Source organism: Trachypithecus francoisi, unplaced genomic scaffold (genome assembly GCF_009764315.1).
Source record: "Trachypithecus francoisi isolate TF-2019V2 unplaced genomic scaffold, Tfra_2.0 Lachesis_group21, whole genome shotgun sequence".
NCBI classification, from domain to species: domain Eukaryota; kingdom Metazoa; phylum Chordata; class Mammalia; order Primates; family Cercopithecidae; genus Trachypithecus; species Trachypithecus francoisi.
In genome coordinates, this window is record NW_022681467.1 from 18,708,246 (window position 1) to 18,852,424 (window position 144,179).

Sequence of the window (144,179 nt, forward strand, 5' to 3'; positions counted from 1 at the left end):
GGAAAGTTTATAGCTCTAAGTGCCTTCATCAAGAAGTTAGAAAGATTTCAAATTAACAGACTAGCTCTACACCTAAAGGAACTAGAAAAAAAGAGAATGAACTAGCCTCAAATCTAGCAGAAGAAAAGAAGAACTAAATTAGAGAAGAGTTTAATGAAATTGAGATGCAAAAATACAAACAAACATCAATGAAACCAAGAGTTGGTTGTTCAAAAAAATAAAATAAAATACAATAAAGCAAATTTAAAAAAAGATTGATAGACTATTAGCTAGACCAACAAAGAAAAAGAGAAGATCCAAATAAGCATAACCAGAAATAACAGAGGCAATATTACAACTACAGAGATACAAAATACAAAAATACAGAGATACAAAAGATCCTCAGAGACTACTATGAACAACTCTGGGATACAAATTAGAAAATCTAAAGGAAATGGATAAATTTGTGAAAGTGCACAATTTCCTGAGATTGAATTAGGAAGATATTGAAACCCTGAGCAGACCAATATCAACTTCGGAAACTGAATGAGTAATAAATAACATACCAAGAAAAAAAAAAAAGACCTGAACCAGATGGTTTCACAGCCAAATTCTGCCAGATGTGCAAAGAAGAACTGATACCAATCCTACTGAAACTATTCAAAAAAAATTGAGGAGGGGCTCCTCACTCATTGTATGAAGCCACAGTCAGCCTGATACCAAAATCTGGCAGAGACACAACAGAAAGAAAAAAAAGCTTCAGGCCAATATTGCTGATGAACATAGATGTGAAAATTCTCAACAAAATATTAGCAAAGTATACCCAACAGCACATCAAAAAGTTCATACACCACAATCAAGTAGGAAATACATGCAAAATCAATAAATGTGATTCACCACATAAATACAATTAAAAGCAAAATCTATATGATTATCTCCACAGATGCAGAAAAACATGAGATAAAATGTAACATCTCTTTATGACAAAAACCCTTAACAGATTGGGTATTGAAGGAACATACCTCAAAATAATAACAGCCATCTATGACAAACACACAGCCAACATTATACTGAATGGGCAAAAGTTCAAACCATTCCCCATGAAAACTGGAACAAGACAAAGATTCTGCACTCTCACCTTGTCTATTTAACATAGCATTGGAAGTCCTAGCCTTAGGAATCAAACAAGAGAAAAAAACTAAAAGGCATCCAAATAGGAAAAGAAGTAGTCAAGCTATCTCTGTTCACTGATGATATAATTCTATGCCTAGAAAATCCTATAAGCTGTGTCAAAAGACTCCTAGAACTCACAAGTGACTTCAGCAAGGTTTCAGGATACAAAATCAATGTATAAAAATAAGTCACATTTCTACACATCAACAATGTCCAGGATGACAGTGAAAGCAAGAACACAATTCAACTTACAATAGCCACAAAAGAAATGAAATACCTAGTAACACAGCTAATCAGGGAGGTGAAATTGCTCTACAAGGAAACTATAAACCCTGCTGAAGGAAATCAAAGATGACCCAAATAAATGGAAAAACATTCCATGCTCATGGATTGGAAGAATTAATATCATAAAAACAGCCATACTGCCAAAAGCAATCTACAAATTCAACACTATTCCTATCAAACTACCAATGTCATGCTTCACAGAATTAGAAAAAACAACAGCAATAACAACAACAAAAAGAACTAAAATTCACATGGAATCAAAAAAGAGCTCAAATAGCCAAAGCAATCGTAAGCAAAAAGAACGAAGCTGGACGCATCACACCACTCAACTTCAAACTATACTATAAAGCTACAGTAATCAAAATAATATGGTACTAGTACAAAAACAGACACATAGACCAATGGAACAGACAAAAAAACTCAGAAACATGCCACATACCTACAACCATTTGACCCTTGGCAAGGCTGACAAAAACAAGCAATGGGGAAAGGACTCTCTATTCAATAAATTGTCCTGGGATAGCTGGCCAGTCATATGCCAAAGACTGAAGCTGGACCCCTTTCACCATATACAGAAATTAACTAAACATGGATCACAGATTTAAATGTAAGACCTCAAACTATAAAATGACTAGAAGACAACCTAGGAAACACTCTTCTTGACATTGGCCCTGGCAAGGAATTTTTGGCTAAGTTCCCAAATCAATTTCAATAAAAACAAAAATAGTAAAGTGGGACCTAATTAAACTAAAAAGCTTCTGCACAGCAAAAGAAACTATTAACAGGGTAAACAGACAGCCTACAGAATGAGAGAAGATATTTGCAAATTATGCATCCAATAAAGGCCTAATATCCAGAATTTATAGGGGATATAAACAAATCAACAAGCAAGAAACAAATAACCTCATTAAAAAATGGGCAAAGGATACGAGCAGACACTTCTCAAAAGAAGATAGACAAGCAGCCAAGAAACATAAAAAAATTATCAGCATCACTAATCATCAGAAAAATGCAAATCAAAATCACAATGAATACCATTGTTATACCAGTCAGAATGGCTATTATTAAAAGGTCAAAAAAAACCAACAGATGTTGGAGAGTCTGTGAAGAAAAGAGAATGTTTATACATTGTTGGTGGGAATGTAAATTAGTACAGCCACTGTGGAAAGCAGTCTGGAGATTTCTCAAAGGACTTAGATAGAGCTACCATTCAACCCAGAAATATCATTACTGGTATACACCCAAGGGAAAATAAATCATTCCACCAAAAGGACACATACACTCATATGTTCACTGCTGCGGTATTCACAATAGCAAATACATGGAATCAACCCAGGTGCTCTTCAATGGTAGATTGGATAAAGAAAATGTGGTACATATATACCATGGAATGCTGTACAGCCGTAAAAAAGAACGGAGCAATGTCCTTCACAGCAACATGGAGATGGTTGGAGGCCATAATCCTAAGTGAATTAATCCAGGAGTAGAACACCAAATACTGCATGTTCTCACTTAGAAGTGGAAGCTAAACATTGAGTACACATGGACATAAATATGAGAACAACAGACACTGCAGGCTACTACAGTGGGGAGGGAGGGAAGGGAGCATGGACTGAAAAACTACTTATGGAGTACTGTGATCACTACCTACGTGACAGGATTTGTACCCCAAACCTCAGCATCATGCAATATCCCATATGTAACCAAGTTGCGTATGTAACCCAGTATCTAAGATAAAAGTTGAAATTATAAAAATGAATAAGCCTCTTAAGAAAAAAATCCCCCTTCACATTCCATCTAGCATAAACCATGGTCCTCAAACAATATTGGGCATCATATCACCTGGAAGGCTTGTTACAGCACAAATAGCTGTAGAGTCTCTGATTCAGTAGGACTAGGATGACGCCTGGAATTTGCATTTCTAATAATTTCCTAGGTGATACTGATGCTGCTGGTTCAAAGCCACACTTGGAGAACCACTGGCCCTTATGTGTCTTCTTTAGTTTCACCAGGACTTGACCTGATAAAGAATATTAGATTGCCTCTTCATTCTAATTACATTAGTTGCAGGATGCTAATTGTTTTAATAAATGCTAAATTTGTACATAAATATGCAAATAAAAGGTCATGCTTTAATCTTTAAATTTTGAATCAGTTATAAGCCATAATTAAGATCCCTTTGACTACATTTTCATAATAATTTTGTTAACTATGAGACTGAGTTATTTAGAACTTGCTTATCCTATTAGCAGATTTTCCACTTCCTAATAGCAATTTTAATATGTCATTTTATCTGTCATTACACTGATGCAAAAAGTCAGCATTTGTGAACTTTGAGAATAAACCTATGTACTATAAAATTCAATGTCAATTTTAATAGCATATGACCCTTTGATTAATTTAAACCCTTTATTTTTTATATACTATATCTATCATTACAGCTGGGAAAGACCTAATGGCTTATATTTTTGATTCTGGTTTCATTCCCAGTTTGCCCAATAGGCTGCTATGGAGTCTGCATCTTTCTTTTCTTGTTGCTTTGTCAGTAGGAAAAATAGATTTAATCCATATCCTCTCTCATGCTCCTTTTGGTGACCCACGGCATGGGAATTTCATATAACAGGTGACTATGCTTTGTGTTCACTCTGTGGCCACAGGTCAAAACTAAGTCACAGATTACATACTGAACCCCTTAGTATTGTTCTTCATCTTAGATGATTTTCCTTCTCCAAAATAAATTCAAAGGGTACTTACCCACTGTAAGATATGACTTTACACCCTATCCTTTCTACCATATAAAGCCTCCTGAAGTATGGGATAAGGCAGTTTTCAAAAAGGTCTGATTATATACATCTACATTATTTATGAAAGGCACTTCTCTTGAGGGTGTAGAAAATAAATTGGACTAATTGCAAATCTAGCAAAGAAATACTCAAAGGGAGGCCGGGCACGGTGGCTCATGCCTGTGATCCCAGCACTTTGGGAGGCCGAGGCAGGCAGATCGCCAGGTCAGGAGATCGAGACCATCCTGGCTAACAGAGTGAAACCCTGTCTCTACTAAAAATACAAAAAAATTAGCCAGGCATGGTGGCGGGCGCCTGTAGTCCCAGCTACTTGGGAGACTGAGGCAGGAGAATGGCATGAACTCGGTAGGCAGAGTTTGAAGTGAGCCGAGATAGCACCACTGCACTCCAGCCTGGGCGACAGAGCGAGATTCTGTCTCAAAAAAAAAAAAAAAAAAAAAAAAAAAAAAAAAAAAAGAAATACTCCAAGGGATTAACTTACTTGAAGAAAAATGGCAGTGGCCTTCCAGAAGCCCAAGAATCCCTTTGTCCAATTTCTTGTACATTAGGGAATTGTCCTTATATAATTGACATTAAACAAATGTCTTTTGGAAAAATGTGTTGGTAAAGTATATTGAGAAGATGAGGGTGAGTAATATTAATGAAATACAGTTTACCATTGAACAATATGGGGGTTAGAGGTACAGACCCACTGTGTATAACTTTTAGCTCCCCCAAAACTTAACAACTAGTAGCCTACTCTTGACTGGAAGCCTTACCAATAACAAAATCAACTTACACATACTTTGTATGTTACACGTGTTATGTACTGTATTCTCACACTAAAGCAAGCTAGAGAAAAGAAAATGTTATTAAGAAAATCATAAGGAAGGGAAAATATATTTACTATTCATAAAGTGTAAGTGGAACATCAAAACTCTTCATCCTTGTCATCTTCACATTGTGTAGAATGAGGAGCCAGAGGAAGAAAAGAAGTTGTTTTTGCCATCTCAGAGGTGGAAGAATCTAAGGAAAATCTACGTGTAAGTGGACTCTTTTTTTTGTTCAAAGGTCAACTGTGCCTACTGTATGCCAAGTGTTTCACCAACGAGATATCCTTTGTCCTCACAGTCACTCCTCAGGGTAGGGATGAATATTTCTCTTTGTCTTGGTTTGAGTTTCACCAAAAGGAGACCGAGAGGCAAGCATTCAAACACAAGGAGTTTATCTGGGAGGTGAAGGAAGCACTAATGAGGAGCAGGAAAGTCTGATTGGAAGGGAAGGAAGCCAGGTAGGGCGCGGTGGCTCATGCCTGTAATCCCAGCACTTTGGGAGGTCGAGGCAGGTATATCATGAGGTCAAGAGATGGAGACCATCCCAGCCAAAATGATGAAATCCCATCCCTACTAAAAACACAAAAATCAGCTTGGTGTGGTGGCATGTACCTGTAATCCTAGCTACTCTGGAGGCTGAGGCAGGAGAATCGCTTGAACCTGGGAGGCAGAGGTTGCAGTGAGCCAAGATCACACCACTGCACTCCAGTGTGATGACAGAGCGAGACTCCATCTCAAAAAAAAAAAAGGAAGGTAGCCAACACAGCATAGATTATGTAGATTATCAACCAGCTCACACTGTGGGCAAATGAAACCCGCAATGTAAAGGATAAGCCTAGAAGTAATCCCACCAGAAGAATGAGAAATTTGGGGTATTTAATGCACCCACTTTCTTGGGCTTGTGGTTGAGGGCTGTTCCACAGGGCATGGAACTATACTACTTGGCAGGCTATGTTTATGAAAAACAGGCTCCAAGTTCAAGAGCAAGTTCTCCTACAGGTGTAGGTGGTTGGAATTTAGATAGTGAATAACTGGCAACAGCTTTAAGTGGAGGCTCCTAGATTGAAACTCAAGTCTAACTGTAGTTACAATCATTGCTTTCTTGAGCACGTCTTACTAATGTGAATCTTCCCCAGGTGTTCCATGATTGAGTGACGTTGTAGATTGAGACCACAGGTCTTTTGGAATAGCACTTCCCTATACCCTCTCCAGAGCAAGATAAGACTCTAAGAATTAGTGGTAGGCCAGGTGCAGTGGCTCACACCTGCAATCCCAGCACTCTGGGAGGCCGAGGCAGTTGGATCACCTGAAGTCAGGAGTTTGAGACTAGCCTGGCCAACATAGTGAAACCCCATCTTTACTAAATAAAAATACAAAAATTAGCCGGGTGAACCTGGGAGGTAGAGGCTGCAGTGAGCCAAGATCACACCACTGCACTCCAGACAGGAAGACAGAGACTCCGTCTCAAAAAAAAAAAAAAAAAAGAATTAATGGGAAACCTAAATGCTCATTAAGAGACAAATGGGTAAGGAAAATGTATAGATATATACACAGTGAAATATTATTCAGCCTTGTAAGAGAAGGGGATCCTGTCATTTGCAGGAGAACCCAGAGAACATTACGCTAAGTGAAATAAGCCAGGCACAAAAGGGAAACTATTGCATTATTGCACTTATAGGTGGTATTTTTTTTTTTTTTTTTTTTTTTTTGAGACGGAGTCTCGCTCTGTCGCCCAGGCTGGAGTGCAGTGGCCGGATCTCAGCTCACTGCAAGCTCCGTCTCCCGGGTTCACGCCATTCTCCTGCCTCAGCCTCCCGAGTAGCTGGGACTACAGGCGCCCGCCACCTCGCCCGGCTAGTTTTTTTGTATTTTTTAGTAGAGACGAGGTTTCACTGTGTTAGCCAGGATGGTCTCGATCTCCCGACCTCGTGATCCGCCCGTCTCGGCCTCCCAAAGTGCTGGGATTAACAGGCTTGAGCCACCGCGCCCGGCCATGTGGCATTTTGTTTTTAAAAAGACTTCAAATGCCCAGAGCTAGAGAATGAGAGAGTGAATACCACTAGTGGGAAGCAGGGAAGAGGAAATGGGGTGATACAGGTCAAAGGATACAAAATAGCAGACATGTAGGATGCATGAGTCTACAACAGGGTCCCTAACTTTTTGGCACCAGGGACCAGTTTTGTGGAATACAGTTTTTCCACAGGCGGTGGGGGTAGGTGGATGGTTTTGGAATGAAAGTGTTCCACCTCAGATCATCAGGCATTAGATTCTTATAAGGAGTGACGTAACCTAGATCCCTCGCATGTGCAGTTCACAATAGGAGGCGGAGCTCAGGCCGTAATGCTTGCTCACCGACTGCTCACCTCCTGCTGTGCGGCTTGGTTCCTAACAGGCCACGGACGGGTACCAGTCTGTGGGGGGGTTTGGGACCCCTGGTCTAGAGAGCTAATGTGCAACATGAGGACTAAAGTTAATAAAATTGTATCATAGTAGGAATTTTTTAATACTTTTTTTTTAAAAATTATTTATTTATTTATTTTATTATACTTTAAATTCTAGGGTACATGTGCATAACGTGCAGGTTTGTTACATATGTATACTTGTGCCATGTTAATGACGAGTTGATGGGTGCTGACGAGTTGATGGGTGCAGCACATCAACATAGTAGGAATTTTAGTTAAATAAGTCGATTTTAGCTGTTCTTGTCATACACACAAAAAAGTAAATACATGAGATGATATATTATATTTGCCTCCCTATTGTAACCATTTTTCTATGTGTATGTATCTCATAACATCATGTTGTAAACCTGAAATATATAGAATGAGTAAAAAAATTAGCTGTAAATTTGGCCTTAATGTTCCATGTTAAAGCCAAATGTTTATGTTTGTAATCAGCTAAATATTCTATTGTACAGAAGTCCTGAATTGCATGGATGCACTGTATTTCATGGATGCCTCATTCTGATCATAAGTTCTTGTTTATATGATTTGTACATGATCCAAATGTGGAAAGAAAATGAGTGGGCAGCCCATTCTGGGTATCAAGCAAACAGCACAGGCACAGACCATGTGTAAGAAGCAGCCTTAGGCAAAACTGAACCAAGAGTGGTTTCATACAGGTATTCCTCTAAGTCTTTAAGTTTTTGCTTATTCCTTTGCCCTTTTTAATGTGATAGATAACTAATCACCTTCTGCTGCCTCCCCAACCTCAACGTCGGTGTTCTTTGGCAGATAGTGACTTCGGTGTTCTTTGGAAGATAGCCTACAGATGAAATTTCAAAGGCTAAGCGTATAATGTTTGCTCACTAAATGTAAGCAACAGAGAACTAAATCTGAACTTTGGCAAAAGTCTATTAATAATTGACAACAGAACAGTGAGGATGTAGAAAGCAATACATTAAAAAAAAAAAAAAAGCTCCATCTGGGATAACAATAACCTGTGAAAATGCTCCCCCGGCTAATTTGTATCAATGATTATGAACAACATGCTAAATCAGTACTTCCAAAGTCTATATATGACTATTATAGGTCTGGAGCAAATGATGAAGAAACTTTGGCTGATAATATTGCAGCATTTTCCAGGTAAGAAAATTTATTTTTTTAAATCGTGTTTTAAAATTACACGAAGACTGTACCAAAATAAGATCTCCTAGTTTTACGTTGGTGGTGGGAAATTATTTGTTCAGATTTATGCTTGGTAGAGAGGGGAAAGTTCTTGGGGCTGTAAGAAATCTTGGGCCTTTAAATTGTTAAAAAATATTCCAAGCCTGTGAATCTTGAACAACTGACTGCAAGAGCCAACCCTATGTTAACTTCACTTGGAAGTATGATAACACTTTAACTACATATAAAAATAGCGATAAATTCGAATGACTTTTCTTTTTCTTAGTATGACAGTAAGTGCTTATGTTCATGGTGTAGGAAACAGCATTCAATGCCAGATAACCATCTTATCCGGATGAACCAGATTGGATTGTTGGCTGAAATGTTCTTTTCCTGCTGGCTTTTCGTGTTATCATTCATTTTGATTACTGTTGTCTAAACTTTCACTTTAGATTTCAATTTGTCTATGTAGCATTAATCTTTCAACCTCGCTGTTTCATCTCTCCTTCAAAGCACTTCATCTCTTTTCCCAAAGGTTTTTTTTTTTTTTTTTTTTTTTGGAGTTATAAAAAATGGTTTATTTGCTGGAGCAAGACAGGGGAGCCTTCACTCCACTCCACTCAGTCTCATCCATCTAACATTATGGCTCTTAGTAAAGGCACTCAGTATTGTGGGTACTCATTGATGGTGATAAATTAAAGACAAAAAGGCAGAAAATATGCAGTGGGGAGGCAATCAGCTTTCCTCCCTGATTTCTTCTTTAGTCTACAACAAAATCACTCAAAATCAGTTTTCTATATTTAAATTAGGAGAAATAAAATCATCCTGGCCAAGATGACCTCTGGTATCCATCACTGATTCACCCACAAATTCATCTAGAGACTGAAAATGGTGATGGGGTGAAGGACAGGGCCTCTCCCCAACTCTTTCAAGCCTTGACTTTGTCTCAAGTTTTGCCTGGAACCCAAATGAGCTCAACAAATGCCAGGGAAGTCAGGGGAAGGGAAGTTGACTGAGAGTAGAGGGGCTTAAAATTCTGCACCATTATTTACTATTTTGGACTCATTTAAAAGTTTCTGCTCTTGGAAGATGCCCCTTCTTGGGCCAACGTTAACTCTGTCCACCAAAATTTGCCTGTGAGTGGTCTCTTGAAAACACCTTAACCCAAATAGGTTATTACAACCAAGGAAATTTCAGACCCTTGACAGATGTATATGGTTAGTGTCTCAGCATTGCTAGGCCTCCAGTGCTCAAGTGATTATTTCCATGTATACACAGCCTTCCTCACTACTTAATTCCCTTTGTCCCATGCTAGCTAATTAACTAGGGCTAATTAGGAGTCTCCATGAGCTACACTGTGTAATACATACTGAGGAAAAAGCAGTGAGCCAGACAAAGTTCCTGTCCATAGGAGCTTACATTCCACTGGATGCCTATCAACCTCCATTATACTGTTGGATTGAATTGATGCAAAATGGGCCCCAAATAGTTGGCCAAGTGGAGGTCTCAGAGAGGATGCAAAGGGGTGCCCCAAAGCAGAGGGATCACCTATGCAACCCTATAAATTGTAGAAACTTCGGGAGACATAGAAACTTTGGTGACTTCTAAGTTGTGAACTGGAAAAGCGCCTCATGCCTTATGTGCATTACATGGTATTCCAGTGAGTATTCCCATCCTATGTGTGTACTGAGTAACTTAGGGATAGGACACAGACAATGAAAATGAATTTGCAGTGCCACCTTTTCCATGAACCTTGATCATTCTCTTTTGTTCAGCTTTAAATAAAAAAAAAAAGTATTGATCAACTTTCTTTGGAGGACAGCTGATACTATTTTATTATCAACTACTTGAGTTTTTATTGCAACACATTTTAGGGGTTGTTACCTAGCTAATATCTCAATTCCTCTTTCGCTTTGTGACTCGCTAGGTGACCCTTGATTCTTCACACTGCGTCATGTAGCTGGTCACGTGACACCAAGAATAGAATTTCTGCCAGGGTTGTGGAGACTTTGAGTTGGTGGCATGAAGGAAAACAACCTGAAATTTCACATTCTGATTCTAATGAAAAGTGCAAAACAATCAAACCTCAGATAACCCGTTGTGATGCAAGGTCAGAGTATTTCAAACACATTTACAAAATTTATACACCTCCCTGTCTCACAAGTACAACAAAAGGTCATTTACAGTGACAGCTTTTATTTCTCTGTACTCAGCTCTGATAACCACATTTTGGAGTTCTGGGGACATGGGTCACTCATGTCACCCAACAGTTGCTTGGAGATATTTTTGGGTAAGACTTGAGACTTTAATATTACTGTGGCAATAGAAAAAAAAATGTTAAAAAGGACAAATAAATGGAACCACCCAGAAGAACAAAATTTCTTATTGCAGTTATAACAAAACAGGGCAAATGTCAAGTTGCTACATTTTGCATGGCTGGAATTGATTGGGATTAATTCAAGGAAGAACAGTAATTTGTTTCTCCTACACATTAATTCAAAGTAGCCTTCTCAACAATGGTCTTCACATTTGTCATAGCTTTTTTTTCTGAAATTATCACTGATGGAAGACAATTCAACAATTTGGACACTTGGAAGCCCTCATGATTTCAGAAAAGGAAACTCTTTTCTGCTGCGTCACCTATTGATACTGAAGATTGCGTCATTTTCTTTTAAACAACAGATAGGTAAAAGTGATGTAATTCTCTCACTTTAATATTTGAGAAGTAATATAAACTTACCAGTGACATTGTGTTCTCATAGGCATAAATGTCACAAAATCATTTATCTAGTATCCACAACAGGTGAATAAGGTGTTTTTGCTTTATATATTTTAACTGCTTAGAGTAAAAAATTAATGTGGAGAAAATCAGAATGCAATATTATAGTATTACGCAACTTATAAAACATGAACCCACAATGTTTAGTTGGTGTGATTCAGAAATAGCATACAGTTATAAAGCTGGGTGAGGCATGGGTGTCTTCCTTCAACAGGGCAGCTACTTTGTGAGGAGTGTGTATGTCATTTGATTTTTTATAAGTTAAATTTGAAGCCCTTGTTAGATGTGAGGGGTGGGCCAAAATTCCTGTGAACAGATTCTCATCTTTACCCCACTTCCTTTACTCTGGCATCTCATTTTCTATCCTTTGAAAACGGTTTATTATTCAATTGGTTCAACTGTTTGCCAGTTGAGCCAATTCTTTTTCCAAAGTGGAGGTCCAGGAGAACACAGTCCGAGAATGTGGTGAGGTGTTATTTTATGTATGATTGTGGGAAAGTTACTTAAATTTGGGGTGGGGTTGGGCAAGGCTTGAAAAGCTGGTGAGCTATCTGACATAGTTGCTGTTATTACTATTTGAAAAATATCAAAACATGGAGGACTCTTTAGATAACATGCATGTTTCCATTCCATTGATTTTATCTAATTTTACGTAGGAATTACGTTTTGTGCATTGGTTGACAAACCTCTGTAACATCCTCAGAACAGAAAATACTGTTTAAGGGAAAGTAAGAGCCCACAGTTATTAAAGTGACTGCGCCACCAAGTGGACAAGCGTAAAGCCACTGTCTGGAGATGGAAGGATTTAGCCTTGCTTTATAAATGGGAATTTGACCTTTAAAAATGTCCCTTTTGACACATACACACACACACACACACACACACACACACGCACAGCTGCTGCCCTGCAGCGTTGTGTGTTCTTGTCATAAAGCTTTCATTGTTTCTCTAGCTCTAAGTAAATATTAATGCCTTCCAAGGCTGGCTTGCCAATGGCTGCTATTAAGATCGTTTTCTCTCATTCTAATAACACACTTAGAGATGATTGGTAATAAAAACTCTCTTCAAGGCTTCTGCTTTTCCCCCTTCAAAATGGAGATCAAAGAATCATGCTGTGAGGGTCTGTCAAGAAGAAAAGACTTTCAGCAACAGAGCATGTGGTGTGACATAAAATAATGACAATTATGATGTTCAAAGGAATAGCATAGAAATCACACAGTAAAACTTCTTTATTATGCTTTTTCAGGGACTGGATGTTTTTACTTTATTATGTGGGGAAGGGTTAAATTACAGACCCTTAGCTATTCCACAAAGCACTATAAGGCAGAATTTCTTCTTCGGCTACAGGAAGTACACTTCAGTTAAGGGCTTTTTCTTTTTCTTCTTCTTCTTCTTTTTTTTTGTTTTCAAGTTACTGCATTACTATATCATACTTCACTATATTTACTAAAAAGTCACGCTGCTTCTGGAAGCAGAGTTAAATCTAGGTAATACTAGATGAATGCTGGTTAGAAATATATGTGTGCCTGAACAACATGTTTATTATACTGGTGCATATTAGAAATAGGGCTGTATTTTCTTCAATTTTAATCAGCAGTAATGAGGAGAATAATAAATCAAAACAAATAGTAGATATATGTTTTAATAGGAGGAAAGAGAACTAGTTCTCCTGTAAATCTTACTGGTGAATTTTTGGTTGCTGGTTTATTGGTAATTTTCATTCCAACGCAGAAGAAGCACAGAAACAGTCCTTTAAAATAATTTTCAGGAGTCAAAAACTTTTCAACCCCCAAATTTCAGTTTTTGTCAAATAATATTTTTGAGAAAAGTGTTAAGTTAAACTAATAAAAAAACCTTCCCTCTTCATTAGACTTTAATGAATACAGCATATAGCTCAACAATTTTGAAGAAATCAAATTATAATTTTAAAAGTAATTGCCTGAAGCTGCTGTTGATCACATAAAGAGGAGACAAACTAGACATAGCATATCTTCTTAAACTCTAATCTAAACTCTATGCATTTGTATACTATCTTGATTTTCAAGATTGGGGAAGTGTAATGAAAACTACGTTCACACAAGAACCTGTATGTGAATGTTTGTAGTGGCTTTATTTAGAATTTTGCCCCAAACTGGAGGTATTCCAAATGTCTTTTAGCTTGGGAATGATTGAACAAATGATGGTGCCCCTGTACAATGGAATACTATTCATCAACCAAAAGGAACAAACTATTGATACATAGAACAACATGAGAAAATCTCTAATGCATTATGTTAAGTGAAAGAAGCCAAACTCAAAAGGCGACATACTGTATGATTTTGTTTACATGATATTCTTGCAAAGCAAAATTATCGGGACAAAAACAAAATACGTCTGTGGTTGTCAGGGGATTGAATTGGGGAGAGTTTCACTACAAAAGAAAATGGAGACATTTTTGGGAATGATTGAACTTTTCTAGATCTTGATTGTGATGGCAGTTACACCATGCATTTGTATGCATTTGTCAAAATTCACAAAAGTACAGACTAAAATGAGTGAATACTATTATATATTAATTATACTTTAATAAATAATTGCTTGGGAAATTAATTACCCTCTAATTGTTAACTTTCTATCCTAACAGTAAAATTGCCTCTTTTCCATTAACTTTGTAAAGTCATTTGCTTGTTGGGAAAAAATCCAATCATATTTTTTCTTTTTAACTAAAATGTAATGTCAAAGTTTTGGTTATATTTTTGAAACTCTAAAGCCTTTTATGTTATTTATTTATTTTTTAATTCTAGATGGAAGCTGTATCCAAGGATGCTCCGGAATGTTGCTGAAACAGATCTGTCGACTTCTGTTTTAGGACAGAGGGTCAGCATGCCAATATGCGTGGGGGCCACGGCCATGCAGCGCATGGCTCATGTGGATGGCGAGCTTGCCACTGTGCGAGGTAGGAGGAAGACTGTCACCACAGGGAGAGAAGGGGGCTAACGTTTATCAACTTCCTTCTCTGAATGCACCAAGCAAACGTGTTCCTTGATGTTTTTACACTCAGAAACATTAAGCTCATAAACTCTATCATCAAAATGCTTGTTCTTACATGTCCTGATCCTCTTCTTTCCAGCTGTGTGACTGGGCAAGATACTCGCTCTCTGCATTGGTTTCCTTGGCAATGGGGACAAAAACTGTACCTGCCTCATTGGGTTATGGTGAGGATTGAATGAGTTCAGGTATACAAAGTTCTGGCTCAGTAACTGTTGGTTATATTGTGGGTATTAATAACACTGTCTCAGGAAATGGATCTCTGACAAGTGGACTTGCCCAAGGTCATAGCTAGGTAGTTACAGAATTGGAATTCAGCCCTGTGGCTACCGTATCTCAAAACCCTCCTGCTTCCCCCAAATCAAAGTTGTTCTCACAGCCAAAGAGTACATGGAGCAATGTGGTTGGTTATGTTTTCTTCCATGATTTTGGATCATGATTCTTTGTTATGGATGAGTTATATTCCCAATAGAGCAGTTCCAGCTGCCTTAGGAGGGAGTGATGAGAAAATCAAATAAGATGTAAAGAAATCTCTTATTAGGGCTAATTTATTAATTTCCAGTTCTCTAGCAACTGTGAACATTTGAAAGGCTGTGGAGAGTAAAAATTCTCCCCAAATTCTGCTTCAGAAACTCATACAAAAGTTGGAAATGAATTCTTTTGATGCTAAGCAAGGCAGAAAATGAATACGACTATATAATATTTTAAAACATTTTAGTTTTAAGAATTAAGGATCTTGTGAATTCACATCCCTTCTTGAAATGTCTGACATAAAATTCTGTCAGGGATATCAGAATGGCACAATGAGGTTTTGCTGAACAGACTTAGCAGCTTTCTTAATTCTAGGACCACACACAAATAAGTGGCTTTGGGGCCCCAGTCTTTTGTCTATGGTAATCCTGAAACATAAGTAGAGAGAAGAAAAAAAAAAGGAAAATACTAAATGGGTAAATATCTATACAAAATCAAGATAATAAAGGCCCTTTCAGGCTTGAAGCTATAGGCAACAACCTTAGAACAAAAGAAAACAAATGAACACTAAAAAACTAAGACTTTAGTGTTCTTAAATCTCAATGAAAATAAAAAGTAAATGGTAAACCGAAATAAATGGAAAAAAATATGAGACTGTAAAGGGTTAATGTCCTTTCCACGTAAAAAGCCCTTATATTTGAAGAAGAAAATAATATATTGCTCAAAGGGACAAAGAGAAATACATGAACAAAAGATATAAATAGGAAATTTACAAATGGAGACATAAAAGTAACCGATAAACATATGAAAAATATTCAATTTCATTAATAAGCAAAGACATGTAAATTATGACCATCTGTTTTATTTTCTGGATATCGAATTTTTATTTTAAGATCAGGCAGTATGATTAGGTTAGGGAGAAAACGTGCATTTTCAAACAGTGTTGAGAGAAGTGTAAAGTGAAATAATCTTCCTAGAAAATAATCTGGCACTGTATATCAAAGCTCTAAAAATGTAAATTCCATGTGATGCTAAAAATTCTCTTCTAGGAATTCCAAGGAAATAATTATGATTTTTGAGGAAAAAAAGCATTTCTGCAAGGATTTTCGTGCTTCTTATTTTTAGCAGGAGAATAACTAGAAAAAAATACCCAAACATCTCATAATTAGAGATAGTTTGCAAAAAATATGATGCATAAAAATGGCATCAAATTAAAAAATTATACTATAGGAAGAGTGCAATAACATAGAATGATATTTTAATTTAAAATTGTAAGAAATCAGTTGCAAACAATAGTCAGGTCCTAAAATACATTTAGTTTCAAATATCGCAATTTACAAATGTTTATTTATAAGTGATGAGATTACTCCTGACTTTATACTCTTCTGATTTTTGGCTCAATCTTATAAACTCTTCTTTGAATTATTTTGTAAGGAGGAAATTATAAAAATTAGATTTGAATGAGTAGAGATAAAGGGACAAGGGACCATGAAGAGAATGGAAATGAAGAAAGGAAGCAGAGAAGGCAAAAAGCAGAGCTCACTTAGTAAGGCACCCTGGAACCAGCAGATTATTTTTACCACATGTATTAGTTCCTTCTCACACTGATTTAAAGATACTCTTCGAGACTGGGTAATTTATTAAGGAGAGAGGTTTAACTGACTCACAGTTCTGCATGGCTGGGGAGGCCTCAGGAAACTTACCATAATGGCAGAAGGCAAAGGGGAAGGAACGACCTTCTTCCCATGGCGGCAGGAGAGAGAAGTGCAAGCAGGAAATGCCAGATACTTATAAAACCATCTGATATCATGAGAACTCACCCACTATCATGAGAACAGCATGGGGGAAACCACCCCCACGATCCAATCACCTTCCACTAGGTCTCTCCCTCAACACCTGGGATTACAATTCAAGATGAGATTTGGGTGGAGAAACAAAGCCTAACCATACCACACATGTTACTTTATTTGATATTTGACAGGTGTTTCTGTCCCCATTTTGTGGGCAAGTAGCTAGAGTTACAGAGAAAACAGTTTTTCATAGCTCATCAATGACAGATTTATTCTCCAAGTCACTTCTGATGGTTCCAAGACCAGTCTTTATTCTTGGTGGAGTTGGGCTGAGAAGAAAGAGGAGAAGAAAGCAGAAAAGAAAGCTTCTTTAGAAACTATGATTTGACAGTGTAAGTAGGACTATTTCCTTCAGAAGTAACCATAAGAGGATATTAAATGCTTATTACAGGATTATCCCCTTAGATTTATTTCACACTTATAAAGAAATTATCATGTTCCAGACACTATTTTAAGTATATTATGAGTATTATAGCATTGAAACCTCAGAGCAACCCAAATAAATAGGTCATATTATTAAACCTATTTTACACAGGAGAAACTGAGGCACACACCAGATGAATAACCTTGCCTAGGGATGCACAATTCATAAGTGATAGAGATGGGATTCAGATAGAGTTATTCTGTCTCCAGAATCTGGGCTCCTTACCACTTTGCAAGAGCTTTAATTTCAGAAAGTCCTATGAAGTGTCATGAGGAGAAGCCCATTATGATCCCCTAGAAGTAATTACAGTTTTAGGAGCATGCAAAACAGGCCCCTTGGCAGAATAAGTTACACAATAGACATTTGGATAAGGTGGATCCAGCAGAACAAAGAGAGGGTGGTGACATCGAGATCACAGAGGAATTGGAGAAGGCAATGGAAGTGTGCACATGCTGCCCTCAAAAATCTAGGATCCTCCATTGGGTTCCTATCAGGGAAGCAACATCAGAGTTTCTATTCTGTATTTGTACTAGAAACCTTTCTCCAGGGTTTCTAAGTTTTCTCCTATGTTTCAAAGACCATCTATAGGTTATTAGTCTATTTAATATTTAGGTATATCCAGAAAGCTGACAGTCATCAGCTAATAGTAGAGTGCTCGTTGGCAGGTGTGCTTTGGTTGTGGGACAGTAGGTTACTTGCAAGGAAAGAATGAATGCCTGGAGTAGATGGTGCTTGTGCTCTGGATGTATTCCCGTCTTACTTCCCATTTCCATCAGACCTACCACTTTTTGCCTGACATTATCTCTTGCAACATGAACCCATGGATAGGTGTGTTTGAAGTAGGGGAATGGGAGAGAGGGTTCCCTAGCTAATGATGTACAGCAGCAGGTGGATAAATACCCCAGCTCTCTTTGATCAGGGTAATGGAAGCATTTTCTAATATGGTCACCCACTGATCCTTGGAAGGATTGAGTCACATTGTCCACAGTAGTTGCCTGCCCATGAACATACCCTCTTTTACTGGCTTTCTTCCCATTCTTCTCTCACTTCCCCATTCCTTCAATTCACTGAGATCGTTTCCAAATAAGATAGCTTGCTCTCACATCTCTGTGTAATTTTTGGCTTCTGGAAGTATGCAAACCAGGATAATAGCTAACTGAAGGCTATAGATAGCCATAGGCAAATTTAAGTAACAGTGTAAGAATATTCATACTTGGCAGAGATTTATTTATGAAAACTGAGAAAATTTACATGGAATTATGAAGTTATTATTGGATTTATTCCATCATTCCCAGAAAGAATATGGAAATCCTCTCAAGCAAATCAATCCTTGGGAATATGGTGAAATCTATGGAACTTGTTGTGGAGATTTTTTTTTGGTTACCCTCCTAAATATCTGGCCCCTAAGCATTCCTGTCTCCAAGGACTTAGACCCTAGCAAGGAGGAGAAGTTGGGGCCAGGTTCAGAAAACAGGGGTTATCGATCTCTCTGGAGAAGTGTCCCCCTCAGCATGGTCAGTGAGAGTAAGTGAAACCCATTGGTGTCCACAGGCAATGGTCTGGCCTGAGTAATTAGAATGGGCCTCCAGAAAGTTCTGGGAATTGCTATGGTGCCATAGTCTCATTTTCCCAGTTGACTCTCCAGATTTATTCAGAGTTCAACTTCAAGGGCCTTTCTGCCCTTCCTCTCACAACTGTAGGGCACATCCACCTTATTAACTGGGACTGAGGACTAAATTTGACTCTTTTTTTTTTTTTTTTTTGGAGACAGAGTCTTGCTCTATCACCAGGCTGGAGTGCAGTGGTGCTATCTCGGCTCACTGCAACCTTTGGGTCCCAGGTTCAAGCGATTCCCCTGCCTCAGTCTCCTGGGTAGCTGAGACTACAGGTGCGCACCACCACGGCTGGCTAATTTTTTTGTATTTTAGTGAAGACAGGGTTTCACCATGTTGGCCAGGATAATCTTGATCTCCTGACCTCAAGATCTGCCTCCCAAAGTGCTGGGATTACACGCGTGAGCCACCGCACCTGGCCTGAACTCTACTCTTTTACACTGCTGCATGGTTGTAGAGTGACCAAAGAAGCTATACATTTTTCATTTTCAAAATGATGATGAATACAAGGTTACCAAATAAAACACAGAAGGCCCATTATGTTTGAATTTCAGATAAACAACAAATCGTAGATGTCCTGTATGTTTGCTCAATCAGAGCTCTCACCTGCAGGAATTCTTGTGAGGATTCATGAAATCAATGCTAGAAATGCTTATATACTATCTTTATTTGCCCCTCAGAGCCCAAAGTCCCCAAAATCTTTATCTTTCACACACAAAAACTCACTTTCAGTAAAGAATATTCCATTTACATCTTAGTGGAAATAAAAATTGTTCTTTTTCTTTGCTAAAAATATTTTTATTTTAAGCTTTATGCAGAAACCTTGGGAAAAAAGGGTACCTTTCGGAGCCAGGCTTGTAATGTAAATGTCCAAAAAAAGATGAAACTGAAACAAACAAACAAACACACAAATAAACGAAACAACAGTGCAAGGTCCTGGGTGGAGACTGCAGCGAATCTGAGATTTCATGTTCTATCAGAAGGGGGCAGCCACATCTTAGCTCTTGATGACCCAAGGGAGCAGGGATGTGGGGCTGCCAAATCTTCCAAAATTTTAAGAGAAGCCAGAAATCTTGATTTCTATGTACAATCTCCTGGTTTTTAAATGTGGGCAAATAAATCAAAATTCCCTAAAACACTGTTTGGGGCAACAATGTGTGGGCCAAAGTAAATACTTTTGTGGGCTACAAGTGTCCCCTGGGCTGTCCATCTGGGACATCTGATTTATGTGGAAATTTACCACGAACTAGTTTTACTTCTGTGGCAGGTCATTTTCACTCTCTAGGATTACGTTTCTTCATTGATAAAGTGAGCTACTTGAGCAAGACCAGTGGTTTGAATGCCACGTCCCAAGGAGGCTGGGGTTGTTCCCAGGGATCTTACAGAACTTAGGTGTGACACTGAGCATGCAGCTACTTGTGTTGCATTTTGGCGTTCAAAAGAAAAGTTCTTTAAGTAGTTCTGCTGGTAAGACAAAAAAAAAAAAAAAAAGAAAGAAAGAAAGAAAAAGAAAAAAAGAAACACACACAAGAAAAAACGTTCACAACACAAATCTCCAAAAACAAAAACCCAGAAAATTGGCGTAGAAGTGGAGGATGATCTTTGCAATATTTTCAGTATACAAATAAATGATTTTGATCCCATTTAAAATTTCATCAAATGCAAAAAGAGAGACAATTGAAAGTATAGAGCTACCTTTTCTAACACTTCTGAAATTTACACTTTATGTCAGCCCTTGAGGTTTTAGATGCACTTTATGTCAGGCCACTTCTTTCCACAGAACTGTGTCAGCCCTGGAGGGTTTAGATGAGGCAGTGAGCATTTGAGTGCATTTGATGTCCATTTCTCAAAGTATATTCTTGGCCTATAGAAGAGGAACAAGATATGTAACTATCTCTGACCGTTGCTAAAAACATAAACATGTATTTAATAAATGTTGCATAAACTCCGAAAGTGATACTTCAAAGTCTTGTGAAAAATGATGATCACCAGCATTTATAGAGCAATTAGTATGTGCCACGCAATTTGACTTTATTGTTTATTCATCTATCCTTACCACCATCTTAAAATGTGTGAGTGCAAAACCCTAAGAAACTTTCTCCAACTCCTGTGGATGTGGAAATCAAGGCTTAGAAAGGTTAAATGCCTTGCTCCAGTTATTAATCACTTAGGCAGTGCTACCTATAACATCCTGCTCCGTTACTGGTATTTTCAAATGTCATTAACTATAGCAAGAATCCTAAGGCAAGCACCATGCTATCATCTTAAAATATTTGTTGCAAACATCCTATATTTTATTGTTTTATCTTTTTAACTTTGAATAGATAAAGCAAGCCACAGAAAGTGAAATTAATTAGGAAATACTCGCTTTTTGCAAAATTTGGGAGCATAAACAATGGGTCATGAAGTACAATCGAACAAAAAATAAAATTCTAAGAAGTCTTTTAAAGTGGAAGAAAAATATCTGAAAAATACTGAATGGAGGGCAGTTTTTCATGTTCTGTGTTATGAATAAAAAATTTGATTCAATAGACTACTTAATCAACCTTTTAATAGTTGTAAATCTCATAATATTTAAGCTGTTTTATAAGTGCTTCTACTTATAATGGCACATCCATTTGAAACTCTAGCAGATAATTTTTATTTATGTTTTTGAAATTTTTTCTTTATATTCTTTAAAGAAGAATACAAAATTATTTCTATGAATATTTAACATATTGAAGGAAATAGCAATAATAAACATAAATGCTAACACATATAAAATAGGTAGCATCATTAGGCTAAATTTTTGTCTTCCAGGATAAGTAGATCATCTCTGAAATCTCTGACTTCTCAAATATCCAATTAATAAAATGCTTACTATACCACTTGGTGCTTTAAGAACATTATCATGGAAACCTCTCAGGTTTTATGCACAGTAGCTGTAATAATATTTTCCTTCATCTTTCATGGAGCTGCTTGAGATGGTTTTTTCTCTCTTTAAACATGAGAAATCAAAAAGAAAGAGAAAAAATGATTAAATATTCATTTATCCTTTTGCTTCTGACTTGTCATGTGGGCAAGTGCCACATGAGGGAGTGCTGGGACCTCATATCAAGAAAAATTAAAACCTACCTAATGCGTTCCAGGAATGCTCAGCATATTAGCAAATTCTTATTAAACTGTCAAAAAAAAAAAAAAAAAGGGGGGGGTTTAAAAGAAATTCCAGCCCCTGGATGCAATTAGAGGCTACCACACAGGATTTGATGGGCCATAAAACCATTAAATCTAAACACTTTTTTTTTTGAGCCTAAAAGGCCAGAACATTCCAAAGTGAAGTTTTGGGACTCAGCTATGACTTGACCACCTATTAAGATGCAGGTGGAACAGATTGCAGAGTAATACAAAGAGCCACACAGACCCCAAATGACTGCATTAGGGTGTAGGTGAGAGTTTTAGCTGTTGAATTTTCTGGATTTTCCAAGATTAAGTGATCAACCTTAACATTGAGTGAAAGACCATTCAACAGGAAAAATTGTCATTTCCTTTGCTCCAAACCCAAACGAAGTATTTTTTGAAAGCTTTATTGATTTATATATTTATGTGTTGTGCTAGGTGACTGACTAGATATATGTTTCAGCATACCTACTAGGAAAATATTCCCATTATTCTCAATTTTACCTAATCCAGGCAAAGCACTGGACTTGCTTTAAGGAAAATTTTTACTCTTTCTGAAGTGGAGTGCCTGTCATGTATCAGGTGCAATGCTTGGACTTTATGTTCTTGTGATTAATCCTTACCATAGGCCTGTGAAGTAATTCTCATTCTGTTTGACAGTGGAGAAGAAGGAAGCCCTTGACCAAGGCCTAGTGCCAGTAATGGTGATGGGGTTTGAATCTAAGTCTGTTTCACTCTAAAGTGTAACCAAATTTTATGATTTAGACTTGCTTTTCTAACAATAAAAAGTCAGTGACATGCTCTATGTGTAAGCACTCACACACACGCACACACAAACACACATCCATATTACATATGCTTATATATGTACTAAAAGATTATGGACATTTGATATATATATATATACACATATACTAAAATGTGTAATTCACTGTATTTTCATTGTATAATTCATTGTAAAATATATACTTCATTGTATAAAGTATTTTCATATAAACAGTGACTTCAGTGTTAAAATCACTTTGCAATGAAACAAGATTGTTAATTAAAACACCTATTAAAAATTAGAATCTAGCCATATTAAAGACAGTCATCAAATGGTATGATTTCTAGGATTTTGCACCAAAATTTAAGCTATTGGGTGGTTTTGTTGAGAGCATGAGATTGCTTCTTCTTGGAATTATTAATGTACCTGATGACATTAAAATGTGACAGTGAAAAGAGTCAGAGGCTCATGTGTGTATCCCAACACTGAAGTTGTTAAACACTGGGAGGCTGGTTGAAGTTGTTGTGCGCAAACTCAATACTCCTTAAAACCATTATTAAAGGGCCTATCACTGTGTTGTGGTCTCCATATGATCTGCTATTTATGCCAAGACTTGACAATTCAGTAAAATGACAGAATAATAACACAGGAATCACTACAGTAGAGTTAATGTTTTAGTCTAATGCAGAGTTCTGCTCTAGAAATACAGTGAAAACAAGGAAGGGAGAGCTAAGATGTCACTGGGACTAATTGTTCCTTGCAAATATTTTCATACAGTAAAAAAGAGATCTAGAGGTATAGTGGCAGTGTGATCACTCAAGATTATATAGCTCCAGATTCGTTCAATGGACCATGATGAAAGCACTGGAAAGATTAAGTCTGGTTTCCTGGTCTTTCTTGGCAGTGTTTAAATTGGTTCAGCTCTATAAATTGTAAATTAAGATTTGTTTGACAACTTTTAAGTATTTCAAGCATAATTGTAGTTGAAGGTTTGTTCTTCTTTTAGATCACTGACTTCAGAACTTTATTTTTCTGGTTAATCTCAATTGTAATTTTAGACATTCATAAAACAGTGTTGATTGCGTCTATACCACGGTAGATCCTCTGTGAAGATCTATATGTTGGTAGCTTCTCTGTGAAGACAGGATGACACACTCAATGGACATTATGGTGCACAGTTATACACTTCACTATGACAGGCCCTGAGTTTAGAACCACACAACTGCTTGGTACTTGGTCATTGCATATTTTCCCCATTACGTAATGACTTCCTGTGCAGATGACAAAATGCATTTTCTCAACAAAATTATTTTCAGTGCAGCTGTTTTGATGACTAAGTTTTGTAGGAGCTTTTTAATCAAATGCACCTAAGAAAACCCCAACACTTTAGGCCCTTTGAACATATTACCCTTTTTTGCTTCCTCTTTCCTCTTTTTCCTTAAAACCATAATTTTGGAAACTCGACTCTGCCTTCCCATAAAAGAGAGTTATTTTCAAAGAAATTATTTGGATCTAAAGTAACACATTGCTAATTGTTCTGTTTGAATCTAGGTATATGATTAGTCCCACATGAATTAATTTTCCAAATAATTAACTCTCATCAATAACTAATATTTTCTATTTCCCTCCATTGTTGTTTTGTGGTGGTGGTGGTGGTGGCCGTGGATGAGCATCATTCTCAAATATATTATAATTCCCTTCCTCATCAAGCCCAGCATGACAAACTTTAGTTTTGCTTGATGGTTCATCATCTTATTTCTGTGTGTAAGATTGTTGAACCTGACATTAAACATTTGGAAACTATTTTATAATTGGTAAATTGTGTTTTCTCAGCTTTCGGTAAGCGCTCTCATCTTCTTCATCTTGTACCATTTTATTTTTATTTGCCATTCACTTCCACTTCTGATCTGAGATCTAGGAAGCTGGATAAATCCCAGAGAAGTGAGCTAAAACAAACAAACAAGCAAACAAACCCAAATCATGGGATAACGGTTAAGTGTACTAAGGGGCCATCATGCGAACACAGTTTAATTCCTTGGCTTTAAAACTAGTAAGAGAAGAATGCATTAAAAAATGTGGCACATATACCTGTGTCCCTCTCCAGAGGGTGCCAGCAGAGAAGAAAAGTGATTTATCAGCAAGGCATGGCTGGCATTGGCAAACTATGTGACAACCACTACCAACTTCACTGCCATTGCTCCATCTTTCCCTTCCATTTTCAATGAGCCCCAACTTTGCTCAGGACATCACACATATTCTACTAATTTGGATGAGTCCTTTTGAAAGAAAATATCTACCTCAAGGTTCTCAAAGGATAGTCCTTGGAACAATAGCGTCAGCAGGACTCTGGAGCTTGTTAGAAATGCAAATCTTAGGTCCCACTACAGACCTACTGAGTCAGAAACTGAATTTTGTTAACATACCTGTGTGATTCCTATACACCTCAAAGCTTGAGAAGCCCTGGTCAGAGCCTGGGATGAAAGTTCCTGTTGGTTCCAAGTCAAAGGCATGGTTCAGTTCTTCAAACATGAACAGTATCAGATGTAGATGGATATTGTTCCCTTCTGAAGACCCTCAAGGTCTTTTGAGAGCCTGTCAAGTTTAGAATCACTGCCTGAAATGAGTGAGAAGTCACAAGGAGACTCTAGATAACTGAGAGATGTGTTCACAGTAGTCTTTGATAAAAACCTGGGATGGGCAGGCTTAGTATCCAGGCCCCTAAAATTTATGTATACAATGGATTTCCTATTTTTGCTTCTTCACATCCAGATTACCCAGATCAGAAATAAATGTTTTCGTTAAGGCTTGATGTGACAAACAAACAAAACAAAACTCTGCCAAGCTCTAGAAGAACAATTGCATTTCTCAGCCACAGGGAGAACACTGCCAGTTTATGTTGTTTTCCAAAGCTATTTACCTGTCCTAGCTCATTTAAATCACTGTACATTGGAGTTTAGGATTTGTGTCAACTCCAGAGGTAGCTGCATTCATACCTGATGAGTTCTTTTTAATCTCAGCAGTTGATTATAGGTTCCATAGTATAGGAAATTTTCCAACCCTCTATTGAATGGCAGTTTAGAAAGGTCGATCTACACTTACCTTACGTCAGGTTATTGCAGACCCTTGTGGCATTTTTCCACCCTAGGACATGTGATTTAACTCTAATAGGAATCTTCATTATGGGTGGGTCTGAGATTAACTTTTATTCTGTAAAACAGAAATCATTCCACTGGCCGTAGCTCATTTTTTGAGATGGAGCAGGGGGAATGGATGATAGTAAACAAGGATATTAATCTCACTTATTTTTATATTATTATATTTATAGTTACATTGCAAATGGAAGAGTAGAGAAACCAAAAACATATACTGAGAACTTTACAATTTTTCTTCCAAGTATTATTGATTGATGTTTGGATTATGCAAGTGCTGCCAGCCCTTTAGACTCACTCTGCAGTTCCCCCCATGAAAATTTGTAAACAGATTAGGGTGGGGATAGGGAAAAGCATGTTCTTTTTGCACTTCTTGGATTATTTGTTCCAGGCTCTCCAAAGTAATGTGTACCCTGGGAATGCAGAAATTATCTCCTTAGATATTCTCTCCCTATATAGGTCCCCACAGGGAGTTCTTGGACCTGGAGAAGATTCCACTCTCCTTTAGGAGCTTTCTCCATAAAGGTATTGAGCATTGGACACTATATTGCAAGGGAAAAGAGGAATGTGTCTCTTGAGCATCAAAATCATTGTAGAAGAATCTCCATACTGGTTTTCAAAATGGCTGTACTAACTTACTTTCTTGCCATCAGTGGGTTCCCTTTTCTCCACAAGGGTTCCCTTTCCTTTGCATCCTCGCCAACACTTGTTATCATTGGTGTTTTTGATAATAACCATTCTAACAGTTGGAGGTGATACTTCGTTATGATTTTAATTTAAATTTTCCTTATGATTAATGATACTGAGCTTCTTTCATTATGTCTATTGGCCATTTATATCTCTTTTTTTGAGAAAAGTCTGTTCAGATCTTTTGCCCATTTTTATTTTCTTTTTTCAACTTTTATTTTAGAATTAGGGAGTACATGTGCGGGTTTGTTACAAAGGTATATTGCATGATGCTGAGGTTTGGAGTGCAAATGAATCCATCACCTAGGTAGTGAGCATAGTTCCCAACAGGTAGTTTTTTTCAGACCTTTTCCCCCTCCCAACCCCACTGTTGTATTCCCAGCATCTATTGTTCCCATTTTTATGACCATGTGTATCCAGTGTTCAGCTTCCATTTATAAGTGACAACATGTGGTATTTGGTTGCTACATAAATTCACTTAGGATAATGATTTCCAGCTGCATCCATGTTGGTGCAAAGGAGATGATTTTGTTCTTTTCTATGGCTACATAGTATTCCATGGTGTATATGTACCACATTTAAAAGTTCAGTCCACCATTGATGGGCACCTGGATTGATTCCATGTCTTTGCTATTGTGAATAGTGCTGTGAGGAACATGCCGGTGCATGGGTCTCTTTGGTAGAATGATTTATTGTCCTTTGGGAATATACCCAGTTAGTGGGATTGCTGGGTCAAATGGTAGAATAACTCTCAGTTCTTTGAGAAATCTCCAAACTGCTCTCCATAGTGGCTTATTTAATTTACATTCCCTACAGCAGTATATCAGCCTTCTCTTTTCTTCACAGTCTCACCAACATAGTATTTTTTGATTTTTTAACAAAAGCAATTCTGGCTGGTATGAGATGGCATATCTTATGGTTTTGATTTGCATTTCTTTGATGCTTAGAGATGATGAGCATTTTTTCATATATTTATCAGCCTCTTTTATGTCTTTGAGAAGTGTCTGCTTATGTCCTTTGCCCACTTTTTAATGGGGTTATCTGTTTTTTTCTTGTTGATTTGTTTAAGTTTCTTATAGATTCTGGATACTAGACCTTTGTTGGATGCATAGTATGCAAATATTTTCTCCAATTTTGTAGGTTGCCTGTTTGATTGTTTCTCTTCCTGTGCTTTGTACATTTTTTATTTGGGTTGTTTTCTTGCTATTGAATTGTTTGAGTTCCTTATTTTTTTGGATATTAGCATTCATTAGATATATGCTTTACAAATATTTTCTCCCAATCCCTGGGTTGTCTCTTGATTCTGTTGTTTTCTTTGCTGTGCAGAAATTTTTAGTTTCATACAATTCCTCAAAAAACTAAAAACAGAATTGCCATATGATCCAGCATTTCTACTTCTGGATATTTATTAAAAGGTGTTGAAATCAGTATGTTGAAGAGGTATCTGCACTTCTATGTTCATTATAGCATTATTCACAATAGTCAAGATATGGCGTCAACCTAAGTATCCACTGACAGATGAATGGATAAAGAATGAGGTGTGTGTACACAAAGAAATACTATTCAGCCTTTAAAAAGTGGAAAATTCTGTTATTTGTAACAACATGGATTAATCCGGAAGATACTATGCTGAGTGAAATAAGCCAGGAACAGATAGACAAATACTATACGATCTCACTTATATGTGGAATTTAAAAAGGTAGGTCTCACAGAAACAGATCATACAAAAGTGGCTACTAGAGGCTGGGAGAGGAAGGAAAAGAATGAGGAAAGTGATATATTGATCAAGGTTGTATAAAGTTTCAGTGCAACTGGAGTAATAGGTTTTAGTGATCTATCGTACAGAATGGTGATCACAGTTAATAGTAATGTATTTTATATTTTAAAATTACTGAAAGAATAGATACTTAATGTTCTCCCTACAAAAAAATGACAAGTTGGTGTATTAGTCCACTTTCACACTTCTATAAGGAACTGCCCAAGACTAAGTAATTTATAAAGAAAGAGGTTTAATGGCTCACCGTTCTGCATGGTTGGGGAGGCCACAGGAAGCTTACAATCATGGTGAAAGGGAAAGCAGGTATGTCTTACACGGTGGCAGGTAAGAGAGCCTGTGTGTGAAGTGAAGGGAGAAGAGCCCCTTATAAAACCATCAGATCTTGTGTGAGCTCACTCGCTAGCATGAAAACAGCATGGAGGAAATCACCCCTATGATCCAAACACCTTTTTCCCTCAACACATGGGGATTACAGTTCCCTCCCTCGACATGTGGGATTACAATTTGAGTAAGATTTGGGTGGGGACACAGAGCCAAACCTTACCAGTTGGTGAGGTGATGAATATGGTCATTAGCTTGTCTAAATTTGTCCACAATGTATACATAGGTCAAAACATCACATTTTACCCCATAAACATGTCCAATTACTATTTTTTCAATTAAAAATAAATCTAAATAGATTTAAAATAATTGCAAAGGAAAGCTGGCTTTGGAGAAGATTAATAAATAATGACATTAAGAAATCCAGGTCCTTGGCAAAATTAGAAAAACATACAAAGCAATCCAGGACTTATTTTTCCAAATTCATTAGGTATCCTCTCACCTAGCCCTTTACAATTGCATGGCTTCAGGGATTACACAGAAAACGCTCACAAACATTGCCCCAATAGATGATCTTGCAATACAATGAAGTGGGCAGAACAGCTGTGGCTATAGCCATTGTGCAGATAGAATGTGCTTCATGGATGACAAGACTGGGACTGTAGGACAGCCTCTCAATCCATTCTACCCTGTTATTGTTCTGAAATGGAAGTTTTATCTCCCAGCTTATGTACGTAGCCTTATTTTGATGCTTCAATATCTGAGACCTGACCAGTGTCCCTTTTAGTGATTGTATGTGTGTGTGTGTGTCATATGCAATTTCCTTATAGCAATGGCTTAATGTATAACTGTTTAATTAAAGAAAAGAAATAAATGCCAAACATACGAATAAAGTCTGAGTATATCTGTAACATTAAAAGTGTAGGTGTCTATCTTTGAAGATGTATCTTAAGGACAATGAAAAGAGTCAGTGAGTAAAAGTAAGATAAGAGAGTCCTGGGATTTCATACAAGATCAGTGTTTACTTGATGGTGTAGGCTCCTAGATATTTCGTCTTTAGGATATACCAACTATTACAAAAGTCAAGATTTTTAGATTTGGATCAACATTAGGGAACTTCATTCTGGGCAAGAGCCAGGCTTTGCCTTTATGTTAATATGACCTCAGCTGTGAGTTCCATTTTGCCAGGCATCGTAAAACTGCAACACATATCATTGGAATCTTCTGTTACAGTCTAATACATAGTCACACATTGGGAGGAAGAATAAAAGCCAACCCCTCTCCTTTGCAAAATGCAAACAGACAGTGCCTGCTTTTGAGAGCAGGGGGAGTCGGAATTTCCCTGTGGACAATGGATAAGGAGAGTAAAAGGGCTTAAAACATTCGTGCTTTCAAGCCGTAGACTAGGATAACTATAATTAGAACTTTTTGATGAAGTCTGATCGTGCTATGTCATTTATAAAATTTTGAAGCTTGTAACTTTTATCCCAAAATGAGCAGTGTGAGCTCAAAGGGTTTATCATTTGTCTCTCAGGCAAAGGTAATATTTGAACTATTTAGCAAAGGACGTTGAGCAATCGGAAGAGATACTCAGCTGCTGGTCTCTATGGCTCTAACAGGGTGGATGCCCTCCATTCTGCCAGGCGCTGATGTTTAAGTTGCTGGATTGTGAGGAAGTCTGGGGGTTCCTTGGGGAGAAAAGGAAGTGATGACACATTGAAGCACAGTGACATATTGAAGAGACTCAGGGGCTGGGGTTATTAACTTCAGAGCTGTGGCTATTTACCAATTGGAGTGTAAGTATTTTAATATTTTAACAAACATAATTGCCATTCTGGTATGTACCAACTTCATCTCAGATCTGTCCTTAAGAAATAGGCAAATTCTTTATTGCCTCTCTGAATGGTCCATATAAATTCCCAGGCTCCCTTAGCTCGTTCTAACATAAAACTATATTAAAAATAATGAATATAATTCATCAATAATTTTCCATTGTCACAGTAAATAGTCACAAGTGGACTGAGATAAGAGTGATCACTCATATTTGTTCTGGGGAGAAGGGAGCCTGCTGTTTTGCTCCTCTGTTTTCTCCTAGGACTAGTATCTTAGCTTCAAATGATAATACCTCAGCACAGACTCTGATATTTCCCGCTACATGCAGGAACATTCTCTTGGAATAATTTTGGGGACCCCAATTCAAAATTTCAGCGATGTATGATTTAATTATTGGAAAATAATCACTGAGCAGCAATAACTCCAGCAGTTACTTGTATCAAGGTAGAATCAGGAAATAGATGGTATGGACCAGACTTGCTTCTCTCTAAATATGCATACCCAAGTGATTTGGGTAAAATGTTTGTGAGGGTTGACACTTCCTGCAAGTCAGATGGTTTAAGAGAAGTTGAAATTATGTGTGTTTTGTGGCATTTCAGCAATCTGTGTGGAGTGTCTGTAGATATTTCTTATGAGTTCAAGGGAATCCTTTTGTGGATTTTGATGTTCCTGTTGGCAGAGCTGCTGCTAGACTACATGATGTCTTTGTATTAACTACAAAAACATGCCCAGTCATCTGAGTGATTCTCTTTGTCAGACTCCTTTGTGCATTCACACTCTGTACCTCCAGTATACGGAGGACCTTCCCACCGGACTCTAAGATTCCATGCCTTCCCAATGCATGGCAGTGTCTCTCATGCACATGGCAAACCTACTCTCTTGGATGTCATTGCCCTGAAATATTGAGGAAGTATATTTATCTATGCTTGGTACCAGGGAGTCATTTAGGCATGCAGGGAGTCTAGAAAGATCATTACCCTGGGAGAGTGGCGAGTTCCATGCTGAGTTCTCCTACTTTGTTGCTCATCTCTGTGTGACCTTAGGTAACATCCTCTTCAGGACATATTTTTTTTTTTTCTTTTTTCTTTTTTTTTTTGAGACAGGGAGTCTCGCTTTGTCACTCAGGCTGGAGCGCAGTGGTGTGATCTTGGCTCACTGCAACCTCTGCCTCCTGGGTTCAAGCAATCCTAGTGCTTCAGTCTCCTGAGTAACTGGGATTACAGGCATGTGCCACCACGCCCAGCTAATATTTGTATTTTCAGTAGGGACAGGGTTTTACCATGTTGATCAGGCTTGTCTTGAACTCCTGACTTCAAGTAATCTGCCTACCTTGGCCTCCCAAAGTGCTGGGATTACAGACAGGAGCCACCAAACCTGGCCAGGACATAATTTCTTTCAGGTGAATTGATTGTTAGAGTATTTTGATCCAAGCAATCAACGTCCTTTCATGTTCCTTTCAAACAGCAGTAAGTGACCTGAATTTATTTTCCACATTTCCAAATCTTAATGAAAATCAGACAATGGTCTCGATGTTCATTTGTGTTGTTACTTAATAAAATGTGGGTTTTGAACAATATTTTGCCAGTCATGAGTTCCTATAAAATAAATTCCCAAAGGCACTCTTTGGGAGAACAGACTAGTGATCTATAGACATGATGACCTCCAACTCAGATCTTCTGTAGCTAACCACGGACCTGGAGAACATGTATGAAAAACATCTTCAAAGGCATTGACAGATTAACATTTATCAAACACAAAATCCATTTTACTACATTTGAACTTAGACCTTTACTATCTAATGGCTATGGTACTATTCAAATGTTAAAGTGTGATCCAGCATCAGCCTCATCTGGTTAGAAATGCAAACTCTTGGGCCCCATCTCAGACTTACTGAACCAGAAGCTCTGTGGGTGGGACCCAGAAGTCTTTGTTTCACATGCCCTCCAGGGGACTGTCCTACTAAAGTTTGAGAATCATGGAAGCCTTTTTTTTTTTTTTTTTTGAGATGGAGTCTCGCCCTGTCGCCCAGGCTGGAGTGCAGTGGCGCGATCTCGGCTCACTGCAAGCTCCGCTGCCTCCCGGGTTCACGCCATTCTCCTGCCTCAGCCTCCCTAGAAGCTGGGACTACAGGCGCCCGCCACCAAGCCCGGCTAATTTTTTTGTATTTTTAGTAGAGACGGGGTTTCACCGTGTTCGCCAAGATGGTCTTGATCTCCTGACCTCGTGATCCGCCCGCCTCGGCCTCCCAAAGTGCTGGGATTACAGGCGTGAGCCACCGCGCCCGGCCTCGAGAATCATGGAAGCTTTTTAACTTCTCATTGTAGCTTTACAAACAGCAACTCACTGGATTCCCATCAACATCCTGTGAGTGTCACTTGGACAACTATATTTATACCCATTTGATGCATGGTGGGCACGCAGATGAGTCAAATGACTGGGAGGAATAGAGTTTTACATAATATACTTTTATATATTTATACTTTATAACAGATTTGACTCTTTTATATATTGCATATAAACATTATATCAGTTTCTCCTCCACTAAGCTGACTCTAATTTTACTACCAATTTTTGGAAGAAAGCCTACCTATCACCCGTGTTCCTTCAGGTACCCTGTAAAACTATTAGTTAGACAATTCTATTTAATTTTCCATTTGTTTGCCCATATCTTGCTACCTCTTCCCCCAAAATGTAACTGCAACTTTGCTCAAAAGGATGTGTCTACTTGGGATATCTAGCACACACATTTTATGAGATTTTAAAAGACAATGTAAATGGTAGACTATATATTTAATAAAATTTTGAAAGATAGAATTTTAAAATTAAAAAGAAAGAAAAAAATTAAACTAACCCCATAATTCTCCCATCCACCATTAGCATGTAGTTTGTTTAGATTTATCTACCAATAAGTACAATTGTACAAATTTGATATCATGTAATACATGCCATTTTGTAAACTTTTTTCTTTCCTTAATATATCTATATATTATAAACATCTTTCTATGTCTATATTATTTCATAATTGTAAAACCCAGAATTCTCCAGAGAAACAGAATCAATAGGATCTCCTTCTTGGAGTTTCTCATCTTTTTCTCTCTCTTGATAGATACAGATAGATACATACATATGTCTATCTCTCTATCTCTGTCTATCTTTATCTCTACAATACCTATCCACAGATAGATATTTTCAGGAATTGGCTCATATACTTGTAGAAGCTTGCAAGTTCAAATGCACAGAGTTGGTGGGCAAGCTAGAGATGTTGCAGCTCCAGTATGAAGGCAGGTTTCTTGCAGAATTCTTTTTTCTTAGCAGTCTTCCTTCCCCTTCCTCTTCCTCTTCCCAGTCTTCTTCCCCTTCTCCTTCCCCTTCTCCTTCTCCTTCTCCTTCTACTTCTCCTTCTCCTTCTCCTTCCCCTTCTTCTCCTTCACAGACTTATTCTTAAGGCCTTGAGCTGAATAGATAAGACCCACTCACATTATGAGGGATAATCTGCTTTACTCATAGTCTACTAATTAAAATGTTAATCTCATCTAAAAAACACCTTCGTGGCAGCATTCAGACATGTTTCACCAAATATCTGGGCACTATGGTTTAGCATATTGACACAGACAATTGATTATCATAATATTAATTATTTTTTTTTTGAGATGTAGTTTCACTCTTGTCGCCCAGGCTGCAGCGCAATGGCACGATCTCAGCTCACTGCAACCTCTGCCTCCTAGGTTCAAGCGAATCTCCTGCCTCAGCCTCCTGAGTAGCTGGGACTATAGGCGCCCACCACCACACCCGGTTAATTTGTGTTTTTTTCTTTTATTATACTTTAAGTTCTAGGGTACATGTGCACAACATGCAGATTTGTTACATATGTATACATGTGCCATGTTGGTGTGCTGCACCCATTAACTCGTCATTTACATTAGGTATATCTCCTAATGCTATCCCTCCCCCCTATCCACCCCCCCACAATAGGACCCGGTGTGTGATGCTCCCCTTCCTGTGTCCAAGTGATCTCATTGTTCGATTCCTACCTATGAGTGAGAACATGTGGTATTTGGTTTTCTGTTCTTGTGATAGTATGCTGAGAATGATGGTTTCCAGCTGCATCCATGTCCCTACAAAGGACAAGAACTCATCCTTTTTTATGGCTGCATAGTATTCCATGGTGTATATGTGCAATTTTGTATTTTTTTAGTAGAGATAGGGTTTCACCACACAGTTCAGGCTGGTCTTGAACTCCTGACCTCAGGTGATCCACCCACCTCAGCCTCCCAAAGTGCTGGGATTACAGGCATGAGCCACCGTGCCTAGCAATAATGTTAATTTTAATGGGTGTGTTCATTTCATTTTATATATGAACTACAGTTTAACCAATTCCCTAGTGCTGGGCATTCAGGTTCTTAATATTTTTTGCCTGTATTTACAGGCACCTTTGACTATTGGACTCATTTTGTTCTTCAGGAACAATATATACAAAGTGTGGAAAGAAATGTATATTTCTAATCATTGGAAAATAAACACTGAGCAGCAATAACTCCAGTAGCCATTTGTACCAGAGGAGGTAGAATCAGGAAATAGATGGTATGGACTGGACTTGCTTCTCTCTTTAAAATATTTGACTTCATATTGCCAAATTGCCCTTCTAGATGTCTTTACTCCATCCAACTGCAATTCAAAGGCTTGGATGAGCAATGCCAGGCCTGGCTTGATTATCCCCTTTCTTTCTCAGCCTGTCAGTCCCTGGGAACGGGCATGATGTTGAGTTCCTGGGCCACCTCCTCAATTGAAGAAGTGGCGGAAGCTGGTCCTGAGGCACTTCGTTGGTTGCAACTGTATATCTATAAGGACCGAGAAGTCACCAAGAAGCTAGTGCGGCGGGCAGAGAAGACGGGCTACAAGGCCATATTTGTGACAGTGGACACACCTTACCTGGGCAACCATCTTGATGATGTGCGTAACAGATTCAAGCTGCCACCACAACTCAGGTAAACATGAATATGTGGGCCCTGAACTGAGCTGAAAGGGATCTTGTCTGGGAATGATAGGGTCTGGATTCTACTGATACCATCATTGCTAAATATCTGGTTAGTCCTCAGCTAATCAAATCCCTTTTGTAGATGTCACTTTTTTGAGGTACACAATAGAAACAGAAATGGCCTCTATACTTACAAAAGTCAAATAAGTTTTCAGACCAGAGTGCATTAAGGCCTTTGGCTTTAGGAAATATGAATTGTTCTACAGATGGCAGATACTTAATTCTGCCCAAGCAACAGTTTATTATAATCATCCTGGTGCCCTATTTCTCTGTTAAAGTCAAAGAGCCACCTTTACATTTTATTTTTAATTGTACATGGAACAGCTAAGGCTAAGAAGATTAAAGAAAGAAAAAATAATGGAGATTTAAAAAAAGCCACATCTTTGATCCCTCATTGTCTACTTCTTCTTTCAGCAATATTCCTTTCACTGTGGTTTGTCCATAGGTCAAGATTCATTCATTCATTCACTCAAATCATTCATCTTAGCAAAAACAATGTATCACATAATCTGATGTTGAACTATAATGGTTTCATCAGGTCATTCATTCACCCTGTTCACAAGCAGTGAATTATTATCTCTTTCCTGGTAGTATTTTAGGATTACAATCATCTTTTTTTTTTTTTTTTTTTTTTGAGACGGAGTCCCGCTCTGTCGCCCAGGCTGGAGTGCAGTGGCCGGATCTCAGCTCACTGCAAGCTCCGCCTCCCGGGTTCACGCCATTCTCCTGCCTCAGCCTCCCGAGCAGCTGGGACCACAGGCGCCCGCCACCTCGCCCGGCTAGTTTTTTGTATTTTTTTAGTAGAGACGGGGTTTCGCCGTGTTAGCCAGGATGGTCTCGATCTCCTGACCTCGCGATCCGCCCGTCTCGGCCTCCCAAAGTGCTGGGATTACAGGCTTGAGCCACCGCGCCCGGCCTAGGATTACAATCATCTTGAGTCAAAGCTGGAAACCGAGCGGAAGTCTCTGGGAAAGACCCAAACCTCCTTAAGCTATACACCTCTTTTCCCCATCATGTTTTCCTTCCTTTAGTTTCCGCCAGAATGTGCTCTTGGATTTTTCATATGGATGTATTATGTCCCTCAGGCCTATAAGTATTTGAAAAGGGATCAAAATCTTAGTTTTAATGGAGGACATTTTTATGATGGACTCTACAGCATCCATCAGAATATGTAAGATTATGAGGAATGTCTTCCTGGGTTCCCAGATCTCATGCCACAGAGAGCCTTACTTATTCTGTCTATGTTTGAATTGTATTTGAAAAGAAAAAAAAAAAAAAAATCCTAGGGCTAGCAAGATTGAAAAGAGATAAAGGACAAAAGAAGCCACAGGTTTACTGTGTTTGCTCTTCTACAATATTCAAAAATGAAAAGATCCACAATCAAATTCATATTCGCCTGGAATTTCATATCTATTACAGTGACTGCAGAGTGTATCTCACCATGGAAGTTGGAGCACGGCCTTGTGTAAGTTTCACATAGTTTTACTGTGTATGTGCCTATGTGAGAATAAACTACTGTGCATAAAATCTTGCTGTTTAGCCATGTGTGAATTAGCTGTGTGGTGTTACCTCCCTGTTACTACCAGGCCAGTTTAGGATATTATTTCTGTATGTGGCACCAGGATTAGGCCAATGACAGGAAAAGAAAGTGCTCTCCCCGCCAAACTTGCCAATAAAACTGTTCCACATATCCCAGACTCAGGGTTACCTAAACACCCCGTGTTTAAAGAGAACAAAAACAAAAGCCTCTGACATAGTCTTATTCCTTGCCAAATTCATCAGAAAGCTGATGGATTCAAATTCCCCCAATATGAAACCCATATTTACATTATTTCTCTACTTTGATTACTTTTTTTTTTTTTTTTTTTTAAAAAGACTTTCTAAATAGTTTCCCACTATCGAGGTTTCTGACAGGAAACATTCCTCATTATTTCCCCTGGCCATTTGAAAAGGAATTTGTTCTTCCTTTTCCTCCATCTCTTAATACTACTACTACTAACAATAGTAACAACAATAATAAGTACAGTAGGGTTTTTTGTTTTGTTTTTAACTTAAGACATGCTTTCTTGCTCTGGATAGTAAAACGTGTTTCACAGAGGCATCTACTGGGGATGACACAGTTGTTAATTCTGGCTGGTACCTCTTGCTTCCTCACGACTGGGGCTACTCAGTGAGTAGCGGGAAGGTTGATTTGCTTTCCCCCCTTTTCTTTTGCTCCTGGGCTCCTTCCCAGATGACGTGAAGGGCCATGAAACAAAGACCCTTTTCAGCTGTCGGTGTGCATGGAACTGGCTGCGGCTTCCTAGCTTGTCACATCTCCGGTCTGAAGATGATCAAATAATGAGCAACACATCCAGGTTATAGGGAACACGGGAAACACCCCACAGCTGGGTGTACCCCCAGCCCCTCAGAGTGCACATTGGCGTTGTTTGTCCTAGTGGACTTCGGAGTAGGCCAGTGCCTTCTGGTCAGTTCCTCAGTGGTCCACATTCAGCTCTCAAAGGCAGAGCATGCTAATGGGAGGTCCAGGCTTCCGCCTGAGGCCACATACACCCAAAAAGCTCATCTGTTATAGCCTGATATGAAATCGGTTTCTTTCCGCAACTGACCTGACTCACAGAAGGTGAAGCCTGGCTTTTCATAAGTGAGGTTTGGCAGGCAAGGGAGGCAGGAAATCCAGAGGAGAATGAGCCTGTAAAGCATGGCTCCTTCCAGCCCTTGTTACTTCCTCTGCCCGGGTGTAGGGGAGGGTCCCGACTCCTGGCATCTGGGCCCAGCAAGAGTTCAGAGGTTTGGTAATCTCTGCTTGGTCCATATGCAAAACACATGCATGTGTATACATTATTAATGGCACGGGGGTTCCTGAAACTGAGAGGGAGTAAGGAGACTTCTCATATGCTCTTGGAAGAAGCAAGGAATGAAACTAGTTCAGTAGACTGATTCCTGAGGCTTTGGGGCAGGAACTTTTTCTTTCTCCATATCCCCACAGAGATCGTTCATTTACCCTGATTTAAGATTTGGCCCTTCAGTGCAGTGCCAAGGCAGTTTAAAGAGAAGAAAAGTAATTTCTGATCATTGACTAAGATCAAGGTAAATCATGACACTTACCCTTTCTACGATTTGTCCAGTAACATGTTTTCTTAAACCCAGAAGTGATTTATTTATTTGTTTGTTTGTTTGTTTATTTATTTATTTATTTATTTATTTTGAGACGGAGTCTCGCTCTGTCGCCCAGGCTGGAGTGCAGTGGCGCAATCTCGGCTCACTGCAAGCTCCGCCTCCCGGGTTCATGTCATTCTCCTGCCTCAGCCTCCCGAGTAGCTGGGACTATAGGCACCTGCCACCACGCTTGGCTAATTTTTTGGTATTTTTAGTAGAGACGGGGTTTCACCGTGTTAGCCAGGATGATCTCGATCTCCTGACCTCGTGATCCGCCTGCCTCGGCCTCCCAAAGTGCTGGGATTACAGGCGTGAGCCACTGCGCGGGGCGCCCAGAAGTGATTTATTGATCACAGTAGCCAGAATATATCATACTGAAATAGATTGGCCTGCCACTGTCTTCTCAGGTCTCTCATGATGAAAGTGGCCTGCCTTAAAGTAGACTCAATGTGAATAGGTCTCCATGACCTCTGCCTCACTGCCTAGCACTCACATCCTCACCCACTCTTCCACTCTGGCTTCCCTGCGTTCCTTCAATATGCCAGGCATGCTGGAACCCCGGAGCCTTTGCCCTGGCTGTTCCCTCTGCCTGTAACAGTAATTCCCAGCATCCACGCATGACTAATAGCCTGGCTTCCATTGAGTCTTGATGTTAGGAATGGATATACATGTCTCTATATTGGGAAGCCACAATAAAAACTGATGGTAGAGATGCAAATATGAGCAGAATAACAGGGTGGGGGCAGGGGCAGGGGCAGGGAGAGAGGTCAGTGGAGGACTTGGCACAATAGCCTCTTAAATGGCATAATAGCCTCTTAAATTTTTGGTTAGGAAATCATTCACATCGATAACTAGGGCAGGAAAATGAATCCCTGGAACCTGTTACTTTACGTGGCAAAATGGACTTTGCAGATGTGATTAACTTAAGGGGCTTGAGGTGGGAGGATTTTTCCTGTTTTATCTCAGTAGGCTTGATGTCATTAAAAGGGTCTTTATAACAGGGAAGGAAGCAAGAGTGTCAGAGTCAGAGAAAGAGATGAAATGACGGATGTAGAGGTTGGAATGATGTGGTCAGGAGCCAGGGAAAGCAGGGGGTATCTAGAAGCTGGAAAATACACGGGAATAGGGCTTCCCCTAGATTCTCCAGAAGAAATGTAGCCCTGTTGATAACTTGAGTTTGGTCCAGTGAGACTCATTTTAGACTTCTGACATTTGGAACTGTAATATAATGCCTTCATGTTATTCTTATTGCTGTTGTAACAAATAACCACAACACAGTTCTACTAATTTCCTCCTCAAGGTAGCTTCTCAATTTCGCCAATACTGGTTACCAAACATACTTAAAGTTTCATTTTGAGTCTCTGACAACTCACATCCCTCTTAATCTGCTTTACATTTTTCTTGACTTTGTATAGTGCTTATGTTCTGATACACTTTGTAATTTACTTATTGTAATTTACTTATTGATGATGTTTACCATGGGCAGGGATTCTCAACTGTTTTGATATTTATTGATGTATCTTAAACACTGAAAACACTGGCACGTAGTAGATGCTCAATAAGTAATTGTTGACTCAACCAACAAAATGTACTAGAGCATACAAGATTTTCCCAATGTAATATAACTAGCAAGAGGCTGAACCAGGATTTGAACTCAAAATTCATTCCCTGAACCGTCTTCTTTTTTTTTTTTTTTTTTTTTTTTTGAGACGGAGTCTCACTCTGTCGCTGGGGCTGGAGTGCAGGGGCCGGATCTCAGCTCACTGCAAGCTCCGCCTCCCGGGTTCACGCCATTCTCCTGCCTCAGCCTTCCGAGTAGCTGGGACTAAAGGGGCCTGCCACCTCGCTAGGCTAGTTATTTGTATTTTTTAGTAGAGACGGGGTTTCACAGTGTTAGCCAGGATGGTCTCGATCTCCTGACCTCGTGATCCGCCCGTCTCGGCCTCCCAAAGTGCTGGGATTACAGGCTTGAGCCACCGCGCCCGGCCCCCTGAACCATCTTCTAGCGGCCACATTGAGGAAGCAATTACCAGGGCTGTGTTCTCAACACAAGTATTCTCCTAACCACAGAATTAAAGGCTGGTGGCCCATGTATCAGTGTCTGTATTTATGAGCCCCTCTTTCAATCTCTTTCTTTTCATATTGTGTTGATACTGTAGCCTTTATTGGTCGTTTTATTTTTTCGTTTCCCAAGACAGAATTATGTGGCTTTATCTTTAATGCTGCATTATCAATACTTATAATACATAATATTATGTATTACTCAATATTCATGATTATTAGTGTTACTATTGGTTATTTAATAATGTTTAACTTACATTAGCAGTTGTTACTATTTTTATGATGCTAAATTACTAACAGCTAAAACAACTTCTATATTAAAAAGTATATTTGAGTGTCACTCAAGAGATAATGAGTACCTTACAAAGAAGAAATCTTGTTTCTTACCTTTGCGTCATTAAACAGATCAGGATTTGGAGAATTAAGCCCTAAGTAATCGTGTTATTATTTTGATTTCGCCCCTTTTTTCCTTACAAAATGGAATACTTTGGTTATCAGAAGCCACTTTAAGCATTTATATATATGTATGTCATAATCCGAATAAAAATAGCATTCATGGAGGTTTCTTTCGGAGCTCTTGGTAAAACACTCCATCGTGGGTCTCTGTCAAGATATCCAAAAACTTTTTCTTGGCTTCTGACTTTGAACAAAGTTTCAGAGTAACAACAAGGCTTCATTGTGCACTGAAATTTCTGTAAGGCAACATTCATTCAAGTGTTGATCCGCATTTCACCATCCAAGAATAACAACAGTTATTTATATAATTTTATCCATGTTTCTGTTTTTTCCTATCCATTTCACCCTTTCACCCCACCCCTGCTGAAACACTGGAGCTTGTTTGGGATGGGGGTGGGGTGCCATGCAGACTATATACACATACAGATGTTTTTCTTTTTCTTTCCCTGGTCTTGCTATGGGATAGACAGACTGGACTTTTTCTTATTAACAATATTATTTAAAAGTTTGGAATTTATTATCATTTAATCATTTGTAAGTAATGAAATAGGTCTCCATGATAAGGATATGTTTATTGACCAGCAGTTAGCTTTATTCAAATTAGGGTGACCACAGAAGACCAAGGACTATAATATAACGTACAACCCTAAGTGGTTTGATTTAAATAAAAAGGAAGTCCAGGCATTTCAGCTAAAATCCCCACCAAAGGCCAACAACTAGATGGGCATCCATATGACTCACTGAAATTTTCTATGATCTTAAATGGCCATTTGAGTCCATGAAACTATAGGACTAACTATTCAATCCTTATTGAGAAAACTTTGTTAATAGCTTGAATTGAGTTATATGGGATATGAATGTTCATATCTTTATGATAATATATGCCACCCAAGCTACATAACCAGTTATGTTAGCTAAAATACACTAAAGTGTAAAAAATCATAGTTTTCTATTAAAGGAAGTCATGATTGTGCCTAGATTCTTCTAGTATGATATACAATTTTTAAAAATTTTTTGTGACGGAGTCTCACTTTGTCGCCTAAACTGGAGTGCAGTGGCAACCTCCCCCTCCTGAGTTCAAGCGATTCTCATGCCTCAGTCTCCCAAGTAGCTGGGATTACAGGTGCCCACCACTACACTTGGCTAATTTTTTTGAAATTTCAGTAGAGACTGGGTTTCACCATGTTGTCCAGGCTGGTCTTGAACTCCTGACCTCAGGTGATCTGCCCACCTTGGCCTCCCAAAGTGCTGGGACTACAGGCATGAGCCACTGCGCCTGGCCGATATATAAATTTTTATGTGGCTCCATGATCTTCTCTACATTTAATGACAGAGCTGGTGGAGGGGAAGAAAGAGATAGGACTAAGCCAGAGATCAATATACATACTACTATACTTTGACCCAAAAAAAAGGAGATTGACTGGTAGGGGAATTAATAGTATGCAGAAGAGCAAGGTGAGTCTGGTCACTGTCATTATTCAAAAACAATGTTTCAGGAGAAGAATTTTACAACTGGATTTGGGGCTGTGGGCAGATAAGTCATAGGAATGATTCTATTGTGCATCCTGAAGTCATCCATCCAGCTAGCAGTCACAGCTGCAGGCTGAAAAGACATTGCCCCTAGAGTGGGGAACTGCCAAAGTCTAGCCAGGATGTTAGGTCAAGAGAAAAGACCTCAGGCACAGGGGAAGCCAGCTGCAGAATCTTAGAGGTGAGTTAGAGAAATACTGGGCTAAGCTGGGTCAACAAAAATAGACATACGGGAAGGAAGCAACTCAGTGGTACTTTGTCTCAGTTTGGGTTCTCCTAGATGCAGGCTGTGAGCCTGTGATTTCAGTGCAAGTGGTTTATAGGGAAGGTGAAGGGAATACTGCTAGAGGAGTAGGAAAGTGAGGCAAAGGAGGGAAGGCATTGAACAAAGGGCATAATACCAAGACAGCTACAGTTTTGGGCAACTGAAGCTTAACCCTGCTGGCAAATTCTGGGAGCTTAGGCAGAATTTATCTCAGAGTTAGTCTACCTAGGGGTGAGGGAGCTGGGGTATTTACACTTCAACATCCCTAATGCTTCCAGTCTGCTGTGTGGGTGGTGACTCAGGCCCAGGACCAAAAAAAAAAAAAAAAAAACCACTGTCAGAGAAATGAAGGTATTGATAATTGGAAAGTTCATGTCCTTGTCAAACTTGTTTTGAGTCAGCAGACCGAGAGGTTCAGAGAGAACAACCAAAAGGGGGAGGGAAAGGCAAGAGGTGACAACTTATCTGCTGGGAAACACTTCCCACTTCTCCCATGCCCACCACCACCATCAATACTGCAATAGCAGGGCAAGAAGGAGTCTACAGGGGCAACAGACAGTCATGCTAACACCTGTTACTCAGTTACAACCTCTTCTAGAATTTTCTACAAGGGCATTGGAAGGTTTCATGAGGTCAGGTGCAATAGCCAGGAGGAAACAGAGATCTGAGCAAAGAGAATATAATTAGGAATAAAGTCAAGGGACCCAGATTGGAACTCAAATACTGCTATTAACTAGTCTTAATTTGAGGCAATTCATTTTGTACTGCTGTTTTTATTTTCTATGGGAATCATAGAGTATCAATGTTACTCTCTAAGAGTCTTTTAAGGAAAAATTGTGATAATTTTGGCATACGAAACCCTTTGTAAATTATAGTGCACCATAAAAATGTTTTTAAAATTGTGATTAATTTGCATTGCTGGCTAAAAATAGTGTCAATTCTATTGTCTATACCTATAAACTGGCTTAAAAAGGGATATTTGAATATGAACACATTTTTTTCCCTTGAAACACATTTGTTTGTATACACACAGCCTAAGACGTAAAATAAAATTTACGTCACTGATTAAGACCACTAGCGTATAACATTGTCTAGAGTCCTACATTAAAATATGGAAAATATGCATGCAATTGACTTATAGATGAATGAGGAGTGAACAGTGAATTGATTTGTAAAGGGTAACATTTTTCATTGAATCATTGGAAAGATATTTCTAACTTTGGCAAATTTCTTGTTCTATGCATTTCTTATTTTAGGATGAAAAATTTTGAAACCAGTGCTTTATCATTTTCTCCTGAGGAAAATTTTGGAGACAACAGTGGACTTGCTGCATATGTGGCTAAAGCGATAGACCCATCTATCAGCTGGGAAGATATCAAATGGCTGAGAAGACTGACGTCATTGCCAATTGTTGCAAAGGGCATTTTGAGAGGTTCGTTTATTTCTCTACTTGAATTCGTACTGATTTTATGATCCTTTGTGGATATGGTCTTCATATTCTTAAAGGAAAATAACAAGGAAATATTAACATGGAAATTGAGAGAGACATTCCAACTCTCAATTCTCTCTTTTCATGTTAGTGAGTAAATATTTCTTCATTCTTAGGTAATATTCTGAAGCAGAGCTAAACTCTCATGAAGTAGAAAGTTAGCCTTTTCAAAGAATTGGGATGCCATTGCCTTATTTCAGAGCTGTTACTGAAGCATAAAGCCTGGCAAGATCTTGGTAGAACATCACGAGTTCATTGCTTTACCTGAAAGCTACAACAGCTGCTCTCAGACCAAAGAGAAACCCCAAGGAGATATTATGACAGACAGACTTGTTTTAAGAGCTTTCCCTCTTTTCCTTGTGCTCCCTCCAGTACAAATGGCTAGGACTAATTTTTGAGTGTGGTCAAACCCACATCACCTCTCTGAAGAGAATGGCTGACTAGTATGGTCAAATGCTCAATTATCAAGCCATGGGTAACAAGAAACTTAACTGTTTCCTCCAGCATCCCCATATATTCAGATCCCACAGGGAGGTACCAATGACTATAATAATTTTGGAGTGTAAATGTGTTTACCCACAAAAATGTTTTCTTGCGTTTGAAAACATTTTTTTTTAGTGTGGTTATATAGATAACTGCCAAAAACTTTTTTCTTTTTTCTTTTTTTTTAACTGAAATGTTTGAGTAAGTGACTTTGGGATGAGAGTCTGTCCGTTAATGTATGTCTATTATATGACTTTGAATCAAAACTTTTTCATAGATTTTACTTGAACGTGTCTGAGTTATGTGATCCCTATTTATAAAGTTCTACCTACTTTGACTATTTAATTTTATGTCTGAAGAAATGAGCTTATAAAAGTGAAAGAAATAAGCCCAGTGCAGCATTTAAGTAGTGGAGATATGTTTAAATCCAGATGTTCTTATTCTGTGCTCAAAAAAATTAGTTTTAAAAATCGATATATAATAGTTGTACATATGCGCAGAGCATATAGTGACGTTTCAATACCTGTAATGTATAGTAATCATATCAGGGTAATTAGCATATCCATCATCTCAAACATTATTCTGTACTTCTAAAAAAATTGTTCACTGTTTCCTACTGATCATTGTACTAGTTCAAAATTTCTGTGGATTATGCTTCAGTGAGTATGTATTGGTTTGGTTTACAGACACCTTTAAACAATGGTTTCACTTCCTTTACTTGCATCCGTGTTGTCATCCATGATTACTAGTGCTACTTACTGTGGCCGCATTCAACTGTGGGGACTAAATAATATTAACCTGAAGGTTCTGTGCCATTCATTTATGTATCCATTCATCCATTCTCTTATTCACTCACTCATTCATTCCATAAATATCATAATTACTGTGTGCTAAAATATTTTTATAAAATAAAATAATCTTAGATCCTTGGATAAAAAGACAGTCTATTCTTGTAGGAGACGGATATATAAGCAAGCATTTTGGGTGCAATAAAATGTTATATAGAAATCTGTGCAATGTAAGGGCGTGGCTTAAAAAAGAATATGGACAATAATATAAGAGTGAGTTGGAAAACACTTTTCAGAATGAAAGATGATGCTTGAATTTTGCCATGATATCAAGCCAATAGACTCTATTTCAGACTGAAGTACTGGCAGAATAAAGCAATTATGCATAACAATTTATAAAACATGTAAACCATTTAGAGAATTTAGGCTTTAAAGTGGCTGAGAACCACTGAAGTGTCTTGATCAGAGAAGCAACCTCATCAAATAAGCATTTTACAGAAATCATGCTTTGCACAATGGACCTAATGGATGGAGGTGGCAAAATTGGGTCAGGGAAGACATTTAGGAACTGTTGTTGTCCAGAAAAGAGATAATTGTAGAGATGACCTAGAGTAATGGCAGGGAGGGGACTGAGAAGGTATAATTAAATTAGAAAATTAAGACAGTTAATCACAGAGAAGGCCCAGGGGATCTGGCTTTAAAACACTAGGGAAGAATAAAATTTTAGTCTTGTTCCATAATTGTTTCAAATAAGGAACAAAGATAAGAAGGAGGTCATTTTATTTTTTAACCACCTTTACAATTTAGGATTTCCAGTGTATATCATTTTCTACAACTTTGTCCCCTAAGATATGATGCAAATCAATTGAATTAGATTTACTGTCACATGTTATCTTGAAAAATATTTTGGTTTCTAGAACTTCATTCTGTTATCACTTTAGCTAGGACCACTGCCACTACCACCACCATCACCACCACTACCACAACCTCCATTACCAGGACAACCACCACCACTGACACCACCACCACTGCTATCATCATCACCACTCCCGTCACCACCATCACCACTCCCATTACCACCATGACCACCACCACCACCACCATAACCACAACTTCCATCAACACCACCATTACCAGGAACAACCACCACCACTGCCACCATCACCACCACTACCACAACCACAACTACCATCAACACCACCATTACCAGGACAACCACCGCCACTACCACCACCACCAATCCCATTATCACCATGACCACAGCCACCATCAACACCACCATTACCAGGAACAACCACCACCACTATCACCACCACCACCACCACTACTCCCATCACCACCATGACCACCACCACGACCAGCACTATAACCACAACCACCATCAACACCACCATTACCAAGACAATCACCACCACCTCCACCACCACTATTACCACTACCACCACCACCACTCCCATCACCACCATCACCACCACTACCACCATCACCACCACCTCTCTTTTCTTCTCATCCATATGGATTTCTTGCTTGTTTCTAAATGTTTTTGTGACATTTTACACATAGTAGATAGTCCAAATATTTATTTACTGAACTTCTTGATGAAAACTATGAGTCTATCTAATTAGAGAAAGCTCAAAAAAAAAAAAAGGAGAGATGGGACATTTGACATTTAAAGGGAAATAACTTATTTATACATGTACAGTTTACATTGTCTAGTTTTCTGTAACCATTTGGTTTTCTATTTAACAAACAAGAATCATCTCTATGACAACAATTGCACCAAGTAACACATATGCTCATTTTGGATCGGAAGGGAGGGGTGGCGGGGCCAGTTCTGGGAAATCCAATTTTCTCCATTTCACAGGTCCTCATCCAGAAATCACATGGGTTGACTAAGAGTCACTCATCCTCTTTCATTTTCCTTTTTCAGAAAAGTACAGATTATATTTGCAGGAACATGAAGCCATGAACAACTGTGAAGATCTAGACCAAACATCTGACTGTCCCACCATTTTAAGAATTATATTTTAATGAATGCAAATTGGAATGGAAGATGTAATCTCTTACTGTGTGTGGTTAAACTGACCTTAGAGAACGTCAATGCAAGCTCATAACATGTACTTGAGACAGGATTTGGTCTTTGTCAGAACTCACACTAGCAAACAAATGGCTTTTTTGAGCAAAAGCATAGTGCTTTTTAGAGTTTTTTTCTTTTTCTTTTAATTTTTTTTGAATTAGGCTGTCTCACTTCCATTGTGGTTTTGTGTTTCTGAGAAACTTTTCTCTAGTCAGCTCTTCATATACAGGCATACCTCAGAGACATTGTGGATTCAGTTCCGGACCACCACGGTAAAACAAGTCACATAAATTTTTTTGTCTTCCCAGTGCATATGAAAGTTATGTTTTTGCCATACTGTAATCTATTTTGTGCAATAGCGTTATGCCTAAAAATCAATGTATATACCTTACTTAAAAAATAAGTTACTCCTAAAAAATGCTAATCATCATCTGAGCCTTCAGCGAGTTGTAGTCTTTTTGCTGGTGGAGGGTCTTTTCTCGGTGTTGATGGCTGCTGACTGAACAGGGTGGGGGTTGCTGAAGGTTTAGGGTGGCTGTGGTAACTTCTTAAAATAAGTCAAGGAAGTTTGATGCATTGATTAACTTTTCCTTTTAGGAAAGATTTATCTGTATCATGAGAAGCTATTTGATAGCATTTTACCCACAGTACAACTTTTTCAACATTGGAGTCAGTCCTCTCAAACTGCCGCTGCTTTATATGTGAAGTTTATGTAATATTCTAAATCCTTTGTTGTTATTTCAGCAATGTTCACAGCATCTTCACCGGGAGTTGATTCCATCCCAAGAACCACTTTCTTTGCTCATTGATAAGAAGAAACTCTTCATTCATTTAAGTTTTATCACATGATTGCAGCAATTTAGCCACAGCTTCAGGCTCCACATCTAATTCAGTTCTGTTACTGTTTCTGCCACATCAGCAGTGACTTTCTTCACCATACTCTTGAACTCCTCAAAGTCATCCATGAGGGCTGGAATCAACATTGTCCAAATTCCTGTTAATGTTGATATTTTGACCTCCTCCCACAAATCACAAATGTTCTTAATGGCATCTAGGATGGTGAATCCTTTCCAAAAAGTTTTCAATTAATGTTGCTCAGATTCATCAGAGGAATCATTAACTATAGTATCTATAATCTTATGAAATATATTTCTTAACTAATAAGACTTGAAAGTCAAAATTACTCCTTGATCCATGGGCTATGGAGTGGAGGTTGTATTAACAGGCATAAAAACATTAATCTTTTTGTGTTTTTCCACCAGAGCTCATGAGTCACTAGGTGCATTGTCAGTGAGCAGTGATATTTTGAAAGAAATCTTTTTTTTTTTTTCTGAGCAGCAGGTCTCGACAGTGGGCTTAACATATGTAGTAAACCATGCTGTAAACAGATGTGCTGTCATCCAGACTTTGTTGTTTTATTTATAGAGCACGGGCAGAGTAGATTTGGTAAAATTTTTGGATTATACTTTGAAGCCATGCATTGACTTCTCCTCTCTAGCTATGAAAGTCCTAGATGGCATCTTCTTCCAGTATGAGGAAGGCTTGTTTGGAAGAAGATGCCATACAGCCTGTTTCATCTACATTGAAAATATATTGTTCAACGTAGCCACCTCCATCAATTTTCCTAGCTAGATCTCCTGAATAACTTGCTGCAGCTTTTCCATCAGCATTCAGCTGCTTCATTTTGCACTTTTATGTTATGGAGATGGCTCCTTTCTTTAAACCTCAGAAATCAACTTCTGCTAGCTTCAAACTTTTTTTCTGCAGGTTCCTCACCTCTCGCAGTCTTTATAGAATTGAAGAGAGTTAGGTGTTGCTCTGGATTAGGCTTTGGTTTAAGGGAGTGTGGTGGCTGGTTTGATCATCTATCCAGACCACTCAAACTTTCTCCCTATTAGCAATAAGGCTGCTTTGCTTTCTTATCATTCCTGTGTTCATTAGCGTAGTAGCTTTAATTTCCTTGAAGAACTTTTGCTTTGCATTCACAACTTAGCTGTTTGGCACAAGGAGCCTAGCTTTTGTCCTGTCTTGGCCTTTCACATTCCTTTCTCACTAAGCTTAATAATTTCTGGTTTTTAATTTAAAGTGAGAGGTATGTGACTCTTCCTTGAGCACTTAGAAGCCATTGTAGAGTTATTAATTGGCCTGATTTCAATATTGTTGCTTCTCAGGGAATAGGGAGGCCTGAAGACAGGGAGAGAGATGAGTGAATGGCCAGTGAGTGGAGCAGTCAGAACACACATATTTATTAAGTTCCACATTTTAAAGGTGATGGTTCATGGTACTCCCAAGCAATTACAATAGTAACACCAAAGATCACTAATCACAGATCACTGCAACAGATGTAACAATAATGAAAAAGTGTGAAATAGGGTGAGAATGACCAAACTGTGACACAGGGATACAAAGCAAGCACATGCTGTTAGAAAAATAGTGCTGGTACACTTGCCTGATGCAGGGTTGCCACAACGCCACTAGAGCATTGTATATACCTTAATTAAAAATACCTTACTCCTAAAAAATGCTAATTATTATCTGAGCCTTCAGTGGGTTGTCGTCTTTTTGCTGGTGGAGGATCTTTCCTAGATGTTGATGGCTGCTAACTGATCAAGGTGGTGATTTTCAATTTCTAGAAAACTCAGTAGCTGCAAATTGCTATAAAGCAAAGTCCAATAAAACAAGGTATGCCTGTATACATTGTTCAAGATACTTTAAAAAAAACTCACTTAATGTTCCTGCATTGTGTTTAAAGTTGCTGTCATGTGTCTGGGATTTAGTTACGACTCTCCTCTAAGTCAGAACAGATTCCTAGACCAAAAGCTCCAACGGTGCGAAGGCTGAGCTCAAATCTTGAGTACTTACATTTCACTTTTATATTTTAAATTAAATATGGAAATAAAATATTAGTGAGATAGCAAACAGTGCCACTGCCCATTGATGACTGTGTTTCTCAATCAATGTACTTCATGGCAAATTCATAAATATGGAATGCCACACTCTTAAGTTCTAAGAATTAATAAAAATATCCAAGATTCATGAACATTTTGCTAAGTGGGAATATTTTGGCCCTTTCATTAAGGCAAAATTGCTTCTCTGTCTGTGTTAAAATAAAATGTAAAACTGTGGACAAGGCTGCATAAGCAGCTAATAAAAGGGCCTTATATCTGGTTATACATTTTCCTTATTGTCTTTGCTTCTCTAGAAATTCACAGTCCTATCCTCTGAGCAAATCATTCTGTCATTTCTCCATATATTCCCAATACTACCTGCAGAATATAAAAAACCACTTGAAATGATGGCAGATAACAGACTGTTACGTAAGAAACATTTAATTCAAATGGGAGGCACTTTATCATTGTAATCCCAACTAGGATGAAACTGTTATAAACACAACTCAAACAGAGTTGCTAAATGCATCCTGCAAATAAATCTTTCTTCACCTAGTCATCGTCTTAGTTTATACTCCCTACACCATCAGAGGAAAAGAGTAATAATAGTTAATATTTATCTGAGTGTTCGACATGTGTCGGGCACTTTCTAAACACACATTCAACTCATTAAATCCACAAGCTCATCATATGTGGATCGCTATCCTCATTTTGTGGCTTAGGACCATAATGCACAGAGAAGTTAACTAACTTGCCACTTACACAGCAAGCAAGCAGCAGATGTGGGATTTAAGTCCAGGTGGTCCGATGACTTAGTCTAAACAGTGAATCACTTCTTCCTCCTGTACAGGATCTGTTTACTGGTAATATTTGACTTCTCATAATGCAGGTTGTAGCTACATGGTGGCAGACATAGGAATATAAACTGGAGAACTATACATATGCTCAATTATGAGGTTTGAAAACATACCATTGTCTATGTTTTTTAAGTGTTTTTTTTTTTACATTTGACTTGAAGTTTAGTATCATGTACATAACTAGATAACCAGAGCAAACCATAGCAATTCAGAATATAATTTTACACTGTTTACTAAGGTTATTTATGACTACACCTAGGTTTTTAAAATAAATACCATGCTATGTCTATTAGGATAGGTAAGCTCATGGAAACATTGAAGATGAGCTGTGCAATATGGCAGCCACTAGCCACATGTGGCTATATAAGTTAATTAAAATGAAATAAAGGCAAAATTCCAGTTTCTTAGTCACACTGCCACATTTCAGTTGGTCAGTGGCTACATGACTAGTGGTACTGTATGATGGAAGTCCACAGATCTAGAACATTTTTATTATCACAGAAAGTTCTGTGGTAGTTCATTGAGGCCCTATCTTTAGGGAATCATTTATGAAATATGTTTGAGATGAAAATGTATTGGGCTTCTAGTTTCAAATGATGGACTGAGTACATATGAATCCTCTCGTTAAAGCCAACACCCCATTAAAATTAAAGAACGGAAATGCAAATATGTATACACTAATGACAGCAAAGCAAAGGAAGATGAGGGACAGAAACAGCAGAGAAAGTTTAGGAAACTTTTGAAAGCATGTTGATAGCAGGAAAACATACAGAAATCTGTACCTTGAAATAGGCTTTCAGGAAATCCTGGAGGACGTAGGGGTTGATTATGTAATAGAATGCTTGAGAGGTTGTAGGTATATAGTCTGCAAGGATGGCAGAGAGGGTAGTGAAGACTAAATGCAAGGGGACTGACTAAAGATCAATATAGGAAGCGATCATGCCTGCCAGCAATCCTGCTCCCAGTCTACTTCTTATGCAACAATGGACACTTGGCACTGACTTCTCAATAATAAAGTAGCTGATCCTTTCTAAAGAAATGAATGACTGGGATGAAATGTGGGTGGGTGACATATCCAATATGACATGATGCTGTCCTCATTCTGACACTTGAGGAGCTCACAGTCTAATTGCCTCTTAGTTGACATTCCCTGCGTTTTCTTACATAGAGTTCCAGCCAAGGACTTGGCAAGAATGAAACTAATTTACAAAACAGGGCAGTTCCTCAATCTTTCTTCCTTAAATATAAATGGAAAATTTAGCATCACTAGGCATATCAGAAACACCAAAACATAAAAAATCAAGATGAATCTATAGAAAAGCTTATTCCAGGAAAAAGAGATGAAACAAGAAAAGGAACTTTAAAAAATCCAAATGAGAGACTCAAAAAAGTTGAAAATATAAATAGGAAGAGTCTGCCATGAAAAGAAAATTAGAACATAAAGAAGAGTTCCCAATGATTAGAAAAATGACTTCTGATTTTTTTTTTAAAAAGGGAAAATTGAATATATAAAAGAGGTCTCAAAGATTAAAAACATGATTGCTGAAATGACTGAAAGGCTGAGCAATAAAGTCAATGACATTTCCCAAAGGGTAAAACAACAATGAGAACAATAAGATAAATAGAAAGAAAAACTTATTACATGAATGTACATGAAGACCACTTAAAAATGTACAATATCCAACTGATAGGAGTTTCAGGTAGAAAAGTAAAAGAAAGAGGCCTAGAGGAATTTATTAAAGACCAACAATTTCTGAATGCTGTTGTTGTAAGTCATTAGAGTGAGAAAACAAATCACAACTTATCACGTTGGTTATGAAATTTCAGAAAAATAATGTGTATAGATAAGCTAAACATAAAACTGTTTACTTATAAAATAATTCAAATCAGACTGGCATCAGTCCTTGCATCAGCAATGGGTACTAGAAGACAATGGACTGATGTCTTTAAGGTTCTGAGGAAAATCGTTTTTCCACCTAGATTATTATACCCAATCCAATTGTCATTCACACACAAGAGAAGCTGTTTAGGTGGTCTGTAAGTTTACCTCCCTTGGGTCCTTTTTAAGAAGGTTACAAAGGAATCTACTACAAACAAATGAGAATATAAACCAAATGAGGGCATACTCAGACTGCAAGATATTCAACTCAGCGAGAATAAGAGCAAATTCAAAACTGAAGGCAGACATTATGTCTTGTGAGTAACCACAACAGAATGGATCAGCAAGGCAGAGGGCTCCAGGGATTATCTCCAGGGGGAGAATAAGTGACCTAATAGGTCAGATCAAATAATTGAAATTTTGAAGAGCTTGATAATATTCTGAAGTCTGACAGTAAATGGAAAAAAGAAAAGAAAGGCAATTAGAAATCTAATCTAATCCTAATCACCTCCCAAAGACCCCATCTCCAAATGCCATCACATTGGTAATAAGGGCTTCAACATGAAAATTTTGAGAGGATTTAAATATTTAGTCTATAACATATAGGCTTAACAGTTTCCTATACCTATAATTTTAGAAGAAAAATATCACTATCATCATTCAAAAAAAGTAAGAATAGTTGAAAAATAGCCTTGTATAAAACAAAGTTTGGAAAATGATAGCATATAATTTAAAAAATAATTATCTTATCTTTTAAAATAATTCTTAGTCAAGTCTGCCCATTATCTCCATTGCTGAATTTGTACAGATTACCAATGACCTATATCCATTTGCTTAAATTTCCAAGGCCTGATTTTTACTACACTCTTGAACCGATTGGTTTTGCTTAGTATTGCATTTTGAATGTTAAACCTGAGAACCAGTGTTGTTTTCATGATTCTTTTAGCAAATGGTTTGTTACTAGGACATGCTAAAAATAATAGTTAGAATAATAATAGTTAGAATATAAAATATGTTCTATATTAAATGTTGCAAATAGATTTAAGGGAACAGTAATCTATTTTAAACTGAATTTTCAGAAATTAATATATTTTAAAATATGATTAGAGATTTAATATTACATTTTTTAGATCTTTCTTTCTTTCTTTCTTTTCTTTTCTTTTTTTTTTGAGATGGAGTCTTTATCTGTCTTTCGGGCTGGAGTGCAGTGGTGTGATATTGGCTCACTGCAACTTCCGCCTCCCAGGTTCAAACGATTCTCCTGCCTCAGACTCCTGAGTAGCTGGGACTACAGGCACCTGCCACCAAGCCTGGTTAATTTTTTTTTTTTTTTTTTTGTATTTTTAGTAGAGATAGGGTTTCACCATGTTGGTCAGGCTGGTCTTGAACTCCTGACCTCGTGATCCACCCGCCTTGGCCTCCCAAAGTGCTGTGATTACAGGCATGAGCCACCGTGCCTGGCCAATTTTTTATACATTTCAATGAGCAAACATATATTTAATTATAGAACAATATTACTTAAAATTGTTACTAAAGCTATTACGACTTTGTATTAAAGATTGTTTTTTGAAATAGGTTTGTCCACTGTCTGTTACATTAACAGTGCTTGCCATTTTTATGTGCTTTTTTGCTATCCAAATTGTTGAGGAATAATTTTGCTAAATGGTAAAGTGGTATAATCTTATTTATTAAAAGTACTTAGCAAAAGTACACCCTTATAAAGATAAATACATTTTATGTCAATGTATTATCTATTGATACTTTTATATATTTTACAATTAAATTGCCGCCAGTGGTAACATTTTGTTGTTCTTGGCCTAGAAAACTACCACTACTATTCTAGTGCTAACCCTAGGGTATACTTTTATGCTAAGATTATTGACCCAGGTATGCAGGTGGGAGTCAGCCTCCATTTGACTGGAATGTGGAGGCCTCTAAACCCAAGCCGCATGTTAAGTTACAGTTTCCCTAAGATGCTTGTTTTACTCTCTCCAGGTGACGATGCCAGGGAGGCTGTTAAACATGGCTTGAATGGGATCTTGGTGTCGAATCATGGGGCTCGACAACTCGATGGGGTGCCAGCCACTGTGAGTTTTGGCAAACACTGCAATTTCCTTTTGGAGTTCCCATTTCCATCACTGTGTTACTATCTCTATGTCTGCCTCGTCTTTGTGTGTAGTTTGTGTGATCAGTCAAGGTGAAATACATGCAAATATGTGAGATCTTGGATTTTAAGTTTAGTGGCACACAACTACCCAAATTAACAAATATATTTATGTTTAATTAGCCCAGTGCATTTATTTGTTACCTATGAAAGTCTCTATTAAATAATAAGACATTTGTGGGCAAGGATTATTCTGTAATTCACAAATACACCAATAAGTATGTAAACTGGAGTGTGAAAGAAAGGATTATGCCATGAATGTCCAAAGACATGAACTAGCAGAGAATTGTGGGAATTCAAAGGCTGTGGTAGAATCTGAGATCATCGGTACAACTGAGACAAGAATTCAGGAGAAGGGACATATTGGAATTTCCTGTGGGGTGGCGGTTGAAAAGCTGCAGAGAAACGGTGGCGAGTTGGGAAAAGGAGAAAAAAAGCTTAGGCCCAGGCAAGGGGAAGTGAGCTCTAAGTAGGCTAATCTGGCTGGGTTGTGAACCACCTTGGCTGCATATTGGAATCATCTGGGAACTTTAAAGACTCCTGATCTGCTCCCCAGGTCTATTTATCAGAATCTCTGGTTGGGGCTTGGGAGTGTATAGGCGCTAGTATTTTTTTAAAGCTATCAGGAGCTTCCAACATGCATCTTTGGTTTTTATGCACTGGAATAGGCAAATCAGAATCCAAAATCTAGGTATAAAAGTGAACCAACTGGCCTGAAAGGTGTGGGACTGAATGGAACTGTGTGGAAGAGCAATTAGAACCTGAAGATCCTAAAACCATGAAAACTGACAGACTCTTAGAGCAGATTTTAAGATCAGGGACTGGGAGTCCAGAAATGGATGCAAAGCCATGGAGATGGACACATTTCCTGGGGTGGATTTTATGGATCCGTGATCCAGAATGGGGGCCAGGAGCCATTGGTGGGGTGCTATCAAGCGATTCCCTTACGTGCTGTCCACTTGTGGGGATCTGGCCAAGCCTCTTGTAGATGGGGCAATGATGTTGCAGATACTTTTTGCTTCTGCTCTGGCCCCATGTGGCCCCCTCTTTGCAGTGTGATAAGCCTAAGTGTAAAATGGCAGAGTGAGATGTGCTCAGGGAATACTAAATAATCCATCTTGTTTGCAGTGTCTGATGCTGTAACCGCCCAACCGGCTCTCCTTGTCCACCGTATAGACAGAGCCGATTTATCAAGACAGGGGAATTGCAATAGAGGAAGAGTTTAATTCACACAGAGCCAGCTGTACTGGGAGCCTGGAATTTTATTATTACTAAAATCAGTCCCTCTGAAAACCTGGGGTTCAGGGTTTTTAAGGATAATTTGGTGGGGAGGGAGTCGGAAACTGGGGGAGTGCTGATTGGTCAGGTCGGAGATAAAATCACAGAGAGTCGAATTGTCCTCTTGCTCTGAGTCAGTTCTTCGTTGGAGGCCACACCACCAGATGAGCCAGTTTATCAGTCTGTGTGGTGCCAACTGATCCAGGTACAGGGTCTGCAAAATATCTCAGGCATTGATTTTCGGTTTTACAATGGTGATGCTATCCCCAGGAGCAATTTGGGGAGGTTCAGAATCTTGCAGCCTACAGCTGCATGACTCCTAAACCACAATTTCTATTCTTGTGACTAATTTGTTAGTCCTGCAAAGGCAACCTAGTCACCAGGCAGGAAGGGAGTTTGCTTTGGGAAAGGGCTGTTATCATCTTTGTTTCAAAATTAAAGTATGAACTAAGTTTCTCCCAAAGTTAGTTTGGTCTACACTCAGGAATGAACAAGGAAAGCTTGGCAGTTAGAATCAAGATGGCGTCAGTTAGGTGAGATCTCTTTCACTGACATAATTTTCTCAGTTGTAATTTTTGCAAAGGCGGTTTCAGTGGGAGTGGGAGAGTTCTGGAAAATGCATCTGCCTGGATAGATAAGGAAGGAGATCCTTGACTATTATGAGTCATTGGGTGTGCACTAGAAGAGCCTTGGCTTAGCAGCAATGAGTCTTACAAAGTGGATTTTATCATGACAAGAAGCAGAAAGGCCAATGAGGTGGCCTTTATAATTACCATAGCCAAGGAAAGAGAGAAGGAGGGCCTGAACTGCAGAGGGACAGAGGGAATTGCTTTCTGCTCCCTACCTTGGTTTCTTCATCTTTTAAAATTTAAAACTTTAAGCTGTAATGTTTTATAATTTGATTTACATAGGCAAAGTAACTGCATCATATAACAAAACTTTATATATCTAAATATATTTACTAAATATATAGATATATATTTCCTATCTATCTATCTATCTACCCATATTTACTAAGTAATGTGGGTCAACTTTCCAGACCACCACCTCTCTCAGAACTGGATGCTTATATGAATATTTTCCCTTTTATCGGAATCCTTCAGTGGTAGTTATTATATAGATAGTTGGAATTGAGATGACCATTTGAGTTTATCCACAGAAGAAGAGTAGAACAAATACTTTAGCCAGCTAGTAGTGGTCTGTTGTTTCATTACAGTAGCAGGTTGATTTAGTGACATTCATAGACCAATTGTGTGGCTGTGATGGCGGAGTAAATGATGTCAGGGAATATTGGGTGTGCATTTTGCACTGAGTTTTTCCTAAAGCACTAATGGTAGGAACCAAGTAAGTCTTTGTACATTGTAGGATTATACACTCACGCCTGTAATCCCAGCACTTTGGGAACCCAAGGCAAGGGGATCACTCAAGGCTAGGATTTCAAGAGCAGCCTGGCCAATGTGTGAAACTCTGTCTCTACTAAAAATGCAAAAATCAGCTGGGCATGGTGGTGTACACCTGTAATCCCAGCTACTTGAGAGGCTGAGGCAGGAGAATTGCTTGAACCAGGGAGGTGGAGGTTTCAGTGAGCCGAGATCCATGCCACTGCACTCAATACTGGGCGACAGAGTGAGGCTCTGTCTCAAAAACACAAAACAAACACACAAAAGATGAAAAGTAATGAAACTGGAAGTTGTCAGCTCTTTGCAACTCAGTTTTGCTCCCAGAGACACACCATTTTCGGTGATATTAGATGTTGGCTGCAGGTAAACAGAGGTGGAAAGTGAAGACCTCCTCCTTGTAGGGTGGAGAGGTTGGTCACAGCACAAGGCTTTTTCTCAGATTTATGACTCGCTTGTATATGGATATGCAGACTTAGTGGGTGGGCCAAACTGTTTTCTAAAAATAAAATATAAATCTACTGAAATAAAATCTAACTAGATTTTAAGGGAAAAATAGCCAAATGGTGTTGCTTGTTTCCTTCTCACTGAGAGAATATGGATACATCTAGAAGGACTTTTGAGTTGTGTTCCCTGAGACTGTTTTTTAAAAAACAATAACTGAACCTAAGACCTGGAACTATAAAAATTCTGGAAGATAACATTGGAAAAACCCTTCTAGACATTGGCTTAGGGAAGGATTTCATGACCAAGAACCCAAAAGCAAATGCAATAAAAACAAAGAGAAGTAGCTGGGAGTTAATTAAACTAAAGAGCTTATTGCACAGCAAAATGAATAGTCAGCAGAGTAAACAGACAATCCATGGAATGGGAGAAAATCTTCACAATCTATATATCTGATAAAAAACTAATATACAGAATCTACAATGAACTCGAACAAATAAGTAAGAAGAAAACAAACAATTTGATCAAAAAGTGGGCTAAGAACATGAATAGACAATTCTCAAAAGAAGATATACAAATGGCCAACAAACATAGGAAAAAATGCTCAACATCACTAATGATCAGGGAAATGCAAATCAAAACCACAATGCAATACCACCTTACTCCTGCAAGAATGACCATAATCAAAAAATCAAAAAACAGTAGGTGTTGGTGTGGATGCAATGATTAGAGATTGCAGATTTACAATGCTGGTGGGAATGTAAACTAGTACAGACACTATGGAAAACCATGCAGAGATTCCTTAAAGAACTAAAAGTAGAACTACCATTTGATCCAGCAATCCCACTACTGGGTATCTACCCAGAGGAAAATAAGTCATTATTCGAAAAAGATACTTGCGCAGGCCTGTTTATAGAAGCACAATTCACAATTTCCAAATCGTGGAACCAACCCAAATGCCCATCAATCAATGACTGGACAAAGAAACCATGGTACATATATATTATGGAATACTACTCAGTCATAAAAGGAATGAATTAACAGCATTTGCAGTGACCTGGATGACATTGGAGACTATTATTCAAAGTGAAGTAACTCAGGAATGGAAAACATCGTATGTTCTCACTGATATGTGGGAGCTAAGCTATGAGGTCGCAAAGGCATAAGAATGATATAATGGACATTGGGGACTTGGGGGAAAGAGTGAGGGAGTGGGCAAGGGATAAAAGACAACAAATATGGTGCAGTGTATACTGCTCAGGTGATGGGTGCACCAAAATCTCAAAAATCACTACTAAAGAACTTACTGATGTAACCAAATACCACCTGTACCCCAAAAACTTATGGAAAATAAAATAAAAAATTAAAATTAAAAACAAAACAAACAAAAACCAATAACGAGCTGGGTGCGGTGGCTCATGCCTGTAATCCCAGCACTTTGGGTGGCCGAGGCGGGCAGATCACCTGAGGTCAGGAGTTTGAGACAAGTCTGGCCAACATGGTGAAACTCTGCTTCTACTAAAAATACAAAAATTAGCCAGGTGTGGTGGCGGGCACCTGTAATCCCAGCTACTAGGGAGGCTGAGGCAGGAGAATTACTTGAAACTGGGAGACGGAGGTTGCAGTAAGCCAAGATTGCACCATCATACTCCAGCCTGGGCAGCAAGAGCAAGGCTCCATCTCAAAAACAAAACAAAACAAACCATAACCCTCCTCTTTGCATGTCATATACATGAGAGGAGATACTTGCTTGAGTTTTGTCTCACACTTTAGAGCAAATTTAAAGCTCATAATGATGAGAGAAATGTGAGAAAGGATTCGGTGTATGGCACAGTACAAAGTTCTCTCAGTGTGTGGGTTTTGCGGTGAGCAGCAAAAGGCTTGGGGGAGGCTGTGGTGTCCAGGTCTCAGTATTTGCACAGAAGAACTTGCTGTACTGCAGATTTTGTTATGTCATAAGTCAGAGCCACGGAGGCAGCATGATGTCATGGGAAGAGCACTGAAATGGAGTCTTGTCTCACCTTTCTTAGGGGATAAGAGCTAAGTGAGTAAGTCACTGAGACTTTTAGCCCAAACATCTTCACAGTATTGTGTTGCTTACAAAAAGAAAGTGGACAACAATATGAATTCTACATTTCTGTTAGGCTGATGCAAAAGTCATTTCACCGTTACTTTTAATGGCAAAAACTGCAATTACTTTTGCACCAGGCTAATATAAATCACAGAATTTGCTTATATGGAGAAATACTTATTATCACTAGGAGTCCTAGAACAGTAATTTAACTTCAGTTCATCTTAATATGTTGCTTCTGAGAAGAGTTATCAGGCCTCTGCTACACCCCAGAAAAACTAAAAAATAAGATCGTATTAAAAATACACTTATCACCTCGTGGTTATAATGTGATCCAGATTGGCTTTGAAGTAATTAGAGAATAACAGGATGGAATCAAATTGATTTCTAAAACACATAGCATTAGATCTTCTCAAATGAGATTCTCTGGAATATTTGATTCCTAAGAGCATTTTTTTTTCAGTTTTGCAGTTTCATTTTGATGCTATCTGTACACAAACTACTTCAAGCTTAGAAATATGACTTTCTTTCACAGTGAAAATTATCAACAACAAAACATTTTTATAGAATAAGCATCTGGGTTGTTAAGTTCTTGGGGATGTTCTGTGAAGTACTACAAGGGATTTAAATTTTCTTCTATATAAACAGTCCATGCAATTCCATCTTGGAGAAACATTTAATGTATCAGCTGGCTTTTGCTGCATAACAAGTCACTCTGAAACTTACTGGATAAATCACAATCATCATTATTACATTCTACAATTTTGTGGTTTGGCAATTTGTGTTGAGATCTGCTGAGTGTTTCTCTGGTCTTGGCTGGACTCAGTCACATGTGTCCGTGGCCAGCTACCAGGCCTACTAGGAGGCTGGCATAGGATGAGCTCTGCAGGGATGGCTCTGCATTGTCTCACATCTTCCAGCATTCTCATGAAGTGGCAGGTCTCCTAGAGAGTAAGTGTAAGCATGCAAGGCCTCCTGAGATCTAGGCTTAGAATGGACATCCTGTCACTTCTCTCATATTCCACTGGTGAAAGCAAATCACAAGTTCAATTCAGATCTAAGGTGTGGGGGAACAGAACCCTCCTTCCTTTCCCTCTGTCCCATAATGTTGCGAGGAAATGAAGATGAAGAGGAAATCATTGCAGCCACTTTTGCAGTTGCAAACAATCAGCAAAATGTATACGGACCAGTGATTTTGTAAGTGGGCTTAGGTTATGGGCAGTGACTTGGACTCTGTCTCCTTTGCGTTTAACTAAGCACCTCTGGTTCCATCTGCTTTTGTTTATTTTAAACTATTTTGATTTGAACAAAGGTTTCCATACCTAAAATGTCAGAAATCAAGAGTATAACAATGGATGCAATAGGAAGATGGAAAGGTGAGAGCTCCTTGCCAGTAGAAGTTGTGTTTGGGGGAGGGGTTGGGGGAGCAAGTTGTGCAGGGAGCATTCTGGAAGAGTGTGACTCGAACACAAATGAGAAAGACTATTCTCTTTGCGAGTCAGATCCCTGTGGGTTTCTTTCTGCATCCCCTACTCTGCCTGACATTAGTGCCTTAAATATACCAGGTCCTTTATAAAGTGTTTGACAAAACAGCAAATAGAGGGATGAATGAGTAACAGTATACAGGGATCTTACCATATTTTACTGGAGATTAACTCCAGTGGAGTTAAGCCCACAATTACTTGCCTGAAGAAGCACTAAGGAAAAAGCTAAAATGAATGATCTCACAGATGTATAGAAAGCTGAAAAGAAGGAAACATAAACATGGCCATAACATAGTGAGTCTGTCTACTGTATTTATTTATCTAATCTGTTTGATCAGAATTATTTTGTGTAATATACACCTAGTAAAAACTGCAGCTATTGAAAGAAAAAGGGGAGGATTGAAATGCCTAGCAATAGATGGAACATTGCTGTTCACAGACACATGAAACACCAATCTGGGCTCTGTTTTTTAACCCAGGATTCGCATTTTTAAATATCTTTATTAGTTTACTTTTAGGCCAGGGTAGGCATTGGAAATTACCTAAACACACTTGATTTGACTGACTTTGAAAATGTGTATTGAACCCAAGCTAGCTAATATTTTTCTTTGGTTCTGGTTTCAAATGGGGAAATATGCTTAATTATAGCTTGCATCATCACTTGGAAATTGTAGCATTTATATGTTGATGTAACTTGCCTGAATGCAAAAAGAGGACTATGTATAGGAAAAGGGACATATGTAAATAGATCCAAAGCATGTTTGGCAAGGCAGAAAAGCCAAAAGGAAAAGAGGAAAATCACATTACCTGCCAAACATTTAGGGGCCACATGCCAAGAGTTACCTTCACTTCCTTCCAATCTGTAGCCCTATTTGGTCTTCAGCCTCATATATAAAACTCTAAGTTTAGCCTCTACAATTTTAGGGTAGAAATGGGATAACCTCTGAGTGATTTCAGCGCAATTATTTCTGGAAAAGGTGGACTTGAGTGTATGGCAGCTTCCTCAGCATACATTTTAAATAGGAACTGTACTTAATTTAGATTTTTACATTTTGGGATGAATGTGGGTGATTTCTACAGATTTCGACCTCTAGCTCACCTTGTAAATTGTTTTCATTCTCAAATGCAGATTCACATTAAAGTAGCCAATTGTATTATTTAATTACTGCCATGTGACACTATAAAATGAACAATCCCAAACTCAGTGATTTAAATCAGCAATCACTTATTTCCATGAAAGTTTGTGTTGACTAGTGTCTACCGATCTAGGCTTGGTACTAGCTAGGTGACTGGTATCCAATTGTCAGCTCCAGCTGGGCTTGGCTGTGCTGGCTCTGTTTCCTGAATATTTATCCTAGGGCCAAAGATGAAGGGGAAATAATACCTGGTGGATGGTCTTCTCATGGCAAATGACAAGGTGCAAAAAAGTAAGTTGGAATACATGAGGTTGCTTAAGGCCTATGCTCAGAAATGACATTCTGCCAGCTCTGCTCACATGTTATCAGCCAAAGTGGCCAAGGCTAAGGTGCAGGCAAGTGCACTTTGATGCCAACCTATGTCCATCATCAATTGCCAATCAAGACCAAGATCTTCATGGTGCAAGTGGTCATATTCCTTAAAAGCAAGAAAAATGTTTTCACAGAGTGTTCTTTAATATACAGTTGGATGCAAAATATGTTGGATGAGAAAATAAGAGACTAAGTTGTTTTATTATTAGTTGCGTTTGCATTTTACACACTGCTTGCACTATTATCTGAGCATAAATTTTAACAATTGACTTGCAATGAGTAATGTTCAGAATAATTTATGTCAATAAAATACTTCTATACTTTATACTTCTATAAAATACTTTTATACATTTTATAATTCTAGCACTTTGGGAGGCTGAGGCAGGCAGATCACTTGAGGTCAGGAGTTTGAAATCAGTCTGGCCAACATGATGAAACCCCATCTCTACTAAAAATACAAAAATTAGCCAGGCATGGTGGTGGGCACCTGTAATTCTAGCTACTTGGGAGACTGAGGCAGGAGACTCACTTGAACTCTCAATATGGAGGCTGCAGTGAGCCAAGATCATGAAACTGCACTCCAGCCTGGGTGACAGAGCAAGACCCTGTCTCAAAAACAAAACAAAAAAAGTTATGGAAGATCAAGTGTTTTATGTTTATAATTTTTTGATGACAATCTTTGAATATAAGAAACAGAAAAAAAGCAAACCTGCACTTTAAAAGAAAAATAAGCTACTCATTTCCAAATTTAGCTGGTGTTTTAGTTACTAGCATTTGTACCTCTCTTCTTTCAGGAGGAAATAATTTTACCATTGACCCCAAACCTACTTGGCTTCTTTCACTCTAAGCCCTAGCTGGATGTGTCCATGGTTTTTGGAGGTGGAGTTGAATGACAATTCAGTGTTAACAGAGTCACATTATTGAACTTTTCTTTCCCCAGATTGATGTTCTGCCAGAAATTGTGGAGGCCGTGGAAGGGAAGGTGGAAGTCTTCCTGGATGGGGGTGTGCGGAAAGGCACTGATGTTCTGAAAGCTCTGGCTCTTGGCGCCAAGGCTGTGTTTGTGGGGAGACCAATCATTTGGGGCTTAGCTTTCCAGGTAATTGGACAAAGAAAGAAATATATAAAATAGACAATTTGACAGTAAAACAAACGAATAAAACAAGTCAGACTAATTTACACAATAGTTCTGTATTTTTTTCACTCGGTTAGGGGGAGAAAGGTGTTCAAGATGTCCTTGAGATACTAACGGAAGAATTCCGGTTGGCCATGGCTTTGAGTGGTAAGACTCATTCTTGTTTACAACTTTCTTTTCTTTTATGATCTTTAAGTCAGGGTCCTTGGTGAAGAGAAGTGAATTTGAAAGAGAAGAGTGTGGGATCATTGAGTATGTTAAATTTGACGTTGACTCCATATCTACAGTTTTGAGGAACTCTGCATGTGCATAGTCTCTAGTAATTACTTAACCTCAATATTTCACAGCTTTATTAGGAGTATTTTGGTGAGTACGACTACTTAAAGGTGGTTGCAACATCATAGTCTTCCTCATCTCATAACACGTGAACACATACATCTACCTGGATAGTCAACAGCTCCCTTTGGACATCTAAGTGGCATCCCAGACTCTTACCTGTCCAAAACTAAGCTGCTAACTTTCCACATTAAACCTGCTCCACCTGCAGTTTCTCCATCAGTTCATGTTAATCCCATAGTTTCAGTTGCTGAGTCCAAAAATCTTCAGTCATTATTGCCTCTTCTTTTCTCTCACACCTTCTTACTCACAGGGGCTCGACCTTCAAAATATAATCAGATTCTGACCTCCCTGTCATCTCCACTGCCACTGCCCTGGCTGGAGCCATCTTTGTGTCTCATCCTGTGGACATTGCAAGTGGGCAGCTCTGTCCTCACGTACCTCCCCTCTCCCAGTCTATTCTGATCATGGCAGCCAGAACGGTTCTTTTAAACATTAATTGAGATCATCTTACTTTTCTGATCAGAAAACCCCGAATGGCTCTTGGTTTACTCAGAGTAAATGCCAAAATCCTTATAGTGGTTCACAAGGCCTCATATGGTTTGACTCCCATCATCTTTCTGATCCCAACTTCTAATAATGTCACCCTTACTTATTCTACCCATGTGACATTTGCCTCCATGATGTCCCTTGACTGTGTGAGATTTTAGCCTTGGAGTATTTGCAACGATTGTTCCCTCTGCCTGGATGCTCTTCCTCCAGATAGTTACATGAAAAACTTCCTCTCATCTTTCGTGTGTTCATATAAATTACACTTGCTTAAAGGTGCCTATCCTGATTACTGTGTTTAACATAGCAATTTATCCTCCACCGATCTATTCAACTTTCAGTTTTCTTTTCCAGTTTTATTTCATGCTTTTTCCATAGCACCTATTGTTTCCTATATATCATCTATCATAGAATTTCCTTTTAAAATTATATGTGTTATATATTGTCTGCTTCCCCTTTAGAACATAAGATGCATGAGGCAGGGGGCTTTGTTGTCTTGACTGCAGTATTTTCAGTGCGTAGAGCAGTGCTTGGCACACAAACAATACATATTTGCTGAATGAATGACTGAATGAATAAATAAATAAATAAGCATTAAAATATTAATAGTGACTATTTCAAATTTGGCTCAGAAAGAACCTGTAGCTAAAAAGAATGGCCGGGAGTTAACTATCAGCTACCCCATGTTTGAAGGTAAAGAGGATTTCCTTTTCTGTAATCCATATGATCTGGATTGTCCCCATAGATAGAACTCCCCAGATAAATGGTCTACTCACTACTGTACTCAGTCTGCAGATAGAGCCTCAACAAGAAGAAAGCCATTCTGTGAATCCTCACTACGCATTTTAATTTGCTACAGACATATCCTAAAAGAGAGCTTTCAGTCACTGACTCTCTATTAAATGTGGCAGAAAGAATATACTCTTTGTGTTAATAAAAATATGTGCCAGTCATTTTGTGTTAAGGACTGTTTAGGTAATAAAAAATGGTCTCATGCCACATAAGATTTGGCAAGCCTACCTTGAATCATAAACCTTACATTTGTCAAATTTTACATTCCTTGGGAAAACGATTACCTGCCTGATTATTATTGCATTCAGTTCATATTAAATGTATGCATTATTTTTTCAGGGTGCCAGAATGTGAAAGTCATCGACAAGACATTGGTGAGGAAAAATCCTTTGGCCGTTTCCAAGATCTGACAGTGCACAATATTTTCCCATCTGTATTATTTTTTTTTCAGCATGTATTACTTGACAAAGAGACACTGTGCAGAGGGTGACCACAGTCTGTAATTCCCCACTTCAATACAAAGGGTGTCGTTCTTTTCCAACAAAATAGCAATCCCTTTTAGTTCATTGCTTTTGACTTTTCAATGGGTGTCCTAGGAACCTTTTAGAAAGAAATGGACTTTCATCCTGGAAATATATTAACTGTTAAAAAGAAAACATTGAAAATGTGTTTAGACAACGTCATCCTCTGGCAGGCTAAAGTGCTGTATCCTTCAGTAAAATTGGAGGTAGCAAACACTAAGGTGAAAAGATAATGATCTCATTGTTTATTAACCTGTATTCTGTTTAGATGTCTTTAAAACAGTGGTTCTTAAATTGTAAGCTCAGGTTCAAAGTGTTGGAAATGCCTGATTCACAACATTGAGAAGGTAGCCCTGGATAGAATTGGAATGGGTGGCAGTAACTGGTGATACTTCTTTGAATGCAGCTTTCCAATCACATCTTTAGTGTCTGAATATATCCAAATGTTTTAGGATGTATGTTACTTCTTAATCAGAGAGAAATAAAGCATTTTTGGGAAGAATATATCTAGTCCATTTGTAACAATATGAAATTTTAATTTTATTTTCTGAACACTAATTGTCTCCTCGTTTCCTTTCTGCATACCTCATTGGTTCTCCTGTACCTCCTACTTCCCTTTCTTTACTCTTTTGATTCTTTACCATTGATAGCCATGTGCAAGGGTTGCTACATAATGTGTGAGGACTATGCCACATTAAAATGGGGCCCCTTGTTCAAAAAGCAAGACAAAAACCTTTTCCTTCCTTCCACAGTTTTTCTCTTAAGCTGTCATGGAGACATTTGCTGTTTCATGTCATGCTTCCTTGGGATTGGGGATACCCACATGGCAAGTAGTAGAGCCTTTCAGGTGCCTGGGGTATTGCCTTGTAACTTGCCTTGATCTTACCTGTGCCCATGCCCAGAACCCTGCTGGGGCTGAAGGGCAAAAATACTAAGCAGAGTGCCTGAGCCAGCAACCAAGAACTCACTTAGCAGACATGGGGAGGTGGCAGGATGGAACAATGTATGATGCTAGGCTCTCAGTGTCCCCAGCACAAGTTCCATTGTTGCATCATGCTTCACTTATAAAACACAAATTGAATGATTACATTATTAAGTATTTCAAGCCAATAACCACAGAGCATCAAGCCCTAAGCCTGAGTCCCCTTTCTGAGCATGGAGCCCTGTCCACCGCACTAGGAGCACACCCATGAAGCCCTATGAAGCCCTGATCACGTGACTTTTAGATTCATTCCCAAACCAAGTATTTGACAAATTGGAGGTGAACTAGGTAGCCAAAGTAATTTTGAAGTTGGTTTTTCATCACCTCTCTGGTTGTTCAACCACTGTGAGGTACTGAATGAAACAATTCAGAGAATCACCACTGAAAATATAATTATTATATTATGTTTTATTATTATTATTATGCTTTATTATTCCCAGAACTCTTCCTCTTTCCCTTTCTCCTTCTAAATGCTAGGACATTCCTAAATATTAGCATGAACACAAAAAGCTGTTTTCTGAAATTATATACCAGTCTGGTAAAAAATTATCACTTAACTTTATGAAAAAGAAAAGTTATCCTTTAACTTTTTCTCAAAATACACAGAATAAATATTTCTATCATATCATGTAATTGTTTTATGCTTTTCCAATTAATATTAATCAATGAATAAGTGTATAATAAGCACCTCTGATTCCCTCGACAGATTCAAAATGCCTTCTCTGTTGGCACAGAATTTCCAGTTTGACTACATCACACTGTGTGATTGTGTGGGCACCTGCTTAAAAGTTGATAACTTCCCAGAAAATAGAGATCTCCAAGTAGTGTTTTATGTAAGGTTTATGCAAGTAACGGTGAGAATGGGGATTACTTGTCTTAATTCGTGAGTTTCTCGTAATTTTTAAGATTCCCTGAGCCACAATAACTCCTTGAATGTAGATTTTCATTTATTTTTTCAAAGTTGGAATATATCTGAATGCTTTTTGTTTGATAATTTTTTCATAATCAAAGATATACAGCTGTTTGCTTTTACTTTTTTTTAATGAGTGATATGGACCCAATTGTAACAGTGCTGAAATAAAAAGTGTCTAATGGTTAAAAGAGGAATAGTGTGTGTTGGTTGTACAATCCCTTCCAAGAGGTTTGAAACTTAGGCTTGATAGATAGAGTTCTTTGAGGAAGCCAGCAAAGTCCTCTCTTCTAGGTTTCTTGAAATATGTTGGGGGGAGGGGTAACAGGGCTTCATAAGGGCCGCCTCTGCCTTTCATATATGTTATTTTATGCATATAGTGCTCTAGAGCAGTTTCTCAAGCTTTAATAGTGCATCAGAATCGACTTCAGAGCTCTTTGAAACAGATTGCTGGGCCCCACACCATGGATTCTGTTGCAGCCATCTAAGTGAGCCAGCTACTGGGTGTGGGCTCCAGGCAGAGAGGCCAAGCCTCACCTTAAAAGGCCAGCTGTTCCTTAGCCAATTGATACTTTTTCATTAAATTTTATTTCTTATTGACATATGAAATTCATACAGCGAGGTGTGTAAGGTGCTGAAACCTGAGTGTATCGGTGGCTACACTTTACATTTACACCTATATGTCTACCTCCCCGATCAAAATATAGAACATTTCCATCATCTCCAAACGTACTCCTTCCGCCAGAGATAAACCTATGCTGATCTCCGTTGTCATTGATTGATTTTCTTTTTTTTCTTTTTTTTTTTTTTGAGACGGAGTCTTGCTCTGTCGCCCAGGCTGGAGTGCAGTGGCCGGATCTTGGCTCACTGCAAGCTCCATCTCCTGGGTTAACGCCATTCTCCTGCCTCAGCCTCCCGAGTAGCTGGGACTACAGGCGCCCGCCACCTCGCCCGGCTAGTTTTTTGTATTTTTCAGTAGAGACGGGGTTTCACCAGGTTAGCCAGGATGGTCTGGATCTCCTGACCTCGTGATCCGCCCGTCTCGGCCTCCCAAAGTGCGGGGATTACAGGCTTGAGCCACCGCGCCCGGCCCATGGATTGATTTTCACTGGCCTTAAACTTTACATAAGTGGAACCATGCAATGTGCACTTTTGTGTTTAGTTTCTTTTGCTTGGCATATGTGAAGTTCATTCATGTTGTTGAGTGTATCAGCAATTAGTTCTGATTATTGCTCTGTAGTAATTCATTGTAGGAATGTACCACAATTTATCTATCTCTTCTCCTTTTCTGCTGGAAGCTGATTCTAACTGATTTTTGCAAAAATGCAAATTCACTGTTATTTTATAATTTTTCAAGAAACGCAAGACATTTAGATTTTTATGTAAAAAAATTTAAATGTTGGACAATATTTAACATTTTGAACACTGAGCAGGTCATGTTAAACATGGACATGGCCCACAAGCCACAAGTCTCAACCCTGAAACATATTTTTCCTCACAGATGTTTTCCTCATGGCTGAAATCACTCTTATGCCCTGACACAGAATCATGCCTGAGACCTGTAGCAGTGATGGGTGCCTGCCAACAGAAATTGCCAGAATCTCCTTTGTTTAAGCTTATTTATATTCAGCTACCTGGAAGAATGTGGGTGTGAAATAAACTTTCTTCTCTTAACGATGCTTGGGGAGCCCAGGTTCCCAGGTCTGTAGGAATGAATTGAATGGTATTGATGCTTCTTAGCGTGATGTTTGCAGACTGCATTTGGGTCATTGCTGTGTTATTCATTTGCTTGTTTATCTTGCCAAAACACTGGCGTTTGTGAAACAGCTTTAGAGGGCTGTGGTGGATTAGGAAAGCATGAAAGGAAGTTGTGGCTTGTTCTCAAACAGAGAGAAAAGACTTTTCTCTTCATTGTAAAATTCATAACTTATTTACTGTCTGATGGACTATGTTGTATGTCAGTTGCATAGCAACAAAATAAAGTTTGCCTGTTTGGGAAAGTCCAAATATTTCTTTTAACATAAAGACGGAAGATGCTTTCTGAACTTATATTTGCCTCAGCGTGCATTCTGTCACATGCCAATTATAGAACAACATCAGGATGAGAGTTTATTTTAGGTAATGTAAATGTTAGCCCAAATGATAGAAGGCTATTATTATATGTTTATGTGATGGGAAATCTCATCTATTCTAAAAGATGCAATTTCCTGTCCTTACCCAAATCAAACTTGAGCAATAGGTGTCTTCTTTCCTCTCTAATGTGGTTGCCCATTGTTGGAGGAAATAAAAAGATACTTTTTTATTTTAAATCCAGTTATCTGTTTGCTTCTCCACTGATACTTTATGCTCTTAGATAATGAGCATAAGTTCTATTGAAAGTTTTCCAGGGCCTTCTAAAAATTAAGAATTGTGTTACCCTGAATGATACCAAAAGAAGAGCTGGAATTCAAGTGAGCAATAGGCTTGATTTTGTTTGTTCCTTTGATTCAGCATCACAGGGGAAAAGAGCCTTGCTTGGTTTCTGTCTTTTCTGGTTAGATCACCTGTCTTTAATGCTCATTTATTTTCAATTACAGTCAACATCCTGAGTCTGTTTCTAACAGTGGAATCTTCCTATTGGTAGAGTCTTTTATGGTAAGATTCTTTACATTGTATGTTAGAGCTTTCTTACTAAACTTACTCAATGAAGATCAAGACTAACCTGCTCAAAAGCACTGGATTAGAATCCCGAGAATCTGAATGATTAGCAATGTGAATTGTTACTTAATCTGAGGACCCTCAGATGCTCAGCTGAGAAATTAGGCTGGCAGCATTTGCTTACCTCTCTGGGTCATTATGAACATAGCATGGTGAAATATGTGAGAATTTATCATGAACTGTAAATCAACAAAGGAAAATATTATTTTATATTAATATTTTAATAATAATTATTATCAGGAAAGAGAATAAAAGACATTCCAAAAAGTATTTTATCTTATAGTATTTATTTAGAGAAAAGCTAAATATTTTACAGAGTAAAAGAAACACCACCAAAGATTTTACCACAGAGAGATAATTATTATTTTTATTGGGTGAATATCATCTCAGACTTTGCTGTGTATGAATAATCAGTAGCAACTGGATAGATAGAAGTGGTTTTGAAGTCACCTTTGCAAAAATTGTAACAATGAGAAAATTATGACAGTGAAAAAGACCTGATCTAATCAAACTCCATCTTACCTTTAACCTCCTAACTGTCCATGGTCATTCCTGGGCTTGGGTCAAGCTAACATTGGGAGATATTTAGTTTATAGTTTAAATGATAACATCCTTTCTTAAAAACTAAACAGCCCTTGTAAAGCTAATGAAGGATCACCACGTTAGGAGGATGAGAGGAGCCTAAATTCTGCTAAGATGTAGGCCTAAAGGATGATCTGGGGCTGGTGGTCACAAAATTTGGAACTTCTCCACTTACTCCTGCAGATAACATCACCATTGTATACCCTAAGATTGGCCTTTTGAGATGTCTTTTCAGGCTTTGGCATTTCTGAGGACTGGGCGGCCCTACACTGATCCATGACTCTTGACTCAGCTGGTCCTGTGGCCCCCACCCAGAAGCAGACTCAGTGTGCAAGGACCATTTTCCACAGTCCTATGATTACATCCTTAGCCAGTCAGCATTACCCATTCCCCAGCCTGCCAGACTACCCTTGAAAAATCCTAGCCTCTGGATTTTCAAGGAAGTTGATTTGAGTAATAATAAAGCTCTGGTCTCCTGTTTAGATGGCTCTATGTGTATTAAACTCGTTTTGTATTGCCAATTTGTGTCTTGAAAATTTGGGTCTATCTGTGCAGTGGGCAAAAGGAACCTGTTGGATGGTTACAGCTTTACTAAAATAGGCCTATACAATAAATGTTATATTTAAGTAAGATATTCAATTTATTTTTACATGAATTTGTAGAAGGAAAAGTAAAGTTGGAAACATTTAAAATTAAGGTAATTTTTTTCAAAAAGAGATATTGTAGATTAAGAGTGCCTGCACAATGTATTTGGAAAATTATGAAAACTTAAAAGATTAAAGTAATTTTTGATTTATGGCATACACATGTTTTAATTTTAGCACCAGTTAACTCGTTAGTAATTAGTAATGATATGAAGTAATTAGTCTCTTACATCTACTCTCCTTTTTTCCTCTTCTCTTCCCTTTAGTGTGTGTGTGTATATATATATGTGTGTGTGTGTGTATATATGTGTGTGTATATATGTGTGTGTGTGTGTGTGTGTGTATATACACTTTTTTTTTTTTTGAGATGAAGTCTCGCGCTGTCATCCAGGATGGAGTACAGTGGTATGATCTTGGCTCACTGTAACTTCCACCTCCCGAGTTCAAGTGATTCTTCTGCCTCAGCCTCCTGAGCAGCTGAGATTACAGACATGTACCACCATGTCCGGCTAATTTTTGTATTTTTAGTAGAGATGGAGTTTTACCATGTTGGCCAGTCTGGTCTCGAACTCTTAACCTCAGGTGATCCCTCCACCTCGGCCTCCCAAAGTGCTGAGATTACAGGAATGAGTCACCACACCCGGCCATTAATATATTATTTTTAAATTATCAAAGTATAAATCATTGTCTTCTCTATCACTGATTTCCAAAATTGTTTAATACTGGTTTTCATATAAATGGGTTTGGTACTTATAATTCTCATAGCTTCTCCATTCTCTGGTTCTTAACTTTGATTCCCTGGTTCCCTAGATTTCACTGGCCAACTGTAATTTCAAAAATAGCTGGTGTTCCTTCAGTTTGTGCATGTTTAAAAATCTACTTGATGTTTTTGTATTTGAATGACACCATGGATAGGTATACTACTTTGGGATCACGTTTTCTGTTTGTAGACATTTTGGATTGCTTTCTGGCATTGAATTTTATGTGAAGAAATAAAAATTGGCTTACTCTTTTGCTCATGATGTTTTAACATAATCTCCCCACATCCACTTCCCAAACCCAATGTCTAAAAATTATTTCTTTATCTTTGAATTTCAATGACTTAAGCTAAGTTAAAGCTAAATGTCACACGACTTACCATTGTGAAGCAGAGCTATGCCTAACCCATTGTATTTTATTTTAAATTTGAATATACAAAAAACAACCAGCGTAAGTCTCATATCAATTATTGACATTTATTTTTACAACATTGTTCTCGACTTTTCTATGTTATCCTTACCAACCACATTATAATGACATTAGCAGCAATGGTTATCATATTATAAATTATTGAACATTTTTTCCTTGACAACAAACTTCCTTAGAGGTTTTTGTTATCCAGACCAGTGCTGTCTGGTGAATGTGCTGTGAGGATGAAGATGTTACTTGCACTGCCAATATAGTAGCCATCAGTCACATGTGGCTATTGGGTGCTTGAAATGTGTCTAGTTTCAAATGCTTCTTTTTATTTAATTTTAATTAATTTAAATTTAAGTTGTCATATGTGCCTAGTGGGTGTGTATTGAATAGCACAGATCTAGATGTTATGAATAAAATTTGGCACTGGGGAAACTTAATCTAATAGACTCAAGACTACTTTAAGTTGACCAGCCCTGCTACATGATTATCCTGGGGAAGTCGTATAAAGTCTTTTTGATGTAGCTTTCCAATTAAAAAAATAAAATTTTATAGTAGCTCTTACCCTTATGGTAAACATATAAACTGCAATGATAAATGTAATACAATTTATGTTATTCTATATAGCACATAAATTAATTGCAATAACAAATGTAATAAAATTGTAAAATTATTTGGATAAATGCTATATTGATCTAAAGCTGCTTTGTGGAATTATTTTTCGCTTGTTTTTCTTATCAGTCTTTCCATTCAGTTTACCATTACCTTGTTGGTAAGGATAACCTAGAAAAACACAATAATGTTGTCTAAAGTTTAGAGTTCATGGCACAGCTCAGCTATTGAATGGACAAACTTGAGAAATCTCAAGTCAAACTTGACAAATCTTGAGAAAATAATCTTGAATGCTACATTTCATCCTTTAGGTGGAATAGCAATATAGCTAATCAGTAAGATGTAATGACAAGTAGTGATACGCTTTCAAACAGTAAAAATAATGCACTTGTAAGCTATTATGAAAATAATAGTAATAAGAATATTTGGCATATAATGTAACGACTTATATCTTGGAAATCTGGAAAGAATGAACAAAACATTTAGATATAATGAAATATTCCCAGCAGAGTGGATGAAACCCTGTATCCTAAACAGCAAACTGGCACCAATAAGAAGTCTTTCTCAAGAAATGTTGGCATCTCCTTGACGTAAGAGCACAGGTTTCTTTATCATATGAACAAATAGCATTGCCAAAGTCAATAACATATTTCAGCTCTGATTTTTCTTTATTTTTTGATATTATGTTATTTAGTTTTATTATTAATGTGTAAACCACTCAGTTTTTAAAAAATTTTCTGAATAATAGTAGATGATAGCTATTCCATATACAAAATATAGTTTTGATTTGAATTTTGTTTCATTTTTTAATCCCCTTAGGCATTTATCCTTGGTGTTAAAAACAATCCAATTATACTCTTTTAGTTATTTTAAAATGTGCAATTAAGTTATTATCGACTATAGTCATCCTGTTGCGCTATCAAATACTAGGTCTTATTTGTTTTTTCTACTCTTTTGGTACCCATTACACAATTACACATTCCCAACTCCCCTTGCATCCCCTACTACCCCTCCCAGCCTCTGGTACACAATGTTCTATGCTCTATGTCCATGAGTTCAATTGTTTTCATTTTTACATCCCACAGATACATGAGAACATGTAATGCTCATCTTTCTGTGCCTGGCTATTTCATAACATAATGACCCTCCAGTCCCATCCATGTTGTTCCAAATGACAGGATCTCATTGTTTTTAAGGTTGCACAGTACTCTATTGTATATATGTACCACATTTTCTTTATCCATCCATCTGTTGATGGACACTTTGGTTGCTTCCAAATCTTGCCTATTGTGAACAGTGCAGCAACAAACCTGGGAGTGCAGCTATCTCTTCGATGTACTGGTTTCCTTTCTTTTGGGTATATACCTGTATTGGTCCGTTTTCACGCTGCTGATAAATACATACCTGAGACTTGGCAATTTACAAAAGAGAGAGGTTTAATTGGACTTACGGTTCCACATGGCTGGGGAAGCCTCACACTCGTGGCAGAAAGCAAGGAGGAGCAAGTCATGTCTTATGTGGATGGCACAGGCAAAGAGGGAGATTGGGCAGGGAAACTTCTCCTTATAATACTGTCAGATCTCATGAGACTTACTCGCTATCATGAGAACAGCATGGGAAAGACCCACCCCCATGATTCAATTGCCCCCCACTGGGTCCCTCTCACAACATGTGGGAATTCAAGATGAGATTTGGGTGGGGACACAGTCAAATCATATCAATACCCAACAGAGGGGTTGGTTTGAACTTTAGTTGGAATATTATTTGATACTATAACCATACTATCTAGTTGAAATACTAAAGAGCAATATCTTTCAAGTTTTTTTTTTGAGAATTTCTGAATAATAGTAATTTTATATGATATGTGTCATGGTGTGAACATCCCTGTTTTAAGTAGTAATATTTTGGTTTTAATATACCACAAAAGTAGTCAGGAAGAAACTCTTTTTAAAAATTCTTCAATTATTTGACTTAATAAAGCTAACATTCACTGTTTCCAAGATTCCCAGCCACATATATGACTAAATAAATAAATAAATAAATAAGCACCACCACCACCAACTGGACAAAACCACAAAAATATTGGAAGGCTCAGAAATTAGTAAAATGTTAATCTATCAAAAAATTTAGTTTATGCAGTTATTATAAATTCATCATTATGGGCAGGGCAGTGTATAAGAAAGCCAGAATCCACAACTTGAAAAGGTAATCACTGACGCAACTGCTGTGTCTACATAACTGCATAAACAATTTGCCTACTTTCCACTGAGTTAATCAGATACGTTGTTGTCATGTAAACACAATCTAAATGAAATACACAGATTTTCCCCCAAAATCTTATTTCAGCTAAATTTTTCTTGGCTCATCTTATTCCAGGTCTGTTAACAATTTATCCAGAATTATTTGTTTAGCTTTGAACTCTTTTGCCATCTCTTGTCCATCCTTTATTGGGCAGGCAAATGATGGAGAAAATGATGCAAGTGCAAGCAAATAAACACATAAAGAAAGTCTGCAGAAAGCAAAGCACTCCCCACAGTTTTGGGCCTTTCTCTGGAAGGGAGTGGTTAAAAGGACATGGGAGGTTAATGTCCAAACTGCCTCCCCATTGGAGAGATGTCTTTTTTCCAGAAGTTCAGGAATGAGAATCTCTCCCTCCTCTACTAAACGTCCTCTTTGTTAACACTCCTACTTCCAAAATTCTTCAAGGCTTCAGGTTAATAAAATAACAACATATATTTTAAATGTTAATTAAAATTATATATGATGAATCAATTACAACTATTCAGTCTCTAGTTGTTTTCACAAATATTTACATTCCTATTGCTTATTCAAACCTTCCTGACGATGAAGGTTTACATGATCCTCTAATGTCTTCTACCTTGCCCAATAGAAGGGGAAATGAGAGATGATACAGCTGCAACAAAAATAACAACAAAATAGGACTCACATCCTGCAAGAATCTAATTCTCCTATCAATTATAATTTATTTTATGTACTCCTGACCATTCTGTCTTTTTGACTCTTGTTCAGGAATAAAGCATAAATCAGGTATTCTTAGTAGTCTATTCAATATAAAAGCCAACATTATTTTCCAGTCTAGATTCATTTGAAACTCAGACATATTGGCCCATATCAGAAAATGTTCATAATCAGAATTTGTCTACACTATTAAAGCATTTACTAAAATCAATAATTATGCCTGTCCTCTGCTATCGCATGAGAGGATGTCAATTGTTAAAGCAATATACTATTTTTAAAAACTTGTAGGCAGTTTCATATAGAGAGTGACAGGAAAGTTTGCAAGGGTGGAAGTTTTTGGACACAACCTATAATTTTCTAGAGGTTGTCCAGATGCCATTAGATATTTCTCTGAGCACTGAGGTCATTCCCTGATGAGTATTGGGGTAAGAGCTGCCTTCCAAGTCTTTGGACTCCTGACAAAGAGCTCTTTCTGTCAGGGTACATTGCTTTCTGCTCTGCACTTTGGTAACAGAAATACAGTGTCTGGAACAATAGAAAGATCATCCTTCAGTGGCGTCTGTCTACTTATGTGGTATTGCCTCCGATTCTGGCCACACTGAAAGCTTTCACGGGGGAGAAAGCATGTGGGAAAGATGCCTGGAAATCAAGTCATGCTTGTAGAATGCATTCTAGTCTTGGGGTGGACATGTGATGATCTTTACTTCCTTACATGCTCTTAAGTAGACATATGAGTAAACTTAATGCTGTCCTAAGAACGGAAGAAACATCAATATAGAAAAAAGACGAGGAAATAGTGCTAGAAACTAGACTGTCATTTTCATGAAGGAAGGAAATGTATCTTTTTTGCTGTCTTACCAATACCTTGCATAAAAATTATAGATATTCAGTAAATATTTGTTTTTGTTTGTTTGTTTGTTTGTTTTTTGGAGACGGAATCTCGCTCTGTCGCCCAGCCCAGGCTGGAGTGCAGTGGCCGGATCTCAGCTCACTGCAAGCTCCGCCTCCCGGGTTTACGCCATTCTTCTGCCTCAGCCTCCCGAGTAGCTGGGACTACAGGCGCCCGCCACCTCACCCGGCTAGTTTTTTTGTATTTTTTAGTAGAGACGGGGTTTCACCTTGTTAACCAGGATGGTCTGGATTTCCTGACCTCGTGATCCACCCGTCTCGGCCTCCCAAAGTGCTGGGATTACAGGCTTGAGCCACCGCGCCTGGCCTCAGTAAACATTTGTTAACTAATAAACATTTGTCATGGATATTATTGACTTTTTAAAGAACTAACTCTAACATTCTATGCTTAGAATCAAGTATAGCAAAGACTTAGAAGTATGCCATTGAGAAAATGTAAAATCACAATATTTAATGGAAAATTTTAAGAACACCGATTTTATAAGAATTTTTCATGATCATAAACTGCTATTGTAAAAATGTGCTTAATTTTCATAACAGAAATAAACAGGGAATATTATAATATGAAAGTATGTTTTCTCAAGTATAGATTTCAGCATTTAAATACTTATTTAATTCTATTCTTATAGCAAACAACTATCAAATTGAGATTAATAAATAATTGAAATGTCACAAAGTCATAGAATTTTAAAGTTAGTTAAAATATGTCAGATTATGTGACTAGAAGTTACTCATGTGTATTCCATGAAGCAGTCTTACAATCCAGTCTTTGAGAAAAGAATTCTGTGGGCACATCAGTTGGATGAAGGTACATGCTGCATCTCAACTGTGCAAGAGTTAGTTCCTAAAAAGTGATGAGTAAGTAATTAACACTCCTTTAGTCTTTGTGATAAAGCTCATTGTTATCTAAACATCCTAAACAATGTTCAACTACAATTTCATAACTCATGATCTTTTGTTGGAAAGAACAAAATGCAACTTGAACCAGGTGAAGGAAAAGGAGGAGTGTTTAGTGTCTCAATCACAGGAAGTGTTGAAATACCAAGCCACAGGAAAAGCATGGGTGTGATTGGGCCCAGGGAAACTTGGGACCATGGGTTTGAAAGCAACAAGGACTATTTTTGCTTTTCTCCAGGTTAGTTCCCTCAGAATGTAGGCTTTATACTTTTCCACACTAGGTTGGCATCCTCCTCCTAGTGAAGCACATGGCCGTCTGCAGCTCCCCAGATTCCTATCTCTTGGTTCTACCACAAGGAATAATTCACTCTCTTGTTCCAGCTCCAGTTCAATATTATCTGAGAGCAGAACGCTAATTGAGTCTCTTGCCCATCTCTTGACCAATCAAACTTGGTCAGGAAGAAAGGGCACTATGTGAATTGGGGGCTCCTATGGGTTCTAAATGTTGTAGTGTGAAGAAGAGGGAAGAGAAGCGGTACCGTTTTTCCCAGAGTAGGAAAGCTTTATTGGAAATAAAACAATAGGTGTTTCCCAGAGAAACAACAAATACTTTTTAGTATAAAATGTTTTGGACATTGGCAAGATTTTGGACATATTTGTCCTAAAAGAGTATCTCTTTTTCACTGGGTGCGGTGGCTCACACCTGTAATCCCAGCTCTATGGGAGACCAGGCAGGTGGATCACAAGGTCAGGAGATTGAGACCATCCTGGCCAACATGACGAAACCCCGTCTCTACTAAAAATACAAAAATTAGCCAGGCATGGTGGTGTGAGCCTGTAGTCCCAGCTACTCAGGAGACTGAGGCAGGAGAGTTGCTTGAAACTGGGAGAAGGAGGTTGCAGTGAGCTGAGATCACACTATTGCACTCCAGCCTGGGCAACAGAGTGAGACTCTGTCTCAAAAAACAAAACAAAATTAAAAAAAACCTGTTTTTCTATAATTTAAATGTACTTGGCACCCTGCATATTCTTTGACCTTAGTCTTATAACACCTGATGGATACAGCATCACGTTGCAACTGGGAAGTTACATGCTTTGGAAGAAATGGCCTGGAGACCCACTATGAGTAGTGTCTTATTTTGTTTGCTTAACCACCTATCAGTGATCCAGAACTGTAATGTCAGTTTAAGACCAAGAATGTTTGATGGGAATTTAACATGTTACTCCAAAATTAATGTGTTTATTCTTGGAAATTTAACTTCTTGGTTACTTTATTATTGAAGTGCATAAATTAATCATGTAAACTTAAAGTTGAGTCTTGTGCTTTGAAAAGACACTCTGCCCATTAGCGTGTCTTAAGTCTTATAGTAAGAAAATCTAATTTGTTAACAGGGATTTCCCATTAGTCCTTTGTGAATGTGTACAATTAATATGGGAAATAACTAGACTTCTGTGGAATGCTGTGTGAGAAATATTAAAAATCTAGCCCTTTCATCTGTAGTTTGGGGAACTGACCAGAAAGGTTATGACTTACCCAAGGCCAGTCAACTAATGGTTACAGAACTGGAGATAATTGATAAAGTTTTAATAACAAAATTCATCAAGGTTTAATGGTAAGAAAAGTAAAAGTTTGTTTATGCAAATTCCTGTTAAAATATCTTAATCAGTTTAAATTGACTGTAAACTTTCAGTCAATTATTACTTCAAAAAATTATCAACTTTGAAGTGGTATAATTTTGTTTTCCACATTACATTGCAGAAGGAACTATATGAGGCAAAAAAGGTACAGTTTGTTCAAGATGAACAAACAGTAAAAGGAATTCACCACAGAGGAGCTGGAAATCCTCAGGCATCATGGAACCCTCAAATCCAAACCCAATGTGTTAAAGTGGTTGTTGTACAAAGGTGCCCTTTTCTAACAGGTGTAAACATTGACCCCATGGAAATGATCTGAGACCCTTTTGTACCTTGCTAATCATCTTGATTCTATCAGGAGCCAAGCATACTTCAGTATAGAGAGCCAACACTGTACCTTGAATCCACTGAGTAGTCTCTCCAAAGCCATGGAAATAAACAATCTACTTTTCTTGAGTTAGTGTCAGTTCTACACATAGGCAGAACACACAACTGTCTATGTGATATGCTATGTGATATACTTTTGAAATCACTAAAATCATTGAGGAGAAGACAGAAGGAAGATAACATTTCCCATACAATCTCAGGAAGATGCAGGCTAAGTGAAGCATATTGATGATGACTTGGTATAGCTGTGATCATGCAGCCAAATAAGGTGTTAATAAATCTCCTCATAGAAAAGCAACATATTATCTAGATAGCAAAAGTGGCAACTGAAGATAAAAGTAGAGAGAATCAGCAAGAAGATTCCATGTGTAGGATGGTCATATGTTACAGTGTGTTCATAACAATCTTGGTTTTATACTCATTCTCCCAGTGTAATTAATAATGCCCTGTTTACTGTCAAAAATCTCTCAATTTAGGTTATAAATTACATAGGCCACATTGATGAGCTATACTTGTGGTATACATCAAATGATCTGATTCTGGGTATCCAATGTTCTCTTATCTTGTTGAAGACTCTAGCTGTGTATTTGAACAGGGGAGGTATTCATGGGGGAAAACGCAGTATTTCCGGAGAAGGCAGAAGGATGAAAAAAATATATAACTTAGGTAGTGGTCTTTAACATGTAAATATCCCTTTCAAAACAAAGAAAAATCACCAAATGAGAGATTTTGTTTACTTCTGTCCAAGATCAAAACATAGAATTGCTTGTAAACAAGATTTTATGGGCCACTTTTGAACCAGGTGACTTTCTTCTCTGATAACATAAGTGTAATGAGTATCAAACTGGAATGCTTTTTGACATTGTGATCTGATGTGATTTGCGAAATGAGTTTCATAGAGAAGGATGGACAACTAATTCTGCTCTCTGCTACTTCTAGCTCAAAATACTCAGTCCTGGGCAAGGAATAGAGGGAGAGGAAATATTTTCCTGCCTATGCTAACTCAGCTGGCCTCCCAAATGTCTCTGGACTTGCTTGACAATCCATCACTCCTGTATGTTGCCCAGTTTTTCCTGCAGAAGGTCACGGCCTTTGACACTGTCCCATAGCTCTTCATCAGGCCTTATTCTGGTGAGGGTTGGAGCCAAGGAGAACACAGTTGAGCACTGGCTTCTGGCTTCCATTCTGGCCCTGGCAAGGCTACTCCAGAATGGAGAAAGATACAGCAACCAAGCCACAAGCATTTGTTCTAGTCAGCTCTCTTGCCAGTCTGGGAACTGGTCCTTATTTGAACACCTGAGACCCTTTTCTTCATCTCTTTGGTTTGGTGGTTTAGAGAATTATTTCCACTGTCAGGTATAGGTAATATGGCTAACCCCATAAAAAATACGGAACAATGATTATAAGAGATCCTGATCTGCAATAGTGAAGTAAAATTCAAAACTAGAGAATATTCCTAAGAATATTTCGCCAAGTAAGACCTTGTAGTTAGTGACACTTCTTACAAATAATCTTCCAACCCTAAAATTACCCAGTAAACCCATCACGTAGGTAACATTTCTACAGAGACATGGAGGGACCAAATATTGAGCTTGGAATAAAACATACTGATGAGCAAAGTCAAAAGGAGAATATTGGACATTGACATGTATATTCTTTATCTATAAAAACATGTCTCACTGTTTATGTTCACTAATAATTGGAGATTGATTAATTAGCTGTTGTGTTGTTGACATTTTTGCTGTTCCTTTTTTTATTTTGCAATTAGACATTTTAAAAATATTATTTGAAAAAAAAATATTATTTGAAAGTCATTTTCTATTAGAATCACAAACTCCTTCCTGGTATCAAAATTTGTGCCACAATCCTGGTTACTTGTGGATTCATCAAGCAGTCCAGCAGTCATCTGTAGAAATGAATGCTTGAGAGGAGGCTGTAGTACTATTTGAATCAATTTGTTCCACAGTTGCATTCTCACTGTTACTCATCACTTATTGCCTCTTGGCACAATGCTATTTTCAGAAGTGTTGTCGACAAAGTCTTTACCACCACTTTCAAATATGCCTCCTCTGTCTGAAGGTGGTTCTTCAGACCTCTGTGTTACAGGAACCAGATCCAGGAAGTTCAAAGACATATGGTTATGCTGAGCCCAGAATAGGTTTTGTTTGTTCCCAGACACTGATGGCTATTTGCGTTTGTTACCCTACAGTCTCTTCCATTCACAATTCACCTTCTACTAAAGTTTTATTTGAGTGACAGACCCCGGAAGATGACAAGATTCCAGATTTTAAAGCATTAATTTGTGAGGAATCTGGACTACAAAAAGACCAGCTCCATCCCAGACCCTATGGCAGGCACAATTTTCATTCTTTTTATATCTCATCATTGAGGACTTATCTGAAATCTTATTCAAAAGTGTTTTCCAACATCTCTCTCTAACAGCTGTCCAGAAGTGAACAAAGTGATAGAACCAGATCAAACCAATGTTTTTTGTTTTTTTTTCCTCCTCTGCTCTTCACACAATAAATGCCTCAGGTATCTGTCTAGTGTTTGATATTTAAAAAACCCTGACACTATCATATCCATTAGTATATACTACCAATATTTTGAGCTGCTAGCACGTTTGCCTGTTACGTCAAGGCATCTGAAAGTTTAAAACTTGGCAAAGCAATGTTTTTCTTTTTCTTCTTCTATAATCCTAGGGTAAACATTAAGCAGACAGCATTTCTGCTTTGAGCATTAAAGGGAAAAAAAAAGACTGAATTTGAAAAGACTTCTAGTACACTTTGGGGATTTCGGAAAGTGTCGTTTGGCTGGGAGCTGAGTGGAGAAGCTGCCATTCTGTAGATGGGATAGGAGGAAAGCCGCATGGCCTCATTCATAACTTCACAGCTACTGCAAATATCAGCTGATGAATATTTATGTTTTCCCTGGCTTAGGCCCGAAAGACAAACAAGGGGGAAAAAAAAAACAAAAAACCGAAAGTTAGGAAAAGGTCGTCTGAACTCTGTGGGATTTTTTACCAGCACTTTCCATGCGCGAGCAGTAGCCCTGAATGAAGTCATTCTGTACAGGGGCCCGGCACAGGAAAATACCGTCTGTTCATTAGCCCCGCACTTTGTTTGAACCTTGTACATTCATGGGGTCTTGAAAGGGAAACTCTTTTTTAAAAAATCAAACACACAGGATATAGAGCTACCTTATTATTATTTTGGTAAATTATTGCAAATTGCTCCTCACCATATAGTGACTTCAGTGGTTCATTGAAAGAGCAAGTTAGTGAAGGAGAGTTTAAAAAAAAAAATTATATATTTTTTAAAGAGGGCCATTCCAGTTCAGTTTAATACTTTACAGAGTTACAGTTTCTAAAAATATTTTAAAGTCTATATAAATAATATCAATACATTACTACATATCATAGTAAAGCAAAAAAATTTTTAAATGTACTCTAGATTTTAGTCTTATTTCAGGAAAAATAGCCCTCAAGCCCCACTGTAGAAGAAATAATCACGTCTTGATCACTTGGAGTTTGTTATTTAAATTCTGTTTTCCTCCTTTTACTTTTTCTTGGCCCATCAGTACTGCTTTCACTCTCTGCTGCCATCACTGCCACATCCAGGTTGACCTGAGGCTATGGAAACAACACAAAAACAATCAATAAGATGAGGGATTTTTCTACTTGCCAATATTTCCATTATCAGTTTTGTTTCAGGGGAGGAGGCTCAAAAATTTGGCTGAAATCAAATTGGTGACTGCCTTATGGATTTCAGTGGTAGATACGTCATGCAATTTTCTAACATTCATGGAGAGGCAGGTGTCCTCAGTGGGGATCCCCAGAAATGTTCCCCTGTGATGAGAATGGGCGCCTAAGACTTATGAAGGAAGACGTGGGGAGATGAGAGGGAGGAAACCAGACACAGAATGGAAGATGACAAGCAAAGGAAATGCCAGCCTCAGCTGGGTCCTGCAAGGAGCTCTGGGGTATAGTTTTACCCAAAAGTTTGTCCCCATTTGAGGGTAAGGGCTGTCTATTTTTGGAGTTTGGTGTGGGGGTGCGTTGAGTGACCAGTTGTCCCGGTCTTCTTGGCACTATTCTGCTTTCAGCACTCAATTATCTTGAGAAATCTTTTAGTCTTAAACAAACTAGAATTGTTGGTCATCCTTGAAGGCTGTAAGTTCCCAGGTGCTTCTGACTTCCTGGGTAGCAAAGTAGCTCCAGTTGCCCAAGATCAGTCTTCTGAATGGAGTCACAGGTGCAAGCAATGTGAAACAAAGTCCACTGAAGCTTGTGGATGGGCATACAACATGACAAGAGCCTCTGAATGGAGCTCAGCCATCTTCCCTGTAGCAGGCATTATCCTCTACCCAGTTTTCTAAGAAACAACATGGGATCGATGGAGACTATTGTAGATGTGGAAATGAGGGCAGGAGTTGCAGATGAGGAATACATTTCATTCTGTACATCAAGTTCGTAGTCCTAGTGGGACTTAAGGACTACGATATGTAGGTTCAGGTTCAGAACCGGTCAAGATTTCCAAGCAGATTTGTAGAGGGCGTTAGCACTGAATTAAGTTGTGTACCAATCTGTAACTGTTACATTTACAGAGTGGACTTGAACAAAATCTCTGTAGTTATTGAGTGGGGAGGAGGTAATGAAGCAATTGCCCATCAGTGAGTCTCTCGCAACATGCTGCTTCTCTGGCTACTGCAAGGTTCAGTTCTGGAGCTGCATGACATATATGTAATGAAAATTGAGGACATGGGGTGTGTAGCTTCAAAGAGGATATAATGAAAATGAGGATGAACATTTCCCAGCCCTGCCCATGATAGGCGGAATCCCACATTTCTTTTGATTTAACTTCTAAGAGTTAACAATAACTACCCAAAATAAATAGCGAATATTTGTCAAAATTTACCTTTTACTTGTCCTCTGTTCTTGCCTTATAAACGTAAAGGTGAGATGTTTTTTCTTGTGTTTTTCTCTTGGCTTATACAAATAAAAGACAATGAGTGAGAAGTTGGTCCATTGGCTGGCTTGGGCAGACATACTTGGTAGTGATTTCATGTATTTAACTGTGTGTTGGCAGTGATAACGGCCTCAAGTTTCATGCTTGCTTCTTGCATTATTTTGCCCAGTTTTTCAAGTTCCTTATGGAGGAGCTCACGTAGAGGATTTATTGTAGGAGTGCTTTCTTCTGCCAAAGCAATACATTAGCCACATGAAAGGATATCTCACACAGCCCCATGCTGCATCACTGCAGAGGAGAAATGAGGACCCAAATAAATGGTTTCTAGCTAAAAAGCTGTAGAAGAATCGCCCAAACAGTAAACATAGTACCCAGTACATAGTTTTTCAATTATTTCCCCCACCTTTCCCTCCTCCCTTTTGGAATCTTCCGTGTTTATTGTTCTCATCTTTGTGCCTCTGTGTACCCAATATTTAGCGCCCACTTAAAAGTGAGAACTTGCAGTATTTGGCTGTTTCTGTGTTAATTCACTTAGGATAATGGCCTCCAGCTGCATCCACGTTGGTGCAAAGGACATGATTTTGTTCTTTTTTATGGCTGTGTAGTATTCCATGGTATATATGTACCACACATTTCTTTTGTCCAATCCACCAATGATGGGCATCCACCAATGATGGGCAAAGACATGGGTGATTCCATGTGAATAGAGATGTTTGCTATGGTGAATAGAGATGTGACGAAGATGCAGGTGTAGGTGTCTTTTTGGTAGAAGAACTTATTTTCTTTTGGGTGTATACCCAGTAGCGGGATTGCTAGGTCAAGTAGCAATTCTATTTTTCATTCTTTCAGAAATCTCCAAGCTGCTTTCCACAGTGCATAAACTAATTTGCATTTCCACCCAAGTATATAAGCATTCTCTTTTCTCTGCAACCTTGCCAACATCTGTTATTTTTTTGACTTTTTGATAATAGCCATCCTGATTGGTTTGAGGTGGTATCCTATTGTGGTTTTGATTCTCATCCTTCCGATGATTAGCAATGTTGAACATTTTTTTCATGTTTCTTGCTGCTTGCATGTCTTCTTTTGAGAAGTGTCTATTCATGGCATTAACTCACTTTTTAATGGGATTTTTTTTTCTTGTTGACGTGCCTTTTCCCCATTGTTTATTTTTGTCGACTTTGTTGAAGACCAGATCGTTGTAGGTGTGGAGACTCTATTTCTGAATTACTTATTATGAATATTTTGGAAGGGCAAATACTGATGGTTGAAGACATACAAATTCACTAAAATTGAGTATGATAAAATTATGACTAAGCTATTAAAGTTATAGAGAGGTGAATTTACGGCATGATAAAATAATAATATTTATTGAAACGCCATCTTAAAAATGGCATGGATCAAAAATACGGCTAGCTTTGCGACATTTTAGTTCTCATTTTATTATAGCTTTTGAGGTCTGAGGGAGAGCTTATCTAAGCAATTAAGCTATTGGTTAAGAAATTTTGTGTACATCTTAAGACTATATATGACTGATGAGAGTTATTACTCAAGTATATAATACATATGAGGATTTTGAATTACAGCGCATTGTAGGCAGTAAATAAAGACTTTCTGAATGAATGGATATTTTTTCTACCAGTGATGAACTTCAATGCAAAGAAATGGCATGTCTAAATGTTCAAGATATTTCTGTTGCAGGAAATTCATAAAAAGTAAGAGAGTAACTATCTATTTCTAAAACAACATCTATCAGAAATCAGTCTGGTCAGATTCTAGCTTCAAATGTACAATGTCAGAACTAGAAATGTTATGAAGACTATCACACTTTGCTTTTTACTCCACTGACAGCATTCTGTGAAAATTCAGTTTTCTAGACGATCACTCTAATACCAAAGTATTTTCCCCAATTAAAGACCAAGTAATTATATCATTTAGGGATAGCATTTTCTCTAGATAAAGCTTGGCCTCTCTGTTTTCAGTTAACACCAATTGGATGACTTCAAATGGATAGCTACAGATCAATTAAACCAAGCTTTGAATTTTTTAAAAGTTTTACTGGGTTTTTATATTTTCCAAGCATAATCTTTATCATGTGGCAAAGCTTTAATTACAAGATTACAGCAAGCCAAAGACTTCTAAGCCTTTAAGTCTTTACTCATGTTTTCTTCTCTTACTGCCCGTTTTCCTCAATCAACCTGGTGAACAGATAGTTAGTGGACATAAACCAGGTTAATGCTTATATCCTCATAATTGTTTTTTCTTACTGACCATGTTCTATACCCCTCCCTTTGGTGACCCTGACTTCCTCTCTTGTGCTCCTGAAGCTTCCCATCATCATTCTGATACTATTGTGCCATACTTTCTGAATTTATGTATCTATATAGCCTCCATAGGATGGTGAGCTATTTTAGGATAGTTCCTTTGTCTTTCGATTTGCCACAATATCCTGAGTTTATTTTTAGCACAATACCTTACATAACAGATATGCAGAAAATAATTGTGAAATAGGCAAACTTTAATAGTGGACTAGAGACCTTGGGAAGCAGCAAGGAAACCACTGATAAGATAAATATTAATGTGGCAAACTGGCTTTCATTGTTATGAGAGTTTTTAACAGTTTTTCTCCCACTTCTCGTTGGTTTACTATCACTCCTGGCATCCTAAATTAAAGTCAATAAATGTTCTGCCTATATGGGGCAACACTTGAAGCAGAGATGTCACGTAGGTTGTAAGAAAAAATGTATGGTTCCATGAAGGCTGATAGGAATGTAATTTTTAAGCTTGAAAAGAAAGAGACAGCACTCAGAACTGTATATTCACTTATTTGTATTAGGTAAGCTACCAGAAAAAAATTTTAGAGCCATTTCATATGGATAAAAATTCATGTTAAAAGCATTTTCAAAGATTGCATCAAATGTAAGCCCAATCCACTGTCCATAATTTTTTGAGACAGGATCTTGCTGTGTCAGATAGCCTAGAGTGCAGTAGAATGGTCATAGCTCCCTGCAGCCTTGAACTACTGGGCTCTAGCAATCCTCCTGCTTCAGCATCCCAAGCAGTAGCTGGGACTACAAGCATGAGCCACCATGGCTGGAAAGTTTTTATTTTTTGTAGAGATGGGGGTCTTGCTTTGTTGCCCAGCCTGGTCTGAAACTCCTGGCCTCAAGTGAATCTCCTGTCTTGGCTTCCTGAAGTGGTGAGATTATAGGCATAAGCCACTGTGCTTAGCCTTACTCTTTATAACAAATTTTGATTCTTAAAATATTCATAATGTAACCAACTATGCATATTGCACTAAAAACTTACCAATTAAGTTTCCATTATTTAAAACTATAGGATATTTGAGGCATGAATCACTATTTATTTTATTTTCTTTATTTCCTTTTTTTGAACAAATTTATTTATATAAACAAATAGTGTATGAGAGTAGAATATACTTTTAATTTCATGTTTTTGAAAAATGTATTCCAGACTACAGACCATTTTCAACATTTTTTTATTGTAATCTACATACAGCAAAATTTGCTCTTTCTGTTGTACAGCTCTGAGAGTTTTTTCTAATGCCTACAGCTGTGTAATCATCATCTCAATCAAGATATGGAACAGTTTTCTCACCCCCTAGTCGCCTAAATTCCCATATGTCCTTTTGCGGCCAACGTCTCCTCCCACTCCAGCCCCACCCACCACTGATCTGTTTTTTATCCCTATAAGATGTCCTTTTTCCAGAATGCCATTAAATGGGATAATACAGTATATAGCCCTTTGAGACTGACTTCTTTCATGTAACATCGTAGTGCCTTTGAGAGTCATCCATGTTGTTAGGTGAGTCACTAGTCCCTTCATTTTTTATTGTTGAGTAGTATTCCTTATGCCATAGTTTATTTATCTCTTTACTTATTGAGAGACAAGGTTTTGGTGATCACACTTAAAGGAATTATAAATGGTCATATACAATTTTATTTTGTTCTGTTTTGTTTTTTGAGACAAGGTTTCTCTCTGTTGCTCAGGCTGAAGTGCAGTGGTACGATCACAGCTCACTGCAGCCTTGGCCTCCTGGGCTCAAGTGATCGTCCCATCTCAGTGCCCCAAGTAGCTGGGACTACAGGTGCACACCACCACTATCTATTTCTTAATTTTTTTTTTTGTACAGTGGGATCTTGCTATGTTTCCCTGGCTGCTCTCGAACTCCTGGGCTCGAACAATCCTCCTGCCTCATCCTCTCAAAGTGCTGGGGTTACAGGTATGAGCCACCACTTGGCCCAGAGTTTTTTAAAAAACATAAATTTTCATTGCTTTTGTGTAAATACCTAGAAGTAGGATTGCTGTGTCATATAGTAAATGTATATTTAGCTATATAAAGAAATTTTCAGACTTTTCTAAAGTGGTTGTGCCATTTTTTTATTATACTTTAAGTTCTGGGATACATGTGCAGAAGGTGCAGGCTTGTTACATAGGTATATATATACCATGGTGATTTGCTTCACCCATCAACCCGTCGTGTGCATTAGGTATTTCTCTTAATGCTATCCCTCCCCTAGCCTCCCACCCCCGACAGGCCTCATGGTGTGATGTTCCCTGCCCTATGTTCATGAGTTCTCATTGTTTAACTCCCACATATGGGTGAGAACATGTGGTGTCTGGTTTTCTGTTCTTGTGTTAGTTTGCTGAGAATGATGGTTTCCAGCTTTATCCATGTCCCTGCAAAGGACATGAATTCATCTTTTTTATGGCTACATAGTATTCCGTGATGTATATGTCCACATTTTCTTTATCCAATCTAATACTGATGGGCCTTTGGGTTGGTTCCAAGTCTTTGCTATTGTAAACAGTGCTGCAATAAACATACCTGTGCATGTGTCTTTATAGTAGAATGATTTATAATCCTTTGGGTATATTTATAATCCTTTGGGATTTATAATCCTTTCCTAACAGGATTGAAAGAGTAAGAAGAATGTTGGTATTTATCGATGAAAAATTTTGATATGTAATTGAAATAGGGGCTAGTTTTTGTCATGTGAGGAGGAGCATGCCGGATGTCAGAGGAGTCCCTTGAGTTACTTCCAGAACTCAGAAGTGGAAGGAAGTTATTCCTAACTTTATTACTGGAGCTACTATGGGATGGCTGGGTCAAATGGTATTTCTGGTTCTAGATCCTTGAGGAATCGCCACACTGTCTTCCACAATGATTGAGCTAATTTACACTCCCACCAACAGTGTAAAAGTGTCCCTATTTCTCCACATCCTCTCCAGCATCTATTGTTTCCCAACTTTTTAATGATCACCATGTTTGTGCTATTTTTTATTACCAACAGCAATATAAAATATTTCCAATCACTTTGAATACTTTAATATTGTAAAGACATTAAACATTTAAACCTTCTTACTGGTAGGTAGTGGCATCCCATTGTGGTTTTAATTTTCACTTTCCTCTTTACTACTGCTATTGAACATTTTGTCTATTCAAGCCTTTTAACCATTTTTAATTCAGCTGTTGACTTTCTCATTACTGTGTTTTAAAAGTTGAATATATGTTGGGGATACAAGTTATTTATCAGATGCATGACTTATAAATATTTTTCCCAGTTCATAGCTTGTCTTCATTCTCTTCACAGTGCCTGCTAAAGAGCAGAAATTCTTAATCTTTGATAGTGTCTATAATTTTTTCTTTAATGATCTTACATCCAAGATTTTCTCTTTGATGTTATATCCAAGATTTCTTTGCCTAACTCAAGATCATGAATTTTTCCGCTTATGTTTTCTACTGGAAGTTTTACAGCTCTATGGGTTATTATTATTATTTTTTTTTCTGAGTCGGAGTTTCACTCTTGTTGCCCAAGCTGGAGTGCAATGGCGCAATCTCAGTTCATTGCAACTTCTGCCTCCTGGGTTCAAGCAATTCTCCTGCCTCAGCCTCCGAAGTAGCTGGGATTACAGGCATGGGTCACCACGCCCGGCTAAGGTTCTATACTTTTTGTCTGGGTTTATAATACATATTGAATTTTTATACAAGGTGTACAAAAATTTCACACAAGATGTGAACTATGAGTTGAGGTTACATGTGTTTTGCAAAACTGTTTCAATAAAGTTTGCTGTAAAGATTATCAAGGATTCTCTATTGAATTCCCTTTGTACAAAGGTAGAAAAATAATGGATTCAACGTATGGGTCTATATCTGCACTCTCTAATGAGTTCCATTGATATATGCTGGTTAATTTCTCAAATTCTACATCAGGATAGCTCTTTTTTAAACCTCAAAGATGTGAAAATAATTTTCCTTATAAATAGGAGAACTGAGAGCCTTTTGTATCCTTGGCGAATTCAGCTAAACTTTCTTAGCTCTGTTTCTTTATCTGTGGAATGTGGAATTGCATTAACAGAAATCTAAAGTCCTGTTTTTTCTTTCTTTTCCTCTTCCATTCTTTTCCCTTTCCTCTTCCCCTCAGCCTTCTCAGTCCTTCTCACCCTTTCTTTCTCTCTCCCTTCTCCTCCTACCCCCATATTCTTTCTCTGTCTGGTCAGTAGATGGTGCTGTGCTGCAAGACATATATTTGCTGGTTTCTTAAAACTTTTAAATATCACATTATGTCATCTGTTAATTCTATGCCTTATGACTACACTTTGAGAACTGATCCTTAAATTGTTAATGGAACAACGATGTTCACACCCCTCCCTCTTTGAGAAGCGAAACCCCAGGCATGAGTCTGGCTGCTTAAACTAGGTACACTTCTTCACTGGAAAATTTGTCAAGAGATAAAGGCCTTTGATTAAGAAGAAATATTTTTTAAAAGCAATAGTGGGTAGTGACCCTGAAAACTCCAAATGTCCTTCAGCCGTGTGTGACATTTGAGTTGGTGTGTGTTTACCCAAAGGCCAAAAAATGGATGGCCATGAAGGACATAGGATAGGAAGCCCCTTTGCTCAAAATAAAATCCCAAGGTTAATTTGTTTGTGAATCACAGAGCCAGCTGTCTGTCCTGGCCCAGTATGACTTTTGTGGTGACAGCTGTTTCTACCAAGATTTGACGAGTGGGAATGAGGGCAGAGCTGGTGGTTGCGAGATGGGATGGAAGTGGGAGATGGATTGCAAGTATGGACTCTGGTTTCTTTAAAAAGGAAACCCATGGGTTTTTACATATTCTCAATTGAACTTGTAGTTCCTTTAGTTGCACATAATGCTTTTACTTCCCAGGAGAGAAGAGGTGGGTGTGCACGGTTAGTTGTTTCTTCATGTCCCCTTAGGTTACAATTTAATGATGGGTGTTTAATTTTCCAAAAGTTTAGCAAACTGTGAAGGTTTCCATAAAGGGCGCTATATTTGCTGCAAAAATCTAGTCTGTGTTCCTCTGGCCCAGAAACCCTGAGGTACAGTGAACTCATGTTTCTTAGAGCCTGATTTTCAAAATACCAAATGAAAGGCCCTTCTTGGGGTTTATGGCATCATCCTAGTATTTCCATGTATAAATAATAATAATGTTCATTTGATAGTGCTTTATGGTTTTGAAAAGTAATTTTACCAACATATGCAATTATGCTTTTGCTTAGAAAGTAGATATTTGAATTAGGGCATTGGAGGTCAAAGCCAGAGAAGATCAGTGAGGAAGAAACATATAGGTTACTGATGACTTCTATCCTCATTTAGGTCTCCAATTGGGTGTTTCAAATTAACACAACTGAGCTTCTACATCCATCCCCTAGCCACTCAATTTCCTATCTCCTCCATCTGGATACATGAAAATGCCATCCTTTCATTTGTTCAGCCCCCAAGTTTTGGAGTTGCCTTTGATTCTCCTGTTTCTTATTCTACACCTGAGTTACAAGCAAAACCTATTGGAATTGCCTTTAAAATACAATGTATTTAGAATCCAAAAACTTCTCAGCACCTCCATGGGTACACCCTAGTCTATTCCACTATCATCACTTACATGATTTAGGACAAACGTTTTCTAATAGATTCCCCTGCCTCAGCCCCTGTCCCCACTTTAATTTAGACACAGTAGCCATAGAAATGCTGTTAATAGGTAAATTGGACCTTGTCAAGTCTTGGCCCAGAACCCTTTAAAGGCTTTTCATCTCACGTTGAGGAATTGCAAAGACCTTACAGTGGCCTACACAGTCCTGTGTGATGTGACCTCTTCCATGCTTTGGGATCCTATTTCCTATCACTGACCCTCTCTTACTCACTCCTGTTCTCCTGAGTCCTCCTTAGACGTTCCAGGGGTGCTGCTCTCCTAGGATCTATTTACTTGTTCTTTATCTTTGAATGCTCCTCCCCCAAATATGATTCTCACTCTCATTTCCTTCAGATCTTGAATCAGTGACGCCTTCTTACTGTGGCCTTCCCTGGCTGTTCTACCTAAAATTGGACCCTCTCTAATGCTTTCTGATCCTTTCCTAGCTTAATTTTTTCTTCAGCACTTATTACAATATAATCTGCACTTAATTTGTCTTGCTTAACTTTCTAGAATATAAATTTCATGAGGGCAGGGATTCTTGTCTATTTTATTCATTACTCTATTTCCAAAGCCCAGAGGAGTGCTTGACACAAAAGAAACACTCAATAACTATGACTAAATACATAAATGAATGGATTCTCCACCTTGTTTTCATGGTATGTGTGAGTCTTTGCAAGTACCAACCACCAAAGAAAGACTAATGCTTGACTAGATTCTGGCAGAGTAAAACTCGATGCTCCACCATCAGTTTGTGAAAAATAACAGTTTCATCGTCTAAATTCTAGATCCTGACTCAGCAGGTCTGGGAGTCCATATTTATGTATTCCTCAAGAAATTTTAAATCTTAATCAGATCTGGAGGTCCTTTTGTCTAGAGAACAGTTTACCTTTAACTCAACAAATGTTTATGGGATATATTCTGTATTCCAGAAATTATGCCAGGAAATGGCCCTGCACTGAAGTCTGGTAGGAGAGACAGATGAGTAAAATTACACTTGCCATGTAGTATAATAAGTGCTTTCCCGAGGCATTTATTAATTGCAGGGGTTGTGAAAGACAAAAGCAGAATAGATCTGAAATGGATCTGAAGAATTCTCAGAGGAAGTGACTCACGTTGAAGAGGAAGTGACAAACAGGTAAGGAATATAGGGCACTGTAGTTAGGAAAACATCTTGGCCTCTGAGTTCAAGACGATTGCCAGGTTCCTGAGTCATGCCTTGTACCAATGAAGGGGGCAAAGTTAGACAGCCATCTATTTTTGCAAGACCTTCCTACCTTTCTTTTTATAGCCCTCTCTTCCAGGTGTCTAGGATTTTAACTATCTTGAGATAGTTAAAATAAAATAAGTAAAAATATAAAAATATATTTCTGGCTTATTTGTCTGACTCTCCTTTAAAAAGAGTATAATGAGATCCTTTCTAATACTGAGTAGCTAGTGATTTTCTGGGGTGTTCACATTTCAACAACAAGGCAACCTTTAATAATAAAAAAAATGAGGCAGGTATCAGTGACAAGCCAGCAAGGAGATATTCTTTTGGGTTTGAATCTTCAATTTTCCTTGAGTCACATCACATGAGAAGGACCTTAAGGTTGGTGCTAGAATTGATCTGCAGTAATTCTCTGCCAATTCATCACAATGCTGGGGGAAATGATAACCACTCCTGTCGCTTCCAAGCTTTGCTATAGGTCTTAGACCAATGCCTTTGTTTTTCCATGCTGCAATTACTCAATTTTTAAATATCATATTTGTGTAGAGCATTGTGCTTTGTTCATTTATATTAGTCAAGGTAAGTAGTGTTTGCTGCTATAACACACAACCCCCAGGTCTCAGTACCTCAACACAACAAAGTTTTATTGTTTTGCTGGTATCATGGTCCAATGTGAATTCCAAGAGAATGGGGATGGGTCTGTTGTTTGGACAGGAGCCTCTGCTTTGTGCCTCCATTCAGAGACACAATTATTTTCGTAATGGGGCTCTGCAAGATCCTGTCGTGGCTTCAAAAACTGTCCTGACATCTTTCAGATAGCAGAAGAGGAGCAAATGGAACAGGCACTCACTTTAATATGCCTTAAACCAAGAGTCAACTAATTTTTTCTGTAAAGGATAGTACATATTTTAGGCTCTGAAAGCCACCTAATCTTTGTTAAAAACTACACAGTTCTGCCGATATAGTGTGAAAGGAGCCTTAGACAATATGTAAGTGAGTAGGGTGGCTATGTTCCAATGAAACTTTATTTACAAAGACAGGTGATTGGCCACATTTGCCCTGTAGGCTATAGTTTGCAGACCCCTGCGTTATACCAAAAGGTGTGTCTTCCAATCACATTCCATTGGCAAAAAACAGTCATATGTTCCCATCCAGATGTAGAGTGTCAGGGGAATGTATTGTGGCTGTGTGCCTAAGAAACTGGTGAGAATTTAGCCTGCCTCTGATGCATCATATATTAGGGGTAGGATGTTCATTGATTATTGCCCAGATGGTAGACGCACTGTTCTCTACTTCCAACTTGCTCGAGGTCAAAAATTTTCCTGTAGAAGACATGATCTCACAAGTTTTCTAAGCTTCTTTATCCTTTATTCTGGAGAACAATGAGGATGGTTTGCTGAAAGGGGTCTTGAAGAATCCTATGTAGACCAGGTGGGAGAGTTTGCTCCCAGGAAAAAAATAAGTATTATCTCAAATAGGTGATTGAAGTACAACATGCTATCCACTGGTAACAAGTAATCATAACTGGATGGCAAGGATAAGAATCACTCTATGTTAACTCAACTTTCAAATTCACCCAGGAGCTAAAGCTCTTCTATGTATTGGTTTCCTTTTTTGTCTTCTTCCAAAGTCCCTGGAGATGGATGAAAACCTTGCTCTGCAAGTATGCATTCAAAAATCTAATTATACTAGCAGTAATTTAGTGTGTGGTAATCTGTTTCCTTGGATCTCGAAAGGCTTCCCACTTGATCTACTGTGGACTCAGAAATAAAGGGTTCTTTCAATAGCCCTGTGAATTAAGCAGAGCAAACATTTGGCTAAAAATAAGGTTAGGGAAGGCTTACTATATAGGAGTTACAAATGTCTCACAATCCTTGTTCTCAAACTCTCACACTTTAAAATGGTTTGACAGATTGAGTGCAAGCAGTCATGCCTCCAATACTCCACGGCTCCCCTTGCATCTGGCTGGCCTAGTTACTCATTTTGGCCAATAACATGGTAGATGTGATGGTGGAGACTTGCATGCTCCACATTCTCTTTAAACTCTTCTGCTCCCATGTGCGAAAGCCTAGGCTAGCCAGGTGGGAGATGACAGAGAACATGGAGTAGAGATCAGCTGTTCCAGCTGAGGCCTTCCTAGTCTAGCCAGCCTGGCAATGTGGCCTCCAGATGTTTGGACAGCTCAACAGAAACATGGACCAGATCAACAGAACTACCTAGGTGACCTGCAGATTTGGGGGTTGTTACTCAGCAATAGCTAACTGATAGTGTGTCAATTATGTATGCTTTCAGTTTCAAGAAAAGACTTGCTCACAGGGGTTGGAAAGCAGGGACTTATTTGTCTTTATAATAGGAAGAATAAAATTAGGTACAGGGCAGGTTCAGTGCTTCAGAATGACATAAATGAATCTACTGATCATATCTTCCACAATTTAGTTTGCTGGATTTCATTCTGTCATTGGTAGCAACATGGTTGCCAGATGGCTGATTTATCTCCAAAATTATAATGGTGTTCGAGGTGGTTTGAAGAAAGAAGGAAAAAGGGCAAAAGAGTGTGATGGCTGTTACTTTTAACCAGAGAAGTAAAAGGTCTTCTTGAATCCACATTTCAAAAGATTTCTGATTATGTGTCATTGGGCTAAGCCATGTTACATGGCTATCCCTTGGCTGGAAGCTGTCTGGGAAGGCGGAAGTTGTATCTGCCACAAGAAATCAACAGACAGGTGATTGGTAGGCTATGTTTCCAAAGGATGATTTTTCAGAGAAAGTCTCATAGAGGTGGTAACTTTGGGCATGACAAAGGGCTTCTCGGGTAGACAAGATGGAAAAGGGCACTCTGCTAGAGAGAGCTGCATATTCCAAGGTACAGAGCAATGAAGGAACATACCTATGTGAGAGCTTCACATTTATAACTGAGGCCCAGAAATGGGCAAGTATTCACCAAAGGTAATAAAACTAGAGATTGAACGAGCAGGGTCCATCTTTAGATTGTAGTCCAAGGTCTCACCACACCTGGCAAAAGTAGAATCAATTCTTACGACCTCAGAGTTTCTTGTTCATGTCCCCTTCATGGCCCTTATCACATTGAAATAGAGTCATCTTTTTACTAAAAAGTAGATCTGGAGGTCACATTATTAGTTGGCAAAACTGTGTATATTACTCAACCTTTTGGCCTTAGTTTTTCCCAAAATACTGCTAAAGACATCACTCAGTTACTCAGAAAAATCACCTCTGATTCACCCTGTTTATAGACATGAGGTTTTGAGATCTATTCATTTCACATCAATAATCCCTCACATTCATCCTATTGGTACCAGCCAGTATAAGCCTCTATTACGTCTCAAATGTCTAGTGTAATAAACTAAATATCTACCTATTTTCTCTGGCCCTTCAAATCCAGCCTGCATTTGAATTTTGTGTGGCTCTTTCCAAAGCTCACTTCAGCCAGGCAAGACTGGGCTCAATCCTCTGTCTCCCACTGCCTCTCTAAGTACAAAGTTCTGAAAGTCACTCCAGAGATTATTATCACTTTACCTGGAGAGAGACCTCCCACCTTTAGATTTGTCTGGGAGAGTCCCAGATCGAGGCTCTTGTCCTGGTGCCCAGTCCAGTTTAGCATTTGTTCTGACCTCTGTCTCTCTCAAAACTTAACCAGCTGAGATGATAAATTACATGACGCTTTTAACTATTTCCTTTTTTATAGCCTTTATTATTCTCTGAAAGTACTGAGTTATTTATTTACTGGAGGCACTTACACTGAACAGTCTTCTCAATGCCTGAGCTTCCCTCTTATAAGATTTAAGTGAAAATGAAAGATGTGTGTTTGCATGTGGAGAAAAGGGGGTGAGAGGTGTGAACTGGCAAGCAGGAAACAATTTTAAACTTTTACCCAACTGATGGAGACAGTGCATCAACAATTCTTATTTAAACATTGTGACTGGTTGGATGTTTTTCATTTTTATCTCACAATGTTGCTCCTACTATTAGAAGTAAAGAAAGGCATTGTTTTTCTTGGTCAAAGGAAGAATGATGATTTGCTCCCTTCTTTGGGGGGTTTGAAGAAGGATATAAACTGACAGACATAATGAGAAAAGAGGATAAGTTCTCTTGTCCTCTTCGGTGGGAAGTGCAGGTTTGCTCTGCAAATTCATCTGGGAGATTTTTACTAGCAGGAAATTCCAGTCATCTGCAGTTTTCAATATCTGGAGAGAATCTGCTAGAACATCTATCTGTCTCAAGTTGTGGAGCATGAGATGAAGAGCATCCAAGGACAAGAGTGTCACAGACCCTGAGTTGTTTGAACCCTGACTATTTCTCCCCAAGGATGTCCTCTGCTACTCGTGGTACCTGGAGTCTTAACTCTTGCCAATTTCCTCAGCAATACTGTGGATCATGGAAGGCTAACTCTGGTTTACCATTATGCAAAATACAAAATGCATTCCCAGTTCCAGTCAGCAGACTTACACGCATACCTGAGTAGTGTCTATGCCAGTACTTCTGTGAGAGAACTCTAGGCAAATATGCTCTAGGTCCCAAAGGCAGTCTACATTTGCAGAGGAGGTGCACTCTCCAAGTGAGAATAAGCTGGAGGCAGTTGCAATTATTACCATAGGATGAATTTGAAAAATGACCAGGAAGAGTCAGAATCATATCTGCTATTGGAAGTCATCCTAGATTAGAAAATTAAGTTTGAATATAAATAAAGTGCTTTCCTTAGCAGAGAAACCCAGAAATAAATAAGCTGCTGGTTGCCATCTGCTAAGAAATCATTGCTTTTTCCTACTTCTGGCATCTTTTCTTTTTCTGATGTACTTATTTTTTTGAAAGGGAAATAACTCAGTACAGCCAGAAAATAGATACATAGGAAAGGGGATTTACCAAAGTAACAGATGTTTTTGTACTTTTGAAGAGGTGTAAGGTTGAATCATGCCTTTTAAAACTAGAGATATGCACAGATTACCACCCTGTGAGGGTTATAGGCACTTGGGGGCTTCTTGTCAATTTAATATTTTTTTGAAGTATAATATCTCAGCAGTGAAAGGAAACAGAAGCAGCTAATTCTGAACCTAGAGGTTTTTTCCTGACCCCTTGGTACCTAGGCACAATAGGGTGAGTTCAGGACTGAGTTAAAGTCTAACTCCTTATTTCCTGCCTTTTGTTAGTTTTAATCTGACACTTAAACATACTTCACTTGGACCTTTGTGTGGGAATGCCTTTGATTTTTTTTTTTCCACTCCCAAGGAATGCCAGCTAAGAGAGGGAGAAAAATAAGATAAAGTTTTAATCACATGTAATATGTATCTTAAGAAATGATGTGGTGCTTTAAACAAAACAAAACAAACAAAACACCAAAGTGCTAGACTGCCAGGCTGACCTTGCGGTACCCTTCTCTTAAAGTTAGAGAGAATCTAAACTTCAGTCTTAGAGAAAGGCGTATTCCCAGTCCTCTGAAGCATGCGTGTGTCCATGAGAAACTCCCACCACACAGGTAATGAGCCACATGGCTCCTGGGTCCATATCCTGTTTTTGTGAATGGAGGCTGAAGCTGTGGTCCTTGGGTTTGGAAAAGTGAGAGCTGTATCATAAATGCTTCCCTTGAGCTAGCTGACCTAGTTACCTGGTCAGTCATTTCAGTGGATCATCAGTTGAATGTGACTAATGAGCCATTAGATTTGAAACGTTTTTGCTTAATGCCGTCTGTTCAGCTGCCTTTATTGGGAAAGTTCCTATTTCCACTCAAATAAGTGGAAGGGGGATGTCTGGCAGGAGGATGATACATAGGCTTTAGTTAAGGAAAATGATGGAAAAGCAAATAACAGGGAAGTATGAGTAAGAGTGATTAAAAGAGTTAAGCAATAGAGTTAACATTGTGCCCTCATGACCACATGTTTAATAGAGTGTGATACATACTTGTGATGCAGAAACCTGTAAACTTGTAATTACTTTATGGAAAACATATTGACTTCAACGTATCAGTTACATTTTAACACATATACATGCATGTATTTATTTGTAGGTATATATGTAGTGTGTGCATGTGTGAGTGTGTGTATGTAAACCTGGAAACCATTTGCTTTAAAGGGCCTTATTATATTATTCTGTTGGTGTTCTAATGTAGTATTATGATTTTAACAGATACATTAATTTCACTTCCACATTGCCTTACAGCTATTATATTAAGTTTAATAGAAAACATTCTCTATATTCTATTAATACACACTCACCTATGCTATCTGGTAGTTTATGCACAGACATATTCAATAAAAATGTTCTATTACAGTGTTAAAGCATAATTTTCAAAAATAGTAAAATCATGACTCTCATCCAAATATAAAACGAATGCATGTCAAAGATTTTATTTGACTCATTAATAAATGAGGGGACCAGTAAGATCTATTTTTTTTTCTTTTTGAGAAGGAGTTTCACTCTTGTTGCCCAGGCTGGAGTATAATGACACGATCTCGGCTCACTGCAACCTCCGTCTCCTGGGCTCAAGTGATTCTCCTGCCTTAACCTCCCAGGTAGCTGGGATTACAGGCGTGCACCACCATGTCAGGCTAATTTTTTTTTTGTATTTTTAGTACAGAGGAGGTTTTACCATGGCCAGGCTGGTCTTGAACTCCTGACCTCAGGTGATCCACCCACCTTGCCCTCCCAGAGTGTTGGGATTACAGGTGTGAGCAACCGCACCCGGCCATGGGGACCAGTAAGATCTTCACTGGTTCAAATGAAAATTTGACTTGCAGGGATTTGTGTAATTCATTTGCATTGCTATGGGCAGGAATCATTCACATTGCTATTAATTTTCTGCAAATTAACAGTCACCCCTAAATAATTTTAAAATAGCCAAGAAATTTTTTATGTCACTTTCAAGTCTTGAGTGCATTTTCCAGAAAATAGTTTCTGTTGCCTTCTTCATTAATTCAAGTACTTTTAAGGATAAACTTATGAGCATACATGGGAGACTGGTATATATACATGCTGGTAAATATGAGAAGGTGCTTGTTCCTTAGGAGCTCAATATTTACAAAGAGAGAGAAATTCACTCAGACAACCACAGTTTATTTGATATACGCCAATAGAATCTTAATGAATCATTCTCTTATGAAGAGGCGTATGTGGTTCTACAGAAGAAATATTGTTTGAACAGCGTCTCACTGGTTGAGACAGCAAGACAAAAGGGGTGATGGTTGCGGGGGGTTGAAAGGCAGACTTTTCATTCTACCTAGAGCAAATAGAATACCAAAAACCTCAAGGGTATAAAAAAGCAAGGCATACTGCACATACCAACAAAAATCCAGGGCACCACGAAGGGCCATGGCTGGGAGGTGAAGTTCTGAGACAGGAAGGCAAACTTAACCGAAAAACCCCATTGTCCTAAAGGAGGTGGAGTGAGCTGATAACTTCCATATTTAGATTCACACTACAAAATAATGTAAATTTGTATCAGGAAAATTGTTTAAAAACATTATTACAGTATACCAGAAGAGAGGATCATTACCCTGCCTCAACATTCTAACACTTTGAGGGGCAGAATTAGGTTTGTTTTTGGAGAGGGGGCTTTTCCTTCCTTTTTGCCTCATTTCTTTGCCATTACTCTTTCCCCCTCTGCCCTCCTTTCATTTGTCACTTCCTTTTTCCATCCTTTCACTCATTTCTCCCTCCCTCCTTTCTCTCTCATTGTGACCCCATTTCCACTAAGTTTAGTGGTCTGGGAAGCACCTGTTGCCTGTTTAAATTACTGTGATCCCTCGTGTAGAATCAGAGTGATCCTGGGTGGTTCTCTGATTCTCAAGACAGTCCTGGACGAACAATAATACATTATTACACTCTCTTATTTTAAACTCAGTTGCTAAAGCACCATGACATCATCCTAAGCAAGGTAAAATACAACTGCAGAGTTTACTGCTTTATAATTATGACATGCCGTCCAATTTTCCTGGGCCCTCTCTGAACTGGAAACCCTTTGCTCCAACGACAAGGCATTTGCAGGCCAACTCCCAGAATGAACTATTTCCACAAATGGCTAATTTAGTCTATTTGTCTTGACTTGTGCTAATTTCCTTCCAGGGGATAAATTTTTTTCTGACCATATTAATTTTTTTCTTTTTAGGTGGTAGTGGCAGGGAAAGATGAAGGAGGGAGCTACAAGAGTATTCCTACGTGACGTCCAATAGTCTAAATTTATCACAGTTCCATCAGAACACCCAGCTCATTCACTGAGAGGGATTTTATCCAAGTGTCTGCCTACATTTAACCCAATTAAGACAATTCACATTCAAGTGTGTTCAATAACAAATCCATCTAAGCTTGACTTTCTTTTCAAAGTAGGAGATTATTAACCAGCAAAAACTTCAAGCTGAGTAAATTTGGAGTATGACGTAGAAGGAGAACATGTAAGGCAACTTCACAGGAAGATGTTTGATCACTTAGTATCTACTGCATTTAAAAATAAGATCATTATTTTTAAGACAGGAACATTATCAATAAGATTAATTCTAGGCTGGTCTTAAGCAATGATCTCATGGTAGCTGTAAGATGGTTGACTGTGTCCTAACTACTCTAGGATCAATTTATATGTCTGTGAAATAAGGGAGCTGGACCAGGATAGGAACAAACGCGAGCCATGAAAAATCAGAAATCTACCATCGTATCATTCCTTTTCAAATATGACAGTACACACACACATACACACACACACACACACACACACTAAACCTAGCTGAAAAATTTATGCAAGTAATACATGCTCACTGTGTAAAAATGAACACCCCAAATCAGACTAAACTCTGAACTGGAAAGCCTTTGCTCTGACAACCCTTTGCTCCAAACCATAACAACGCAACATCCAGTCATACACATTATTATGAAGTAACAGCAGAAGTTGCCTTCTACACCATTAGGACACCTAGTTCATTTTTCAGAGATAATTAAGGTTAATTTCTTGCATATCTTTCCGAAAATTTTCTTAGGGCGTTGTGTTAGTTAAGGTTCTCTGGGTTTCAGGCCACAAAAAATAAACTCTGGCTGACTTAAGCCACAAAAAAGAGTTTACTGGAATGATGTTGGGGTATTTTGCAGAATCAAGGGAGGATTAAACCCCTTAGCCTTTGGAAAGAGTAGTCTAAAGGAAAGCTATGAGACACCCTAGCACTACGTGTCAGACAATTGCCATTAATGTGACTTGGCTACAAAGAATCCCAGCCTCAGTATTTCTGTTTTAAATTTTAAATAAGACTGGCCAAGCTAGGTTGGACCTGTGAGATGTAGTATAGCTGGATGTCTGGGAGTGAGGAGGTTGGAAGATGGGCAAATCTTATAGTGTAGAAAGTTGGGGAAACTTTCTGGACAGGATGAAAGTCACTTGCAAGATAGCAATCTCCATTTGCTCACAAACAAAGCATGTTTCTACACTGTATGTGTTTGAATCTGAATCCACTGTCTTCCACTTTTTAATTATCTTAGAAGTCAAGAATGCATTTTATGATTGACTCTGTCTTAGCTTTAGCTAATAGTTTTATACAGACCACTTTTTCTTTCTCTGTGGCTTACAAGATAGTGAAATTTCTCCAGCTGAGCATTCCAGTAACTTCCACACAGGTGGGAAAAATAGTTTGTTCCCTAGTCAGGTGTTCCTTATAGGCGTGTTAGAATGGTACACCTGGTGCTATTTTTTAGGAATTCCTAAATTGAAAACTAGAGGCTGAAATCACCTTCATAGAAAAGCCTTTTAGCTGTTACAATTAAATTAAACATTATATAAACACTGTAGAGCTTATTTGAGGAGCAAAGTACAATGCTGGATGCTGTGTGTTAGAATAAAATGAAGACATTCGAATTGCCTCCAGGTAATTATAAATTGACACCATACTTTTGGACTTCTAGCCTTCAGAACTGTGAAAGAATGAAATTTTGTTGTTTCTGGAAATTTGTGATAGCATCCCTTGGAAACTAACACACCCAAGACGAGGTCACTCTCCCTGAGCAAGGCTGTACACTGTGATGAAAGCACAAATGCACAAATCATAGTGAAGGTTATGGGATTTTCTTTGAGATCTGGTTTTGGTGGCAGAAGGGCTGTTACGTATCTGAACCTGTGGATCTTTAGCAATTGAGTTCAAATATAGCCTGAGTTTCTGTTAAATCCATAGCTGGTGGGAATTTTCCTTCTGGTTGAGATGGATTAAGAACTGTATTTACCTGTTTAACTGAAATAATCAGAACAATCAGACAGCCAGGCGCGGTGGCTCACGCCTATAATCCCAACAATTTGGGAAGCTGAGGCAGGCGGATCACCTGAAGTCAGGACGGATCACCTGAAGTCAGGAGTTCCAGACCAGGCTGGTCAACCTGGTGAGAGCCCATCTCTACTAAAAATACAAAAAATTATCCGGGCGTGGTGGTGCACTCCTGTAATCCCAGCTACTCAGGAGTCTGAGGCAGAAGAATTGCTTGAACCCGGGAGGCGGAGGTTGCAGTGAGCCGAGATCATGCCACTACACTCCAGCCTGGGCAACAGAGTGAGACTCCATCTCAAAAACAAACAAACAAACAATCAGAAAAAATATGTGGGTAAAAAAGTTTTTAAGACGTTGGTCATCAAGTGCCACAGAACAATGATTCTTGAGTGATAGCAAATTAAAATGTGGTAAGTCCTATAATTGCCACAGCTTACTGCCTTGAGAAAGTTTCCAGGCTCACGAGGAGAGAACCAAGGCGGGGGTTGGTGGGCAACTTGGGTAGAGGAGAGATAGCTGAAAGTCTGGGGAAACCAAGGTATTCAAAGAACAGGGTACTGGAGGAGAGGAAGATATGCATGAGAATCATCCACACAAATGCATGTTGCTCTAATGCATTAATTTTCATTGAATGCCATATAGTCTACTTCAAGATAGAATACTTCACAATAACTCATCAAAGTTTAGGGCTTCTATTTGGAAAATCCTTTGGAATATACTATATATTTTAAAATATCATTTCCGTTTAAGATCATGCATGAGCCATTGTCAAAACAGACATGTGAATGACAGATGCACCTGACAGTAATAACTTAAGCATATTCTTAGGAGTCCTCTTCGGAGAACGACCCTATGGTCTAAGAAGAAAGTGTGTTCAGAGTCCCAGACTAGGGAACCCAGCAATGGCCAACCTGAAGATCCACTCCTTATCTATGAAGGACATCTGAATCCCCAATCCATCCCTTGGAATGCAGGCCATACAGGGAACAGAGGGCCTTTGTTTGGCTTAAATGGAGGTTGCTAGGCAGAAGTTGCTATGTGAAAATGCTATACAACCTGCATGCTTTTTACAAATGATAGCAGTTCTCTTGTACAGCCATTGCCACTGGACTATCTCTGTATGTAAGTTCCCCTAGTAAATTTTACGTCTCATTTTCTGACTCGGTCTTTTCTTCAGCCTCTCATACATGGTGCCATCCCTATTGGAATCAGTAGAGGTCTGGCATGCCAATACAAAGCATTCCTCTATGCATGTTCACTCTCTCATATCCACTGCAGGACAAATAGGACTCTGGCCCCCTTGGGTTCTGTCATCTGAGGAGGGTCTGACCAGTCCTTCTGGCATTTGCGATGGAGAACCAGAGCATGACCATAAAAGGATGGGATCTGAGAGGTGAGAGGAGAAGGGGAAAGGATTAGCAAAAAGCAGCCAACCAATTGTCATAATAAAGTGGTGAAGTGGTGAAGGGCCAAAAGTAGGAGTCAATTTCTGGAAGGCAGGAGGTTTAGAGGGAAATATTCTTTTGCTGTTTTGAAGAAAGTATCTTGGAAGTCTCTTCTATGTCTTTCAGTGGATACAAGTAAAGAGGATTTTTAAAAAAGTATTATTGGAGATTCTCTGTTCTCTTCAAGAATTTCAAAAAAATGCAAATAAATAATGTATTTTGAGGAGTCTTATTTTTGTATAAATGATGTCCCTTTGACTGCATCCCCTCTCTGAGGCTGAACTCAGAAAAGAACATAGAACAGTACATCATCCATGGGATATTATATTAAGAGACTTTAGAAATAAATAGTTCTGCTTCAGGTGACATATCTCATTAGAGACAGAATTATTGTAAGAATTTAGATTCTCACATAACTCTTTCCTCTGTAAGTCACATTTCATCATTTTAGTCTTTCTTCAGCTCTTTGAATGAATGAAGTTTTCCTGCAATCACTTCTGTTTCCTACCAGATTTTGTTATTAAGTTTCTTGCTCTCTGATTGATTGCTTCTATTCCTTATATTTCTAAACCCAGACTGTCAGATAAGGTCTGCAATGCCCCAACACCAAGCCACAAAACTTAGTTTGGTTGAGTTCCTCTAAGATCAATCTGTCTGCAAGGAGATTGGCATTCAAATGTTCAGAATGGACATGTGGGGAAAGACTGGAAGAGCAAATCTCATCTGAACAAATTTGAAAAAAAGAGATGGACTTTCTTGAACCTGGTGCTAATGAATGTGTGTCCTCTTCTCCCCTATGAAAATCTCATTCTGAATATCATTTTTAAATAAGCATAGAAACTATTTTCCAAGACTCTTTTCACATGCAGGTGGGTCAGTATTAACACATTATTTATATTAATAATTCAATGTTATCTCTCATAACTAATATGCTGCAAATATTGAACGGGGGAGCAGCTGTGTAGCTGCTCATATCTGAAATAAACAAAGAGCCAGTGTCTGTAAAAAGAAAGAGCTCAATTCATAACAAAACTGCATATATTTCTAATATAGGAACTATAGCTGCTTTGCAAAGTTCTCTCTAGGACAGTGAGAGACGTTATTTTACACATTCAGCATTCACCAGCTTTAACTTTCCAAACAGAACCTGTTTCAAATATTTTAGGGATATTTTTTGTTCTGTTTTGTTTTTACTTTCCTTAAATTGGAAAGCCAAAGACTGAAGACTGCCTTCTGGAGGTCAAACACTTGATTGACAGTAGAGCTCTGGTCTGAGCAATCAGAAGGTATCAGGTGATGGTGCAGACAGGAAGAAGCAGAGAATCATCAGGTAGAAAAAAGGCCAGGAGCCCTGGGCTTGAAGTCTTACCCCATGTCAGAAGTGAGGTCTGAGTAGGCTGGGATGAGGGCCAGGGAAAGGCATATGATGGTGGGAGGTTGCAAGGGAGTCAGAAGGAGTTGGGAAAGGGGCATACAGAGTGTTGGAATTGTCTTGGGTGAGACAGACTTTCGATTGGGGTCTGCATGCAAAAAGCCTGCCAAGTCTCAGTCCTAAACTTAAGGAACCAGATTGGTGGAAGGAAAAACTATGAAGGAGGTAAGGATAGCTGCCAACATTCTGCCATGACTTTTCAACACCCCTTGGCTCTTTTGGCAGATTCTCTCCATCCAGGTGTTCAGACCCCTACCCTCCCTTTTCCTGAACTACAGCTTCCAAGGTCACCCACATTGCAGTAATCATTAGGTATGATAAGCTTCATATGCTAGATTTTTCTCTCCTAGTTTTTCTGCTTCCCCAAAATCTGATTCCTTCTTTGCTTGTGCCCTTGATCTTTGTTGAAGTTAATTTGACAACTGATGGGAGTTGGAGTATCAATGAGTGATAATATCTCAGTGTTTCCTTCCTCTCTGATCACATCTGTACTCTTCATCATGCAGTAAAGCGGGAATTCTGGAACTGGGCAGGAGAGAGGCCTTTCCTTAATTCCTTCAGATTGCAGCTTATTACTTTGCCCATGAATGGGGCCTGAAAGGATAAAAAAAGTACCTTTCCCTCATCCATCACAAGGGTCATGATTAACACTCCTATAACAAGAGATGAGTTAGCAAGAGCAACACATCACACATTTATTTAAGAAAGTTATACATGACATAGGAGCCTTCAGAAATGAAGAGCTGAAGACCCAGAGAAAGCTGTGTGTTATTATGCTAAGTCTAATGAAAGAAGTGGATAGTTGTGGAGAAACACGATTGGACAAAAAAGATATGATCTAATGGTAATAAACTTGAGGAAAGGGGAGACCCTAGCAAGATCTATTTGTTCAGATTCTTCCAGAGCAATTCTTCTCTCTGTGTAGCATTATTTCTCCCTGGATATGGGGCAGGACCCTCTGGAATGAAGGTCTTATGGCCTACTTTCAGGGGAGGTAAGTCAGAGAGTGGCCTTTCTAAGTTTTATGGTTTGCTTTGAGGTAGAGGAGTTCTAATTTCTATGACCCACCTTTGGGAGAGGAATCTGGCTTCTATGACATGTCTTAGGTGAGAGAAGGAAGAGGGAAAAGGTTGGAGAGACCTTGTTGCAGAGGCCTTTTCTATCTCCGCCATTTCAAAGTATGCCAAGGTGTCATACTTGGTAGTTTTCTGTTCTAAGTCCCTACAGGGCAAACTTTGAGAGTATGAACTTAACTGTTAGAGTGGCTGTGGTTTAGGAGAAGCACAGGGAAGGATGGAGTTTATAAGTGGGGTGGCGGGGGGAATCATTCAAAAACTGGATGGAGAATAAAGACCTGTAGAGCTGGTGTGGGAACTAGATTAAGAGTGTATATAGACAAGCTTTGTGGGATAAACACAAAATATTATAAGGACCTCACGAGTGGCTGAGGAAATTCTGTAAGCCATTTTTTTTTTAAAACCATAGCTTGAGCTATTGGATTTCTATAGGATGGTTTTTCTCTTCTACTCTGTGAGTATAGCCCAGCCTTCCATTCTTCTAATGCTCATTGGTTCTGTTACAGAGTCTGGGGATGGAAAAGGTTGCTTAGGTGTCAGCCAAGACACTCCCTCTGCTTGGGGGAGAGCAAGCTGCCAGCCCAACTATCCGCTTCCTGCCAGCTTAAGGAGCTTATGACTCAGATTCAAGCAAAACACTGAGCTGAAGCAAAAAGGGAGGGAGGGAGGGAACCTTAGCTCAGATGAAGGCTCTAGGGCCAAACTGCATCACTGAAACATCCAAGTCAGGGAAATCCATCAGACCAGGATGCTATGTGATTTTGTGTTTGTCCTCTGCTTTGAAAACCGCACGCATATGCTTACACACAACTCCATATCTCTCCTACTCTTACAGATATATTTCTCCTGAGCCGAAATCCTGAGGTCGTTTCACCCTCCTGTAGAAAAGTTACTCTTAGGAGCTGGTCTGAGTATTAGCCATCTCTCACATTCTGTGATAGCAGAGAAGTCTTCACCAGATGTTGTGATTCAGCTGGTGTGTCCAGTTGTCCCTCCTTGCCTTGTGTCTCCAGAGTTTCCATTTCTCATAGAAGGTGTTGAGGGAAGACTACAAATTTATTCAGGAATAACACTGAAATCCAGACACATGTGTTTCAAAATCCTCTGTGATTCCAGTGGCTTCCTGGATATTGCTCTGGTGGCTGAGTTGCTGCCAACGTTGACTTGCTGGTCATTTGAAAGCCAAACTCTATCCCTGAGGAAAGGTACTGGATGAATTAGAGAAATCTCGATTCTTTTCTTTCCTCCTTCCATTACTCATGGACATACCCACATCTCTCCAGCTCCTTAAAGTTGTCTCCTTGTGAGTAAACATTAGTCATTTTCTACAAGTTCCTTACCTCCATTCACTAAAGAGGAATGTGTAATCTCCTTGATTGAAGTTCAAAGTACTGACCTATGTACTTTTGTGTTAAGTATAGTTTATAGTTAATACTACACGCATACTCCTTCATGTATGGTTGTCTTTAATATACATAATCTTCCTAAAATTCAACTTTTGTCTATGTCATTATTTTTCAAGAAATCCTAAGAACTCTCATAGTCAACTGCCTGGGGCCAGATTCCTTAATGCCATTTGGAAATCTTTATGATCTGGACACGGCTTAAGTTTCTAGTCTCACCTCACTTAGCATCACTCCTTAAACTGGCTGGGACTGGTCTACTTAATCCACCAACCCAATTTAATTGCCCCTCTCTTTGAAATGCCTTCTTCGAACATCTATCTAATCCCAAATATTTTTAAAACCCAAGCCCACGTCAGTTCATTATCTTTGTTGGGGCAAATTGAAGGAGATGGAAGAGGACAAGAAGAAGAAGAAGAAATAAGAGCGAACAGAGATAAAGAATAAATAAATGTGTTGAAGTTTGAGGGGAAAGAAGCCCGGTTATGATGTGTGATTTTCTTGGAAAAGTCTGGCATTATTATAAGGAGTTCATTATAGACAGCCCCTTCTTCCTGCCAACATTTCAAGAAGCTCAGAATACAGATTTATCAGTGCATCAAGGACTGCTAATCCCAGTCAGAAAAATCTATTATTTTTATTCTAGGGGGATCATATTTTCCATGCTTAACAGTGACAGATATGTGGGATGTCAAATTAGAATCAGAGGGTAGTTTACTGGGCATGGATACCATGAAAGTGGAATTAGTTGGAAGAACTAAATTCTAGTTACAAGTTATCCTGATAGTTATAGCTCTTTTATCCTTGAGGACTCTTCAAAAGGGGTACTAGTGGATCTAAATTGTGCTAGAGACAGGTTCTCAAGGTTATATCTCTGCGCTTCCAAGGCTAACCAATGCTGTTGCTGTCAAATGCATTTCTTTCTCAAGTATGCTAACACTGTCCCTCTGGGTACTATCCAGGCTTAGATGGAGATTCTCCTGCCTCTTTAAGGTGTATATCTCTATTCTAATCCATTACCTGGAGCTTCACTGTTTAATAATATTACCAGTTACGCCCCATAGTTGGTTCCAGTGAGGCTCTAATACTAATCAGTTTTATGTAGTACTTTGTCTCTAGTAGTTTCTCAGTAAATATTTGTTGACTAATAATTTGTTTACCACATTTGTAGGCTATTGTATATTCCCTTGTCTGGAAAAGGCCAGGAGTATAATTAATAATTCAGAGTTAGTGGTTGAAATTTTCCAAAAAGCTTCAGATCAAGAATGAGATCATTGGAGAAGGCGAAATGGGTAAGGCACACAATATAATTTTGCTTTAAAAATACAATTAAACGGCTGGGTGCGGTGGGTCACACCTGTAATCCCAGCACTTTGGGAGGCAGAGGCAGGTGGATCACGAGGTCAGGAGATCGAGACCATCCTGGCTAACATGGTGAAACCCCGTCTCTACTAACAAAATACAAAAAATTAGCCAGGCGTGGTGGTGGGCACCTGTAGTCCCAGCTACTCAGGAGACTGAGGCAGGAGAATGGTGTGAACCTGGGAGGCGGAGCTTGCGGTGAGCCAAGATCGCACCACTGCACTCCAGCCTGGATGATGGAGCAAGACTCCGTCTCAAAAAAAAAAAAAATGCAATTAAACAATTTATATTTTTCTTGATGTAGAGGACTTCAGATACATTGAAACTAACCATTTGTTATTTCATAAATACATTTACTAAGGCTCATTTGTGTTGATTGTGTTGCTCAAATTCAAAAGAATGGTCAGTGAGAAAGTGGGACAAGAGTTCACATCTTCTAACTTCTAGGCAAATGGGAAGAATCCTATTAAGTCATTTTTCAATTCTGGAGTCTAACTGAGGATGTCATTACTTGTTCTTTGTGTTTCTTCATGGCCTTCCGGGAGCCAACAGAACAATAGTCACCAGATTTAGGAAATTTCACTATTGTTACCAAATATTTATGTCCAAAGTTCTTTATGTTGATTATTGTAGTTTGTAATGAAATAAACATTGCTATAGTTACCATGGAGTTAGACTAAAATTTCAACATATGCTGCTTGAACGGATTGATCCAGCCACTTCAGATGTAATTTCCAAGGTAAAGATTGTGGTAAGGGTGACTCTTATGAAAGAGTCAGCTTTTGTGAACATTGGGCGTCCAATTTGCAATGTCATCTCATACATTTATTTATTCTGGGATGGGTGAGGTTTGGAAATATTGTAGGATTAGACTGACTGATACCATGGAGGCAAAAGAAACAGTCACTTTTTTTTTTTCCTCCAGGGTGATACATTGTGTACCGAACTACTTTTAGAGCAATTTGGGGGTAAAGTTTTCTCTATGTGCTCAAATATGAATCAATTATAGAAACTTTAATTGGAAATGCTTTGGAGTGACTTTAACCTAACAGTGCTAAGAATGATATAATTTGTTAAATACTGAGTTATGTTTGCTCGGTGCCTTTTTATACTTAAAATAAGTTTGGAATAAAAGTGGATTTTTAAAAAGCTTAACCTGGTTGTAGTAAGTAGCCAAGATTACGAAGACACATTTTGTGTCTTTTCAGTTGTTTTCAACATTTTGTTCTGCTCTTTCTTTCAGTAGACTTTTTCTTTTTTCTTTTTTTTGTTTTTTTTGAGAGGGAATCTCGCTCTGCCACCCAGGCTGGAGTGCAGTGGCCAGATCTCAGCTCACTGCAAGCTCCGCCTCCCGGGTTTACGCCATTCTCCTGCTAGTTTTTTGTATTTTTTTAGTAGAGAGGGGGTTTCACCGTGTTAGCCAGGATGGTCTCGATCTCCTGACCTCGTGATCCGCCCGCCTTGGCCTCCCAAAGTTCTGGGATTACAGGCTTGAGCCACCGCGCCCGGCCGACTTTTTCTTTATAATTATAAAAGACAAAAGAAAGGTATAAATTTTATTCACTGTCTTGTGATTAACTCAATAATTTACTATTGAAAACATTTCAGTAATTTCTTGAACTGGTAAAAAGAAGGTCAAGAAGGTACTTTAGTTGGTTTTATCATTGAAGATAATACACTGGAATGGCCAAGGATCATAATGACAAAGGATGCTTCAAAGAAATATTAGAACAATGAATATAATTTCTATCTCTTATAGCTAATTAGACTACATATAGATTCCTCGCCCCAAAGCTAAGAGGTACTATGTTTCTAATGGCATATTTTTTTTTCCTATGTCCTAAAGACCTGAATAATAGGTTGGCTACTAAAATAAAACAAATCAATACAACCAGTAAACTACCGACTAACATGTGACCATAATATTCCCAGGCATGAGTCATTTTGTAAGTACTATGTTCTGTATGTTTTGTGATAGCAATTCTAGAAGAACACATATTTGTGAAATATTTAGTCTGGTTGGTAAAAAAGATTTAATTCCTTTTTGTGGGATCTTGGATTTGTTTCCTATTAGTCTTTCTTTCACAAATTCATCTGTACTCTTATAACACAAAGAAGTTCAGAAGACGTTTTGCCATAATAAAAAAAAACCATGAAATGAAAAGTATAAGAGTAATAGAATTCTCTAAATATAATAGATTTTGTGAATAAAAAAGTGGGAGGAAGAGTGAGATAAAACCATTTTAATTCTGTGGACAAGCATGAGATCAAAGGGAAGAGATGAAAAATGCTTTGTAGTCATTATTCTTATTTATCTATAATATCTAGATCCTTGATACTTGAGTGTGGTCTGTGAACTGGCAACGTGATGTCTCCTGGAGCTTGTTAAAAATGCAGAATTCGGTTCCACTCGTGACTCAGAATTTGCATTTTCACAAGATCCCAGGTAATTCATACGCAAGCTAAAATTGTGAGAATTGCTGGTAGCTAGACTTTTTTTTTCCATAAATACCTATGAAGATAGACATATGGAGTGTCTCTGTTTGATGAGATGGTGTAATAAAGTGAGACACCTCTCTTCTGTTTATAAGAGCAAAGATTATGAAGGTTTGAAACCACATAGATAGAACTGCTAGCGCTAGTCCAGATGACCAAAATAGAAGTCTTCTTCTACTACTGTTGTTTCTCTTGCAAAATAAGCCAGGTCTTGAAAGGATCAGATGTGCCTTAACATCATCATCTTGAAGTGATTTATTTATTATTTCACAAGGAGCAGGGTTAAGGTCTCGTTAACAGGACGAACTTGTTTTCTTATGTTAGATAGAACTGTGTTGTTTCAGGTAAATATTAATTTTACCTCTGACAAGGTGTGGTTATTTCTTAGGTAAATAGTGAGAAAATTATTTGCAGCATCCTGCATTCAAGGCCTGAAGTGGATTCAAACATTCTGCTTTCTTCTCTGGTCTTAAAACTAGAATAAGCTTTTGGATGAGTTGCATCTTGGGTTAATGGAGGTAACTAGATGCTGAAAGGGACAAAGATATTCTCCAACTTTTGTGGGAAGTCAAGAGTTTTCTCAGGGATTGTGTTGAAAAACAAGGGCCAGAATTTGGAAACTAAGGGTTGCGAAGTATGATGAAGCTCTTAAAGAAGGAGAGGAGTCACAGAAGAGAACATTCAGAAGGGTCTTCCTCTAATTGGTGGTTCTCAATTGTCACTGAACATTGGAATCACCTGGGGAGCTTTTTCAGCTTTCTAATTCTTGGGTTGCATGCAGACAAATTATATTATAATCTCTGGTGAAACCTAGGTATCAGTAATTTTTTTAAAAAGACCTCTGAGACATTCCATTTTGCAGCTAAGGTCAAAACAATTAATGGTCCGATTTTGTAAAGTTTCCTGCCCTTAGGTGGTAAATGTGTTTCTTGTGGGGAAGGCTGGTGAGTAGGAAGTGTTCCGGTATCTTGATCATTTGAGGAAAGCTCAAAGGGTGAATGAAACATTCCTTTGGGGAATCACTAGACAAATCTATGTTCAGACAGAAGACAGTGTGACTAAATTCCTTGGTAATGTTTTTCACTTTTTGTGCTTAACCCCTATACTCTAGCAAGAAACACTGTGGGCTGAGTGTAGGGTAGTAGTTGGCCTCCAAGATGGCCTCCATTGACAATTGTGCCCTGATACTCATGTCCTTGTGTGCTTCTCGCCACAATGAATCACTTGGGGCTGACCTTTGTGACCAATAGAATATGGTAGAAGTGATGGTATAAGACATCCAAAGCTAGGTCATAGAAGGTACAACAGCTTTTGCTTTAGTATTTGGGATTGCTAGCTCTTCCAGAAGCTAGCCATGTTGTGAAAACACTCAAGAAGTCCCATGGAGAGAAAACAATTTGCCATTTGTGAGAGCCACCTTAGAAATGGATCATCCAGCACCACTGAGTCTTCAGATGGCTAAACCCCACCTGGCACCTGACTGCAACCTCATGAGAGATTCTGAGCCAGAACTGCTCAATTTAGATGCTTCTGAATTCTTGGCCTATAGAGATCATAGGAGATAATTAATGACTATTGCCTTTTCATACTATTAAATTTTGGAATGATTCCTTACACAGCAATAAATAATGCGGCATGGCTAATTCAAACCCTGGTTACCCACTAAAGCAGCCTGTTTGTGAGTATATTTGTAGATAACTTCTAGAGTGTGGCAACAGAGTGGAATATTTTAGCAACAAGTTGCATTTAATTCTACCTTAAATTACATTAGCTACCTTGTAAGCCAAATATTAAAGGTTATGGCAAAACTACACTGTTATTAAAATCTTAGCTTTAAATTAGGTTTTAACAAGTAACTGGACAGCATTTGATATATGATTCAGCACTATCCAATAGAACTCGCTGAATTATAAAAATGTTCCCCCAATTATGATAGCCACTAGCTATAGTTGGCTATTGAGCACTGGAAATCTGGCTAGTGCAATTGCTAGACTGAAATTTTAATTTTATTTAATTTGAAACTACAGCTACTATATTGATAGCACAATTCTATACATTTTTGGGGATGAATATAGAGATAACAAAAATATTCTGCTCTAGTTTGTAAAGTTATGAACTGAGAAGTGGAAAACTCAGTAAGGGGAACAATTTATCTCTGGAATAGTGAATTAAAATTCTTCCTATTTTACCCCAAATATGTGTCATTTGGAGTGATGAATGATAAAAACAAAGAAACAGATCAAAAAGTATTGTGTATATCCAAGATGTAACTGAATTCAGGCTCTGTAACAACAAAAACTTTTGTACTAGAATTTGAGAGGAACTTTAAGATATTGTCAAAGCACAATTATATCTGTGGCAGGTACTTGATGAGGTGCTTTTCAAAAGTTTTTTCCTTGCTGGCTTGCATCTTATTTCTTTTGATCATTTTATAAAAATTTACTAGATACTACTATAAGATATGCTCAGGAAGATTTCTACATAATCTACCACCAACATAATCTATTTATAATTTCTAATATTTTATTGTCACTTACTTATGATGGTGTGATGATAATGATAATAAAAACACTGATAACTATTAAAATCAATTATTATTTTTGAATCAAGTGAATTTATTAGGTTTACTTAATCTGTAATTTTTTTTGTATTTAATCAGCACAAATGCTCAAAATTAGGGTACAGAAATAAGGTAATACAAATTCCTGACACCTTTTTTGTTCTCTACCTTATTCTAGAGATGTAGAACATCTATGAAAAATTGGGGATAAACTAAATATTGCAACCTAAATTTTACTTAAAATGGACATGAAATAGTGCTAGTTTGAGAGGTGAAGCCAGCTGGACTTCCTGGGTCGAGTGGGGACTTGGAGAACATTTCTGTCTAGCTAAAGGATTGTAAACGCACCAATCAGCACTCTGTGTCTGGCTAAAGGTTTGTAAACATGCCAATCAGCACTCTGCAAAAACGGACCAATCAGCACTCTGTAAAATGGGCCTGTCAGCACTCTGTAAAATGGGCCAATCAGCAGGATGTGGGCGGGGCCAAATAAGGGAAAAAAAGCTGGCCACTCCAGCCAGCAGCGGCAACCCGCTTGGGTCCCCTTCCACACTGTGGAAGCTTTGTTCTTTCACTCTTCATAATAAATCTTGTTGCTGCTAGCTCTTTGGGTCCGCATTACCTTTATGAGCTGTAACACTCACTGTGAAGGTCTGCAGCTTCACTCCTGAAGTCAGCGAGACCATGAACCCACTGGGAGGAGCAAATTACTCCAGACGTGCCACCTTCAAGAGCTGTAACACTCACTGTGAAGGTCTGCGTCTTCACTCCTGATGTCAAGCGAGACCACAAACCCACTAGAAGGAATAATCTCCAGACACATCTGAACATCTGAAGGAACAAACTCTGGACACACTGTCTTTAACAACTGTGACACTCACCGTGAGAGTCTGCAGCTTCATTCTTGAAGTCAGCCAGACCAAGAAACCACCGGGAACCAATTCTGGACACATTTTGCCAACCATGAAGGGACTATTAACTATCGCTAAGCGGTGAGCACCATCAGACCCCTTTCACTTGCTATTCTGTCCTACTTTTCCTTAGAATTCGGGGGCAAAATACTGGGTACCTGTCGGCCAGCTAAAAACAACTAGCACGGCCACTGGACGAAAGACATGGGTGTCGGCTTTCTGGGAAAGGGCTCTGTAACAACCCCTGATTCTTCAGAGTTGGGAGCGTTGGTTTGCCTGGAACCAGCTTCTGCTTCTCTTGTACTTCTGGGCTGAGCTGAGGGTTGACAGAGAGGAAAGCCATTCAGCTCTGGAGTCCCAACAACAAGTTGGTTGACCCTGCGACCATTAGCGGAACTCTCAGAGTCATGTCGCCCAAACAAGACTTGCCCATCTATCCTATCTATCCTGACCCTTGTCTCCTGGGTCCTGATGCCTGTCAGACAAACTTCTTCTCGCCTCTCTTCTCCGAGTTTAGTCCCGCTTCTAAAAACCACTCCTTGTCTCTGGTGCTTTTCTAGTTTCTCCTGTAAGAATGATTTCTAGTATAAACTTCAGGACTCTATTCCCTTCTTTAGGCACCCAGGCTCACCAATCAGAAAGACATAATTTTTGCCAAAAGCCCTGTCTTAGTGGGGACTATCTGGAATTTTAGGATCCCTCCTCAGACAAGCAGACCTAACAAAAGCTATTCCTGAAGCTAGGATATGGGGAGCTTAGAAATTGTTTCCTTCCTATTCATATAAGTGAGCACAAAAGGCATCACTCTTCCAACTCTGGAGATCGCTTCCCTCCCTCAGGATATGGCCCTCCACTTCCATTTTGCAGCATAACATCTTTATAAGACATGAGTAAAGTCCCAATACTAACAGAAGAATGCTTAGGACTCTAACAGGTTTTTGAGAATGCATGGATAAGGGCCACTAAATCGGATTTTTCTTGGTTCTGTTTGTGGTCTAGGAGGACAGGCAAGGGTGCAGGTTTTCGAGAATGCATCGGTAAGGGCCACTAAATCCGACATTCCTCAGTCCTCCTTGTGGTCTAGGAGGAAAACTAGTGTTTGTGCTGCTGCGTTGGTGAGCGCAACTATTCCAATCAGCAGGGTCCAGGGACCATTGCGGGTTCTTGGGCAAGAGGTGTTTCTGCTGCTGCGTTGGTGAGTGCAACTATTCTGATCAGCAGGGTCCAGGGACCCTCGTGGGTTCTTGGGCATGGGGAGAAACAAACAAACCAAAACCTCAGGCGGTTTTGTCTTTCAGATGGGAAACACTCAGGCATCAACAGGCTCACCCTTGAAATGCATCCTAAGCCATTGGGACCAATTTGATTGACAAACCCTGAAAAAGAGGTGGCTCATTTTTTTCTGCACTATGGCCTGGCCCCAGTATTCTCTCTCTGATGGGGAAAAATGGCCACCTGAGGGAAATATAAATTACAATACTGTCCTGCAGCTTGACCTTTTCTGTAAGAGGGAAGGCAAATGGAGTGAAATACCTTATGTCCAAGCTTTCTTTTCATTGAAGGAGAATACACAACTATGCAAAGCTTACAATTTACATCCCACACGGAGGACCTCTCAGCTTACCCCCATATCCTAGCCTCCCTATAGCTCCCCTTCCTATTAATGATAAGCCTCCTCTAATCTTCCCCGCCCAGAAGGAAACAAGCAAAGAAATCTCCAAAGGACCACAAAACTCCCCAGGCTATCGGTTATGTCCCCTTCAAGCTGTAGGGGGAGAGAAATTTGATCCAAACCGCATACATGTCCCTTTTTCCCTCTCTGATTTAAAGCAGAACAAGGCAGACCTGGGGGAGTTTTCAGATGATCCTGATAGGTACACAGATGTCCTACAGGGTCTAGGGCAAATCTTTGATCTCACTTGGAGAGATGTCATGCTATTGTTAGATCAAACCCTGGCCTTTAATGAAAAGAATGCAGCTTTAGCTGCAGCCCAAGAGTTTGGAGATACCTGGTATCTTAGTCAAGTAAATGATAGAATGACAGCTGAGGAAAGGGACACATTCCCTACCAGTCAGCAAGCCATCTCCAGTATGGATCCCCACTGGGACCTTGACTCAGATCATGGGGACTGGAGTCGCAAACATCTGTTGACCTGTGTCCTAGAAGGACTAAGGAGAATTAAGAAAAAGCCCATGAATTATTCAATGATGTCTAGCATAACTCAGGGAAAGAAAGAGAATTCTTTTGTCTTCCTCAAGCAGCTACGGGAGGCCTTAAGAAAATACACTGCCCTGTTACCTGACTCACTTGAGGGTCAATTGATCCTAAAAGATAAGTTTATTAAACAATCAGCCACAGATATCAGGAGAAAGCTCCAAAAGTGAGCCCTGGGCCCTGAACAAAATCTGGAGGCATTATTAAGCCTGGCAACCTTGGTATTCTATAATAGGGACCAAGAGGAACAGGCCCAAAAGGAAAAGCAAGATCAGAGAAAGGCTGCAGCCTCAGTCATGGCCCTCAGACAAACAAACCTTGGTGGTTCAGAGAGGACAGAAAATGGAGCAGGCCAGTCACCCGATAGGGATCATTATCAAATTGTCCAACAAGAAACAAGCCACCCCCTTGTCCATGTCCACTATGCCGAGGCAATCACTGGAAGGTGCACCGCTCCAGAGTGCAATGGTTCTCTGGGCCTGAAGCCCCCAACCAGATGATCCAACAACAGGACTGAGGGTGCCTGGGGCAAGTGCCAGCTCATGTCATCACCCTCACTGAGCCCTGGGTATGTTTAACTATTGAGGGCCAGGAAATCGACTTCCTCCTGGACACTGGTGTGGCCTTCTCAGTGTTAATCTCCTGTCCTGGACGACTGTCCTGAAGGTCTATTACCATCCGAGGAATCCTGGGACAGCCTGTAACCAAATATTTCAGCCACCTCTTCAGTTGTAATTGGGAGACTTTGCTCTTTCACATGCCTTTCTTGTTATACCTGAAAGTCCCACACCCTTATTAGGGAGAGATGTATTAACCAAGGCTGGAGCTATTATCTACATGAATATGGGGAACAAGTTACCCATTTGTTGTTCCCTACTTGAGGAGGGAATAAACCTTGAAGTCTGGGCATTGGAAGGACAATTTGGAAGGGCGAAAAATGCCCTCCCAGTCCAAATCAGGCTAAAAAATCCCACCACTTTTCCTTATCAAAAGCAAAATCCCTTAATGCCTGAAGCTCCTAAAGGATTACAGGATATTGTTAAACATTTAAAAGCTCAAGGCTTAGTAAGGAAATACAGCAGTCCCTGCAACACCCCAATTCTAGGAGTACAAAATCCAAATGGTCAGTGGAGACTAGTGCAAGATCTTAGACTCATCAATGAGGCAGTAATTCCTCTATATCCAGTTGTACCCAACCCGTATATCCTGCTCTCTCAAATACTAGAGGAAGCAGAACCGTTCACGGTTCTGGACCTAAAGGATGCCTTTTTCTGTATTCCCCTGCACTCTGACTCCCAGTTTCTCTTTGCCTTTGAGGATCCCACAGACCACATGTCTCAACCTACATGGACGGTCTTGCCCCAAGGGTTTAGGGATAGCCCTCATCTGTTTGGTCAGGCACTGGTCCGAAATCTAGGTCACTTCTCAAGTCCAGGCACTCTGTTCCTTCAGCATGTGGATGATTTACTTTTGGCTACCAGTTCAGAAGCCTCATGCCAGCAGGTTACTCTAGACCTCTTGAACTTTCTAGCTCATCAAAGGTACAAGGTGTCTAGGTCGAAGGCCCAGCTTTGCCTAGAGCAGGTCAAATATCTAGGCCTAATCTTAGCCAGAGGGAGCAGGGCCCTCAGCAAGGAATGAATACATCCTATACTGGCTTTTCCTCACCCTAAGACATTAAAACAGTTGTGCGGGTTCCTTGGAATCACCAGCTTTTGCCGACTATGGATGCCTGGATACAGCGAGATGGCCAGGCCCCTGTGTACTCTAATCAAGAAGACCCAGAGGGCAGATGCTCATCTAGTAGAATAGGAACCAGGGGGCAGAAACAGCCTTCAAAACCTTAAAGCAGGCCCTAGTACAAGCTCCAGCTTTAAGCCTTCCCACAGGACAAAAGTTCTCTTTATATGTCACAGAGGGAGCAGGGATAGCTCTTGGAGTCCTTACTCAGATTTGTGGGACAACCCCACAAATAGTAGCATACCTAAGTAAGGAAATTGATGTACTAGCAAAAGGCTGGCCTCACTGTTTACGGATAGTTGTGGCAGTGGCCGTCTTAGTGTCAGAGGCTATCAAAATAATACAGGGAAAGCATTTCACTGTCTGGACTACTCATGATGTAAATGGCATACTAGGGGCCAAAGGAAGTTTATGACTATCAGACGGCTGCCTACCTAGATACCAGGCGCTATTCCTTGAGGGACAGTGCTTCAAATATGTACGTGTGTGGCCGTCAACCCTGCCACTTTTCTCCCAGAGGATGGGGAACCAATTGAGCATGACTGCCAACAGATTATAGTCCAGACTTATGCTGCCCGAGATGATTTCTTAGAAGTCCCCTTAGCTAATCCTGACGTTAAGCTATATACCAATGGAAGTTCATTTGTGGAGAATGGGATACAACGGGCAGATTATGTCATAGTTAGTGATGTAACTGTACTTGAAAGTAAGCCTATTCCCCCAGGGACCAGTGTCCAGTTAGCATAACTAGCTAACTTACCTGAGCCTTAAAACTGGGAGAGGGAGAAAGAATAAATGTTACAGATAGCAAGTATGCTTACCTAATCCTACATGCCCATGCTGTAATATGGAAAAGAAGGGAGTTCCTAACCTCTGAGGGAACTCCCGTTAAATACCACAAGGAAATTATGGAGTTACTGCACGCAGCGCAAAAACCCAAGAAGGTGGCAGTCTTACACTGCCAAAGCCATCAGAAAGGTGAAGGGGAAAAGGCAGAAGGAAACCATCAGGCAGATGCTGAGGCCAAAATTGCTGCTAGGCAGAACCTCCTATTAGAAATACCTATGGAAGGACTCTCGGTATGGAACAACCCCCTCCAAGAGATTAAGCCTCAGTATTCCCCAACTGAAACAGAATGGGGACTTTCATGGGGAGTTGTTTTCTCCCCTTGGGGTGGTTAATGACAGAAGAAGGAAAGGCACTTATACCCGGAGCCAGCCAGTGGAAAATACTTAAAACCCCCCACCAAGTTTTTCATATGGGTATTGAAAACACTCATCAAATGGCCAAATCCCTATTTACAGGGTCAAATAGCCTCTGGACCATCTGACAGGTAGTCGAAGCCTGTGATGTGTGCCAGAGGAATAATCCCTTGGTCCATCATAAGGCCCCGTTGGGGGAACAAAGAATAGGTCACTATTCTGGAGAGGACTGGCAGTTAGACTTCATCCACATGCCTAAGTCAAAGGGATTTCAATACTTGTTGGTCTGTGTTGATACCTTTACAAATTGGGTAGCAACTTTTCCCTGCAAGACACAGAAGGCTCAGGAAGTGATTAAAGTCCTAATTCATGAAATAATTCCTAGATTTGGGCTTCCCCAAAGCTTACAGAGCAACAATGGTCCGGCTTTTACAGCCACGATAACTCAGGGAATTTCCAGGGTGCTAGGGATAAAATATCACCTTCATTGCACCTGGAAGCCACAATCCTCAGGCAAGGTAGAGAAGGCAAATGAAACACTCAAGAGGCACTTAAGGAGCCCCAAATGGGGCTCAGTCCAAGCCCATATGAAATGCTGTATGGACGATATTTTCTCACAAATGACCTCCTACTTGATCAGGAAATGGCCAACTTGGTCAAAGATATAACTTCTTTGGCAAAATATCAACAAAACCTTAAAAACCTACCTGAAGAATATCACAGAGAAAAGGGAACAGAGTTGTTTCAACCAGGAAATCTAGTGTTGGTCAAATCTCTCCCCTCTACCTCCCCATCTGTGGACTCTTTGTGGGAAGTACCATACTCGGTAATCCTCTCTATCCCCACTGCAGTTAAGGTGGCAGGAGTGGAATCCTGAATTCACCACACCTGCGTTAAATTTTGGACACCCCCTGAGGAACCTGTGGGACCATCAATTCAGGAGTCCCAAGATCAGCCATACCAGCCTCGATACACCTGCAAACCACTGGAGGACTTGCGTCTCCTATTTCGGAAGGAAACATCCCAGACTAAAAAGGCTCCTACCACTGATACTGAAGACAAACCCCTTCCTCCTTAAAAAAGATAAGGGAAAACCTACATAATCTTTATCTTTAACACCTCTCTTTGCCCCTTTAATGGAATCCTTTTACCATTTCATCATATTATTAAGCAGCATTCTAACCATACTCTTTGCAATAGGACTATATACTGTAGCTCCTGCCAGGACAAAAATCCTAATCACATCAGCCTTCTTTCTATCTTCTTTCTTTCTTACCACAATTTACTCCTACCTTTAACTCAGCCTGAATAAAATGATCTCGTCTTCCAGAGCACCCTCTTTACCTTCCTATTTACTCTTTGCCTATCTATTCCTCCTGCTTCCTTGGATACCTCATGCAATCATCCCTCCCCTTCCACTAGCTCCTAATTACCTCTACAAGACTCTCAACTTAACCCACTCTCTGTTAAACCAGTCCACTCCTTCTCTGGCAAATGACTGTTGGCTTTGTAACTCTCTATCAACCTCTGCTTATGTTGCCACTCCCATTCCAGCAAAATATTGGGTCTTTACCAAATTAACCTACCACCCTTGTTATGAAGGAAAAGACTCTTTCTGACTTCTAAATATGCAATCATTAGCCGACTTCCCCATCTCTGATAGGACCAAGAATACCCTAACAGGATGTGCAATCCAACTTTTACGTTCTTACATTTCCAACCTCACCTATTACACAAGCAATGAAAAGCCCATATGCGACCCTGTAACTACGAATACCATCTTAACTTTCCAAGCCCCTTTATGCATCCAACGCAACCTGTTATCAGGCCTGCCCCTGGGGCACCTGCTACCCTATCAGTGTAATTACACCCTATAGCTTCAAGCCCCAACTGATCATAGTAACTTCTGAGTCACCCAAACAGCTCCATTCAGATGGTTTGTCTGCTTCTCAGGGCCCCCCAAAATGATCACCTCCTCCCTACTTAACAAACAGTCCAGGTTTTGTAATGACAAACATTCTCCCTGTATGACCATTCACCCCTGGGCTCCCTGCAGCAGTGCCCCCACAACTAGTGAATGCCTTCTCATCCCCTCTTTCAATCACTCTCTCGAATGGTGCCTAGTAGACACAAAATGATTTTTTTCTCCAGTGGGAAAATAGAACATAAGGAGCCATTCAGTTTGCTCCCAATACCCCTTTCCAGCTGCTCACTGGAGCTACCTTGGCAAGTACTCTAGGAGTAGGGGAAAATGAAAACAACAAACTCACACACCTTTTTAATATACACAACCAATTCTGTCTACCAGTCAAGGCATATTCTTATGTGGAACATCGACCTATATCTGCCTCCCCACTAACTGGACAGGTACCTGCATCTTAGTCTTTCTAAGTTCCAACATTAACACTGCCCCAGGAAATCAGGCCCTATCAGTACCCCTCAAAGTTCAAGTCTGTCAGTGCAGAGCCATGCGACTAATACCCCTACTTACAGGGTTAGGAATGGTTACTACTACAGGAACCGGAATAGCCAGTTTATCTACTTCATTATCCTACTACCACACACTCTCAAAGGATTTCTCAGACAGTTTGCAAGAAATAATGATATCTATCCTTACTCTGCAATCCCAAATAGACTCTTTGGAAACAGTGACTCTCCAAAACCACCGATGCCTACACCTCCTCACTGCTGAGAGAGGAGGACTCTGCACCTTCACAGGGGAAGAGTGTTGTTTTTACACTAACCAGTCAGGGATAGTACAAGATGCTGCCCTGCATTTACAGGAAAAGGCTTCTGAAATCAGATAACACCTTTCAAACTCTTATACCAACCTCTGGAGTTGGGCAACATGACTTCTCTCCTTTCTAGGTCCCATGGCAGCCATCTTGCTATTGCTTGCCTTCTGGCCCTGTATTTTTAACCTCCTTGTCAAATTTGTTTCCTCTAGGATCGAGGCCATCAAGCTACAGATGGTCTTACCCCAATGAGCTCAACTAACAACTTCTACTAAGGACTCCTGGGCCAATCTGCCTGGCCCTTTCACTGACCTAAAGAGTTCTCCTCCGGAGGACACTACAATTACAGGGCCCCTTCTTCGCTCCTTTCCAGCAGGAAGTAGCTAGAGAAGTCATCGCCCAATTCCCAACAGCAGTTGGGGTGTCCTGTTTAAAGGGGGGGATTGAGAGGAAGCCAGCTGGACTTCCTGGGTTGAATGGGGACTTGGAGAACTTTTCTGTCTAGCTAAAGGATTGTAAGCACACCAATCAGTGCTCTGTGTCTAACTAAAGGTTTATAAATGCACCAATCGACACTCTGTAAAAATGGACCAATCAAAGCTCTGTAAAATGGACCAATCAGTGCTCTGTAAAATGGACCAATCAGCAGGATGTGGGCGGGGCCAAATAAGGGAATAAAAGATGGCCACTCCAGCCAGCAGCAGCAACCCATTTGGGTACCCTTCCACTCTGTGGAAGCTTTGTTCTTTTGCTCTTCACAATAAATCTTGCTGCTGCTCACTCTTTGGGTCTGCACTACCTTTATGAGCTGCAACACTCACTGCAAAGATCTGCAACTTCACTCCTGAAGTCAGTGAGACCACAAACCCATCAGAAGGAACAAACAACTCCCCACACGCCACCTTTAAGAGCTGTAACACTCACTGCAAAGGTCTGCGGCTTCACTCCTGAAGTCAAGTGAGACCACAAACCCACTGGAAGGAGGAAACTCCAGATACATCTGAACATCTGAAGGAACAAACTCTGGGCACCCCATCTTTAAAAACTGTAGCATTCACCGCGAGGGTCCGCACCTTCATTCTTGAAGTCAACAAGACCAAGAACCCACCAGAAGGAACCAATTCTGGACACGAGTTTACGATCCTCTAATGTTATTTTAATAAGAAAAATGGTAAGAATGTATTGCTAATGTAATTAGTAGTAAGTGGCATGTTCTTTGATAAACTAAGGATTTTGCTGCCAATAGGCTTCTATGAATAACATATTTTACTTGATCGGCTTTCTTGTTTCGGACATTTGCTTATACCAATTGCCAATATTTTTTGCTTATTACAAAATAATTTGATTTTATTTTAGAAAAAGAAAATCAGATATATAAATAATTAAAAGTAGAAAAAAATGGGCTTTGCGTGGAGATAGGAGTGGGGAGTGAAGTCTCATGAAAAGAGGTGGATGGCTGTGGCAGAGCCTTCTGGACTGTGTGTGTCTGACGCTTGGCTGCCAGAGCCGCGGTCAGTTTGCTGAGCCCATTAGTGCACCTGGCTGAGACACGCCGTCACCGTGTCTCGCTACTTGTGTTCCCTCAACACATCTCTGCTCATCAGAAATGTGGCCGCGACACCAGGTCTTAAGATTTACAGAGTGAATTTGGTCACTATGGTCCTATAGTTGATGTGAATGTTCCACTTGATTTCTGCACTCACGGTCCAAGAGAATTTGCTTATGTTCAACTTGAGGATGTTTACAATGCTGAAAACGCTTTATGTAATTTAGACAGAAAGTGGATTTGTGGATGGCAGATTGAAGTACAGTCTTCACACTATGATGATTATGACAGATACAGATGTTCTAGAAGCTGAAGTTATGAAAGAAGGAGATCAAGAAGTCAGTCATTTGATAACAGTTTAGATCTAGAAATAGATCGACTGGAAGACCACGGCATAACAGAAGCCATTCCGGCAATGATAGACCAAACTGCAGCTGGAATACCCAGTAGGTTCTGCTTACTACACTTCAACAAAGATCTGAAAGTGGAAAAAGAACAAAAGAAGGGCGGTTCAAGTGACCAAAGGGTGGGTGGAAGGTGCTGCAGTATGAATACTGTATGGATATTTTGACTCTAGTCAGAAAAGATACAAAAATGTTATCAAAAACTACATGGAATAATTGAAGTCCCTTCAAATTTGAAAGTAAGCATTTTAGGACAAATAAAAGGAAATTCAAGTTTGTACTTGTGGAATCTTTTCCCTCGATATGAATAGGTTTATATTGATTCTTGGGTAACAGGTCCATAATAAATTATTGGAAACTAGGATGTCTCAATATCAAGGAAGATAGCCATAGTGTCTTTCAGTGCCTCTGTGGGTCTGTCTCAAACTGAATTGAGTGGGAAAAAGTATGGTCCAATATAAAAGTTCCATTTTCACCATTATTGGCAAGTCTTGCTTTTGTTTATTTTGGTGCCAGTGTTTTCTGTTCAATCATTTGCTGTGTTGGCACCTGCGTTTATTTACTTGTATACCACATGCAGTTTACATCTTCCTAACTACTCTCCTTCCCAGGTAAATTCCAACTATATTTGATATCCAGCTAAGAGGGCCCATCTCTTCTCACCTCTTTCCTGGTCACTATGTTCAGCAAATATTTATTGAGCCCTTACTGTGGGCAAAACATTGTACTGGATAATTGAGAAAAATAGATAATTCCCTTAATCAGTAAATGTCTACTGAGCACAGTCTAGAGAATTATTACAGTGCGGCACCGTTGTTTTGTTTGAGGTGTATTATTCATAACAATAGTTTTCATCATTCATATCCTAATATAATTATACAACCCAATATACTATCAAAGATAAGCAATTGTGTGGTTATCTGCCATTTAAAAGTATCCCATATTTCTTTGATCCCATTATTATAAATAATGAAAAAATGATTTGTTTTCATCTGTAATAATCTGGTTCATTGTGCAGTGACTGTAATATACTAGAGTTAAATTGTTTACTCTGCCTCACCAAACATAAACTAGGAGATAACCCCCCAAATAAGTACTTAACTTTGCATTAGATATAAAGAAGACTGGGTGCTATAATTAGATTATTTTGAGGAAGAGCTGTTATCTCAACTGGTTTAGTATGTATTGTATTTGAGAAAATGTTGACCAAATTATACTTTTTAGTGATTTACATGTACATTTTATAGGGGACATGAGCATGTTCTGTGTATAGTGAATAAATAACTTTCTTAGTATCATAAAAAAGTAGAAAAAAACACTCGAAATTCTACCATCTATACTACTATGTTTACACACACATACACTCACATATGCACACACACACTTTTATTAGAATATGCATATATTATAATACTACCTTGAAATTATTCTTCATTTAAAATAAAAAAACAGTAATTATATTTCATGCCATTAAATGTCTGATGCTTATTTTACACAATAGTGACATAGTTACTTATGATTATGAAGTTTTTAGAACATTTGATACAGATTTATCATATATTAATATTCTAATTTTAGCATACTAATTCTAGAATAATTTCTTTGAGAAATAATGAGTCAATGGCAAAATGGGGAAAATAATAGATGTAAAAGGTTACAATGAGAATCTTTCTATTTGAAATAAGAGTCAGATGTATACAGATGTTTCACTTTAATGTATGTCAATCTGCTGAGGAGAAGTCAGTCATAACTTTGGTTTGGAAAAGTGGGGAAAATGCTTGAATGTGAAGTCACTGAAACATTTGTCATGCCACCAACCTCTTGAGGTCTACCTGAATGACTACTTCAATTCTGAAGATTCAAGGAGTCAGTCTTGAGTGTTCTGGATGGAAGAGTTAAACTCTTCATTCTTCTTTTGCCTGTCTTGTTCCTGAACTTCCTTCCCAGTGTTTCCTGCCTCGGGTCACCTCCAAAATAAATTGCTTGCATGGGAACTTAAAGTAAAGCATCTAGTTTTGAAAAAATATTTGGCATAAGAATAAGAATAAAGTAAGTGTTTCTTGGAAATACATTAACAAATGACAGACAGAAAATGGAACTCCTATTGTGAATTAGTCTTCTTCATTAAGGAAAAGATTTTTTCTAACTGGAAGAAGTAAAATGAATATGGCAGCAAAAAACTACTGAGTGATGACAGAGTTTGAGACCTAAGCCCTGGATTAAATATTTTTCCTTAATTTAACATGTCTCCATTTTGTGAGTGTGGTATGCCTTAGACTATATTTTAGGCACTGTGAATACATTATTGAGATAGATCAAGGTCTATACTCATGAGAAGGGGTAGATAGAGAATTCCAGGTAAAGTGAACAAAATATTACCTCCATAGAGTGATATGTTGAAATGAAGAAAATAAAGCAGGATAATGGAATGATTCTTGTATGTTTTCACTCACTTATTAATTAGTTCATTCAATAAATATGTATTATCTAATAGTATAAGATAACTACATGCTAATTTTAAAGAAGTATCAGAGAAGATTTCTGATAGAAGTCTGAACTATAAAAATTATGTATTGGCTTTCAAAAACGGTGATGATGACTTATCATCGGATTACTGTCTTTTCTTTTTCAGCTTAATATAATATTCTAGAATAGATCATCATGCATGTGATTTATGAACCTTTGAAAAACAATATAGCTAATCTCTAGGAGCTAGCATACGTTTGTTCAAGACAAATCATGCCAAATTCACATGATTTCTCATTTTGTTAGAACCTCTAGAGAACAGAAAATTCCATGCATAAAATACGTATCAATTGTTTCAATTACATCAATGCAGGTGACAGTATTTTTTGCAAGAACGTCATACGTAAATAGTAGATTGAATGATAGAAGTGTTGATATTTAGTGTCTAAATATATGTCTGCTATGTGTTGGCAAATGGCTTTGTAGTTTTCTAATGGAGTTTGACTGACTGTACTCTTAGCCCTGTTGACTCAGTATTTCTATGGATAATTTTGATAGAGCTTTAGAAGTGAGGATGCTTAGATGGCTAAAACTATAAGTGACAGACTCAAGAATAAAAGTAGTCAACTGACAGCAACACACTGAGCCAAAACTGTTGAAATGAGATTAAGCAGAAACAAGTTTCAAGTTCTGTTTAGGTTCAGAAAGTCAGCTGCATGGAGTGAGCTTGTTTGGCCACAGTACAGATGGCAGAGGTCTGGGATTTCCATTTGATGACAACCATAAAATAAGCCAATGGTATGATGTGGCTGTTCAAAAAACAGACTAGCACAATCTTGGGTTGCATTAATGAAATATTGTGTGTAGTACAATAGAGGCAATAGAAAAGACAATTTCACCAAATTCTGTGAGATGATTTATGGGACAAAGTGCCAAACTTGTTACATTATATTTTAAGACTTCTCCAATTGGAATATGTTCAGAAAAAGACACAGAATTTTGAAAATTCTCTTTTGAGGCAAGGCCAGAAGTAAAAGGGTATTGTTTTCCTTCAGGAGAAAAGACCAAGGAGATATTTACAGAGTGCTTTTGTCTACGTGGCAAGCTTTCATGTTTAAGACGTCATATAATGCTAGTCTAGAATATTGGTTTAAAGTTAGAGAAATGAAAATTTTGATCTAACATGAGGAGCAAAATCGTGTTGTCCAAAACTATTGGTTTGTGGCTAATGTGAAGGAAGATACCTTGCACTAGAGTCATTTAATCCAAAAGATTCATCCCAGAGTAGGGACTTGGGTTAGATGGTATATCAGTTAGTTATCTATCACTGCATAGCAAATTACTTCTAAATTTATAGGCTTAAAATTTTATTTTGCCTTAGCTTTTATGGGTCGGGAATTCAGAAGGGTTTGTCTGGGTAGTTCTCACTTGGCGTGTCTCATGCAGTTGCAGCTATGTATTGACAGTAGTTGCAACCATATAAAGAAGGCTTACTGAACTGAATGTCCAAGGTACCTCACTCAGGTTTTCCTGGCACTTGGCTGAGAGCTTAGCTGGGGCTGCCACTGGAGCATGTATATGTGATTTTTTTTCTGTGTCCTCAACTTCTGCACATTATAGTTTCTTCAAGATATTTGGGGTTCTTACATTTAAGCTCATGGATATAAATAACAGCATGTGTCCCAGTGGTCAAGACAGAAGCTGCTTTACCCACTATAATATAGCCTCAGAAATTGTGCTACATCTTCAGACCATTTGCAAGTGAGTCCGAAGCCCTTATAGATGGATGAAAGAGGGATGTAATCCCACTTTTGATAGAAAGAGTATTCAAAATTTGTGGGCATTTAAAAATACTGCCACAGATGATCTCTTAACTTCCAGCTTGAAGCCTCTGATTTTATGTTAATTACTGATGGTAAGGTTTTTTAGGGAAATAGGTAATGTAGATGTTATCTTCTAAAAGTTTGGGGTTGATATCTGAGCTTTCTTGACATTATTCATTGGTACTATCACATAAAGGATTTTTAGTTTAATTTTATACACACGTATACAGGATGTTATGAGAAGTGCAAAACTAAAGTAATTTATTGGAAATTATGAATATAAATACATAAATCAGGAGAGTTCAGCTGGTTTAGACCAGTGGTAAGGCCATGATAAGACCAGGCATACAATTGACAAGCTCAGACAATGAAGGCTTCTACACTTACCTTGTTGGGTAGAAATATCTATTGGAAATAAAAATTTAATTTATTTTTTTTTCTTTTTGAGACAGAGTCTCACTCTGTCGCCCAGGCTGGAGTGCAGTGGCACGATCTCTGCTCACTGCAAACTCCGCCTCCTGGGTTCACGCCATTCTCCTGCTTCAGCCTCTTGAGTAGCTGGGACTACAGGCTCCCGCCACCTCTCCCGGCTAATTTTTTTTGTATTTTTAGTAGAGACGGGGTTTCACTGTGATAGCCAGGATGGTCTGGATCTCCTGACCTCGTGATCGCCCCTCTCGGCCTCCAAAGTGCTGGGATTTACAGGCGTGAGCCACCGTGCCTGGCCCCCCAAATTTAAATTTAATCACGGTGTTTGGTGACAGATAAACTTGGAGAGTTGTGCCTTATGAAGTTGTGCTCATCCAGATGGAGACCTAACTCTTAACAGAATCTCAATTCCAACAACCACAGAAGACAGTATATATGTGCTGGCTTCCGGTACTCATCATCTTGATAACTTCTAAGGGCCTTGATTCATACCTACCTGTTGCTCTCATCTGCCCACTAGAGTTTGATGTGACCTTGGTTTCTCCTGATACCTGACCCTGCCATACCCTAACACTACTTCTACTACTATAACTAGATTTTAGCCCTTTTTCTACTTCTTAATGGCATCTGACACCAGCCCAACCTGGATTTGCCTTGATGTCCCTAGGAGGTGCTGACGATCTCCCCACCCTTATCACATTGCTGAGAATCACCTATTTCTTTTTTTTTTTCTTTTTCTTTTTTTCTTTTTTTTTGAGACGGAGTTTCGCTCTGTCGCCCAGACTGGAGTGCAGTGGCGCGTTCTTGGCTCACTACTAGCTCCACCTCCCGAATTCACGCCATTCTCCTGCCTCCGCCTCCCCAGTAGCGGGGACTACAGGCACCCGCCACCACCCCCGGCTAATTGTTTTTGTATTTTTAGTAGAGACAGGGTTTCACTGTGTTAGCCAGGATGGTCTCGATCTCCAGACTTCATGATCTGCTCACCTCGGCCTCCCAAAGTGCTGGGATTACAGGCGTGAGTCACCGGAGATTCACCCATTTCTAATTACCCTTTAGAGAGTCTAGTAAAAGGACTTTGTTTCTCATAGATTTTTTTTTCTCACTTGGGGAAGAACATCTATGTTTTTATAGAGTAGCCTCTAAACAACTAAATATTTGGTGGAGTTGATCAGACTTGAATCCTTTCTTGGTGTTTTTCTTTGCTCTTTTTATCTTCTCTTAAGATGAAGAAAGTAGAAATAGTAATTAATGACTTGCCTTTTCTACCATTTTTTTTTTTACTGACTCAAATTTTAATTATCTTATTTTACACCGATTGGCGCTTTTTTGGACATAGTTTGCAGAATATTTCCCAGAATTTCTGGCTGCTGCTTTAGTTGTACTTCTCAAAGAGGTATTAGCCGTGTTTTCAAAGATGATTTTGTTGAAAAAGTATAATCTGCCACTTGCACAGTAAATACTCTTCATATTTTCATAGTTTGACCGTAATTTTATTTCAAATCCTACTTGCATTTACTAGACCAAAATAGATCTCTAGGTGAGAAAAAGCACCAGCTATAGCTTGACAGAAGAAACAAATAATAACAATTTTTTATTATAAAATATTGCCTTAATTAGGACTTCCCCTTGGTGTACAAAGTGCTGTGAAGAGTCATGAGAGCTAAATGGCACTTATCAATGTCCCCATGGATGGGAACTCACAAAGAGGTAATCTGGATAAACAACATGCTGGATTTCGAGGATTGTAACGAGACTCTTATCTCATTTTTTTTTTCCCCTTTAAAGCACAAAAACATACTCATTTGCGACAAAGCTACAAAACAATCCCTGCAAGAAGTGCAAATCTTCTTCACCAATACTCTTTCTGGTGGAATATTTCCACCCCAGGCTAATTTTCAACTTCTTCAGACCTTTCATGTACAGCCCGGTTTGTGGTAACCCAATTGTGTCAGATGTATCAACCCATCCAGGTATACGCTCAGAGTTCGGGCCAACATTTGGCCAATGTCTGCACAGTCTGGTTAAATAGATTATTTACTTTTTTGAAAGCTGAAAAAGAGCTGAAATATGGTTTGAGTTTTTGCGTCAAATGTTTTCTTGAAAAATCAGAGACTTTACTGCTGTAAAATGTCCAGTGATGGAGTAAGAATATACAAGAAGGCAGTCTGTTTTTCAGCAATATATATGCTCTTATTAAAGCATCAGGAACTCATATCCTGTATTATTCTTGAATCATTACTGGTGGTTACGACCATACTATTAGCATAATCAAAAGAATGTCAAAAAAGAGAAGGCAGGGAAGATTCTCCTGAGGTCGTTATTGCTTGATAAATTTGGAATGTTTGACTGGTCTCTAGAATTGTGAACCGAAAAATATTGGGTTACTTTGGACGGGTAAAAACTTGCCATTTCATTATCTCAGAGTAACAATTATGGATCTGGAACCTGAGTTGTGGGGTCGCTCATGGCAAGAGGCAATTGAAAAGATGGGAACAGATGTTAAACTTCCTCTTACTAGAGACTGCATCTGAACTAGTGGTAATGTATACACAATTTTCAGTGTTCAGATGACTTAAAACAAGAAGAAAAACAACATGTTGATAACTTTTATGCAATTTACAAGCGATTACGGAAAGTGCAGTCATGTTTACTAATGGAAAAAGAAAAAAAAAGGTATTTATTTTGTAATGAGGGCAAATAGAGTCCTGGCCAGTTAAAAAATTTCTACTAATAAGGAATAACATTCTTTGTAGAAAATTAGACATCAGTAAAGCACAGGTAATAACAAATAAAACAACAACAACAAAAGTAAAACCCAAGCACATCATGATTCTTGCTTAAATAATTACTAATAAAATATATCTAATCTATATAGTACTTCTAAGAGTTTTTATGCACATATGTTAAATATATATTTAACATATTAAAAATATTGAGTAGATAAATTAAGTAGATCTTATTTTGTACTGTATTTTATGCATACTTTTTCAGTTAGTATATGTTTTTCATGTCACATTTTTCTAAGCCCATTACTTCTGGTTATATCTTATTTTATTATAAAGATACAGCAACCGACTTTTGAGTAAGAACTTGCTGTTGAATACTTAGGTTTATTGGCCATTCGAAAAAGTTAATAAACACTACTATGACAAACCAGTTTGTAAATTAAATGTTACATAACTATGTAATTTTTCTCCTCAGGAAGAATTCTTGAAAGTGTAAAGCCTTCAGTGATTTCTCATTGGCTATAGAATAAAGTCAGGTTTTCTCACTTGGGCTCATATTTCCTCCACTCAGTTCCAGTCACACTGGACATATGATTAGTCCATTCATTGAGAGTCTGATTTTCCTCCAGCTGGGCACCTAGTAAGAATGCATTTCCTGGGCCCTTTTGTTGAGGTCCCATGACTAGCCTTATTATGATTTTTTTAAAATTATTTTTTTAGTTACATAGTAGATGTATTTATTTATGAAGTACATAAGATAGTTTGATACAGGCACACAATGCATAATAATCACTTCATGGTAAATGGGCATCTGTCCTCTCAGGTATTTATCTTTTGTATTACAAACAATCCAGTTATGTTCTTTTAGTTATTTTAAAATGCACAATTAAATTATTTTTGACTATAGTCATACCGTTGTACCATTCAATGCTAGATCTTATTTTTTCTTTCTAAATCCTTTTTGTATCCATTAACCATTCCTACTTCCCCCACACCCTCACTACCCTTCCAAGCCTCTAATAACCACTCTTCTACTCTCTATCTCCATGAGCTCAATTGTTTTAATTTTTAGATCTCAAATAAGTGAAAATATGCAAGGTTTGTATGCCTGTGCCTGCTTTATTTCACTTAACATAATGACCTTTAGGCCTTTTAGCCTTTTCGTCTTACTATGGTGACTGATAATACTCCAGACAAAGGCTGATTTATCAAATGGATCCAGAGTGAGAGGAATGATCAGCAGAGCTGATCAGAGCAATGTCAATTCACAATTGCTATAAAATGTGAGTACAAAATAAAACTTTGGGCCACACATGGTGGTTCATGCCCGTAATCCTAGCACTTTGGGAGGCTTAGGTGAGCAGACCACCTGAGGTCAGGAGTTCGAGACCAGCCTGACCAACATGGTAAAACCCTGTCTCTACTAAAACCACAAAAATTAGCTGAGTGTGGTGGCACACACCTGTAATCCCAGCTACTCGAAGGCTGAGGCAGGAGAATCAACTGAACCCGGGAGGTGGAGGTTGTAGTGACCTGAGATAGTGTCATTGCACTCCAGCCTGGGTGACAAGAGTGAAACTCTTTCTCAAAAGAAAGGAAAAAGAAAAAAGAAAAGAAAAGGAAGGAAGAGAAAGAGAGAGAGAGAAAGAAAGGAATGAAGGAAAGAAGGAAGGAAGGAAGGAAGGAAGGAAGGAAGGAAGGAAGAAAGAAAGAAGAGAGAAAAAAGAGAGAAAGAAAGAAAGAAATTTTGGTAGTTTAAATCACTGAAATGTTAGGCTGTTAGGCTTGTTTGTTACTGCAACATAGCATGGCTTACCCTGCTGATACACTGACCTTTAGATGCTTCATTCCTTTTCCTTCTTTGTGTTATTTGTACATATTATTACATTTGTCTGCCACTTCCCTTCATTTACTAGTAAATATTTACTTACTCAATTCTTTAAGGCTCACTGCACCTTAGGAAATTTTGCCAAAATTCTGGGACTGCCCAATTTACCTTTATTATAGGCATTTTAAAGTCCACATAAATCTTTCTCAGTGCTTGCCAAAATGGCAGTTTTGCATTGTTTACTTTATTAGTACGCCTTTTTTTTTGGTAATGTGTATCTTGTCTTATAGATCATAACCACTGTAAGAGGTAGATATTTTACAAAGTGCTTGGCACATAATGATCACTCAATAAATTATTTAATGAATAAATAAACATCAAGACACATTTCTAAGTTTTATCATTTTCTAGACAAATTGATCTCTGAAAACATCTCATACCATATTGCATGAAAATGACCATTCCTCTTAACCTGTATCAATAGCTTGCACATTTCAGAAATAAAAAGATCTCATTGTTCATTGTTTTAATTTTAATTTCTTTCAAAGTATGAAATATTTTTATTGCTTCATTTGTCGTTTATATTTCTTGTAGCCTATTCATATTTTTTGCTCAATTTGAGTTGGGTTTAAATCACTTATAATTGAAAGGGTATTGAATAATGAAAATACTGAAGCAATTCAGGTTTGTTCTGCTCTGTGGATACTGCGTGTCACATCTTTCTGGGTATCTCTTCCTTTCTGACTTTTTCCAGAACATTCTGAGTGTGAAAATCACTAACTTGACAATATCAAAGGTATTGAGCAGCTAGTAATAAGGAAATATTTTTATTCCTAGTCCACTAATTTTCATTCTGCAGAACGTTTTTAAGAATCCCATGAGGAGACCCAGGTGACTAATAGGACAGTATTTGGACTGTGAAGGTATTATCAAGTCACTAATACTTTAGAACTCTGATAATAACTATCTTGTCTAGCTGTCAGTTCACCAAACGAACTAAACTCAGTCATGTATGCACAAACCAAAACCGCACAAATGATAGCCTAATTTCTGTTATGATACGTAGGACATGGCATAATGATATCAATTGTAAGCTAATTGTTTTCTATTCTCTGGACCCAGATAATCCAAAGTATGAATAAACTCATTCAAAATAAATATGTTTATCTATGCTTTGTGGTTCCCACTTCTGGTCAAATGCATTCTTTTATTTTCCTATAAGGGTTTCCTCTACAAAAAGTCACAAAATAAGTTTTCTATTAAGATTTTTCATCTTTAGCCTTAAAATATAAATCCTGTTCTCTTTGTAGGAAGAGCTAATTTCAGGTGCATTCTATTTCCTAATGAAAATGCTCTATATTTATGTGTGTATATATATGCACATATATATTTATATATATGTCAAAAATGTATATACACACTTCCTAATTTGATCCTGACATTCACATGAAAATTCTAGAGGGTCAACTTTGCCATGTTGAGCTTCATTACAGTGTTGATCTCCACAAAACAAAACAACAACAAAACCTGCTTTTTTTTTGTCTGACACTTGTGATCTTTTCCTCTAGAATTTGGTGTTGTTCAATGGATTGCTCTGTTTCAGTGAAGCAAACTGCATTTCCAGATTTAGAGTGCACCATCTGTTATAGACGTATGTTGAAGGAATTATTAATAAATATCTCATATATGTTGTGCATTGTTTCAGAAAGCAGATATCTGCAGAGAGGACCAACACCAGTGTCCACTAGATTCACTGAGCTGTCTTGGTGTCTGAGTTTCCCACCTTGTCACAATCATGATATCCTTTGCTTCGTGTTGGGCTGGCCTACAATATATTACTGTTCTATGTACCACACACATGTGCCACAGATGGTCATTTTTAATTTCAGAACTCAACTGTAATAAATTCAGCACATTCATATTTGGCTAAGATTAAGTGCTGGGAGGATATCACGGAAAACTCATCAGTCAAGTCCATCTCTAACTAGGCAGTGGTGATTCAATTTCTACAAAATAAATCTTTGTTATTCTCTCTCCTCTGCCTCACAACCTATTTTCTTTCTTTGCAAGGAAGATGTAAATCGAATCCACACGCTAACATTTGCTTACAAGCTGTGCAAAAGAACTCAGGGTTTTGGTATTTGGTTCAAACAGACCTTTCTGAGGGACATGCTAATAGCTGTGTAAGTCAGAGTGGGTCTTGGGTTTCTTTTTGCTCTTTGTTTGGACTCTGCATTTATTTTATTATATTTTTCTAAATCAAATTAAAAGGCAGCTGGATCATCAGCAGCAATTCTAGTGGAATCACTCTGTTGAGGGCATGATCTGATTTCTGCACTCAGGTCAAGAAAGAAGACAACGTCTTCAGATAGGCATGTGATGCAAAAATATTAATACCAGATAAAATTGGACAAAACAATCATGAAGAAGCCCACAGAGATTAATATGTGATTGCTAGGGATGTGAGAGAGTGAGAGAGGGTGACTAAGGACTAAATGAGGTACACATGAATAGGGTTGCTGGAAAAGATGAACTCTCAGGAACACTGAGAACATTATTTAGGTTTGGAAAAGGTTTTTCCACTATGGAGTTTCTTCCACCTCCTTGCCTTGAATATAACCTGTAATTCCTCAGAGGGCACTTCTTTCCTTGTAAGCCTCTTAAAGCAGTGACATTTCTTTTCTCTGGCTCCATGTGCCTCTGAGTTTGCAGGTGTGTTGGTATACACCTTACTTCTCATTGCCACTTTGAACTTATGCTATCCGGGCATAGCACCTTCTCCATCCTCTGATTTTCTCCTCTAACCAGATTTTGGTCACTCCTTTCATCTATCAAAGACTTGGGCAAATGGCCTATAAATTTCTTCTTCATCCCAATTCTTTTTTTTTTTTTTATTATACTTTAAGTTCTAGGGTACATGTGCATAACGTGCAGGTTTGTTACATATGTATACTTGTGCCATGTTGGTGTGCTGCACCCATCAACTCGTCAGCACCCATCAATTCGTCATTTATATCAGGTATAACTCCCAATGCAATCCCTCCCCCCTCCCCCCTCCCCCCTCCCCATGATAGCCCCGATGTGTGGTGTTCCCCTTGCCGAGTCCAAGTGATGTCATTGTTCAGTTCCCACCTATGAGTGAGAACATGCGGTGTTTGGTTTTCTCTTCTTGTGATAGTTTGCTAAGAATGATGGTTTCCAGCTGCATCCATGTCCCTACAAAGGACGCAAACTCATCCTTTTTTATGGCTGCATAATATTCCATGGTGTATATGTGCTACATTTTCTTAATCCAGTTTCTCACAGATGGACATTTGGGTTGATTCCAAGTCTTTGCTATTGTGAATAGTGCCGCAATAAACAAACGTGTGCATGTGTCTTTATAGCAGCATGATTTATAATCCTTTGGGTATATACCCAGTAGTGGGATGGCTGGGTCATATGGTACATCTAGTTCTAGATCCTTGAGGAATCGCCATACTGTTTTCCATGATGGTTGAACTAGTTTACAATCCCACCAACAGTGTAAAAGTGTTCCTATTTCTCCACATCCTCTCCAGCACCTGTTGTTTCCTGACTTTTTAATGATTGCCATTCTAACTGGTGTGAGATGGTATCTCATTGTGGTTTTGATTTGCATTTCTCTGATGGCCAGTGATGATGAGCATTTTTTCATGTGTCTGTTGGCTGTATGAATGTCTTCTTTTGAGAAATGTCTGTTCATATCCTTTGCCCACTTTTTGATGGGGTTGTTTGTTTTTTTCTTGCAAATTTGTTTGAGTTCTTTGTAGATTCTGGATATTAGCCCTTTGTCACATGAGTAGATTGCAAAAATTTTCTCCCATTCTGTAGGTTGCCTGTTCACTCTGATGGTAGTTTCTTTTGCTGTGCAGAAGCTCTTTAGTTTAATGAGATCCCATTTGTCAATTTTGGCTTTTGCTGCCGTTGCTTTTGGTGTTTTAGACATGAAGTCCTTGCCCATGCCTATGTCCTGAATGGTACTACGTAGGTTTTCTTCTAGGGTTTTTATGGTATTAGGTCTAACATTTAAGTCTCTAATCCAACTTGAATTAATTTTCGTATAAGGAGTAAGGAAAGGATCCAGTTTCAGCTTTCTACTTATGGCTAGCCAATTTTCCCAGCGCCATTTATTAAATAGGAAATCCTTTCCCCATTTCTTGCTTCTCTCAGGTTTGTCAAAGATCAGATGGCTGTAGATGTGTGGTATTATTTCTGAGGACTCTGTTCTGTTCCATTGGTCTATATCTCTGTTTTGGTACAAGTACCATGCTGTTTTGGTTACTGTAGCCTTGTAGTATAGTTTGAAGTCAGGTAGCGTGATGCCTCCAGCTTTGTTCTTATGACTTAGGATTGTCTTGGCAATGCGGGCTCTTTTTTGGTTCCATATGAACTTTAAAGCCGTTTTTTCCAATTCTGTGAAGAAATTCATAGGTAGGTTGATGGGGATGGCACTGAATCTATAAATAACCTTGGGCAGTATGGCCATTTTCACGATGTTGATTCTTCCTATCGGTGAGCATGGTACATTCTTCCATTTGTTTGTGTCCTCTTTTATTTCACTGAGCAGTGGTTTGTAGTTCTCCTTGAAGAGGTCCTTTACATCCCTTGTAAGTTGGATTCCTAGGTATTTGATTCTCTTTGAAGCAATTGTGAATGGAAGTTCATTCATGATTTGTCTCTCTGTTTGTCTGTTACTGGTGTATAAGAATGCTTGTGATGTTTGCACATTAATTTTGTATCCTGAGACTTTGCTGAAGTTGCTTATCAGCTTAAGGAGATTTTGGGCTGAGACAATGGGGTTTTCTAAATATACAATCATGTCATCTGCAAACAGGGACAATTTGACTTCTTCTTTTCCTAACTGGATACCCTTAATTTCTTTCTCTTGCCTGATTGCCCTAGCCAGAACTTCCAAGACTATGTTGAATAAGAGTGGTGAGAGAGGGCATCCCTGTCTTGTGCCAGTTTTCAAAGGGAATTTTTCCAGTTTTTGCCATTCAGTATGATATTGGCTGTGGGTTTATCATAAATAGCTCTTATTATTTTGAGGTACGTTCCATGAATACCGAATTTATTGAGCGTTTTTAGCATGAAGGGCTGTTGAATCTTGTCAAAAGCCTTTTCTGCATCTATTGAGATAATCATGTGGTTCTTGTCTTTGGTTCTGTTTATATGCTGGATTACATTTATTGATTTGCGAATGTTGAACCAGCCTTGCATCCCAGGGATGAAGCCCACTTGATCATGGTGGATAAGCTTTTTGATGTGCTGCTGAATCCGGTTTGCCAGTATTTTATTGAGGATTTTTGCATCGATGTTCATCAGGAATATTGGTCTAAAATTCTCTTTTTTTGTTGTGTCTCTGCCAGGCTTTGGTATCAGGATGATGTTGGCCTCATAAAATGAGTTAGGGAGGATTCCCTCTTTTTCAATTGATTGGAATAGTTTCAGAAGGAATGGTACCAGCTCCTCCTTGTACCTCTGGTAGAATTCAGCTGTGAATCCATCTGGTCCTGGCCTTTTTTTGGTTGGTAGGCTATTAATTATTGCCTCAATTTCAGAGCCTGCTATTGGTCTATTCAGGGATTCAACTTCTTCCTGGTTTAGTCTTGGGAGAGTGTAAGTGTCCAGGAAATTATCCATTTCTTCTAGATTTTCTAGTTGATTTGCGTAGAGGTGTTTATAGTATTCTCTGCTGGTAGTTTGTATTTCTGTGGGGTCGGAGGTGATATCCCCTTTATCAATTTTTATTGCGTCTATTTGATTCTTCTCTCTTTTCTTCTTTATTAGTCTTGCTAGCGGTCTGTCAATTTTGTTGATCTTTTCAAAAAACCAACTCCTGGATTCATTGATTTTTTGGAGGGTTTTTTGTGTCTCTATCTCCTTCAGTTCTGCTCTGATCTTAGTTATTTCTTGCCTTCTGCTAGCTTTTCAATGTGTTTGCTCGTGCTTCTCCAGTTCTTTTAATTGTCATGTTAGAGTGTCAATTTTAGATCTTTCCAGCTTTCTCTTGTGGGCATTTAGTGCTATAAATTTCCCTCTACACACTGCTTTAAATGTGTCCCAGAGATTCTGGTATGTTGTATCTTTGTTCTCATTGATTTCAAAGAACATCTTTATTTCTGCCTTCATTTTGTTATGTACCCAGTAGTCATTCAGGAGCAGGTTGTTCAGTTTCCATGTAGTTGAGCAGTTTTGATTGAGTTTCTTAGTCCTGAGTTCTAGTTTGATTGCACTGTGGTCTGAGAGACAGTTTGTTATAATTTCTGTTCTTTTACATTTGCTGAGGAGTGCTTTACTTCCAATTATGTGGTCAATTTTGGAATAAGTGTGATGTGGTGCTGAGAAGAGTGTATATTCTGTTGATTGGGGTGGAGAGTTCTATAGATGTCTATTAGGTCCACTTGGTGCAGAGATGAGTTCAA

General features: G+C 38.7%; 1 protein-coding gene, 1 long non-coding RNA gene and 1 pseudogene across 2 annotated transcripts; 2 read left to right on the plus strand and 1 right to left on the minus strand.

Annotated features, from left to right (window-relative positions):
- The first annotated feature begins 8,415 nt into the window (after positions 1-8,415).
- On the plus strand, positions 8,416-69,235 carry HAO1 (hydroxyacid oxidase 1). The gene is made up of 8 exons (XM_033185650.1): positions 8,416-8,637; positions 14,221-14,372; positions 35,241-35,496; positions 44,274-44,449; positions 55,474-55,565; positions 64,765-64,923; positions 65,037-65,106; positions 66,976-69,235. Exons 1-8 carry the CDS (start codon positions 8,501-8,503, stop codon positions 67,044-67,046), a joined length of 1,113 nt encoding a protein of 370 aa, XP_033041541.1. The 5' UTR covers positions 8,416-8,500; the 3' UTR covers positions 67,047-69,235.
- A 19,796-nt stretch (positions 69,236-89,031) lies between these two features.
- Positions 89,032-98,680, minus strand: LOC117068330. Its single transcript, XR_004431067.1, has 2 exons — positions 98,635-98,680; positions 89,032-89,314 (listed from the first exon to the last, which is right to left on the minus strand). It is a non-coding gene; the product is annotated as an uncharacterized LOC117068330 (long non-coding RNA).
- Positions 98,681-112,552: 13,872 nt separating this feature from the next.
- On the plus strand, positions 112,553-128,536 carry LOC117069090 (annotated as a pseudogene).
- The last annotated feature ends 15,643 nt before the right edge of the window (positions 128,537-144,179 follow it).

Excerpts from the sequence above, each read along its gene's own strand:
- HAO1 (XM_033185650.1), top strand. The coding sequence starts at position 8,501 with ATGCTCCCCCGGCTAATTTGTATCAATGATTATGAACAACATGCTAAA. Across the intron at positions 35,497-44,273 it reads AAGCTGCCACCACAACTCAG|GATGAAAAATTTTGAAACCA; the intron begins GTAAACATGAAT and ends TTCTTATTTTAG. Across the intron at positions 44,450-55,473 it reads TGCAAAGGGCATTTTGAGAG|GTGACGATGCCAGGGAGGCT; the intron begins GTTCGTTTATTT and ends TACTCTCTCCAG.